At 42.7% G+C, this 142,175-nt stretch overlaps 10 protein-coding genes across 23 annotated transcripts; 5 read left to right on the top strand and 5 right to left on the bottom strand.

Moving 5' to 3' along the window:
- Positions 1-5,080: 5,080 nt before the first annotated feature.
- Positions 5,081-10,613, bottom strand: LOC115142907 (SUZ domain-containing protein 1-like). The gene is made up of 4 exons (XM_029682742.2): positions 10,472-10,613; positions 9,679-9,728; positions 9,310-9,579; positions 5,081-9,217 (listed from the first exon to the last, which is right to left on the bottom strand). The coding sequence occupies exons 1-4, from the start codon at positions 10,520-10,522 to the stop codon at positions 9,106-9,108; spliced, it is 483 nt and encodes a 160-aa protein (XP_029538602.1). The 5' UTR covers positions 10,523-10,613; the 3' UTR covers positions 5,081-9,105.
- Positions 10,614-12,035: 1,422 nt separating this feature from the next.
- fbxo42 (F-box protein 42) lies at positions 12,036-23,341 on the top strand. Its single transcript, XM_029682741.2, is given in 11 exon segments — positions 12,036-12,178; positions 12,916-13,195; positions 13,477-13,593; positions 13,753-13,887; positions 17,127-17,280; positions 17,551-17,661; positions 17,988-18,084; positions 18,257-18,313; positions 18,470-18,586; positions 21,604-22,276; positions 22,279-23,341. Coding segments are annotated over 10 exon segments (2,100 nt in total). The 5' UTR covers positions 12,036-12,178; positions 12,916-12,924; the 3' UTR covers positions 22,647-23,341.
- A 2,260-nt stretch (positions 23,342-25,601) lies between these two features.
- slc25a34 (solute carrier family 25 member 34) lies at positions 25,602-43,777 on the top strand. 3 transcript variants are annotated; one of them, XM_029682739.2, is made up of 7 exons: positions 25,602-25,728; positions 29,101-29,239; positions 29,974-31,117; positions 34,887-34,952; positions 39,164-39,316; positions 39,996-40,130; positions 40,362-43,777. In XM_029682739.2, exons 3-7 carry the CDS (start codon positions 30,593-30,595, stop codon positions 40,542-40,544), a joined length of 1,062 nt encoding a protein of 353 aa, XP_029538599.1. In that variant the 5' UTR covers positions 25,602-25,728; positions 29,101-29,239; positions 29,974-30,592; the 3' UTR covers positions 40,545-43,777. The 3 variants fall into 3 exon arrangements, with proteins under 3 accessions (XP_029538599.1, XP_029538600.1, XP_029538598.1); XM_029682740.2 differs by having other exon boundaries at positions 29,101-29,288; XM_029682738.2 differs by lacking the exon at positions 29,101-29,239.
- Positions 43,778-51,086: 7,309 nt separating this feature from the next.
- Positions 51,087-56,404, top strand: fblim1 (filamin binding LIM protein 1). 4 transcript variants are annotated; one of them, XM_029682737.2, is made up of 8 exons: positions 51,087-51,171; positions 52,275-52,669; positions 52,866-53,023; positions 53,950-54,049; positions 54,306-54,475; positions 54,573-54,751; positions 54,925-55,045; positions 55,284-56,404. In XM_029682737.2, the coding sequence occupies exons 2-8, from the start codon at positions 52,279-52,281 to the stop codon at positions 55,395-55,397; spliced, it is 1,233 nt and encodes a 410-aa protein (XP_029538597.1). In that variant the 5' UTR covers positions 51,087-51,171; positions 52,275-52,278; the 3' UTR covers positions 55,398-56,404. The 4 variants fall into 4 exon arrangements, with proteins under 4 accessions (XP_029538597.1, XP_029538596.1, XP_029538595.1 ...); XM_029682736.2 differs by having other exon boundaries at positions 51,100-51,175; XM_029682735.2 differs by lacking the exon at positions 51,087-51,171 and adding an exon at positions 51,431-51,598.
- Positions 56,405-60,795: 4,391 nt separating this feature from the next.
- On the top strand, positions 60,796-92,252 carry LOC115142900 (msx2-interacting protein-like). Of its 6 annotated transcripts, none has more exons than XM_029682731.2 (15): positions 60,796-61,057; positions 65,991-66,311; positions 69,044-69,529; positions 69,801-69,964; positions 70,207-70,407; positions 70,565-70,716; positions 70,815-70,940; positions 73,223-73,336; positions 73,446-73,559; positions 73,654-73,754; positions 73,885-81,871; positions 82,026-82,109; positions 82,303-82,497; positions 88,694-88,855; positions 91,018-92,252. In XM_029682731.2, the coding sequence occupies exons 1-15, from the start codon at positions 60,975-60,977 to the stop codon at positions 91,147-91,149; spliced, it is 10,422 nt and encodes a 3,473-aa protein (XP_029538591.2). In that variant the 5' UTR covers positions 60,796-60,974; the 3' UTR covers positions 91,150-92,252. The 6 variants fall into 6 exon arrangements, with proteins under 6 accessions (XP_029538591.2, XP_064857758.1, XP_029538588.2 ...); XM_065001686.1 differs by having other exon boundaries at positions 60,797-61,057; positions 69,804-69,964; positions 73,885-81,898; positions 88,697-88,855; XM_029682728.2 differs by having other exon boundaries at positions 60,797-61,057; positions 69,804-69,964; positions 73,885-81,898.
- On the bottom strand, positions 91,067-106,168 carry prkar2ab (protein kinase, cAMP-dependent, regulatory, type II, alpha, B). The gene is made up of 11 exons (XM_029682732.2): positions 106,075-106,168; positions 105,423-105,677; positions 104,264-104,305; positions 103,976-104,115; positions 102,524-102,630; positions 100,724-100,877; positions 100,530-100,631; positions 100,233-100,307; positions 100,062-100,127; positions 99,652-99,790; positions 91,067-93,243 (listed from the first exon to the last, which is right to left on the bottom strand). Exons 2-11 carry the CDS (start codon positions 105,661-105,663, stop codon positions 93,119-93,121), a joined length of 1,191 nt encoding a protein of 396 aa, XP_029538592.2. The 5' UTR covers positions 105,664-105,677; positions 106,075-106,168; the 3' UTR covers positions 91,067-93,118.
- A 236-nt stretch (positions 106,169-106,404) lies between these two features.
- Positions 106,405-112,586, bottom strand: slc25a20 (solute carrier family 25 member 20). The gene is made up of 9 exons (XM_029682733.2): positions 112,284-112,586; positions 109,903-109,995; positions 109,660-109,787; positions 109,449-109,539; positions 109,099-109,216; positions 108,578-108,650; positions 108,265-108,374; positions 107,389-107,513; positions 106,405-107,108 (listed from the first exon to the last, which is right to left on the bottom strand). The coding sequence occupies exons 1-9, from the start codon at positions 112,383-112,385 to the stop codon at positions 107,046-107,048; spliced, it is 903 nt and encodes a 300-aa protein (XP_029538593.1). The 5' UTR covers positions 112,386-112,586; the 3' UTR covers positions 106,405-107,045.
- Positions 112,587-115,572: 2,986 nt separating this feature from the next.
- LOC115142898 (NCK-interacting protein with SH3 domain-like) lies at positions 115,573-132,452 on the bottom strand. Of its 3 annotated transcripts, none has more exons than XM_029682722.2 (13): positions 131,679-132,450; positions 125,544-125,656; positions 122,914-123,091; positions 122,709-122,784; positions 121,984-122,537; positions 120,814-120,984; positions 120,486-120,572; positions 120,162-120,300; positions 119,442-119,522; positions 119,135-119,263; positions 118,335-118,424; positions 117,981-118,153; positions 115,573-117,548 (listed from the first exon to the last, which is right to left on the bottom strand). In XM_029682722.2, exons 1-13 carry the CDS (start codon positions 131,847-131,849, stop codon positions 117,333-117,335), a joined length of 2,178 nt encoding a protein of 725 aa, XP_029538582.2. In that variant the 5' UTR covers positions 131,850-132,450; the 3' UTR covers positions 115,573-117,332. The 3 variants fall into 3 exon arrangements, with proteins under 3 accessions (XP_029538582.2, XP_029538583.2, XP_064857760.1); XM_029682723.2 differs by having other exon boundaries at positions 121,984-122,534; XM_065001688.1 differs by having other exon boundaries at positions 117,349-117,499; positions 131,679-132,452.
- Positions 132,453-132,508: 56 nt separating this feature from the next.
- Positions 132,509-134,977, top strand: ndufaf3 (NADH:ubiquinone oxidoreductase complex assembly factor). 2 transcript variants are annotated; one of them, XM_029682724.2, is made up of 5 exons: positions 132,509-132,657; positions 133,101-133,296; positions 133,537-133,603; positions 134,142-134,242; positions 134,530-134,977. In XM_029682724.2, exons 1-5 carry the CDS (start codon positions 132,524-132,526, stop codon positions 134,623-134,625), a joined length of 594 nt encoding a protein of 197 aa, XP_029538584.1. In that variant the 5' UTR covers positions 132,509-132,523; the 3' UTR covers positions 134,626-134,977. The 2 variants fall into 2 exon arrangements, with proteins under 2 accessions (XP_029538584.1, XP_029538585.1); XM_029682725.2 differs by having other exon boundaries at positions 132,524-132,657; positions 133,125-133,296.
- Positions 134,978-135,321: 344 nt separating this feature from the next.
- zgc:112334 (uncharacterized protein LOC619199 homolog) lies at positions 135,322-141,936 on the bottom strand. Its single transcript, XM_029682721.1, has 11 exons — positions 141,834-141,936; positions 138,228-138,335; positions 138,042-138,138; positions 137,775-137,909; positions 137,373-137,571; positions 137,162-137,293; positions 136,945-137,044; positions 136,599-136,770; positions 136,317-136,461; positions 136,138-136,192; positions 135,322-135,895 (listed from the first exon to the last, which is right to left on the bottom strand). The coding sequence occupies exons 1-11, from the start codon at positions 141,873-141,875 to the stop codon at positions 135,743-135,745; spliced, it is 1,338 nt and encodes a 445-aa protein (XP_029538581.1). The 5' UTR covers positions 141,876-141,936; the 3' UTR covers positions 135,322-135,742.
- Positions 141,937-142,175: the final 239 nt, after the last annotated feature.

Genomic DNA, 142,175 nt, shown 5'->3' with positions numbered 1-142,175 from the left:
TTCAGGTTTTGCGGCCGGAGTCCGCACCTTTGGTGGGAGGGTACTGTCATGTTCTGGCCTTTATTCCTTTGTTTTGTCTTTATTTAGTATGGTCAGGGCGTGAGTTGGGGTGGGCAGTCTATGTTAGTTTTTCTATATTTTCTGTGTTTGGCCTGATATGGTTCTCAATCAGAGGCAGCTGTATATCGTTTTCCCTGATTGAGAACCATATTTAGGTAGCCTGTTTTCCTTTGTGTTTTGTGGGTTGTTATTTTCAGTCTTTGTGTGTCTGCACCAGATAGAACTGTTTCGGTTGTCACTTTGTTGTTTTGTATTTTTGAAGTGTTCAGTTTCTTATGAAAAAAATAAACACTAACCACGCTGGGCTTTGGTCCTCTCCTTCTTCCACCCAAGACAACCGTTACAGTTATTTCATAGTTTTGATGACTTCACTATTATTCTACAATGTATAAAATAGTTCAAATGAAAAATCATTGAATGAGTAGGTGTGCCCAAACTTTTGACTGGTACTGTATATTTTTTAATAGTACCATCTTTGAGAACTAACAAAAGCTCGACAAATTCCCAAACCAGGCATTCAGGGCACATTTACATATATTTTGTTATAACGTTTGAGCAGAGGAACACAATTATTGGTAATGAGATTAAAAACAGCTAATTCTCAGCTCAATGGAAAAATGTGTAGAATTGCAGAAAATGTGCTATTCAACAGCAACATTTTCTATACTCCGCCAAAATACCTTTCTAGCTAATAGACTATGTCAGAGTTTTACACTTCCTCTTCCAATGAACTGTTGGAAGGTCAAAATTATGAAACTGTCTACCAAATCGATTATTTTTCAAATGCTAATTACTTCTACTTGCCAATATCATTCACCTGACAAGACAATACGTTATTTTTTTCTGCTAACGTATGATGGGGGTCTCTGGGTCGCCGGCTTGCCTGGGTGGGGGTCCCTGGGCAAGAGAAATTTAAAAAGTCCTTTTCTAGTCTGCTTAGAGGCTTTGCCTTTTCCTCTGTGGTGAAAGTAAGGAAATGTCTCTGCTGCCAATGAGAGAGTTAGCTAGCTACAACAGAGTTATATAATTACCAGTTTAACCTAAGATTTGTATTCCCCTTTCATCTGTACGGGTTAGCAAGCATATGAACTGAACTGCTCGACAGAGATCAAGAGATACGCTATACCGTATTTGGGGCAGTGGAAAAAAATATAACGGAGGTAGAGGAAGACATTTTCTGAACAGAGAGTAAATGTCAACAAAGGCGACTGGACTTGTATTTCAAACCCGTGATAAAATTACATAAAACAGGTTTGTTGCAATCTCTCATGCGTTTGTGTGCGTGGTGTGTGTGTGTTTGTGAGAGAGAGAGACTTTATTGGGTATAGCTCTCTCCCTAATGGATTTGATTGTTATTGAGCATAAGTCTTCGCCTCGGACCACAAGATCAGCCCAGTATCTAAATATGTTATCATTTGAGTACATCGTATGTCAGCCTATTTCCCTGATATTATTCTCTACATCACCCCAGACCCACATAAATTAACTCTCCACATCCCTGAAGCAGTTTCCCCCTGAGCAGACATACTGTGCACACACACCACATAATTTCAACATGGATAATTGGGTCATATTTAGTTGAGACGTTGATCAATGAGATTACAACCTATATTCACCCACTCAAAAAGACAGCCAAAAGTTAGTTGAATTTCCAATGTGTTATCACTATGCTTTCAACCATCTAAAAGCACAACCAAATTCCAATGGAAAAACAATGACAGATTTTTGAGTTAAGTGTCACCCAAATGTCTATCACTGAGCTTTCAACCATTTAAAAGCATAACAAAGTTCAAATGGGAATACAATGTCAGAAATGTTGTTTATTTATACAACAGATTAATGTGTTATCATTGTGCTTCATCTAATAGCTGAACCAAATGACTTGGATTGCAGTTGAGATTACAGTAAAGTACATGGTGCAAGTGATCAACGTCACTTCTGCGCAGATTATGGGGAAAGGGGAAGAAATTCTATGTGTAACGCATTTAACTTTAGACTAGTTACTGTATTACAAAAGTAATATTGAATTGTGTTCGGTTGACAATGCAACCAAATATCAACAATAAAAGGAAATGTATCTACTGATTGGATAGCTCCATCTGAGCCACTGACTTTAATTCCAATTTGTCTACAAATTAACAATTGATATTCACATCTCCATCTCAACCAAAAATGCACTTTAAATAAAGTTTGATTTAGTCCTATACTTTAACTTTGATTTATGGTTGAAATGGACACATGAATCCAACTTAATATGTTGACTTTATATGATGACTTTATATGAGGACTTTTCAAATGCATTCGGATAGTATTCAGACCCCTTGACTTTTTCCACATTTTGTTACGTTACAGCTTTATTCTAAAATAGATGAAATAGGTTTTTTCCTCATCAATCTACACCCCAAAAATATGTAACAAAAATATCTTATTTACATTTACAGTATTCAGACCCTTTGCTATGAGTCTCAAAATTGAGCTCAGGTGAATCTTGTTTCCATTTAACCTTTATTTAACTAGGTATGTCAGTTAAGTACAAATTCTTATTTTATAATGACAGCCTACCGCGGCCAAACCCTCCCCTAATAACCTAAATGACGCTGGGCCAATTATGCACCGCCCCATAGTACTCCCGATCACAGCCGGTTGTGATACAGCCTAGGATCAAACCGGGGTCTGTAGTGACTCTAGTACTGAGATGCAGTGCCTTAGACCGGTGCGCCACTCGGGAGCCTTGAGATGCTTCTACAACTTGATTGGAGTCCAACTGAGGTAAATTCAATTGATTGGACATGATTTGGAAAGGCACACACCTGTCTATGTAAGGTCCCACAGTTGACAGCACATGTCAGAGCAAAAACCAAGCCATGAGGTTGAAGAAATTGTTGCGTAGAGCTCAAAGACAGGATTGTGTTGAGGCACAGATCTGGGGAAGGGTACCGCACGGCAAGCGATACCAGAGCGCCAAGTCTAGGTCGAAGAGGCTTCTAAACAGCTTCTACCCCCAAGCCATAAGACTCCTGAACATTTAATCACATGGCTACCCAGACTATTTGCTTTGCCCACCACCCCCCACCCCCTCTTTTTACGCTGCTGCTACTCCTGTTATTATCTATGCATAGTCACTTTAATAACTCTACCAACATGTACATATTACCTCAATTACCTCGACTAACTGGTGCCCCCGCACATTAACTCTGTACCGGAACCCCCTGTATATAGTCTCGCTATTGATATTTTACTGCTGCTCTTTAATTACCTGCTCCTTTTATTTCTTATTCTTATTTGTATTTTTTTAAACTGCACTGTTGGTTTGTAAGTAAGCATTTCACTGTAAGTTCTGTTGTATTTGGCCCATGTGACTAATAAAAGGCACATGACAGCCCGCTTGGAGTTTGCCAGAATGCCAGAGAAACAAGATTCTCTAGTCTGATGAAATCAAGATGGAACTCTTTGGCCTGAATGCCAAGCGTCACATCTAGAGGAAACCTGGCACCATCCCTATCCCCCCCGGAGTTGCTAAACATGTTTATGTTAATTAACGGTCAATTACCGTGGGACTTTTGCATGACAATAACCGACTGACAAAATTTCATGAACCCACAGCCCCTCAGCCCTCACATTTTCCCCAAACTGTGAAGAACAGAGAGGGGGACTCTCTACTCACTAAAACAGCTAAAACAGAACCTGATGGAGAGAGTTACAGAGTATCAGAACTAAACAGTAAATTCAGACTGTTCTGCAGCTCAGAACAGTGAAAGTGACAATGGGATGGACAGTGGAGGACTAATGTCAGCGTTACAGCCACTATCAAAATAAAGAAAGTCGCACACTCCATGTATAATCTGACAGCGATTTAATGGGTATTTACCAACGTTTCGGCATCACTGTGCCTTCCTCAGGGTAATGTCATGAATACTTGAACCAGGTTATGTAGACACACAGTGCAATTTGTGCAACCAATGACAGTAGTAAGGGGTGTGTCATAATGATTAACTTAATTTATAAGACTTGTTCATAAAGGAACATTTGTTCATAAGAAGGGCCTGAGATCAAAGTCAATATTCAGACCACTAGGGGTCAATGTTTTTAGATAGCCTACAAAGCCTCTCTTTGTAGTAGTAGGATCTCGATGTTACCTCCTCTCCTTGGTAGAGCAACATGCTCAATGCCTGTGTATTTGAGGGAGGAGATGGGATGGTTAGCTTCAACAGAATGAGCTGCTACTGAATAGTCAATGTTTTTACACCTGATTGAGCTGCGGTGTTCAGCTATGTGTTGTTTTAATTGTCTTTTCGTTTGTCCTACGTAGGCTTTTCCACATGAACAGATGATGAGATAGATTACTCCCTTGGTCTTGCATGAGATGATACCCCTAACAGGGGTATCAGTGCTATTGCTATTGCACTGTGTGCGCATGAGCTACATTTGTAGTTCCCATTTGGGATAGGTGTCAAGAGTGTCTGAGTGGGCTCAGGGGGCATGTCAGATCTCACCAAACTATCTCCAATATTGCGGCCATGCTTATCAAAGAGAACACGGGCAAAGAAAGGACCGAAGCAGGGAAGTCAGTCAGCTGAAAGTTCCATTGAGTGATCAGGTAAGAACACACAGTGTCCTGATTGATGAGGGGGAAAACAATTTGATCAATTTTAGAATAAGGCTGAAACATAAAATGTGGAAAAGGTGAAGGTGTCTGAATACTTTCCGAATGCACTGTAAGTGCCTCATGTGTGAAATGCTTCAGGACAGCAAGTCTTCTAAGCAGCACCAGGGAAATCCCAGAGGAGAACCACATTGTTGACTTTTTGGTGGAAAATGCTTCACTTGTAAGGACTACTGGTTGGGGCAAAATCTAACTCTCACTCAGTGGAGGAATGAGTACCCAATTGTCATAAAAAAAGTAAAGATACCTTAATAGAAAATACTATTTGAGTAAGTGTAAAAATATTTGGTTTTTAAATATCCTTAAGTGTCAAAAGTAAAAGAATAATTTAAAATTCTTTAAGCAAACCAGACGGCACAATTTTCTTATTTTTATTTATGGATAGCCAAGGGCACACTAAATAATAATTTACAAACTAAGCATTTGAGATTAGTGAGTCCGTCAGATCAGAGGCAGTAGGGATGACCAGGGATGTTCTCTTGATAAGAGTGTGAATTGGACACTTTAAAAATGTAACAAGTACTTTTGAGTGTCAGGGAAAATGTACTGAGTAAAAAATACATTATTTTCTTAAGAAATGTAGTGGAGTAAAAGTTATCAAAAATATAAATAGTAAAGTACAGATACCCCCAAAAAACTACTTAAGTTGTACTTTAAAGTATTTTTTACAAGTACTTTACCCCATTACGCTTACTTGTAGGAGGACATTTTTCCACAGTAAAACGCTAACCTTTTTGCACATAGCACACAAATGGATATGACCTGGATATGGATATGTTATTGACATTTGCATCTCAAAATGTTACTTTTTTTCCTAAACAAAAATGTTTGTCCATGTCTAAAAAAGCCAATGGCTTTTTGAATATGTTCTCTAATTACTGCAGTTTATTCATACAAAATAGACAGAACAACACATCCTGGACACACATTGTAGAGCAGTGGTATCCAAAGTCCCGGTCGTGACTCCTAGTTGGGTCGTAAAATGTATTAATAAGAGTACAGATTCTTGTATTGGACAATATACAAACGGTTTTAAGAAAGATAATTGAAAAACACTTTTGAGTTCATGTATTTTTTGGTTTTATTTTTATTTTGAAAATGGTACGACTTGAAGGCTATTTGTTGATGTAAAAATAGAAATGTACCGATTTGAACGTTGTGTCATTTGATTTGGTGTGGGGTCGTGAGAAAAATCTGTGATAAAAATGGGGTCCCCGAAAGTTTTTGAATACCACTGTTGTAGTGTGTTGGGCTAGACAAACAAAGGACACAAGTGTTCAATGATATGACAGTTCCAAGGAGATATACATTAGGACGACACTTCACACACATTTTTAGATCAGGTTAGTAAGAACACAAGATGCATGTCAATGGTGCTTACTGCGGGGTTTAAGACAGTTTTTTTTTTAACAGGACAGACTATTAAATATCTCCACAACATCAAGGGTAAATCTGAAATGTCTGGCACCATACTCATTTTAAAGCTACAACAGCTCAATAAAATATATGAGAGAAAGTTAGCCATATATGGAGTTCTTACTGCTATGGTTTAGGTTAGAATAATAATTTCAAGCATTAGTCTAACTGAAAGTTTAAAAAAATGTATAATTGTACAATAGGTATAACTTCAAAAGCACACAAAGAGCTCATTGGGCATTGACCAAAATGGACAATGGTTGCATTAAGCATTTCTGAAATGCAATTTATGTTGGTTGTGCAGAATATCATATTCACATGATTGCTCAAAAACTTATGTCATATTAATGCATTTGAAATTCTTCCTGTAGTCATTGAGGGCCATTTAAGGTTATGGTTTCAGCTATGCTTGGTATCTGTAAAACCACTAATATTTGACTAAAAGTACATGCACATTTTCCATTTCACAAAATAGAAAAATAAAACTCTACACCAAACAAAAATATTTGCAATTGCGTTTAACTTTACTTTTCAATATTATTTTATTAAAGGGAATTTAAAAAAAACTTTACAGGCTGATTTGTTTGTTGTGTTCGCATGACAGAAGAGAAAAGCGTCATCTCTTCATTGTCGCCCCATATCCGATGGCTGAGTTATTGGAATTGCGCAGGCTCATCAAGCGCATCGTTGGGGTCAATTCGGTTTTGAATTCAAATTCACTTCACAAACGGAATAAATCCTCAGAAATAAAAAAAGCTATTTTCTATTCAAGCATTACATTTCAATTCGCTTCCTGAATTAAACTGAATTGAGCCTAACCCTGTTCAGGAGGATCATACTAATACAGGGTTAGACTCTAGTCTCCTCCTCCCTCCCTTCCCCAAGCTGATCTCATTTAACATTACATTTAAGTCATTTAGCAGACGCTCTTATCCAGAGCGACTTACAAATTGGTCTGGATAAGATCTCTGATCCATGTAGACAAGACAGGTATGGAAACCGCACCCAGGGGTTTCTACAATCCATCTGGGTTTCTCCACCGTATTGCTTTCACCTGTCCAGCCCTCTCTGCTCAGTGATCCCTAGAAAGGATAAAGGATGAGGTTGAGTACTCTTCAATGGCCCAGACGTAACATACTCTAGGTATAGTCCAAATAAGAACCAAATCACACCCACATGAGGTTACTGGGTGTGATTTTCTTTACATATTAGGCTGTGCAACAATTCCAGCCAGTCACTGCACCACTGGGATTACATGTCAGCAGACCAAAGACTTTGCTTGGCCACTCCAGCATTAAAACCTGCCTGATGGGCCAACAAAACCACCTTTCCTGAGGTTCTAAGGCGGGCCAATTGACAGAAATTAGAGAAAGGGAGGTTACAGGGAGGAGATTTTTCTTTTTAAATGAGGGGGGGGTTTAAATCTCAGCATCCAAGAGCATTAACCTGAGGTGCCTCAGTTACTGTGGGGTCCAATATGAAACCAAAGATAATTTAAGGCGTTTGAGTCAACACATTTACTATGGTTTAAAACAGCCAAGATGTAGTTTCTTGTCATTTCATTTACAAAACTACATAGATTGGATAGACAGAGCTATGACATGTTCCTCCGCTGGGGATAAAAGGGCTTCCTTTCAACTTTGGCACTCTCTTTAACAATAACATTGCCTTCTAACCAAGCAAAAAATTGAAGTTTTTGAATATGTCAATCTCCATCTAACTCAGTTTGTTATTCTGTGCTCCTATCTCCAAGTAAGGCAACCCTGGAGAGACAGAATGAAAGACAGGACAGAACAGAGGTGCTGCTTAAAACACTCCCAGCCAATGGCTTCCTCTTCAAACAACCCTGAATCAAAAGAAAGCGATGGCCTTCTTCATGCTCCTTGTCATCGGTGGCCCCTCTCTTCGCAAATGAAGCAACAAGGCCACGCAGTGTGGACATTTTTTACAGGATTACTTTTTGGCCATCCATAAACTATTTTTTCCTAACCTCAACATATACTTACAGTATCGTTTCAAAAATGGCTACTACTTTCAATGACTACCTGTATAAGATGCTATAAAACATTCAGCTTCACTAACATTTTCTGTCATTTTTTTCCTTCTTCTATATCATTCCCACTTTGAAAACAGACATGAATTTAAAAAAAAAAACTAGATGCAATAACAGAAGAGACACCATTAATCTAACATTCCCAAATTCACCATTCAGTTTACTGCCCAGATGTTAAACAAAAAAATAAAGAAAAATAAAATTACAGTAAAATGTTTTTTTGTTTGTTGTTGAAATAACTTAAAAACAAAACAGACGAATATTAACAGATACAACACAGGCAGTCTAACTAAAGAAGGCGGGGCTTACATGTTGATTTCAGAATTATTGCTTGAACATGCTAACACGAAGTGGCACCTTGTCACTCCCCTGCTCTATCCATGGCCCTACACTCACACCCAGAGCAAGGTTCCTTCCTCACTTCCCCCTGGCCACCTTTCAGTCCCACAGAACCAGTCTGTCATTTCCCTGGAGGACAGGTATGCCCAGGACCTAGGAGGACCCTGGTCCTTAGCAGGAGAGGGACAGTGGAGAGGGGCATGGGGCAGCTCAGGGTGCATCATGGGAGATATCACAGTGTGTGGAATCCTGAGGGACTGCCCTTGTCACAGTGTGGGACAGAGAGGAGATCTGACTTGACACTCAGCTCCTCTCTGCCATCTCCCTGCAACCCTCTGCGCAGGCTGGAGACAGGGCAGAGGGCGAAAGGCAATGAGCGTACCAACAGTCAGCAGAAAGGGGTGGGAGGGATACTTCATCTCATTCTGTGGGCCAATATATTCTGTTTGTCCTAATCTAAATTTTTCAATTTCATCCCACCACTCTGCTCTTCATGCACTATGCTACCTCCCCCTTTATCCCCTGCACACCATGCCCCCATGGAGACGATGGATCCCCCTCTCCCTTCTGCACTCTATCTGCAGTGACGGAAGCCTGTGGTGCCGTCTGGGCCAGTGGGTTGGCGGATCAGGTGATTGTTTGGACGAACCGCTTCTGGCTGTGGCTGGGCACTCACTCGCACTGGTCTAATGGGGAAAGACAACGAAATGTAAATGGATGAGAAACAGCACAATAAGATTGTTTACATAACCCATACCATTGAGTGTAGGTGTCTAACCTGTCTTGGCTGGGTTTGTCCTGAGGTGTTTCTTCAGAACTAGCACTACCCAAAATCCTCCTGCGGGCCTCAGCATACTCTGCCTCCCGCTGGGCCAGTGACTTCGGCTGCTGGGTGGGGCGGTTAGATGAACTAGTTGACCCTAGGGAACCGTTACTTGAGGGGCGCTTCAGAATTCGGATTTGAGGTGGGGGGGCTGCAGGTTGAGATTCATCCTGGATAACCATGGCAGTTCGTATAGGGGAGCTACCTGGGCAGATGGAGGATTTCCTGGGGGAGGGGGCAGAGTTTGTATTAAACAAGAAATACGTTGTGCTGTATAGCTATAGCTTTACTTGGATATTTTCAGTTGGATTTTATTTAGCTCACTTTGTTTTCTGGCTTATCTTCAACTTTGCTTCGAGTCTTCTCTCAATTTCCTTGTAAACAGGCAAATAAACATAAAAACCTTTAAATTCTTAATTCAATTATTCAACGTAGGAATACGTTACATCTATGGATAATCAGAATTAATACATTTTCGTTATAAGTCACTGGTGAGAAAATGTGTTAAAAGAAAGGAGACTCGGCATAACAAGATTCGACTTAGCACACTAGCTAGCCGATCTACTAACGTTTGGTAGTTAATCTACATTTAATTCCAGTGCTGAAATTTGAATTGAGTGTTAAGCATTTTCACAACAGTTGCAAAATGGTGTAGTTATTAAGTTAACTACCTAACTGGCTTAAACATAGCCAATCCAGTTTGTCGAAAATTTTCGTTAATAATTATTTCGTTGCCTAGCTAACGTTAGCTGCTAGCCGAATGACAACTGCTAGCTAACTAGCGACACTTTCCACAACCCGGCTAGCCAACTAACGTTAGTTACATAACAATAACTTGCCGCTAGTTAACGACGTTACCACTTCCGCCTGATACAAAAAAAATAAACCATATCGTTATCTGTAGTCCCGGCCAGGCCTTTGCAATTTACGATACCCTGGAATGGCTCAACTTGGGCCTGTATCTAACCTAAGCTAGCGGAGGCTCCGACATGGCGACAGGCTGTTCGCTTCAGTTCCCTCATAAGGCATTGAATGTTTGACAGGCCAACCACACACACTGACTATTGAACACAGTTCATGTCCTAAAAACAAAAGTTCCATCGCATTTCTTCCTCACCCCGCTGTCTGCAGCTTCCTCCCAGCTTTCGCAAACCTCTTCATCTTCCATATTACAGCGTCCAAGACCCACACACGAGCTCAGTGTTCACGATACAAACACACGCTGTAGCTAGCTGGATGTCTGCGCCGATGCGAAATCGAAAACCAAGCAGTCAAAAACAAAAAAATACAGAATCAACAGCGACCTCTACTGTATCGACATTGCACATGTTCATCGGGAACGCGCATTGATTCCTGACCTGGAAGTGTGGTCTACTTCAATGTTGAATGATTTGAGTATTGGATGACCTATATGTTGTACAGGTTATTGTAGCTATACGTTTACAGGTCGTATCTCTCCATATGACTTAGTTTGTCCCAACTTTGTTATTGTAAGTGACCTTTAGTTTAGGTATGCCAACTTGGTCTAAACTTCATCCAGGTGCAGAAATAGACAGCCCGTGTCCGTTATCTTCTGTGTTCAGCTACATCAAATCAAATAAAAGTTGATTTTTCACTTGAACCGGATGGAACAGGTGTAAACAGTACAGCGAAATGCTTACTTACAAGCTATTCTTCCTCAACAATGCAGTGTTCCATATTAAAGGTAAAGAAATAGAAACATCCATAATATAATCTTCAAACGAGCACGTAATCAATACAAGGTCAGATACAATAAAAACACAATAAGTAAAAACAAGATTTTACACTATATACAAGGTCAGTACTTAAGTACCATAGCAATGTGCCAGGGATATGGTGGTAGTTGAGATAGCTATGTAAATATAGGCAGGGGTAAAAGTGACTGGGCAGCAGGAAAGTAATAAATAGTAGCAGCAGTGTATATGGTGAATTTGTGTGTGCATGTGTGATAGTGTGTGTGTGGGGGGGTGTATGTGTAGGAGAGTGTCAAAGTAAGTGTGTGTGAGTATGTGGATAGAGACCTGTGAGTGTGCATAGAGTTAGTGTAGATAGTCCGTTGGTGAGGGTGGGCAGCCATGGAAATAGCTGTTCAGCAGTCTTACTGCTTGGAGATAGAAACTGTCTCGGAGCCTGTTGGTCTGAGACCTGATGTTCTGGTACCGCTTGCCAGACGGTAGTGGAGAGAACAGTCCATGTCTGGGGTGGCATGGTCTTTGGCAATTTTCCGGGCCTTCCTCAGACACCACTCTCAATGGTGCATCTGTAGAAGTTCTTGAGGATCTGAGGGAATATGCCAAATCTCTTCAGCCTCCTGAGGGAGAAAAGGCGCTGTTGAGCCCTTTTCACAAACTGTGCTGGTGTGTTGTTAAGTCCTTAGTGATGTGGACACAGAGGAACTTGAAGATCTCGACCCTCTCCACTGCAGCCCTGTCGATGGGATACCGGCTTCCCCCCGTTTCCTGTAGTCCACAATCCGATTGTTGTATAATAGCTTGGTGTAGATCAATACATTGGTATCAATACAATAAAGGCATTTGAATTTATATGTTTTGTTTGGTTGTCATGGTATTTTAGTACAATGGGCCTATACCTATTTTTTTTACAATTCTCTTCACCACCGCTTTTGTTTCTACTTCCTCCGTTCACTATTTACGTGCGCGCTCCCGCGTTGCAAAGGACGCTGCCACTGAGGAAGATGGCGAATGCTTGGAGTATGGCGATTTACTGCAGAAGCTGATAAAGGGAATGAGAAGAGAGACGTCAAAAGATAGAAAACCAGCAAAATAATTCGTGCAGAATTACGGTGAATATAGCTGTTGGGGTTATGGTTGGAGGGGAAATATTGCCCCTGAAAACCTGACCGAAATAGGGCAGGAAACACTAGTTTCTGACTGCAAACATTAGCTAGCTATATAGCTAGCTAGTAACGTAACCCACTAGCTAGCCAACTATCTCGAGATTCAGGAAATGTGTAACTATCATAGTTTCCCACGGATTGGTAGCAAAATGTCCATGATTTGCCACATAGTTTTAACAGATGTGATGCCCTACCATAGACTGGAATTCTAATTATCAAGGGCGGGCCAGGATGGATGCGCACATCGGTGAACGCTAACATAATGCAGCTAACTGTATTGTGCCACCTACCGTACCACTTTGGTGAACTAGTTATCACGCAAACAAGTTACATGAATTTAGCATAGCACTACCTGGCAATGAAATGTGTTTAATTTTCTACGACCAGCTAAACTCCTAGCTAGAAATTAGCTATCAATTATCCAATAATGTTTGTTAGCTACCGTTAGCTATCTAGACCAGTTACCGTTACGTTCGCTGCTCAAAACATTATATAGTTAGATAACTTACTCTGTTTTGCCTTGTATAGTGGCTAGCTAAATTAGCCATGTGTATTTGCACCTTGTTGTCATTGATGAATGCTACCCTGAAAACACGTGACCTGTTGGAATTGATGGAAGTTACAATTCTTGTTTGAGTCTTTGGGCTCACCTTTTTAGTGACTTCTCCCATCTTTGTCTACAGAAAGAAATAATGTCCCGCTCCTCAGACAGTGAGGATGGATACTTTGTTGCCATGGATACAGAGGAAGATGGAGCAAGGCCTGTTGGATTGGCACAGGAGGAAGAAGAGAAGATGGGGACCAACAGAAGAGAGAGGGACCTAGAGGGCTTAGTTGAGGGCGAGAGGACAATGGTGGAGCTACCAGAGGAAGTCCTAGAATACATCCTGTCCTTCCTTTCACCTTACCAAGAGCACAAGACCGCTGCACTGGTGTGTAAACAGTGGTACCGCCTCATCAAAGGTATATCTCTCTTCTGACGACACCACAACCACACTAAACCAAAGTAGGCAATAGCATGCCATGATGCTACATTTTGAGACACCCTAGTGGTTATTTCCTTACAAAAGGGCAAGTAACCTTTATCCCATTTTCAGTAACCTTTGACCCATTTTCAGTTGGGAGTCAACCCAAAACAACAAGTTACAAGATACTAACGTGTTACCTATTATGTTGCTTTTATTGTGGTTATGAGTTCATAGAAAACCGTAGGAGTCACTCACTTAATCTCCAATCCCCCCCAGGTGTTGCATATCAGTGTTACCATGGTTTTCTGCGGGCCGTCCAGGATGGCTACATCCAATGGGAGAGTCGTACATACCCATATCCTGGAACACCCATCACTCAACGCTTCTCACACAGTCAGTATACACCACGGCTTTGTGGAATTTAGTTGAATGGCCATGGTATAAGCTGGATAATCAACTCTAGGCTGTGCTTTTTCAAAAAGAAGTATCAGGGACATGGTGTTGAAGGTGTAACTAGTTCTTACTCAAACCATATATATGTGTGTGTTGCAGGTGCATGCTACTATGACTCCAACCAGTCCATGTATGTGTTTGGGGGCTGCACTCAGAGTAGCTGCAATGCTGCCTTCAATGACCTGTGGAGACTTGACCTCAACAGTAAGGAGTGGATCCGCCCTTTAGCCTCAGGTACACACTCAACGTCCTTTTCAGCTCACTATGTCTGTTGCTGTATCTGTTGGTATTTATGCTTTATGCCTCTCCCTGACCCAGTCTGTAATACCTACACGTTTTTTTTTTACACATTTAAAAAAAAATTTTTACCTTTATTTAACTAGGCAAGTCAGTTAATAAGAAAATCTTATTTTCAATGATGGCCTAGGAACAGTGGGTTAACTGCCTGTTCAGGGGCAGAACAACATATTTGTACAGCTGGGGGGGTTTGAACTTGCAACCTTCCGGTTACTATTCCAACACTCTAACCACTAGGCTACCCTGCCGCCCCAAGTGAAGTTTCAAATGGAGAACCTTCCAGAAGGACAACCGTTTCTGCAGCACTCCACCAATCTGGCCTTTATGGTAGCATAGCCAGACGGAAGCCACTCCTCAGTAAAAGGCACATGACAGCCTGCTTGGAGTTTGCCAAAAGGCACCTAAAGGACAATGAGAAACACGATTCTCTGGTCTGATGAAAGCACGATTGAACCCTTTGGCCTGAATGCCAAGCGTCACGTCTGGGGGAAACCTGGCACCATCCCTACGGTGAAGCATGGTGGTGGCAGCATCATGCTGTGGGGATGTTTTTCAGCAACAGGGACTGGGAGACTAGTCAAAATTGAGGGAAAGATGAATGGAGAAAAGTACAGATATTCTTGATGAAAACCTGCTCAGGACCTCAGACAGGGACGAAGGTTCACCTTCCAATAGGACAACAACCCTCAGCACACAGCCATGGCAACGCAGGAGTGGCTTCGGGACAAGTCTCGGAATGTCTTTAAGTGGCCCAGCCAGAGCCCGGACTTGAACCCGATCGAACATCTCTGGAGAGACCTGAGAATAGCTGTGCAGCAACGCTCCCCATCCAACCTGGCAGAGCTTGAGAGGATCTGCAGAGAAGAATGGGAGAACTGAGTAAAGGGTCTGAATACTTAAGTAAATGTGATATTTGAGGGGGTTGAAATGTTTTTGCTTTGTCATTATGGGGTATTGTGTTTAGATTGATTTAATCAATTTTAGAATAAGGCTGTAACGTAACAAAATGTGGAAAAAGTCAAGGGGTCTGAATACTTTCCAAATACACTATATATACAGTGGGGCAAAAAAGTATTTAGTCAGCCACCAATTGTGCAAGTTCTCCCACTTAAAAAGATGAGGCCTGTAATTTTCATCATAGGTACACTTCAACTATGACAGACAAAATGAGGAAAAAAAATCCAGAAAATCACATTGTAGGATTTTTTATGAATTTATTTGTAAATTATGGTGCACAATATGTATTTTGTCAATAACAAAAGTTCATCTCAATACTTTGTTATATATCCTTTGTTGGCAATGACAGAGGTCAAACGTTTTCTGTAAGTCTTCACAAGGTTTTCACACACTGTTGCTGGTATTTTGTCGCATTCCTCCATGCAGATCTCCTCTAGAGCAGTGATGTTTTGGGGCTGTTGCTGGGCAACACAGACTTTCAACTCCCTCCAAAGATTTTCTATGGGGTTGAGATCTGGAGACTGGCTAGGCCACTCCAGGACCTTGAAATGCTTCATACAAAGCCACTCCTTCGTTGCCCGGGCGTTGTGTTTGGGATCATTGTCATGCTGAAAGACCCAGCCACGTTTCATCTTCAATGCCCTTGCTGATGGAAGGAGGTTTTCACTCAATCTCACGATACATGGCCCCATTCATTCTTTCATGGATCAGTCGTCCTGGTCACTTTGCAGAAAAACAGCCCCAAAGCATGATGTTTCCTCCCCCATGCTTTACAGTAGGTATGGTGTTCTTTGGATGCAACTCAGCATTCTTTGTCCTCCAAACACGACGAGTTGAGTTTTTACCAAAAAGTTATATTTTGGTTTGATCTGACCATATGACATTCTCCCAATCTTCTTCTGGATCATCCAAATGCTCTCTAGCAAACTTCAGACGGGCCTGAACATGTACTGGCTTAAGCAGGGGGACACGTCTGGCACTGCAGGATTTGCGTCCCTGGCGGCGTAGTGTCTTACTGATGGTAGGCTTTGTTACTTTGGTCCCAGCTCTCTGCAGGTCATTCACTAGGTCCACCTGTGTGGTTCTGGGATTTTTGCTCACCGTTCTTGTGATCATTTTGACCCCACGGGGTGAGATCTTGCGTGGAGCCCCAGATCGAGGGAGATTATATGGTCTTATAAGGTCTTGTATGTCTTCCATTATGTCTTCCATTTCCTAATAATTGCTCCCACAGTTGATTTCTTCAAACCAAGCTGCTTACCTATTGCAGATTCAGTCTTCCCAGCCTGGTGCAGGTCTATAATTTTGTTTCTGGTGTCCTTTGGCAGCTCTTTGGTCTTGGCCATAGTGGAGTTTGGAGTGTGACTGTTTGAGGTTGTGGACAGGTGTATTTTATACTGATAACAAGTTCAAACAGGTGCCATTAATACAGGTAACGAGTGGAGGACAGAGGAGCCTCTTAAAGAAGTTGTTACAGGTCTGTGAGAGCCAGAAATATTTCTTGTTTGTAGGTGACCAAATACTTATTTTCCACCATAAAATCCTCCTTAATTTGCAAATAAATTCATTACAAATCCTACAATGTGATTTTCTGGATTTTTTCCCCTCATTTTGTCTGTCATTGTTGAAGTGTACCTATGATGAAAATTACAGGCCTCGTCTCTTTAAGTGGGAGAACTTGCACAATTGGTGGTTGACTAAATACTTTTTTGCCCCACTGTACATATCAACCTCATTTACCTCGTTCCCCTGCACATCGACTCGGTACGGACAAACTGTGTATATAGCCAAGTTATCGTGACTCATTGTGTATTTATTCCTCGTGTTATTATTTGTCAGTATTTTCCTCTCTTAATTGTTGGGGTAAGGACCCGTAAGTAAGCATTTCACTGTTAAGTCTAAACCTGTTGTTTATGAAGCAAGTGTCAAATAAAATGTGGTTTGATTTGACCTCAGGTAAGCACTCCTAAGTCCCTGGGGTGGATGCTGCCTGTTGTATCTATTTATTACAAGGGAAGTGAAGGAGGGGAAAAAATGTTTTTTGATGTCAGTGTGCTTTACACATGATCGAACAAACTAATCTAAAATGTTGTTGTTTTTGTGATTTTTTTTTCTTTTTCTTCCTCCCCTCATTTTTAACTGGACTTCTAACCCATGTATGTATGACATAGAACATGTATGAATGTATGGCTCTTTCATTTCTCCTTTTGCCCATACAGGCTCCTATCCGTCTCCTAAAGCGGGGGCTACCCTGGTGATGTACAAAGACCTGCTGGTGCTGTTTGGTGGATGGACTCGCCCCAGCCCCTACCCACTGCATCAGCCAGAGAGATTCTTTGATGAGATCCATACATACTCCCCTTCCAAAAACTGGTGAGAGGAAGAGGCGAACCTAGACTCGGTAGATGAATTAGCACCTTTGAAGCCAATGAGTGGCTTTATCACGTTGTCTACTATTCACTCTCTCAATACAGGTGGATAGTCAGTGTGTTATTACGCATGAGAAGTCTGTCTGTGTAGAAGCTCCTAAGGCCCATTATCCGCATATCTATATCTGTAGCCTTACCTAGCCATCAGTGCTTGGTGTTTTACCACTTTCCCCCTCCTATCTAACTAACCCCGTACTCTTCTATACCCTCTCAGGTGGAACTGCATCGTGACGACCCACGGTCCCCCGCCCATGGCCGGTCACTCTTCCTCTGTCATAGGGAGCACCATGGTGGTGTTTGGAGGGTCACTAGGGGCACGCCAAATGTATGTCACTACTTTGAGGAGCTTTTACGTTGAGTTTTCTGCTAATTTTTACCATACTGTACCAAACCGGACGCTACAATTGCACAACCTGACACACATCAGTTCAAACACTTGGAATTAAAACCGTTGTGGTGTTAGGAAACAATGTAGGAAGGTTGTAGTGTGAATGTCTTGAAAGGAAATCATCTAATTTCAAAAACCGTCTGGTTTAGTTGTTTTGCAGTGTTGAAAGTTGTGTGTGTGAATCTGTCACTGTGTGTGTGAATCTGTCACTGTGTGTGTTTTGTCTCACCGTGTCCCCCTGCTCTCCACTGGTCCCTGATCAGGAGTAACGAGGTGTGGGTTCTTGATCTGGAGCAGTGGTCCTGGTCCAAGCCAACCATCTCTGGCCCGTCCCCCCACCCACGAGGAGGCCAGTCTCAGGTCAGGATGACACTTTCACCGCCCACCTTCTCCCTTCTGTACCTCCATCATGCAGTATTTCGGATTCTTTTGTAAATATCTGTTGTTTTTTTTTATAGAGAATACCAGTCACATTTTTTGTGGTTTGTGTCAGTGGTTCTCTGTTTTAAATGTATATTCTCCTCTCTCACAGATTGTGGTTGGCAACGAGACTCTACTTATTCTGGGAGGCTGTGGAGGCCCTAATGCGGTGAGTGCCTGTGTTCTCGAATGGGAGTCTGCACTGTTTTCCGTGGACAGGCAACTCTGCCTACCGGTGTTATGCTAGTTGAACTGTTTCTGTGGATGTTTTGCTGGTTGTGACTCTGCTCCCCCCCCCCCCCTCTCTCTCTCATGTCCCTGCTAGCTGCTGAAGGATGCCTGGCTCCTCCACATGGGTGCCCCACCCTGGACGTGGCAGCAGTTGAGGGTTGAGAACGATGACCATGGAGCCCCAGAGCTGTGGTGCCACCCCGCCTGCAGGGTATGTGTGGCTCTCAATAGTTCCCTACCCCTTTTATACACACATTTATGGAGTGCTATATGCTTGTCGCTGTCAAGATTGATGAGGGTAAACTTTATCCCAGATCCTTGCCTGCACCTGTTGAATGACGACTCATCTTTGACACTCAAGGCAAATGCTTAGTTTTTTGCAGTTATGATGGAATCAGGGCTGGCTCTTGAATTTTACTGGATGAATGCTTTCCAGAATATTGTTACTTTGGAATCCACAACAGTAAAATGTAATCGGGCGAGGCCATCCACAGTGCAGGCTTAAGCAGGGAATCTTAAGCCGTAAGGGACCAACTGGTGGGGTGACCTTACTTTTCTCTTTCCTTCACCCTTTGGTGTTTCTTTTTGACTGCCTCTGCTATTTGAGAAGTTGGTTACGGGATGGGTGGGAGGCTTGACCAAATCTTAACATTACCTGTGTTTTTATTTGGGAATTTAGTTTTTATGGGCTGGAGCTGCATGTATAACATTGTATGGTGTTTTGTTTGTTGATGTTCTTAAAAAAAAAAATTGGGTCAGAAATGTACTGGCCCGAATAGAATTTATACGGTCCCAGATATGGGGTAGTTTATAAATATTATGGTACTGCAGGGCCTGGGTTGACATGCTTTCTTTCTATATTTTCAGCTAATAAAATGCTACATTATGGTATATATTAAAAGGCTGTGGAATATAATTTAGCAATGTAGGACATTATTCTCTTCTTTGAAATCCCTAAATGTTTTGCATGCTAGCAATCAAGTTTTCAAGATATAAAACATTCAAAATAGAGTTCTTCAAAACTTGATTGCTGACATGCAAAACATTTTGGAATTATATCAACAGTGGACAAATGAAACAAATACCAAAAGATAGGTTTTGAGTGGTATTTTCCTTTTAAATCTGCAATTTGTAACTTTATAGGCTACCAACCAAATTCACATAGAAATGTGTGGTTATAGGTCTGTCGTTGAAAGCAATTCTAAGTTTCATTTTGCGTCTTTTACTTTCGGTTTTGTACACCAGTTTCTAACAGCTGAAAATACAATATTTTTGGTTGTGGTAAATATATTTTACAGCGGTTTTGATGGTACAATGATTTTCTACACCAGTGGTCACCAACCTTTAAGTTTTGAGTCAAGATGTAAGCCGAGATCAACCGTAAAAATATTTTGGGACATGACTTAAAAAACATAAGCTTATGCAACAGTCACCTATTAAAAACAGTACTGTAGTAATGAGATTTGTGCGTAGGTTATAAGCCCAAAACATTATCACCCCTCCAATGCATTGTTGTTCTTCTCAGACCATTTAATTTTTATTTATTTTTATATTTCAACATTTGAGCTAGGCTATATGATCACACCGGTAATAGATCAGTTGTTGTATTACTTGTGAGGTACAGCTGAGTGAGCATACATTTAAATCATTTGCTTAGTTTTTTACCAGGCTGGGGAAGCCTGCATCTGATGGTCAGTCTCAGCGAAGGGAGAGGGCAGCAGACTGGGTCCGCCTCTCAACGTCCCCCAGCTCTCCCTTTCTGACACTGACATTGACCAAAAAGGGACACCGGCTGATGGTGAAACTCTCATTGCATTATTTCTGCCTCGTGCACAAATTCATGTTGTTACACCTATGACCATAGAAAGTGAAATATTCCTCGATATTTAAAAAAAAAAAGATCCAAGCCGCTAATAATAACAATGCAAGCCTATCAATACACTTTCCTACTAATTCATTGCAGCTGCAGTGCTGTTTGTAGCGCGGGTGGAAGTTGGGAGAACATGCATTTTATGGCTTATAAAAGTGTTGAATAGAAAGTGTTGACAGTGCTGAGTAAAAACTTAAACATGAACTCACTCATAAAAACAGCAGCTCTTTGCTGTATTCGTTGACACTAGTCGTGGTTTTAAAAGATCTGAAATCTCACAGTATCAACTTTCTTTTACGCCTGCTACGTTACAACAGCACTGTAATCTGAGCCATCCGATTGGCCAGTGGTAGGCCTATAGTGCACTTGATTTGCTTCCCCCGGGCCCGTCTGGAAGGCAGAGGTTGTACTTATTAGAAATATGCTATGGTTCTAAATGGGAACACGTCGACTACCCGGCGCACAGGGCAGTTAACAGTTAAATCAGGTGCACCTACCGCCAACAGCACGAGCCAAATAAAAAAAAAATGGGAACCCAAGGCTTTATCGTTGTTTTTTTACAGAAATATTTGGCGATCGACTAGGAATGCCTAGGAGATCGACCAGTCGGTCACGATCAACTGGTTGGTGACCACTGCTTTCCACTGTACTTGCTTGTTTTGTCTCACAAACTGAAAATTAAGAAAACTATTCTAATTTTAACAACCAGGAAATGGCGGAGCGACTTATGCATAGTGCATTTTCTTCCTAAAGTATTAAGAGTTTTGCATCTGAAAATGGAAGGTTACCCATTAGACAACTGCTTTTCAATAGAGACATTGCTCTAGGCTAGCCAAGAGGAATGATACTTGTCTTTTTGTAGCATTCTTCTTGCAGACTGTCAACAGTAGCCACTAGCCAGCCTGTTGCTGGTTTGTAATCACTTTCCCTAAAAGAAATAAGCTCAGCGAGCGGATTGACGAGTGCTTCTTTTCACTCTGGACTGCTCAACTCTGTGTGCAGTGTGAATGCATCAACTCTTGTACTCCACAAGAAGTTGTGGCTCTCGGGAGTGTGGTTGAATGAACGGGCTATCATATTGCTCATACAAATAGATGTACTTTTTCACATGTGGTCTTCAATGGAAGACTGACGTAGCAGGTAAATGTCGAAATGGAACACCAAAATGCGCTGAGAAATTACTGACCCGATCCAGCCAATGACTGATGAGATCCACTGGCCTGACACATACTGGCCCCGGGCCATCGTAAATGTCGGATCCTGCCTTGGTCTCACAGCAGTGAACACTGTTGGGATGTTGTGTATGGGATTTCTTCTTTCAACTCAACCTCCTTTCATTGTTTTCTATCTCTCTCCAGGTTGGGCAGTGTGTGGTGGTGTTCTCCCAGGCTCCTTCTGGCCGTGCGCCCCTCAGCCCCAGCCTGAACTCTCGGCCCTCACCCATCAGTGCCTCTCCCGCTCCCTTGGGCACGGAGCCCCCTTCCCTGCGCTCCTATTCCCCTGTGAGGAGTGGAGCCGCCGGGGTCGTCCTGGGGGCCGCTGAGGAAGCCCCCTGTGTGAACGGCCGCTGGGGCACACTGAGACCCCGTCCCTCGGCCAGAGGGGGTGCCAGAGAGGGTAGCCCCGGCTCCTCCTCTCAGCAGCCATCCCCCTCCCAGGGTCCTGACAGCCCGCCTCTTCCATCCCTCCATCCACTACTCGACGGCTCGTCCCCCTCTCCCAGGACCAGCCCTGCCCAGGCTGCCTCCCCGCCCTCTCACCCCCCTGTCTCGTCAGACTACGGCTGGGAATCTACCCTTTCTGCCACCCACCCCCTTTCTGCTGAGGTACTCGGCACTAATGGAGTGCACACACCTCCCCCTGCTCCTGGCTCCCCACCCACTCCACCGGGGGCGGTGTCCCCTGCTGCCCTGAGACGGGGCCTGGAGGCTGTCAAAAACCCGTCCTCTTCATCCATGCCATCGTCCTCAAATCCATTGTCTCAAGGGGCTGCTACAGGAGTAAGTGGAAGCGGGGCTTCAACGGGAACCTCCCCTCATCCTCCAGCCCACCACAGGTTGCCGCTGACGGACACACCATCCCGCCCATCGCACGGCGGCTTGGCCATCACCCGCCCCAGAGCCTGAACGTGGGCAAGCCCCTGTACCAGTCGCTCAACTGCAAGCCCATGCAGATGTATGTACTGGATGTGTCCCGAGCCAAAGGGGACGGTCTTGTCTCCTGGAGGGTTTACGGTAACGGAACCCCCGCCGCCGTCACGGGTCCCCCCGAGACGAGCCTCCACACAGTGGTCCAAGGGAGGGGTGAGCTCATCATTTTCGGGGGCTTGATGGACAAGAAGCAGAACGTGAAGTACTACCCTAAAACCAACGCCTTGTACTTTGTACGCGCTAAGAGGTAATGTAACGACGGACAGGGTCGTGAATGATGCCAGAAAGTGTTGCTAAGTAACGGACGATCAATTTTCCATCCTGACCCATACAAGGGAAGTGAAACAAGGTCTTATTCCTCTACCGCAGAGGATCATGGGAAAATAACATGTCACACTAATTCTTGGTGTTTCTTTCTTCTCTCACACTAACTTCTCTCCCTCTACTTCTCTCTCTACCCCCTCTTCCTATCGCATAACTTCAAAGAATATAACATTTCAGACAGTACATTTTAAGGACGTTGAGGGTGTTGTTGCTATGACAGTGAGGATTGGATGAATGGGTATCCTGACCTCCCAACACCTGCAGTGTGTGTGAGATGGTTGGTCAAATGGCCCGACAGGCCAGCAGTTTTTCTATTGATCCCTAAAGATTTACAGTTTCTGTTCCTCTTCGGTCTCCCCGCTGTGCACTGAGAGGGAGAGAAAAGTAAATGGTTGACCGAGCCCTGTGCTGAAGAGGGAGGAACAGCGGATGGCTGACTACTTTGCTTTTTTAATCACTCTCTCAGCCTGCATTGTTTACATTGAAGAGTGTAAGTGTGTGTGAAAGCGTGTATGTTGGGTGTGAGTGTAAATGCTATTGTATGTTGATTTTTTTGGGGGTGTGGGGTGGGGTTGCAGTGTACTGTAAGCATAGTAAAACAATAAAAGCCTAATTGTCAAAACTCATGTTTCATTAGGTGTTAATACATTCACTTGTAAGTTGTTGATTCATTGTGTCCTGGAAGTATTTTGTTATTGGGTCATCACCAGGCTATGCTGCATCTTACAAAATAATGGTTATAAATAAACACATCCAGTAAAGACCTGCTTGGCATAACCTTGATGCAGTAGTAAACATCACACAACTGACGAACGTCGAGACTCCGGAGTACATTTCCTGATATGCGGGCCCAAGACAACGGGTGGAATGTTCTGATGGTAGGTTATTGACACGCTAAGCATGTGATTGTGAGCTGCTAGATAAGGACACCGATGGAGTTCACCTACTGCAAATATTGTGGGCCGTAAAATGTTTGGGGGAACCTAAAGTTGAGTTCCTAAACCCTTCACTACAGTACGTTCCCAAAGGGGATGCCAAGTATGGCCATGACTACATAGGACAACTAGGTTTAAAAAATGACAAAATAAAGTATAGTAACACCAAAATGTGGAAAATATATTTTGCACACAATGAAAATAAATTACGAGTCAACATCGAAATATTGCTCCCAGCGTTGATCAAAGCTCAGAACGCGTATATTCTTGATCTGCCTCTGCGAACGTGTGGAATCTTGAAAAGGGGGTACTGTAGCTGCAGCTCAATATGGCGACCGGAGTAACACAACATAATGTGGAAAAAGTCTAAGGGTGTGAATAATTTCTGAAGGCACTATCCGTCAAGTTGCTATCTGCCGGCAGAGACTTCTATTGCAGTAACTTTGAAGGACTCTGGCTAGTATTAGCCAGTTAGAAGGATGAAATAAGAAGCTAAGGTTAAACGGAGCCGACCTCAGCAGGTGCAAAATTACGCTCTAACTTTGCTTTACTGAGAGAGACAGTAGTGACGCAGAGGCAGGCTGCAAAGCACGCAGAAAAGACAGAGAAGTTCAGACAGTGGTTCCCAAACTTGGGACAGGGGCCCATTTGAGGTCCCCTGACCAAATTTGTACTAATCATATCAAACAAGTTAAGAACTTAAAACTCAATATGAACATCTCCACATGGCCTACATTAAAATGCATACAAATGCTACCAATACAGTTCTAAAAAATATAATACGTTTTCATTTCAACGCTGATGCTAAATGTCAGTGTGAATCATTTTTTCATATTTTCGTTTTTGTTTGTAGATCTACTGAGGTGAATGAACCTGCAGCAGCCAAAGTGATAATAGCTATTTTTTATGTAATCCAAATGGCATTTAAAAAATATATATATTGTATAGAAATGCATTAAATGAGCTTAAACTTTCAAAACAATGGTCAATTTTTTACGTACATTTTTTTTTAACATAAAAAAATTGAAAATTAAAGTATCTTCTGATGAAGGGAAGCTGTGGCAGGATTATCTTTTTCTGATTTACAAATCATTTGTAATATAGAGATAAAGATTACATTCTGTCACAGATCTTAACACACTTTTGATAAAATCCTATTTCATACGTGCCAATGGCATAAAGGACTCCAAGGTTAAATCATGAATAAGATTAGCAACTGAACATTTCATTCTGTACCTCAAATTTGGAGATGGCAAAAATAGTGAAAAGAAATTCAAGAGATTTAGTTGTGAGTCAGTGCGGTAGTGGCAACTTTCTCAAATTGGACAATGTGGGCCTCGCGTGGCCCCTGTGGTTATAACAAGAATCAAATGAATGGGGGATTGGAAACAAGAAAAACTGACGTTGGTATGAGCTCTTGGTGAAGGCAGTAATTTTTAAACAACACGCTATGTTCTAAAAAAGACAGTTTGAGTACAGGAATTAACTTCCTCCATCACAATCGCTACTTAACCATCCATCGAAGAAAAACAAATGTAAAAGATTTTCCACACCCACTGAAGCTGTCCCCAATTTTCAAGGCCAGTGTTGGGATTTGTTCATGAAGAAGTAATTGTCTTATCCGATTTTTACCTACCATAATCACCTACCACTGTGAATATGATGATAATACCAGCCTTTTTTAAATAGGGACAGACAGAAAGTTTGTCACTTTCTTTGTTGTGGATCCCAGACTAACCTCTTTTTCCTTAGCACATGATTAGTCCTTCTATTTGAAAGCAGTGCTTTTCCCCTATGTTACACCCTTACACACTCCACCTCTGTTCTCAAAACTATAACCTTTTACCCAGAGACAATCCATAGGACCAAGGCAGGGGGCAGAACTTTCCGTTGGAACAGAGTAGGGGATGTGTTGAGGTGGCGGACAGGCCCCGGTCTTGATTGGCTCTGGCCTTAGGCAGTAGGAGGAGACTTCCACAATGGATGGGACTGCTGGGGACAAATGTTTACTAATGCTGTCTGGCTGTGCAAGGGAGGGGAAGCAGAGAGGAAAAGACCACAACACACAACAAGAGTAAGTTTAGTTTAATTTGTTATCAGACATTCAGACCATTGTGGGAGTGTGCAGATTATGCTGAGTCACTCGGGGATTCAGACTTCAGTCTGATTACAGCGGTGCAAAGTTCTTGATTTGTAACTTGTGATCCCTGCTTATGCCTGTCATTGTAGAGTAAGTATGTGTATCTGTGTGCTCTTATTAGTAGTTGATGTGTATTTGTCTATGTATAAGTTGTAAAGTGATCAAACTGCATGGGTGGTTGTCTTATGAGTGTTATGGCTATTTCCATGTAAAAGGACCCATGAGGACCAACATGTGACATTCATAAAAGCATGTCAAATTGGGTGTCAATTGAAAGCTAAGTCTCTCTATATATATATATATATATATATATATATATATATATATATATATATTTTTTTTTAAATGAAGGAGTATGTAAAAGTGCATTCGGAAAGTATTCAGACCCCTTGACTTTTCCCACATTTTGTTACTTTGTTTTTTTTTCCCTCATCAATTTACACACAATTCCCCATAATGACAAAGCAAAAATGTTTTTAGACATTTTTGCAAATGAATTTTTTAAAAATCTACAACTGAAATATCACATTTACATAAGTATTCAGACCCTTTACTCAGTACTCTGTTTCAGCACTTTTGGCAGTGATTACAGCCTTGAGTCTTCTTGGGTATGACGCTACAAGCTTGGCACACCTGTATTTGGTGAGTTTCACCCATTCTTCTCTGCAGATCCTCTCACCTCTGTCAGGTTGGATGGGGAGCGTCAGTGCACAGCTATTTTAAGGTCTCTCCAGAGATGTTCGATCGGGTTCAAGTCTGGGCTCTGGCTGGGCCACTCAACGACATTCAGGAACTTGTCCCGAAGCCACTCCTGTGTTGTTTTGGCGTCTTTCCCTCAATCCTGAGTAGTCTCCCAGTCCCTGTTGCTGAAAACATCCCCACAGCATGATGCTACGACCACCATGCTTCACCGAAGGGCTTGTGCCAGGTTTCCTCCAGACGTGACGCTTGGCATTCAGGCCAAAGAGGTCAATCTTGGTTTCATCAAACCAGATAATCATGTTTCTCATGGTCTGAGAGATCCTTTGGGTGCCTTTTGGCAAACTCCAAACGGGCTGTCATGTGCCTTTTACTTAGGAGTGGCTTCCGTCTGCCTACTCTATCAATCAATCAATCAATCAATCAAATGTATTTATAAAGCCCTTTTTACATCAGCCGATGTCACAGAGTGCAATACAGAAACCCAGGCTAAAACCCCAAACAGCAAGAAATGCAGATGTAGAAGCACGATGGCTAGGAAAAACTCCCTAGAAAGGCAGGAACCTAGGAAAAAACCTATAGAGGAACCAGGCTCTGAGGTGTGGTCAGTCCTCTTCTGGCTGTGCCGGGTGGAGATTATAACAGTACATGGCCAAGAAGTTCAAAAGTTCATAGATGACCAGCAGGGTCAAATAATCTAAATAATCACAGTGGTTGTAGAGGGTGCAACAGGTCAGCACCTCAGGAGTAAATGTCAGTTGATTTTTCATAGCCGAGCATTCAGAGTTAGAGACAGCAGGTGCGGTAGAGAGAGAGTTGAAAGCAGCAGGTCCGGGACAAGGTAGCATGTCCGGTGACCAGGTCAGGGTTCCATAGCCACAGGCAGAACAGTTGAAACTGGAGCAGCAGCACGACCAAGTGGACCGGGGACAGCAATGAGTCATCAGGCCAGGTAGTCCTGAGGCATGGTCCTAGGGCTCAGGTTCTCCGAGAGAGAGCGAAAGAAAGAATGAAAGAAAGAGAGAGAGAGAGAGAGAGAAAAAGAGAAAATTAGGGAGCATATTTAAATTCACACAGGACACTGGATAAGACAGGATAAATACTCCAGACATAACAGACTGACCCTAGCCCCCTGACACAAACTACTGCAGCACAAATACTGGAGGCTGAGACAGGAGGGGTCGGAAGACACTGTGGCCCCGTCCGACAATACCACCGGACAGGGCCAACCAGGCAGGATATAACCCCACCCACTTTGCCAAAGCACAGCCCCCACACCACTAGAGGTATATCTTCAAATCACCAACTTACTACCATAACACAAGGCTACTCTACCATAGAGGCCCGATTGGTGGAGTGCTGCAGAGGTGGTTGTCCTTCTGGAAGGTCTTCCCATCTCCATAGAGGAAATATGGAGCTCTGTCAGAGTGACCATTGTGTTCTTGGTCACCTTCATGACCAAGGCACTTCTCACCCGATTGCTCAGTTTGGTCGGGTGGCCAGCTCTAGGAAGAGTCTCGGTGATTCCAAACTTATTCCATTTATGTATGATGGAGGCCACTGTGTTCTTGAGGACCTTCAATGCTGCAGAAATGTTTTGGTACCCTTCCCCGGATCTATGAGTCAACACAATTCTGTCTCGGAGCTCTAATGACAATTCCTTCAACCTCATGGCTTGGTTTTTGCTCTGACATGCACTGTCAACTGTGGGACCTTATATAGACAGGTGTGTGCCTTTCCAAATCATGTCCAATCAATTGAATTTACCACAGGTGGACTCCAATCAAGTTGTAGAAACATCTTAAGGATGATCAATGGAAACAGGATGTACCTGAGCTCAATTTTGAGTCTCATAACAAAGGGTCTGAATACCTACTGTATGTAAATGAGGTATTTCTGTATTTATTTTTAACACATTTGGAAAAAAAATATCTAAAAACTGTTTTTGCTTGGGTATTGTGTGTAGATTGATAAGGAGCATTTTTATTTAATCCATTTTAGAATAAGGCTGTAATGTAACAAAATGTGGAAAAGGGGAAGGGGTATGAATACTTTCCAAATACATGTTATATCCTAAATATTAGGAATAAGCAAAGGGTTTGATTTAAGGTCAAACAGATGGAGTCTTAAAAAACATCTACCAGAAAGTCTTTAAAAGGTATTAGAAATACATCAAAACACTATAATGTTGAAGTAAAGATCCCTGCCAACTAATATCAACACTTATATTTTGATAAATTATTTGTCTTGTGTGAGTTTTGGAAACATTGCCCTGTGCCTTCATATTCCGTTACCAAAAAACCACATATCCTTTAAATATTTTCACATTTGATGATTAAAACTCAAAATTCTGTTACCAAATAATCTGCCATAGAATTACTGCAATTGATGACACAGAATTACTGCAATTGATGACCCAGAGGGTTAACAACAGGAAATCATAGTAGTCACAAACCACAGTTGGGTCACCTGCTACTGTCATAACTGTTTTCTTTCTCTTCCTGTAGTCTGGTGGTCAATGCTAGTGTGAAAATAGTCTGGACAAACTCTCCCTATCTCTCTCCCTCTTTCTTTCACTGCCTCTCTCTCCTTCTCTTCTCTCTCCAGTTAATATCAACTCTCCAGGATCCTACTGATACCTACCCATGAGCCCCCTCTTTTTCCTTTTACTCTAACTAACATCCTTACCCACTGAGCACCGACCGACACAGGACGTCCATGGATGTTGACAAGTTGTTGAAATTTGGTCAGTCCGCCCTGGCCTTGATTTCAACATCTACAAACTTAGATTTTTGGTACGGTCTTTGATTTGGCTTAAACATAGACGTCCATGATTGATTCAGATTTGGACCAGACCAAATCTGAACCAATCATAGATGTCTATGTTTCACAATTTTGGAGAGCACAGTACAGCACAGCACAGTATATTAAAGTTAAAACACATTTGAGTATAGTTCAGTACAGTCCTCTATTGTACTGTACAGTAGAGTTCAGTGCAGTACACAGTAGAGCACACTAGAATTGAGTACTCTAATGTATTGTACTGTACTCAACTGTACTGAACTATACTTTACTGTACTCTACTGAGCTCTACTGTACGGCGATTTTACCAAAGTTCTTCCAGTAAATGTGTTTTGTAAATTTTGCTGTGCAAATTGTTAAAATTAGTCATTGTGCATATAGTTGGATGGTTTGTTAAACTTTGAAATCAATGTTTTTTGTTTGGCATATATCTTTAAGTGAAAAATCTGAGTCAGCGCACTTCTGCTACTGTGGAATTTCCCTTATGTGACTGAGTTCTGTTGGGAAGAAATGTAGTGTCAGCTGTCCTCCTTAATCTCCTGTTACATATTCTCTAAAGAAATGTAACCAAAAGAAGCAACCAAAGCAGGACATGTAGTCCCTCCTCATAACATGTTTTCTTTTTCATAGGAATTGCAACAGAAATCTAGAATCTAAGATTTCCTTATTCTTTTACAGAATCCTGCAGGTACTTGGCTCTCGGGTTGGGCTAGATCTCTTGGCTGGACTTCCTCAGTGATAATTTCACATTTCGACACGTTAGCTCAGTGAACAAAATACAACTCTTTAACCCAACTCGTGATTTGCTTTCAAGAACATTGAGGACCTCAACCTGTAGCTACTTATGAAGAGACTGGCATAAGACATCTCAGGACAACATCCCAGAAACACTGAGCACCAATGTCAGAGGAGCACTGTGACAGGAGCACAGGTCATGTGACATCATAGCAGCATAACAGCATAGCAGGAAGTAATCGCTGAATTCTTATCGTACCACTCTGTACAGTCAGCTGTACAGGTTTATATTTCAGTCATTTAGCAGACACTCTTAGGGTTAAGAGCCTTGCCCAGGGGCACATTGACCGATTTTTCAACTATTCGACAAACCCAACACTCTTAACCGCAAGGCTACCTGCCACACAGTTCTGACCTCACCGTTTCCTACCACGCTTTCGTGATCACATGCACCATACCCACACTCCGTCACACTCCATACCCTCTCACCCACCTGGGAGCCCTTCCATAGCCTGGGTAGACTCATCACCAAGGGCACCATTGGACACTGCACCCTTCAGAAATGACCGGTACCCAGCTAATGAACTATCCCACCACAAACTCTCCATTCAGCTCTCCCAGCTCCAACTCCATTCTGCTCCAATCAGCTGCCATGACATCCCCAGTCCCCCCTTTTTCCCGGGCCACCTCAGTCCCCTCGCCTCAACTGCCTCCGGCCCTGTGGCCCCCGCTGGACTTTGCCTTAGGAGCGTTGTCGTGCTGCGGGGCCTGTGTGTTCACTAACCCCCTGGAGGTGGTAAAGACACGGTTGCAGCTGCAGGGAGAGCTGCGGGCGCGGGGGTCCTACCGGCAGCACTACCGCGGGGTGCTGCAGGCCCTGTGGGTGGTGGGGAGGACGGATGGGCTCCGCGGGCTGCAGAAGGGGCTCTCGGCTGGGCTGATGTACCAGGGTCTGATGAACGGCGTGAGGCTGGGCTTCTACTCCTACTGTGACACCGTGGGGTTCACTGCAGCTCCTGGAGGGAGTCTGATGTCAGGGGCCGTGGCCGGGGCTCTGGGGGCCTTCATTGCCTCCCCTGCCTATCTGGTGAGTGGCATACATCTTTGTTGTATTGTTCTCGCTCTCATAGTGCATAGCTTTGGATGAGGTAAGGAGATATGGAGGGTACTTAGGGTGTCATATTGCCATGCACAGACCTTACAATATTAACAGTGTTCACCCTGGAGTATGTGCCCCAATTTTCACAGTATGCACCCCCCCCCCCCCCAACATGAAAAATATTAACCCCTCTTATAGAATTAAGAGGGGTTAACTGCCTTGTTCAGGGGCAGATGTGGGAACTCTAGATCGCCATTGTAAATAAGAATTTGTTCTTAACTGACTTGCCTAGTTAAATAAAGGTTAGTTTTAAGGCGACTTTCGTGAAATAATAATTGTCCACCTCATGGTTCAGCTCTCAGATATTTTAGTACTAAATGTATCAGGGCATTGCATGCATAGGCCTATAGGCTTAGGTGTCCACTGTACTGTACTTTTTATACTATTTTCTACATTGTAGAATAATAGTGAAGACATCAAAACTATGAAATAGCAGAAATGGAATCATGTAGTAATCGAAAAGTGTTAAACAAAAAAATATATATTTTAGATTCTTCAAAGTAGCCACCCTTTGCCTTGATGACAGTTTTGCACACTCTTGGCATTCTCTCAACCAGTTTCACCTGGAATGCTTTTCCAACAGTCTTGAAAGAGTTCCCACATATGCTGAGCACTTGTTGGCTGCTTTTCCTTCACTCTGTGGTCCAACTCATCCAAAACCATCTCAACTGGGTTGAGGTTGGGTGATTGTGGAGGCCAGGTCATCTGATGCAGCACTCCGTCACTCTACTTTTTGGTCAAATAGCCCTTACACAGCCTGGAGGTGTGTTGGGTAATTGTCCTCTTGAAAAACAAATGATAATCCCACTAAGCCCAAAACAGATGGGATGGCGTATCGCTGCAGAATGCTGTGGTTGCCATGCTGGTTAAGTGCGCCTTGAATTCTAAATAAATCACTGATAGTGTCAACAGCATAGCACCCCCACACCATTATACATCCTCCTCCATGCTTCACGGTGGGAACCACACATGCGGAGATCATCCGTTCACCTACTCTGCGTCTCACAAAGACACAGCGATTGGAACCAAAAATCTCAAATTTGGACTCATCAGACCAAATGACAGATTTCCACCGGTCTAATGTCCATTGCTCATGTTTCTTGGTCCAAACAAGTCTCTTCTTATTACTGGTGTCCTTTAGTAGTGGTTTCTTTGCAGAAATTCGACCACGAAGGCCTGATTCACGCAGTCTCTCCTGAACAGTTGATGTTGATATGTGTCTGTTACTTGAACTCGCTGAAGCATTTATTTGGGCTGCAATTTCTGAGGCTGGTAACTATAATGAACTTATCCTCTGCAGCAGAGGTAACTCTGGGTCTTCCTTTCCTGTGGCGGTCCTCATGAGAGCCAGTTTCATCATAGTGCTTGATGGTTTTTGCAACTGCACTTGAAGCAAAGTTCTTGAAATTTTTCAGATTGACTGACCTAAAGTAATGATGGACTGTTGTGTCTCTTTGATTATTTGAGCTGTTATTGCCATAATTGCCATAATATGGCCTTGGTCTTTTACCAAATAGGGCTATCTTCTGTATACCACCCCTACTGTGGTTCTTCCTTTAAAAGAAATGAGCTTATGCCATGACCGTTTGTGGTAGATGGTGGCAGATTGTGGTAAATTGCGTCATTCTGGCAACAATGGCTGACACTTAAATAATAATGCCATAGAATTCTGCGGCACCCCGCAGGCTACGCTGCAGTACGCTGCAACTTTTAAAGGAAGAACCTTGTCACAACACAACTGATTGGCTCAAACGCATTAAGGAAAGAAATTCCACAGATGAACTTTTAACAAGGCACACCTGTTAATTGATATGCATTCCAGGTGACTACCCCATGAAGCTGGTTGAGAGAATGCCAAGTGTGTGCAAAGCTTTCATCAAGGCAAAGGGTGCCTACTTTGAAGAATCTCAAATATAAAATATATTTTGATTTGTTTAACACTTTTATGGTTGCTACATGATTCCATATGTGTTACAGTATTTCATAGTTTTGATGTCCTTACTATAATTCTACAATATAGAAAATAGTACAAATAAAGAGGAAGCCTGGAATGAGTAGGTGTGTCCAAATGTTTGACGGGTACTGTATATATATAAATAAAGGAAGATAAGCTTAGTCCTAACCCCACATGCATTTCTTTATGTCAGGTGGCTACATCTATATCTGCTATACAGATATAGATGTACAGAAGGAGGGTAATTGGTACATTTTCAATCTGAATATTTTGTATAAAGATAAGTGTTATATTGTTATATTATAGGCGTAACTCTGGCAGGCCTGAAACATTCTTCCTCACCTCAAGTTCAACTGTCAGAGTCAGTTGGAGCGCCGGGGTGCACTGCCTTCATATAATAAGCCCGCAGTAGCTAATGCTTAATAATAGCCACACCATACCAAACCTTCACAGACGTTTCTTAACTTTATTACAGTTAACATCAAAAGCAAGTCAAGCCATTCGGGACAATATGAACAGAAGAGCAAATGTAAACCATAGAAAAACTCACTTCCCTCCCCTGTGCCCAATAAAAAAAACACACAACCCTCCCCAAAGAAAAAAAAAACCTTTGACAATGTTGGACCACCCCTCCCCCCCAGTAAATGTAGATCTGTCCCTAAGTGTGACAGTGTTTATTTGTATCATTAATTTATTGTGTGTGCGGGTAGTAATATTGCCCCAGCCATTTTCCCTGTTATGAGAACTTGACGTGTTTGTGTTGGTACTATAAATACAAATCTGTTGTGTTTCTACTGTGCGAAGGGCAGTGACTTCTACAGTGGCTGTGTATTTCCCCATGAGTTAAGGCAGTTGTATAACTTGTGTACCCCAAGGTGGCTCTCATATACTCCGGCTGCTGTTGTTGTCTAGGCTGCATCTGTTGCTCAACGTACCTCAGTGTAGCCATCTGACCTCTGCAGCATCGTGGAAACACTATATAATCTGCATGGTGATATGTTTGTGAGAATCTGGGTCACTAAATATACCCGGCACGTACCTACTTCCAACCACTACCCAAAATACTCCCCAGCACTCCCTCCTATGTTTTTTGGCAGAATATGAAGTAAAGAGAGAGCGAGAGACATTAAAAGAGAAAGAGATGGGAGACTATTTTTGGTTGCACCCGGTGTGTGAGAAGAAGCAGGGAGGGGTCCGACTCGGGTGTCTGTGCATGTGTACTGTGAGAGCCCAACTCAGGTTTCTAGACCGAGTCAGTGTGCAGTGTCATCTCAGTAAGCTGAATAATGGTCGTTCAGAGAGAAGGAGAGATGTGAAATGGAGGTCATGGGCATCCTGAAGGGATGTGTGTGCCTGTGAGTGCTCAAAAAACATGCACATGTTACATAACTCATACCAGGTGTACCCACTGAACAGTGTGTCTCTATTTAGTGATGGGGTTGTGCCTCTGTTATTATGGGGAGGCGTAATGCAAAGTTTCTCTTTGCAATGCTGTGTATGTAAAATGGGTATACAACAGCGGAGGCTGGTGGGAGGAGCTATTGGAGGACGGGCTCACTGTTATGGCTGGAATGGAATGAATGGAACGGAGTCAAACATGTGGTTTCCATATGTTTTATGTGTTTGATACCGTTCCATGTATTCCATTCCAGCTCTCTTCCAGTGAGTATGTCCTCCTATAGCTCCTCCCATCGCCTATGGTATAAAATACATTGAAGCAAGTGTCTTATGTTTCCTCCACAGGTGAAGACACATCTGCAGGCCCAGACAGTCGAGGCCATCGCAGTTGGTCACCAGCACAACCATCAGGTGAGGAGTGTGTGCGCTGTGCGTGAAACAGTTGGACCCAGTGTTCTCTAGTTGTTCGGGCTCTATACCAGTCCTTCATGTTGTGTAAGTATGTCACTTTGTTTCCAATCCCACTCCTCTATCATTTTGGCTCACATCCCTCTCTCTCTCCCCCCTACTTACTCAGCCCACCCCCAGCATAACTAACCATATCCGTGTGAACCCTAGTGACACGTTTCACAAACACCAGCCAATCAGTAACATGCAAACAGAGGCGTGGAGTGGTGTCAACGAAACAAAAACACACAACCTTTGTGACTGATACTGTAATCATCAAGATAAAGACAGTCACAGGGATTTATTTTTAAAACCCTGTTAAGGGATGTAGTGTGGCCCTTTTGATCTAAGAGATACATTTTTTCAATTTGTCATGGCACTGTTCACTTTTTTCATGGCACTGCTCATTTGCCTGGCTACCCAAACACCTTGCTTCCGGCCAAACGCTACGCCACGCCCATGGACGTTAGTTTCTTCGCCGCTATGAGTCTGGATCTGAGCACCTCCCCGATGATTTCTAGAACGCAAATGCATTCTAACCGTACTGATTTGTCCCAGAAACCGATGGGTTGGGCCAGAGCCAGAACCCTTGTGGATAAAATGTCTTCTTAAAAATTCTTCATTCTCTTTGATACTTGGTTAGAGATGATCCAAGCTGACTTTGTTTTGTACAACACCCCTCATTTTGATGTCGCCACAAACGACTTCAACGTTGGCAGTCTCAGACTGAAGTACAATACGTAGTGAACAAAGACCAGCGGAATAATTCCGTTTTGGTCATCAGGCAAACTGTTCACACCCTTACAATAAAGATCAAAGTCAATGTGTAGACCTTAGGTACAGTTGAAGTCGGAAGTTTACATACACCTTAGCCAAATACATTTAAACTCAGTTTTTCACAATACCTGACATTTCATCCTAGTAAAAAATTCCCTGTCTTAGGTCAGTTAGGATCACCACTTTATTTTAAGAATGTGAAATGTCAGAATAATAGTAGAGATAATGATTTATTTCAGCTTTTATTTCTTTCATCACATTCCCAGTGGGTCAGAAGGTTACATACACTCAATTAGTATTTGGTAGCATTGCCTTTAAATTGTTGAACTTGGGTCAAACGTTTCGAGTAGCCATCCACAAGCTTCCCACAGTAAGTTGGGGGATTTTTAGCCCATTCCTCCTGACAGAGTCGGTGTAACTGAGTCAGGTTTGTAGGTCTCCTTGCTCGCACACACTTTTTCAGTTCTGCCACAAATCTTCTATAGGATTGAGGTCAGGGCTTTGTGATAGCCACTCCAATACCTTAACTTCGTTGTCCTTAAACCATTTTTCCACAACTTTGGAAGTATGCTTGGAGTCATTTTCCATTTGGAAGACCCATTTGCGACCAAGCTTTAACTTCCTGACTGACGTCTTGAGATTTTGCTTCAATATATCCACATAATTTTCCTACCTCATGATGCCATCTATTTTGTGAAGTGCACCAGCCCCTCCTGCAGCAAAGCACCCCCACGACATGATGCTGCCAACCCGTGCTTCATGGTTGGGAAGGTGTTCTTTGGCTTGCAAGCCTCCCCCTTTTTTCTCCAAACATAACGATGGTCATTATGGTCAAACAGTTCTATTTTTGTTTCATCAGACCAGAGAACATTTCTCCAAAAAGTACGATCTTTGTCCCCATGTGCAGTTGCAAACCGCAGTCTGGCTTTTTTATGGCAGTTTTGGAGCCGTGGCTTCTTCCTTGTTGAGCGGCCTTTCAGGTTATGTCGATATAGGACTTGTTTTTACTGTGGATATAGATACCTTTGTACCTGTTTCCTCCAGCATCTTCACAAGGTCCTTTGCTGTTGTTCTGGGATTGATTTGCACTTTTTGCACCAAAGTATGTTCATCTCTAGGAGACAGAACACGTCTCCTTCCTGAGCGGTATGACGGCTGCGTGGTCCCATGGTGTTTATACTTGTGTACTATTATTTGTACAGATGAACGTGATACCTTCAGGCGCTTGGAAATTGCTCCCAAGGATGAACCAGACTTGTGGAGGTGTACAGTGTGTTTTCTGAGGTCTTGGCTGATTTCTTTTGATTTTCTCATGATGTCAAGCAAATAGGCACTGAGTTTGAAGGTAGGCCTTGAAATACATCCACAGGTACACCTCCAATTGACTCAAATTATGTCAATTAGCCTATCATAAGCTTCTAAAGCCATGACATCATTTTCTGGAATTTTCCAAGCAGTTTAAAAGGCACAGTCAACTTAGTGTATGTAAACTTCTGACCCACTGGAATTGTGATACAGTGAATTATAAATTAAATAATCTGTAAACCATTGTTGGAAAAATTACTTGTGTCATGCACAAAGTAGATGTCCTAACTGACTTGCCAAAACTATAGTTTGTTAACAAGACATTTGTGGAGTGGTTGAAAAACGAGTTTTAATGACGCCAACCTAAGTATATGTAAACTTCCGACTTCAACTGTATGTAGGTTTGCTATTGTAAAGCTGTCACAATATCCCTTTGTGTTCCATAGGCTGATGCTGTCCAATACCCTGACACACTGCCATTTGTGGGCAAAGTATCCACAAGTGATGTCAGCGCAGAGTTGATAACTTAATAGTAGAAAAATGTCCATACTTCAGGGAGGATATTTCGATAAGAAAACATTTTCACATTCAACAGCGAGAAGCACTATATATGGTAGTAGTAGTAGTTTATTTGAAAGGGACCATGTGCAATTAAAGATTTCAGACAGTGAAATATGATGTTCGCACCAGAGTTAGCTAAGCACAGATCATTTCCATCTGCAGTCCCTAACCAAACATAACTGAATACATAAACATAGCTAAATGCACATCAGTCAAACAGTAGTATAGTAGGATAACAGATTAAAAGACCAATTATACAGCACATTCAGCAGACTTGAGTGCATTAAGAATTAGTCAATGTGTGCAGGATTGATACGCCTTGATCCATGATTTGACCTGCACGGAGAAGGATTTAAAGTCACTCGTGTTTCACTCGAGGGGATGGAATTCCGTTTCCTGATGCCTGAGGTGGAGAACGCTGACTGCCCAAAGGTGTTTTCTTTTAGGAATGACACAGACTCCTCTTGTGGAAGTCTGGGTGATTCTGCTGTTTTGTTCAGAGCTTAATATGCCAAAATCTTTCAGAGGTGGGGGTGCAACATTGTTGATAATCTTACAAACTAAACAAACAACTGAGAAATGGAACCGATTGTACTTGGGGAGAATATTGCAGTGATGGTAATGACGCGATTTCCTGTCCAGGATCTTCAGTGCTTGTTTATTTAGAGATCGAAGGGGTTTCAGTCATGTTTCATTGGCTTGAGACCAGCTGATGATACAATAGGACAGGTGGGAGAAGATCATTGCATGTACATAGAATTTGGTTCATGATGTATCGGAAATTTGAAAGACTATCTGATTTTGCTGACATCTTAATGTTTTTTCAAGTTCAAAGTATAATGCCCAGATATTTAAACTAGGTGACCGTTTAAATTTTTTGTCGTTGAATAAGTATGTCCGAGTAAGCCTGTTTGTTTAGTTTTGTGAAGAAGTACATGGCTATCGTTTTTAAAACATTGAGGGTGAGACAGGAGAGGTTGAGCCATTCAGCTACTTTTTACAATGATACTGCTTGCCACTTCATCAGCATAGAAATGCGTATAAAGAACTGTATCATCCACGTACATATCCACACCCTGGCATACAGACGGAAGGTCATTAATATAGAGGCTGAGTAACAAAGGGCCCAGGATTGACCCCTGTGGCACTCCCACAGTGCAATCCCTTGGTGAGGATAGTTCACCGTTAATCCAAACACATTGCATCTGGTCTGCCAGATAAGACACAATCCATAAGAAAGCTCTTGACAAAATGTTGAAGTTGGATAGCTTGGAAAGGAAGACATTGTGGTAAACAGTGTCAAAGGCTTTTCTGAGGTTGAGGAAAACTGCACCTACAACACACCCTTTGTCCAGCTTTGCCTTGATCTATAGGATATGGCAACATGCTGTTTCTGTAGAGTGGTTGACCCTAAACCAAAACTGCATGAAGTGAAGAGGAAAGCTACATTTATCCATGTGGACTGGCTCTACACTTCCAACTTTTCTCCCTCGTAAAATGTTTTGTTTTTTGTCTGATTTTCCCTCCGTCAGGGTGTGTCGAGTGCCTTCGCCAATATCTACCGGCGGGAGGGCGTGGTGGGGCTGTGGAGGGGTGTGAACGGGGCTGTGCCTCGAGTGATGGTGGGATCAGCCGCCCAACTGGCCACCTTCAGCTCCGCTAAGGAATGGGTGGCACGCCTACAGGTAACTATAGAAACCATCCATCACACTCGCAGGCTGCCGTGTGTATTGCGTTAAGCCAGGTGTCACACATGCAGAATGACCTGTACATACGGTATCAGCATATAAGGATGGTGTGTATATAGAACTATTGAAAGTTTTTGAGTGTGTTTAAAACAATTTTCGAAGGTACATTTCATACAAGTATCCATCAAGCGGTACCGGAGTGCCAAGTCTATGACCAAAAGGCCCCTTAACAGCTTCTACCCCCCAAGCCAGAAGACTGCTGAACAGTTAATCAAATGGTCACCTGGACCATTTATATTGACCCCACTCTCCATTTGTTTTTACACTGCTGCTACTTACTGTTTATCTGTGCATAGTCACTTTACCCCTACCTACATGTACAAGTTACCTAGACTAACCTGTACCCCCGCACATTGACCCGGTACCGGTACCCTCTGTATATAGCCTCGTTATTGTTATTTTATTGTGTTACTTTTTACTTTAGTTTATTTGGTAAATAGTTTCTTAACTCTTTCTTGAACTGCATTGTTGGTTAAGGGCTTGTTAGTAAGCATTTCACGGTAAGGTCTACACCTGTTGTATTTGGCGCATGTGACAAATAAAGTTTGATTTGATCAAGATATGAATAATCTTTCATCTCTACAGTTGGTTGATTTCTCTCTCTGTGTCCTTGTAGTGGTACAGTCCAAACAGCTGGCTGGTTGCCTTGACAGCTGCCTGTATCAGTGGAGTCGCCGTGACGATCACCATGACGCCGTTTGACGTCATCAGCACACGCCTCTACAACCAGCCAGTGGATGAGCGTCATAGGGTGAGCCTCTTTTCAATATCTCATTTTTCTTTGTCCACCATCATTGGAATTGCCTATTTCACCCTGATATTCCCTGGTCTTGGTTTCTAAGTAGAACCTTGGCTTCTCCATATACTGTATACTTCTGGCTCTTAGCTGTTGAACACACAGATTTATAAAGATCTATACTGTAACTGTCTTTAGACGTTGAACTCACAGTTTCATTTTCTTCCTCTCTTGCCTGTCTGTTAGGGTCGTCTGTACCTGGGCTTCTCAGACTGTCTGGTGAAGGTGTGCCGGACAGAGGGTTTTCTGGGGCTGTATAAAGGTATGGGCCCTGTGTTCTTCCGCCTGTGCCCTCACACCGTCCTTAGCATGCTCTTCTGGGACCTGATGAGACAACGGGCCTTTCAGGACGTTCAGAACGAGAGCTGAAGAGAAGAGGATATTCAGCCAATCTTGGAGGACAATGGAAGTTGATTTAAAAAATAAAACATGTTTTGGCCTGCTGTCTTCATCAGAGCCGGAGCTAAGAAAGATGGCCTCATATGGTGGACAGAGTTGAATGAATGACTGGTCCGTTGGTAGAGACGAGCAGTAGACACTCTTTGTGATGCCAGTGTGGAAAGTTGGTTGAAAGAAGGAGAGACGAGGAGGAGGAGACGCTCTCAATTCCACAGAATAGACTTGCACTCACTGGTTAACTGGAAGGATACATAATGGCTTGATATACACTGAGTGTACAAAACATTATTGAGTTGCACCCCCTTTTGCCCTCAAAACAGCCTCAATTCACCTGGCATGGACTCCACAAGGTGTTGAAAATGTTCCACCTGGATGCTGGTCCATGTTGACACCAATGCTTCCCACAGTTGGGCACCCACAGGCTGGATGCCCTTTAGGTGGTGGACCATTCTTGATACACATTGGAAACTGTTGAGCGTGAAAAACCCAGCAGCGATGGAGTTCTTGACACACTCTCAAACCGGTGCGCCTGGCACCTACTACCAATCCCCAGTCAAAGGCATTTAAATGTTTATCTTGTCCAATTACCCTCTGAATGGCATACAGTGCTTTGTAAAATAATTAAACCCCTTGGAGTTTTTCCTATTTTGTTGCATTTACAACCTGTAATTTAAATATATTTTTATTTGGATTTCATGTAATGGACATACACAAAATAGTTCAAATTGGTGAAGGGAAAAAATAACTTTCAATAAATACATTTAAATAAAAAAATGTAAAGTGGTTCGTGCATATGTATTCACCCCCTTCGCTATGAAGCCCCAAAATAAGATCTGGTGCAACCAATTACCTTCAGAAGTCACATAATTGGTTAAATAACGCCCACCTGTGTGCAATCTAAGTGTCACATGATCTGTCACATGCGCTCAGTATATATACACCTGTTCTGACAGGCCCCAGAGTCTGCAAGCACCACCAAGCAAGTGGCACTATGAAGACTAAGGAGCTCGCCAAACAGGTCAGGGACAAAGTTGTGGAGAAGTACAGATCAGGGTTGGGTTATAAAAAAATATCAGAAACTTTGAACATCCCACAGAGCACCATTTAAATCCATTATTAAAATATGGAAAGAATATGGCACCACAACAAACCTGCCAAGAGAGGACTGCCCACCAAAACTCATGGACCAGGCAAGGAGGGCATTAATCAGAGAGGCAACAAAGAGACCAAAGATAAACCTGAAGGAGCTACAAAGCTCCACAGCGGAGATTGGAGTATCTGTCCATAGGACCACTTTAAGCCTGCACTCCACAGAGCTGGACTAGAAAAAAATAAGCAAACACGTTTGGTGTTCGCCAAAAGGCATGTGGGAGACTCCCCAAACGTATGGAAGAAGGTACTCTGGTCAGATGAGACTCAAATTGAGCTTTTTGGCCATCAAGGAAAACGCTATGTCTGGCACAAACTCAACACATCTCATCACACCGAGAACACCATCCCCACAGTGAAGCATTGTGGTGGCAGCATCATGCTGTGGGGATGTTTTTCATTGGCAGGGACTGGGAAACTGGTCAGAATTGAAGGAATGATGGATGGCGCTAAATACAGGGAAATTCTTGAGGGAAAGCTGTTTGTCTTCCAGAGATTTGAGACTGGGACGGAGGTTCACCTTCCAGCAGGACAAGCATACTGTTAAAGCAACACTCGAGTGGTTTAAGGGGAAACATTTAAATGTCTTGTAATGGCCTAGTCAAAGCCCAGGCCTCAATCCAATTCAGAATCTGTGGTATGACTTAAAGATTGCTGTACACCAGCGGAACCCATCCAACTATAAGGGCACAAGGCGAGACCCAGATGCAGACACAGGAGGCAGATGGTTAGATTCCAAGCTAATTATTAACAATCCAAAAGGGCTAGGCAAGATAATGGTCATGGATAGGCAAAAGGTCAAAACCAGTTCAGAGTTCCAGAGGTACAGAATGGCAGGCAGGCTCGAGGTCAGGGCAGGCAGACTGGTTAGGCAGGCAGGAATGGAGTCCAGAAAAACAGGCAAAGGTCAAAACCGGGAGGACGAGTAAAAGATCATAGAAAAGCAGGCGCAAGGGAAAAACATGCTGTTTGACTTGAACATACAAGACAAACTGGCACAGAGAAACAGGAAACACACGGATAAATGAACCAGGGAAAATATGCGACACCTGGAGGGGGTGGAGACAATCACAACTTGTGACACCAACTTGAAGGAGATGGAGCAGTTTTGTCTTGAAGAATGGACAAAAATCCCAGTGGCTAAATGTGCCAAGCTTATAGAGACATACCCCAAGAGACTTGCAGCTGTAATTGCTGCAAAAGGTGGCTCTTCAAAGTATTGACTTTGAGGGGGTGAATAGTTATGCACGCTCAAGTTTTCAATTTTTTTTGTCTTATTTCTTGATTGTTCACAATAAAAAAATATTTTGCATCTTCAAAGTGGTAGGCATGTTGTGTAAATCAAATGATACAAACCCCACAAAAATCTATTTTAATTCCAGGTTGTAAGGCAACAAAATAGGAAAAATGCCAAGGGGGGTGAATACTTTCGCAAGCCACTGTACATGCACAATCCATGTCTCACTTGTCTCAAGGCTTAAAAATCCTTCTTTATTAACCTGTCTCCTCCCCTTCATCTAGACTGATTGAAATGGATTTAACAAGTAACATCAAAAAGGGATCATAGCTTTCCCCTGGATTCACCTGGTCAGTCTATGTCATGGAAAAAGCATGAAATGTTCCTAATGTTTTGTACATTCAGTGTATTTTACTTGACTTGAAAAACTTGATCTATCGCAGCTTGATTTTATAGACATTGTTGGACAATGATGTTGAAGGTTGATATGTAGTAAGATGAGGCTCACTCCATGACTAAGCCTTAAGGTCAAAAGTCAAACTGTGCACAAGAAGGCCCATTCTTGATGAAACAAGATTAAGTTTGGTCAGATCACCAAGTCCATGTAATATGTGTTTTTTAGTCTGGGTTAGTGACCTGGATAATATTGAGCCTACAGTTTTACTGATATGTTTGTCTTTTCCATGCAATGTGTGAAAATAAAAATGCCTTGACTTATGTGTGACTTAAGATTCGATGAGAGAAATGAAAAATAACTTGAACTAACTGAAGTATATATGTATAATTGTTGTATTAAACCTTTTGAATTGCTATTCTAGATCGTTCTACTTTTTAACATTGTTACAGACCCCATTGAAGGCACAGGTGAGTAGCCCAGCCTAATTTCTGATCATTCATTTCTGAAAAGCATTACACTCCAATGTAATCCGTCAGATTCCCTTGATGCAATTTCAAGCAATCATCTCTATATTTAGGTACAGTGATTTTGATAATTGTTGAATAGTTAAGCCTATCTATAACAGTTATTTATTTGCAACCCTTTTTGATCATTTAACGCATAGGCCAACTCAGACAGACAGGGGGACACATTGTCAGACCACTATCATACGACCATTGAAACGCCAACATGGAGAGGACACACAAGTGATCAATACGGTGAAAATGAAGGCAACATGACAATTAACAGAAGGGTGTCGTGTTGAATAGGAAAGGATATTAATTCACCCTACTTGGTCTTCTCACTGCCTATTTAATCAATGACAATATCACTCTACATTTTGGGATAGAAATTTCTAGCATGAGATAATAAACAAATACTTGTGGTGATAGTGTGAGTCAGAAAAAAACAGGAAAATGTCTCCCTCAAACTGGATACTGCACACACTGTGCATGTCAGTTTGTGGTAGACAGACAAATAGAATGCCATTCTTTACCATGAAATGCTTACTTATGAGCCCTTTCCCAACAATGCAGAGTTAAAAAGTAAGAACGTTTGCACAAAAAAAGGACTCTGGGATTAAACACCTCCCTCTGCAACTGGATCCTGGACATCCTGTCGGGCCGCCCCAGGTGTTGAGGGAAGGCAACAACACATCCATTACGCTGACCCTCCACACGGGGGCCCCTCAGGGGTGCATGCTTAGTCGCCTCCTGTACTCCCTGTTCACCCACAATTGCATGGCCACACACGACTCCAACACCATTATTAAGTGTGCCGACAACACGACGGTAGTATGCCTGATAATTGACGACGATGAGACAGCCTATAGGGAGAAGGTCAGAGACCTGGCAGTGTGGTGTCAGGACAACAACCTCTCCCTCAACGTCAGTAAGACAAAGGAGCTGATCGTGGATTACAGGAAAAGGAGGGCAGAGCACTCCCCCATTCACATCGACGGGGCTATCATGGTCCAAGAACCTATCACATTAGCATTAGCCACCTAGCTAACGTTAGCCACAAGAAAAATATTGCTTTAATTGCTTGATATCAAAGTCATTAAATTATGGTGGTACTGATACAATAATGGTGAGGAACTTGATTGATTATGGTGAAGAGGACAGTAACTTGTGAGCATGTGTGTTCCTCAGGTCTAGTTGGTACATGTGTAATCTCAGCGCTCCATAATCTTATGAGAGTTCAGTTACTCAATCAAGCATCCAGGTGAGATACTATTATTTTTACTTGTCCAAATTATTGTCAAAAAAGCTTACTATATGTCTACATTAGAGCAAATATTAAATGTTGAGTCAGGCAAGTCAATTAAGAACAAATTCTTATTTACAATGATGGCCTACCAGGGAACAGTGGGTTAAGTGCCTTGTTCAGGGGTAGAACAACATATTTTTACCTTGTGGCATTGAGGAGTACACCACATCAGTCACTGGCTTTATCAATAAGTGCATCGAGGATGTCGTCCCAACAGAGACTGTACGTACATACCCCAACCAGAAGCCATGGATTACAGGCAACATTCGCACCGAGCTAAAGGGTAGAGCTGCAGCTTTCAAGGTGTGGGACTCTAACCCGGAGCTTACAAGAAATCCTGCTATGCCCTGCGACGAACCATCAAACAGGCAAAGCGGCAATACAGGGCTAAGATTGAATCATACTACACCGGCTCCGATGCTTGTCTTATGTGGCAGGGCTTGCAAACTATTACAGACTACAAAGGGAAGCACAGTCGCGAGCTGTGAAAAAATATGGAAGAATGTTAATTAAATAATTAAATGTTTTAAGTAACACAAACCGATCACAGTACTTAAGTGGCAGCCTTTCTTCAATATATGTATGATGAAATAATCCACTGTTTTTGTTTTGGTACATTAGGAGAGGAGTTGGGAGCAGAGTGCTCTATGTTGTTTGTGCTTCTTGTGTGGCTTTTTTGTTAAATGTCTGCTCGGTCCACACGCTCTAAATATATAAACGCAACATGCAACAATTTAAAAGATTTTACTGAGTTACAGTTTATATAAGGAAATCAGTGAATTGAAAGAAATAATTTAGGCCCTGATGTATGGATTTCACATGACTGGGAATACAGATATGCATCTGTTGACACATCTCCTTCGCATAGAGTTGATCAGGCTGTTGATTGTGGTCTGTGGAATGTTGTTCCGTGTTCAGTTCTTCCGTGGCCTGCATACTCACCAACATGAGGTGATGAATACACATGATCTCTGTGCATTCAAATTGCCATTAATAAAACACAATTGTGTTCATTGTCTGTAGCTTATGTTTGCCCATAACATAACCCCACTGCCACCATGGGGCACTGTTCACAACGTTGACATCAGCAAACCGCTCGCCATTCCTTCTTTTTTTTGGGGGGGGGACAACTTGTTGGTATACTGTTTTACAGCGGAGAAATGGTGTAATTTGTCCATACTGAATTTTCATACATTGCCATCCAAAAGAGAAATTGTCCAAGAAATGTACTTCAATGAGGATTTCTTACATTGTGACAGTGATGCATCATGAGAAAGCCGCACATGTTCAGATAAGCACGAGATAAGCACGAGATTCCCTTTCATACTATTTATTGAATATCGGAGGAATTATCGTCCAATGTATTGTTCTAGTTATCGCTTGCACACACTAGTGTTATTTTAGTGTTGTGTTGGGTGTCCTTCATTCTTCCATTTATTCCTTAATCCATTCGTTACTGTATCCCTCTGTCTCCAGGATGTCCTCCCAGGCAGCACCCGGCTGATGCTGGTCCAGTGTTGGTTCTCCCTGGGCTGTGCTCTGGGCTGCAGTCTCCACTTTCTCCAAGAGGGGGCTCTACACTGCTGTCTCAGCCTCCTGGCCTCCGTTGGCTGCTGGCGGGTCACTGCCAACTTCTCTGGAGCCATGTCTCTAGGCTCTACACCCGTCACAGCTTTGAATGCTACTTTTCGTTCTGCGTCACCCTCCTGTCCTCCGTCCGCTCTCCTTGCTGTGGAGAGCCGTGGTCCTGGCCTTCGGCCCGGTCTCGCCACAGTGCACCACCACGTCCAGTCAGAGGGGAGTCTCTGAAGTTCTGGACGACGCTTAACATGTGCTACACCCTGTTGGTGGTCTGTGTCCAAGGGGATGGATCAATCAGAACTTGATTACCATTCAATCAAAGAATTAGTTCAATCAGTCAACTGAGAGCAGTAGCACCACAAATAGAATCGCCTCTTAGAAACGTAAAGATCAGGGTCTTGTTCAGTCAGGAGAAAACATTTAAAAACTGAGTGAAATGACGGGAGGTATGACCTCAATTTGGTCAATAAGAACACAGATTTTCATTTTCAGTCAATGTTTTGCTCCAGTGTACCCTACTGAACATGACCCTAGTAGAATCACGTTTGTTAATTGAACTTCTCTATTGTCCTCCACAGAGGAGCAGTATGGCTGCCCAGGTAGTGAGGCCCTACTGCACACGGTGGCCCTGTGTATGGGTAGGCCGCTGGACTGACATGCTCCTCATCCTCGTCACCTTCCTGGGGGGAGGCTGTCTGCCTGCTGCCCTCCCAGGTACTCCCCAAGTTCTGCCCCAGGTCAGTGTGCCCCACAGCTTGAACACATCTAGCTCTCTCTGTTGCTCTGTTGGTCTTTCAGGTTTTTTTTCACCCTCTCTCTGCAGGGACGGCAACACATTTCTTCATAGGGCTGTGTGAAAACTATAGTTTTAAGCTTAGATATTTTTATGCTTATAATTTCTGACATTGGGTCGGCTATTTGTTAGTCAACTTGTCTAATTATACTGACCAAAAATATAAACACAACATGCAACTATTTCATTGATTTTACTTAGCTACAGTTCATGAGGAAATCAGTTAATTTAAATGAATAAATTAGGCCCTAATCTATGGATTTCACATGACTGGGAATACAGATATGGATCTGTTGGTCACAGATACCTTAGGATCATGTAACAGTATTTTTGTGCATTCAAATTGCCATTGAAAAAAATGCAATTGTGTTTGTTGTCCGTATCTTATGCCTGCCAATACCACAAGCCCCCCGCCACCATGGGGAACTGTTCACAACATTGACATCAGCAAACCGCTCGCCCACACGACGCCATACACATGGTCTGCGATTGAGGCCGGTTGGACGTACTGACAAATTCTCTAAAACAACATTGGAGGCAGCTTATGGTAGAGAAATTAACAAACGTTTTTTGGCAACAGTTCTGGTGGACAGTCCTGCAGTCAGTATGCCAACTGCACGCTCCCTCAACTTGAGACATCTGTGGCATTGTTGACAACATTTTTGAGTGGACTTTTATTGTCCCCAGCACAAGGTGCACCTGTGTAAAGACCATGCTGTTTAATCAGCTTATTGATATGTCACACGTGTCAGGTGGATGGATTATCTTGGGAAAGGAGAAATGCTCACTAACAGATATGTAAACAAATTTGTGCACAACATTTTTGAGAAATCTTTTTGTGCGTATGGAAAATGTCTGTCGTCATTTATTTCAGCGCATGAAACATGGGACCAACACTTTACATGTTGCATTTATATTTTTGTTCATTGTTTGTCTATACATGCAGCTTCTCGTCTCTCAACTTTGTCGCAGAAGACTAAATACAGCGGTGCTCACAAGAAAAATGTCAGAAATCAAAATAATGAATGCATCAATAATCTAGTATAGTTGGCATCAGTTAAGTTCTCTTTCATTTCTGCTTCTCTCACGGAGCGAGGATGTTTAGGGACTAAGGAGAACATGTAATACTTCTAAAACAGGGGAAAGGTTCTTCCTGTACAACATCAAATGATGTCAGTTTAACATATTTTATGGCACTGACTGTTGTGATTGCACGATAATAGTGTTCACTTCCCTCATGACAGCTTCTATTGTTCTTTAGGAAGGAGCAGAAGACATTCACAAGCAGATCTGTCCGGCATTCCAGAAGCCTGTCATCAGACAGCGACACACAGAAAGACTATCAGGCTGCAGAATACCACAACACAGACCAGTCACTGTTTAACTCTACCTCAGACAAAAAACTTTTACCTCAAATACAGCCATCTACTGGCCTGTCTCACTCAGTGATACTGTTGAAATCCAATACTGTCCCCATTTACATAGACATGTTAAGCTTTGATGTGGCGCAGCGGTCTAAAGCACTGCATCTCAGTGCCAGAAGTGTCACTACAGACACCCTGGTTCGATTCCAGGCTGTATCACAAACGGCTGTGATTGGGAGTCCCTTAGGGCGGTGCACAATTGGCCCAGTGTCGTCCGGGTTTGGCTGGGGTAGGCCATCATTGTAAATAAGAATTGTTTCTTAACTGACTTGCTTAGTTAAAGGTTCAAAAATAAAAATAAATGATGTTGTCATGTACACACCGTTTCCGTCATAAATCATATCAACATGAATGTTTGCTGTTTTATAACCTCGTTTGGACCTGTGAAGGGAGACCTAACCTTGCTTACACAAGGGGACTGATGTTTGTTTACTCTTATCTTCTCCTGAATTATTAACCAGTCTATTACCATAGTGACAAGGGTGTGGTTGCTAGAGCCACAGATATACAGTTTGGTCCCTGGCTACGTGACTTATGTTATTATATAACGTTGCAGTAGATTTGTGGCGTAGCTAGGTATTGTATGCTATTTAGCTTTACCAGATGTCCAGACCATTCAAAATGGAACAGGTGTGTGTGTGTGTATATTGTCTGTTTGCAGGCCCACCTATGGTGATCATTTCTATTATTTAAGAAGCATGGCAATACAGTGAGAGAAGGCGGGGGAATACAGACTTAGCAGTTCAGTGGACGGTAAAATGGGGGGGGTGATTAAAAGGAGACGTAGAAGATAGAAGTTGAGTCGAAGAGCAGAGGGAGAGGTGTGTGTGTGTGTGGTAACTGTTGTCTGCACTGGGTGTACCTTGTCCTTTTAAAAACCTGTCATCAACACACCCAGTTGCACAACTCTAGGACATTTACATTTTAGTCATTTAGCAGACACTCTTGTCTAGGGCCACTTGCAGTCAAACAGGAAGTACAGACATGCTTCTTGCTTTATCGACTAACCTGAAAGAGAGAAATGAGACCGTGTTTGGTTTATGATGCCAGGGCTATGGCTAGGGTTTTAAATAGTTGCAGATGGAAGCAGATTAGAGTTGAAACCGGGTATTAGATATAGGCCACAGGAAGGGCCTTGTTTATTCAGTAGAAGGGGTTCTACTGAATCAACTAAAAAGCCATTTATTTCATAGAGATGTAACAATATGGGCTGTTTTCCTACAATGGCCATCTCCCCTTACCCAATCATATGAGTTGCGTTGTTAGTTTCCCCCTTTTCTGCATCTGGGTTTCTGGGTTCTTGAAGAAGGGGGGGCCTCGATTTTAGAGGCTGATGTCATCACTGAGCATGCTCCCTCTTGCAGCTGTGACATCACCGCAGCGCAGCATTCCATTCTTCAGACATTGGAACAACACAGAACCCCTGACCCAGCTCCCCCTCTAGCAGCTCCCCTTCTCTCTCAAGCCACTTCTCTCAGTTTAACCTCTCACTCCGTTCTCTCATTTCTCTCTCACATCATCTCTTACACAGTTCTGCACTGGGCCTGTGCCTTTCTCCGTTTCACCCTTCCATTATCAAGCCCCCTATCTTTTCTGAATCTTTCAACGTTCAGCCTCCCCCTTCTCTTGCACAAGCTTCCCTCTGGCTGGAATGAGGGTGCATGCTCCACAAGGTTACGCTCCACTCAACGGCAAAACATTTGCTGATAGAGCTGATAAAGTCCGACTCGGGAGAGGAGAGCTCATACCATAACAGAGCTGATTTCGAACTCTCAGACATCCTGCAATCTCTCTCTTTCTCTCCGTCTGTACCGTTTCATTTTTGCGATGATTCGTTGCACTGTAATGTGTTTGTTCATTTGTTGCTGCTATTAATCCAGACACTGATTGAGGAAGGGGTTTGAATCTAACTTTAGTGAGAAGTAGACTTGTACTTTCTTTAGCCCTCAGCATTCAGTATTGGGGAAAAGGTCATGCGTTTTTGTTGATTTTACAGCACTGCATTTGAGACCAATAGTTAGTTGAGGCTAAACGAGAGAGCAAGAGTGAGTGATAGAATTGAGCGGGGGATGGGAAGAGAAAAATGAAGGGGGGGGGGCAGACTCAATGAGGGAGGTAGGGAAAATAAAACTGACAGAACAATGAGAGAAAGCGGAGAAGGAGAGAGCGGGCAGAGGAGAGCTACAGAAAGAGGGCAGCTGGAAAAGGCAGGTACAGTCACATCCTGTTGGATTTCAAAAGATAAAGAGGGAGGAAAAAAGAGGGAGGCCAGCATGTACTCTGTGATCCTGTACGTGCTGTGCGCATTACCAACGTGTGTGAGTGTGCCTGTGCGCCAGACTGCTTGTCTGAATGTGTCATGCTTTTTACTGCACTTTGTTGGTGATTAACTGTTCACCTTTTACGGTTGGGAAAGTGTTGTTGTCATTCAGCGGGAAAGGAAGGAGGAGGGGAGAGAGAGGGAGGGAGGTGCAGGAGGAAAAGGAGTGGCTTTCTGTAGATAGCTGTCCTTTCTGCCAGAGCTCGCCCTCTCAGTGGCGGTTTAGGAGTAACAATAGAGGAGCAGACCGGGAGTGCCGAGACACAGAGAGGGAAAGACAGAATACAGAGCTGACGCCCACATTTTTCACTCAGGTACGTAACGGCACAGTAGAAGATCGGATTTGATACGGAGAGGAATGAGGTTTTAGTTTTTCACTGTTACACTTAGGCCATTATTAGGAGTCTCATTTCAAAGTAGTTAGGCCGCAGAGAGGATGAGGCTTTGTGCTAGTGTGTGTGTGTGTGTAGTGTGTGTGTGTGTGTGTAGTCATGTGAGCGTGTATTTTTGACTGTTCAGGTAGGGTTTTTCATGCATGAGTTCAGCTCACTGTATGTATGAATATTTTAGAAATGTTTGTGTACATGTACTATACTGCGTGAGGGAGTGAAGCAGGTATGTGGTGTTTAAATGTTACAGGTTATGTCAGCTGGTGTAAAAAGTTATTTTGGCACAGTTGACAGAGCGTGTACACCGCCACACCTTGATGAAACGGAAGTTAAAGAGGTGACAATGCAAAGTTCTTTCTTTCTTTGGTGGGCTAAACATTCTGTGCCCTGACACAGATCAGCCATACGGTTCTGTACGTTCATGTATGGGTGAGTGTTGAAACTGCATAGATGACTAGGCATTCGAAAGACACCTCCCACCGGAATTTAGCACCATCGGGCCTCAGTGTGTTCAATAGTCTCGACGGTATGCCTAGCTTGTCCCTCACACGTGCTAGTTACGGTGGGATTTTATGTTAGTGCGTTGCATTCTGTGTTTCAGCATCATGGCGTCGGCTGCTCCGCAGAAGAGGATGGTTTCCTCCGTCTTCATCACGCTGACGTCCCCTTACAGAGCCACCGTCACTCAGCACCAACACACGCGCACACACAGCGCCACCGCCAATGACATGCCACATGCAGCCATGCGGGTTAGCCCAGAGGACAGCAGCACCCGTAAGCCCAGTGTCTGTGACACGCAGCATGGTTCCATACATAGGCAAGAGAGGACTCTGTCTGAGTCCCAGGGCAGTGCACAGAATGGGGACCAGAGTTCCACACCTTCCCTGGCCAGACCCTCAAAACCCAGACCTCCACCCAGCCCAGTGACCCCTAACCTCACCCTGGGTCTGGAAGACACGCAGCAGACAGATACCGCAGCATACAAGGGTCCTGAGGGTAATGAGGAGCAGCCAATACATTCATTACAAAAGCTGTAATTTTGTTGTGAAGAAATCTAGATATTACAATTTACACGTGACAGGATTGTTATGAATGATAACAAAGTACATTTTTAAATAGCACGTTGACCGGCAGGGTTGTGATGCTGAATGCAGTGTTATTATTGCTACACTGGAACCTCTTTTCCTCACAGAGCTCCCTCCTCCACCTCCCCTTCCTCCTGTGTCTGTGGATGCTGAACTGACGGAGGATCTTGCACCTCTCCTGCCTCCTCCACCCGTACAGGAGACGCCAACTGCTCCCATCCTCCGACCTGTGTATCCAGACAGACCAACAGTGTCTGAACAACCGGTAAGATTGACCCTAGTATTCTACATCCCATGCCATGTTATTGCTAGCCCTGGCACGATGACCGTAGAAGTTGGTAAGGCTGTACAAACCGATGTGGGGCCAGGCTATATTATTGCCGTTCAACGCCCTCCATGTTTAGATTTCTTCTGACAACACTATATAACAGTTCCCCATATATTTCTCACGAGACCTCATCTCTTGACCATTCTGTTGAAATGTTCAATAATGTCTTAGCAGGCCATGATACTGAGAGGTGCCATTCGCTGTGTGCAGAGACTCTAACGTGTATATGACATCCGTTGAGGAGACAACAAGGATGCATCTGTAGTACAGATTAGTGGGGGGGAAACACAGCTGTCTTTTGGATACAGTGGATGACACAGCACAAAAACACATTAGCACCCGCTTCTAAAGCACTTCTACATTTTCTTTCGCAAATTTTTTTAAATTCAGAAACAGGACTGTTGATCCCTCTCAGGGAAACTTTACCCTCCCTGTCACCCCATTATTCTGTTCTCCAACTCTCAGTCGAAACAATAACAGCACAAACCAATAAAGATGCCTGAATGGAGAGAGCAGGACTATTGGGTACATGGAGTGTTGTTCCCCTTTCTCTGGGGCACTGGGGAGTTTATGTATTTTTGCTAAAAACACTCTGTCTGTGTGTGTGTGTGTGTGTGTGTGTGTGAGACCTTTCTCCGTAACCATGAATTGAATCCCTCTCGATCCAGAAAGTTTGGACAAAAAAAACTACAAAATGCTCAAATTTTGAGACCGAGAAAACAGAGAGAAAATAGTGTATTGACTTTATTTTAAAATGGCACTGTTGAGGAAGGCTGAAGAATAGCGTGTCTGTGTGCCAAACAAAATGATTAGTCACGCAAGTGAAGAATCTTTGACTTAATCCCCCTTTTTTTTACCCACAGAACTTTGCAGTGAATAGACCGCCAGAGCAAAGAACACCATCTAGTGGGGGGGAACAGAAGGAACCATCCCAGGAACAGCTACAGATGGTGGAGAGCAAGGGTAAGGTGAAACTGTGTCTGTGACCTTAAAGAAATGTCACCTGGGTATGTAACTTTTCACAATTCACCGTTAAGATATCAGGGCTCGAATTAACCCCATATCAAATCAAGGACACCACATAACAATTGAAATATTAAATAATCCTCTCCCCACACACACACACACACACACAATTGTGAGAGATTTTGACATTACGCACCCTCAAGACTCAATGTGTAATTTTACCCTGCTTGATATGTGAATGTGTGCTTCGTAGAGGTGTGTGGCTTCTGCCGTAAGCCTGTGGCTCTGAGTGAAACTGCCATAGAGGCTCTGAACAGGACATACCACGCCAGTTGCTTCCAGTGCAGACAGTGCCATATCCCTCTGGCTGGTAAACTGTACTACAATAAGGCAGGAATACCACTCTGTGAGGACTGTTACCAGGTATAAACAACCTCCTGGGGAGGAACAGTACATGTTATAGAGATTGACTTCAGATGAGGATGAAGATGATGATGATAAACTACTCTCTTTCCTGCAGGCCAGTTTGGAACTTTGCTGGGCATGTGGGGAAGTTATCAAAGACCATGTTATCCGTGCACTGGAAAGAGCTTACCACCCGCCTTGCTTTATCTGTGCGACGTGCAGCCAACCAATTGGAGAGCAGAGATTCGCTCAGGGAGAGGTTGGGGAAGTGTATTGCCTCCAGGATTACTACAGGTAAACAAACGCATTACGACACAAATCTCCGTCTTCTGTTCCCGACACACTCGTGTATCCTGATTACCTGAGGATGAGAGCTACTAAATGGGCTTGATGTTGTAATTGAAAATAATTCATCATGAATACATAATAATGAAATGAGGTCCTCTTGTCTGATTTGTTTGTTGAAGGAAATACGCTCCCCAGTGTAGTGCCTGCCAGCAGCTGATCATTCCAAGAGAGGATGGCACGGACAGCTTCACCGTGGAGTGCCTGGGACGCTCCTTCCACGAGGACTGCTATCGCTGTGAGGTACAGGACACGAACAAGAGAAAGGCTCTTTATATGTTAGTGTGATATGTGTTCGCTACATTTGCATGCCGATCTCAATCAGCTGAATAATTACTGGGGATTGGTTTCTTCACAATCAGTTCAGTACAGCAAGAATAGAATAACGTTAGAATAGAATAACTTAATTTTTCCCAGAGGAAACTTTGGCTGTGGCATCTGCATCTCACAACCTTTTCCCTTTTATACACCCTGTGTTCAGGTCTGCAGTACCCAGCTCTCCCCAGAGCCAAACGACCATGGCTGCCATCCACTGGATGAGAGGGTGCTGTGTAAGTCTTGTCACCTGACCATGGTTCAGTCTGCCCAGCTCTAATACTGAACTCAGAACCAGGGCCCCCCGTATTCAGGGTTTGGGAGTAACTGATTACATGTATCTGATTACAAAAAAAAACTTTACTTTTAAATTTAGGAAGAATGTTTGCGAAAGGATGACACCTTTTTGTTTTCTCAATGACATTTAATTCAGCGTTGGAAAAAGGTGTACATTTTAAGTGTGCTCCACCTCAGAGACCACTATGATGACACATCAAATGTTTGATGGATCCTTTTTGTCTCCTTTAATGCCTCGTAAGGGGAAAGTAATCCAAAAGTAATATGATTACATTACTGAGTTTGGGTAATCCAAAAGTTATGTTACTGATTGCAATTTTGGACAGGTAACTAACTAGTAACTGTAACCAAACTAATTACATTTAGAAATTACCAAACTCTGCCCGTATTCATAAAGCGTCTCAGAAAAGCAGCCACGGTCTAGAATCAGTTTTGCCTTTTAGATCGTAATGAATAAGATTGAATGGAAAGGGCAGACCTGATCCTAGATCAGCATTCCTACTCTGAGACCCTTTATGAATACAGGCCCAGGAACCAGGGTGGGACGCTCCAACTGTGCAATGTAGCATATGGAGAGACAGGCTGAAAGTCAACGGAGTAGGTCCTGATTGGATTGTAAAGGAGAAATATCGATGAAACTGGGATAGAAGACGAGCCTTCCTAGTTCTGCATCATGGGAATAAGTCGTTGGACTTCGAATGTAACAAACTTTATTCATCACACAGCATTTAGAAATGATTTGCAATTATTGTTTACGTAGCAAGACATGTTTATCAATTGCCTCCTATACTTCTTTCATAATTGATACTTTTGCACTCTTTTTTTTATTTTTAACCCACACTAGTAAATGCACCAAAGATATTTATTCAACATACATTTTCAAGTATTTTGTCGTATGCATTCTTTGAATATTATGTAGTGCTCAGTGCTGTATGTTCATTCTCAATATATCCTTTCATATGAGAAAATAAACTAATATATTATATAGTATTGTGCTTCATTTTATTTATTTATTTGTTGCTTCCCTTGCTCTCTCCACGTTGTCAATCTTTTTTGAGACAGGCATGTTCTATGTATGGCTTGCATGCATCATTTACTCAAGGAACACAGTGAACATTAACTAAGTAAAGAAACATATAAGTTGTAGGATATATACAAGGAAAATGACCTATGCAAGAGGAATTAAACCAGAGGCTGTACAGTTCTAATAAACCATGATGGGGGTGGACATGGTGTTATGCAATTTCAGAGCACAGTCGACGTGCCATTAAAACCTTCGCAAATGAGTTTGGCCCGCCAAGATGCTGTGGTCAATGACTTGCGTAATCGACACCCTTTAGAACAGAATACTCAACAAAGCCATGATGCAAATAGGCTCTTTGATTTAGGAAGAATTACGTGTGTCCTGTCAATGCACGTACATAATACATGCAGGCAAAGTGTGCCATCATCATTTGCCTTCTCAGCACAGGGTTGCCTTGGAATAAGCCATTTTGGGAGAATCACGGATCACCTCAGGCAACATACTAACCAAATGGCTTCTCCATTCATTAAAACCTCAGAGGCTGCATAGATGTGTTTGATAATGCAAAGTGTATAAGAGGTCATACAATAGGTTTTGTAGTGATTCCTATGTTGATGGTGTAAATAGTATTTGTTTGTCTGTGGTGTGTAATGAGGAACAACCAGACTGCAATTGACACATTTATGAAATTGCTTATTCCAGTTACTAATAAGTATGCACCCGTTAAAAAAATAACTACAAATTGTTAAATCACTGTGGATTGATGAGGCATTGAAAAATGTTATGGTTTAGAGGGATGAGGCAAAAGGAATGGCAAATAAGTCTGGCTGTACAACCAATTAGCAAACACACACACACTGCAAATTGAGAAATCATGTAACTAAACTGAATAAAAAGAAGAATAAATTATACTATGAAACAAAGAAATTATATAAAGAATTATAACAAGCTTTGGATCTCTTTAAATACAATTTTTGGCAAAAATGCAAACAGCTCCATCATTTATTGAATCAGATGGCTCATTCATCACAAAACCCACTGACATTCCCAATTACTTTAATGATGTTTTCATTGGCAAGATTAACAAATTTAGGCATGACATGCCACCAACGAACTCTGACACAACACATCCAAATAAAACTGATAAAATTATAAAAGACAAGCATTTTCATTTTGAATTCTGTAAAGTGAGTGTGGAAGAGGTGAAAAAAGGATTGTCTATCAACAATAACAAGCCACCGGGGTCTGACAACTTGGATGTAAAATTACTGATAATAATAGGGGACAATATTGCCACTCCTATTTGCCATATATTCAATCTAAGCCTAATAGAAAGTGTCTGCCCTCAGGCCTGGAGGAAAGCAAAAGTCATTCCGTTACCCAAGTATAGTAAAGCCCCCTTTACTGTCTGAAATAGCTGACCAATTAGCCTGTTACCAACCCTTACCAAACTTTTGGAAACAATTGTGTTCAACCAGTTACAATGCTATTTTACTGTAAACAAATTGACAACAGACTTTCAGCACGCCTATAGGGAACGACATTCAACAAGCACGGCACTTACACAAATGACTGATAATTGGCAGAAAAAATATTCTGGGAGCTGTTTTGTTAGAATTCAGTGTGGCTTTTAACATTACCGTCATAGTTTGCTGCTGGAAAAACGTGTGTTCCACTGGCTAAAGCCAGTGTGTCTATGAATGCACATGACTCAACACTACACGTCAGCTACCACAGCGAGTGAAATCACCAAAACACTTAACAAAGAGCTGCAGTTAGTTTCAGAAAGGGTGGCAAAGAATATGTTAGTCCTAAATATTTCAGAAACTAAAAGCATTGTATTTGGGACAAATCATTCACTAAACCCTAAACGTCAAACTAAACCTTGTAATTAATCATGGGGAAATTGAGCAAAACTAAACTGCTCGGAGTAACCCTGGGTTGTAAAACCGTCATGGTCAAAACATATTGATAGAACAGTAACTAACTCTGTCCATAATAAAGCGCTGCTTTGCCTTCTTAACAACACTATCAACAAGGCAGGTCCTACAGGTCCTAGTTTTGTCATACCTGGACTACTGTTCAGTTGTGTAGTCAGGTGCTTCCAGACAAACTAAACACCTTCTTTGCCCGCTTTGAGGAAAATACAGTGCCACCGTTGCAGCCCACTAACAAGGGCTGTGCAATTGGGTCCTGTACTTTCTGACGGGCCACCCCTGGTGGTGAAGGTAGGGAACAACATTTACATTACATTTAAGTCATTTAGCAGACGCTCTTATCCAGAGCGACTTACAAATTGGTGCATTCACCTTATGACATCCAGTGGAACAGTAGTGCATCTAAATCTTTTAAGGGGGGGGGGGGGTGAGAGGGATTACTTTATCCTATCCTAGGTATTCAACATCTCCACTTCACTGACCCTCAACACTGGGGCCCCACACGAGTGCATGCTCAGCCCCCTTCTGTACTCCCTGTTCACCCATGACTGCGTGGCCATGCACGCCTCCAACTCAATCATCAAGTTTGCAGACGACACAACAGTAGTGGGCTTGATTACCAACAAAGATGAGACAGCCTACAGGGAGGAGTTGAGGGCACTCGGAGTGTGGTGTCAGGAAAACAACCTCTCACTCAACGTCAACAAAACCATGGAGATGATCATGGACTTCAAGAAACAGCAGAGGGTGCACCCCCCCTATTCACATCGAAGGGACAGTAGTGGAGAAGGGGGGAAGTTTTAAGTTCCTCAGCATACACATCACAAACTGAAATTGTCCACCCACACAGACAGTGTGGTGAAGAAGGCGCAACAGCGCCTCTTCAACCTCAAGGAGGCTGAAGAAATTTGGCATGTCATCTAAAACTTTGACAAACTTTTACAGATGCACAATCGAGAGCATCCTGTCGGGCTGTACCACCGCCTGGTACGGGAACTGCACAGCTTTCAACTGCAAGGTTCTCCAGATGGTGGTGTGGTCTGCACAACGCATCACCGGGGGCAAACTACCTGCCCTCCAAGACACCTACAGCACCGATGTCACAGGAAGGCCAAAAAGATCATCAAGGACATCAACCACCCGAGCCACTGCCTGTTCACCCCCACTACCATCCAGAAGGCGAGGTCAGTACATGTGCATTAAAGCTGGGACCGAGAGACTGAATAACAGATTCTATCTCAAGGCCATCAGACTGCTAAATAGCAATCACTAACTCAGAGAGGCTGCTGCCTACATAGAGACTCATATCACTGGCCACTGTAATAAATGAATCACTAGTCACTTTAAACAATGCCACTTTAATAATGTTAGCATATCTTACATGACTCATCTCATTACCATCTATTGCATCTTGCCTATGCCGCTCATCCATATATTTATATGTACATATTATTTTCCATCCCTTTAGATTTGCGTGTATTAGGTAGTTGTTGGGGAATTATTAGTTTACTTGTTAGATATTACTGCACTGTCGGAACTAGAAGCACAAGCATTTCGCTTGCTCGCATTAACATCTGCTAACCATGTGTATGTGGCCAATAAAATTTGATTTGATTTGAGGGACCTCGGAAAATTACAATTGGCTCAGAACAGGGCAGCATGGCTGGCCCTTAAATGTACAAGGAGAACTAACATTAATAATATGCATGTAAATCTCTCATGGCTCAAAGTGGAGGAGAGATTGACTTCATCACTCCTTGTTTTTGTAAGAAGTGTTGACATGCTGAATGCACAGAGGTGTCTGTCTAAACTACTCGCACACAGCTCGGACACCCATGCATACCCCACAAAACATGCCATCAGAGGTTTCTTCACAGTCCCCAAGTCAAGAACAGAATCTGGGCGGTGCACAGTACTATATAGAATAGACACACACCCTACATTGTAAAATTGTTGTATGGTGGTTTAATACATTTTGTATTGTAGATACGTAGTGGTGTAATAATGTTACATGAAGAACTGTTTTATAGTTTGTTTTATGCGTGATGTAAGTTCATTAATGTGTTTGGACCCCAGGAAGAGCTGCTGCTGCCTTTTAAGGACCCCTAAAAAATACAAAATAGGACTGCTTCGACTTTTGTTTAGACGGTATACAGTTTATGTCAAAATTGACCAGAATGTACTTTTCCAGGAAGGTTAGGATAATTTACGCAGCAGATTAGGAGAATAAAAGTACCAGGTTATGATAATTAGGTTAAGGTTAGGAAACGGGTTAGGGTTATCTTAAATGCAACAACAACAAAAAACAAGTTAAGAAATCAAGTTGACATAAACCGTATACCCTCTAGCCTTGAGTAGCTGTCGCATGATCTTGGGAGCGCGCAAGTCATGAGAAACGAAGCCGTCGTCACAGGGAAGCGCGCAGCTCGCACCCTATCTCTGGAGAATACACACACATTCGGATGGATTGGGACGGAGCTAGGCCAAGATCATTTTTACACGGACTCACTCGTCGTTCATTTTGTAAGGCGGATTTCCCGACCAGCGGGGATTAAAACGTGCTAGAGCATATGTATGAAGGGGGAAAGTAACGTACAGTATGGTTCGGGAAACCAGACACCTTTGGGTGGGAAATTTACCCGAACATGTTCGAGAGGAGAAAATTGTCGAACATTTTAAACGGTAAGTTAATGTTACGCAAGAGGGTTATGGAGAGGTAGCGCGCGTTATGTCCAATAGCTAGCCAACTGAGCTAGCTAACGTTAGCCATCATCTACATTCAACACCAAACGGCCTCTGTTGTTTGGAAGATTTTGCTTTGCCCTTGATATTTTTAACCAACACACAACAGCGTGTCGCTTGCATAAAAAGTCACAATTTGATGGATTCCAGCAAACTGAAATGCCACTGAACGCTAGTTAGCTACCATTTTGTCGTCGCTCACTTGATGGGTAACTACAGTCTACATCATGCCTGACTAGTTAAGCACGAAAGATAGCTAACATGCTAGCTAGGTATTTAGCTAACTAATGTTATTATTAAAATGTGTTAAGACACTCCGTCTAATAGTTATGCATTTACAACGTTAGTTGGATTACTTAATAATGAATAGGTTATCAAACTGTTGCGTTAAATGCATCGTTTCTCCACGTTCTTCTGAAGCTAGCTTCGTTTTTAGATAGCTAGCATAATTCGCTAGCGAAATATGTGGTGTTTGATTGCCTGGCGGCGAGTTGATCAACTTGCCAGTAAGGTGAAATATGAAAGTCCTCGCTTAACATATGGACTTAATGTTTCTATTGCTCGTTTAATGCATAATTCAACACGTATTCCCTGAAATGTTCCGCTGTTCATATCGTCCGAAAATCGGCTACCATCAATCGCACTGGATCCTCCAACGTCCGAAAACTAAAAGTTGCAGGGAGATTGCGATTATGATAAAGGTCATTTGAAAATTATACATCGTGATCCGCGACTTTCAGCCTAGGTTCTTGAAACTAGCTTTCAGTCTGTGCTTGATTTGGGATTAAATAAGTGCGGGGGCTGTCTTTCTCCAAATTGGTCCGTTCGACTTTTCAACGATATTCACAAATTACGATATGCTATAGAGTCCTCTGATTATTCACTTAAGGGTTTATACACATTTCCCGTGACGTTTAACATGTTCATGACTGTTATTGTAGCCTACATGAACAAGTAGGCGTTATTGACACTGGAATGCTGCTATGTCTGAACCCATGTAGGCCAACTATCTCCTGCCGTTGTGCCCTTGAACAAGGCACTTAGCGCTCCCCCCACACACACATACACACACACACAGTAGAACTGCACTGTTAGTCACATGCTATCAAAATGTAGTCAACCCTCCATCTGGAGGACTCTTGGGTGTGCAGGCTTTGCTTTTGATCCAGCACAGAAACACACAAGTCTCCTTCATCAAGGTCCTGTTGAGCAGCCACTGTTTAGGCAACAATGTGGTTAGATCAGGGCATGAACAAAAGCCTGGACACCTAGTTGCTACCCAAAATTACAGCCAAATTCTTCTGTCTTTATAAAATGATTTGTGCATTAAATGAATCAGGGATGACATTTTTATTTTAACTTAACAAGGCTAGTCAGTTGAGAACAAATTCTTATTTTAGGACCTAGGAACAGTGGGGCGGCAGGGTAGCCTAGTGGTTAGTGTTGGACTAGTAACCGGAAGGTTGCAAGTTCAAACCCCCGAGCTGACAAGGTACAAATCTGTCGTTCTGCCCCTGAACAGGCAGTTAACCCACTGTTCCTAGGCCGTCATTGAAAATAAGAATTTGTTATTAACTGACTTGCCTAGTTAAATAAAGGTAAAATAAAATAAAAAAAACTGCCTTGTTCAGGGGCAGAACCACATTTTTACCTTGCCAGTCCAATTCTCTAACCACTAGTCTACTTGCCGCCTCAAATGGCTACTTCTAAGCAAGGTATCTAACTGGGCATGTTTATATATAAGACTCAAATATTACTGTTTCAGGGGAGATCTATGCACAGCAAGATTTGTCTGGCTTTTTTTCTTTTTAATATAATATTTTTTACTTTGTCCAATTACATGGCTACTGTTTAATAGAGGGGGAATCCCAGCTTTCCAATAGTGCAGATTTATTTAGGCTATCAACAGTGCAGGTGGAAAGGTGACTAGGACTGTAATGCTTAGTTAGCTAGCCAGATAATTCAAAACATAGTTTGTAACAGTTGACTACCCAGTTAGTCTGTTTATTTTATACCTGCTGCTGAAATGTCGCGCTCGCTCTCTCTGGCAACAGTCCACTCGCACTGGTACGCACAGACACGCGCTGAAGGGTCATTAAGATCATGGCTGACATGTAGATTTTTTAAATTATTGATCATATTTAAGTATGCTTTCATTAATTACATTAGCAAAAGTTATTCAACAAATTTCGACGACCTTTCAAACCCTCATTTTTCAACTTGGAACAGCGCTTTCAGGCTGGTGTATTTTCAGTCTGCGCAATCTCAAGCAGCCTACTGTCACACACAGATTCACAGACCAGTGGCAAATAAACTTGAACAAGGCGGAATCAGGAAATGAATGCCCACTGCATTGCTATTCAGTGCAGATTCTGCTTTGATCAAGCATTTTTGTCTCTGTTAATCTGGGCCGGCGATAAACTACTTTTATAGAAGAGCCAGTACGCAATTCCCCAGACATTTGAAGTGCCGGTATGTTGCTCTGGCCCAAGTCAAGCACTGCTTTCAGCTAAGCGCCAGATTCAGTGAACATGAGCACTGTGTGCACCTGCACAAGGATCTAGTGTTGGTGTACAACTACTGAAGAGCACCTTCTTTTAGACATGCTCACTAATGTATTCATATTAAAGAAAGCCTGTAGTGTAGCTCTCAAACCCTTTTCCGTACCTGGGGTTTTCACGGCTTGCTCCATGTGAACTAGATTTCCGACTGTGTTTTAGCGTTTAGAAATATTATTCATCGTTTTCCAAACATATGCTGATATGCCCCTTTCTCCTTTCACATCAGCAAGAAATAATCTTTCAAATAAAAAAGATACACCTACTGTAGCAGTTTTGCAAAGATCCACAAGCTATGTGTCTCAGTTGACGGACTACACTTCCTACCCACCTACGGTATTCGGGGCATGCTAGATGGATAATTAGCACAGGTGGCTGCCTATGTCTTCAGTCTGTCTTTCGTTAACAAGCAGTGTAACTTAAGATATGACTATGTGGGAACCCTTAACCCTATAAAGTAAAACAAACTATAAAAGTCTAAGCCGTAATATATATTTATATGAGATAATTATTAATATTGAATTTGGACTTTACTACTGAACTCAGTATAATGAAACGTTCGCTCACTGTCAACTGTTTATTTTCAGCAAACTTAACGTGTAAATATTTGTATTCAACAACTGAGACATAAACTGAACAAGTTCCACAGACTTGACTACAAAGGGGGGTCAAAATCAAAAGTAACAGTCAGTATCTGTTGTGGCCACCAGCTGCATTAAGTACTGTAGTGCATCTCCTCATGGACTCCACCAGATTTTCCAGTTCTTGCTGTGAGATGTTACCCCACTCTTCCACTAAGGCACCTGCCAGTTCCCGGACATTTCTGGGGGGGGTCCCTAGTCCTCACCCTCCGCTCCAACAGGTCCCAGGCGTGCTCAATGGGATTGAGATCTGGGCTCTTCGCTGGCCATGGCAGAACACTGACATTCCTGTCTTGCAGGAAATCACGCACAGAACGAGTGGTATGGCTGGTGGCATTGTCATGCTGGAGGGTCATGTCAGGATGAGCCTGCAGGAAGGGTACCACATGAGGGAGAAGGTTGTCTTCCCTGTAATGTACAGCGTTGAGATTGCCTGCAATGACAACAAGCTCAGTCCGATGATGCTGTGACACACCGCCCCAGACCATGACGGACCCTCCACCTCCAAATCGATCCCGCTCCGGAGTACAGGCCTCGGTGTAACGCTCATTCCTTCGACGATAAACGCAAATCCGACCATCACCCCTGGTGAGACAAAACCACGACTCGAAGAGCACTTTTTGCATGTCCTGTCTGGTCCAGCAACTGTGGGTTTGTGCCCATACAGGCCTACAAGCCCTCAGTCCAGCCTATTACGGACAGTCTGAGTACTGATGGAGGGATTGTGCGTTCCTGTTGTATCCCTGGCAGTTGTTGTTGCCATCCTGTACCTGTCCCGCAAGTGTGATGTTTGGACACCTATTACTTAGACTCTAAAGGATGAACCTTTATTTTGTTTTTTGAAATTTGTCTGGGTAACAATAAATAGATTTCTATTCAAATGGGCAAAAATTGCATTTTTAGCAAACCTATTTCTCAAGCACAAATTTTGCATAGACATTCAGAGTGGGGAGGGGAAAACTAGCTGTTATTTGGCAGAGAGGATCTGAATTCTTCTTTTGTTATTAGTCTATTAAATCATTTACCACCTGGTGATGTGACCATGGAAGGCCAAAACTCCATCCCACCAAAACAGGCTGAAATTTCAAGTGGTGTTTTCAGAATACTCTTACACTAAAAGGGCATTATTGTTTTCACGGTATTATTCCAACCTCAGTGTGGAAAATGACATATAAATAAAACAATCTAGTTTTTTACTTTACTAGGCCGTTAACCAATTGACCACATGTTGATGTCACCATGGAAAAAACGAAACCCCCGCCCATGCAAACCTACTGATTTAGAAGGTTCTGTGTAGATTGTATTTTTAACCAGCAACTTTCAGGAATAACACTGATCAACAATTTTCACACTGACATCGTTAGTTTCATCAGCTGTTGTACAATATGATACAAAACACAGGAAAAACAGAATTGCGCTGTGGTGGGCCTTTTAAGATGAGCAAAGACATTATTCCTTTGTTTTATTTATTTTTTACCACACCAAGGTCACAAAAGGCTTGGCCCTCCACTAATGTTAATTTAACTAATTGGCTGGCAAAAACAGACTCCTGTGTTTCCTTTGCTGTTTAATTATGTTTTTCCAACTGATGATTATGCTCATGAGTGAATGGACACGTACATAGTCCTCTCAATAAAGTGTGACGTCTCTTCCCTTTTTGTTCTTGCTCCTCAGCTATGGACGCGTCGAGAGCGTCAAGGTCCTGCGGAAGCGTGGGTCGGAGGGTGGCGTGGCAGCCTTTGTGGATTTTGTGGATATCAAAAGTGCACAGAAGGCTCACAATGCTGTCAACAAGATGGGGGACAGGGACCTGCGCACTGACTACAATGAACCTGGGTCTGTCCCTAGTGCTGTTCGGGGCCTTGATGACAACCCCCCCTCGAGCAGTCACGGGCGGGATGTTTCAGGATTCTCTAGGGGGGCAGTGGGTCCAGTGTTTGGCCCCCCAGTGTCCATTCACACCAGAGAGGGGCGTTATGAACGGATAAGAGATGGGTAAGTGGACATGGTCACCTCTGAGGGATCAGGGTGTCAGTAAAAAAAAGAGTTTTCTCCCGCAATCACATGATTTCCTTGTTGGGTTATTAATAGAACAAGGAGAATATATTCCTTACAGTTTCATATTAAGGTAACCTAGGAAACGAGCCCTTCTCCATCTGCACAGACCTGTCCTTTCTCGCGGGATCTAAGTGAAATATTTATGCAAATCTATTGGTCATTTAAAGGTATGGATATGAGGTATTATCATTCAAAATTTCGGATTTATTGTGTGAGACGTATCCTGCTTTCAAGTTGGATATTACACCTGTGGGGAATATCCTGGTGAGTTTGGATATATCACATTTGTTGGAATTTATCCTGGTGAATTTTTGGGGGTAATTAGATTTTCCGAACCATGGATTCTAACCACAATTTACCTGGGATCGTCGTTGCTTGGAAGTAAATCGTTGCCTGTGATGGATTTAATACCCCTATATTTTCTTGAGAATTATTTTCGGACAGGTTCATTTATGTATGGACTATACATCAGAAAAGACAGAGAGCATTTTTTTCCCACTGCTGGACATAAACTATTTTTCTGGCTGTCTCCAAACCAAGGATGTCTGCTTGTCTGGATTTAAATAACATCATGGACCAAAGGATGTAAGTTGCCATTAAAAGGATGTAAATTGGCTAGGCATCAGTCATCACAGTGCCCCATCAGTACATCTTTCACTGCTAATTGATCATTTTCAGACAAGGAAACAATATTTTACAGAGTATTATTGTAATTTAGTAAGGTGCTTATATCAAAAGGAACTAAAGAGAAACTGAGGAGTAACAGAACACTCATCAAGAAATTCCATGGAAATATTTTTGGGGAGAGCGATGGCCACGAAGACAACTGAAGACATGCATTTTGGATGTACCTGCCTCGTGGAAGAATGGATGTAACCCCTGTATTGGATGTAAGGATGTTGGGTATAGGATGTACACATGTGTAACTGCATTTCCATTGCTGGATTATTCCGCTCCAGTGTGGATTTAGCTGTATATCCTCTCAGCATCAATATTTGGTTTGGGTTACGAACAAAGAATAGAAACATCAGCATTTTCAGCGAAAATCGAATGAAGACTGAAGAGGATGTCGTCTACACAAAGTGATGGGAGTTGACGGTCTATTTTGCCTTTGGGATATGGAAAAGGCCTATTTTAAGGAATTAATTATGTTGCAGTGGACTAGGATTATTCCATGCATTTTGGTGAGAGAAGATACTGTTTTTTTTACAGGAGTGTATGCAAACTGGTTTCCTAGTTTTGAAGAGGAATTAATACCGGTCTCTCTTTTGGACAGTAGTATGCAGACAATTCATGCTTTTTTTTGCTTCTTTATACTAGGTTACCATAAGCAAATTGGACATATTTTCAGTCTGGCCCATCTCTAGTGTTAATTTTGGAATGCACTGCTATGTGACTCATTGTTCTTTTTTTTCTTCTTTTTTTTCCAAATCATACCTTTACTACTGCATCGATATTTGTCATAAGAAATCCATTGCTTTGGTTATTTTGTTTTCTTCTTTTTTCCATCAAACAAAGAGATTAAGAAATGGCGGATTATACCTCAGATACCTACCTAACCTGCTGTTCTTCTCGAACGTCGAAGACTGTACGCATGATGACAAAATAAACATTTTTGCTCTTTTTTTTTTAAAAAAAAAAATCCTGCTCACACCATTCTGTCCTCCTAGATTGTATTTGGGATTATAGGTTCGGTTACCGCTTTTGGAAAAGGTTGGTATTGTCCTGCCCTCTGCATCTCTTTTCCTAACCCAGATTTGCACCCTTGTCTCTTTCCTCGTCTCCTGCACTAATTGTTAGAGCTTTTAGTGAAAAAGACACAGCTGCTTGGGCCAGGGGGCTTCTGCAGACACCATCTGTGCCAATGGCTTGTCTTCCTTGCTCTCTCGCTCTTATTTTTGCCCCTCACCCTCTTGTCTTTCTCTCTCCCTTCTATGCTTTTGCTCCTCCTAGTTACTAGGTGTCTTAATATAGGCTAGTTCAGCTCCAGCAGGTCCGCCAGCATTTCCCTCACCTAAGAGACCCCCCTGTTCTTACTTGATTCAGAAGTGGTATTTGATCTGAGGGAATAGGATTTGCCAAATGTGATGTGACACAGATTCCAGATGATTATAGTCAACGGTAGAGTTCAGTAGCTTTCCAGCCTATCATTATGGTTGTGGTAGTGTTACGTTGAGCCAAAAGAAAATAAATTCTCACAATGTGTGTAGATGCATTCTTTAGTTTTGGCATGGCCCTTATATTTGGTTCCATGTCCTTGGGTTACCTAACCTTGCTCTATGCCACTATCAGAATAGATCTGCCCCCATTTTATTAACGTATACAAGCTATTGTCTGTCAGCATAAATACTAGAGAAGGATAAAATAAAATGTACTACCTACCTACCATCGTTTGAATTGACCAAATGTATTCTATTGTTCCTAATGGAATCACAAACCACTGCCTTCTATAGAACCAGCGCTCCGCGGCATTCCGGTTTTGTTTGTGTATTTAAGTTGACGTTTTAACAGTGCACTTGCCTATTTGAAACGTCATTGTATATTGGAACTGTCCAATAGTTATCTGCAAGTTTTTTCTATAAGTATTTTTGGAGTCACAATAACAGACTCTCTCCCCCTCTTTCTCTCTCTTCCCTCTCTATCCATCCTTTGCATGTGTCTTCCAACAGCTCAGAGAGCCGGGAGCGTGCATATGATCACAGCCCCTATGGACACCATGAGCGCGGTGGCACTTTTGATAGACAGCGTCACTACAATGCAGACTATTACCGCGATCGCACCATGTTTGCAGCTGGAGTTAGCCCTGGGCCAGGAAGTGCCGGTGCTATGGGTGGGAGCTTTGAAACCCCGGAGCCTCATTTTGAGTCCAGGATCCGAGGAGATCCCTTCACCTTGTCTAGTGCTGCGCGGCGTGACCCCTATCGAGATGACCGAGGGCGTCGTGTTGACAGAACTTACCATCGCCGCAGTCGGTCATCTCATTCTTCACAATCTCGACACCCCTCCCCGCAAAGGACCACGGGGCAAACGCCCAAAGCCCCCCATTCCCCCAAAAGAGCCCCCCTCTCCCCAGGTAGAGGTCCACGCTCTAGGTCTCGTAGTAGGTCCTCTAGCTCTGATTCTGTCAGCAGCACCAGCAGTACCGGCAGTGGCAGGTAGGATGTGCTTTTGTGATGGTGCCGATGTTTGTTTGTTATGGATGGAGCACAATTCAGTCAATTAGCCCGTGTTGTAGACATGTGTGCAAGAAATGGGAACTTTCAATTTACCCAGTTGTAAAAGAGTTTAAAATACATTGCTTGACTGTAGGATTATGGAGAGAATTTCACTGATCTGAGATGCATACAGACGTACCCTCTATTTAGTAATGTTAGCTGAAGACCCTCTGAACATTTCCCTCTTATCTCACATTTGTCCTCTTGGCAGCAGCGATTCAAACAGCAGCTCAAGTGATGGGTCTCATGCACGCTCTGTTCAGTCCTCTGCTACACATGCACCCCCCTCTCAGCCGTGCTCTATGGTAATGGAAGGTGACGAACCACGCAGAAGCTTTGGCATCCGGGTGCAGAACCTACCAGTGCGCTCCACAGGCGAGTACCACTAGCTAGCAGTATACACACAAACATGCATTCTGGCTGCACTTTGCTGTGCACCATGACATTATGAAGGGGGTCACTAATAAATAGCGTACCTCCTCTGCTACGGTGAGCTGTAGAGCTAGCTTATCAAAGAAATTCTCACTTGGATTATCAACATTTAAATAACATTTAATTTTTGTCCTTAACAATGCAGCTGCGTGACCTGTCAATTAACTGTCCGTTTCCCTCTCCAGACACAAGTTTAAAAGATGGACTGTTCCATGAGTTCAAGAAACATGGGAAAGTGACATCTGTGCAGATCCACGGGGCCTTGGAGGACCGATATGGTCTGGTGTTCTTCAGGCAGCAGGAAGACCAAGAGAAAGCCCTCAACGTCTCCAAAGGAAAGCTTTTCTTCGGCATGATGATCGAGGTTTCTGCCTGGAACGGCCCTGGTATGCAACGTTTTAGATTGAATTACAGATGTGGTAATACATTTCAACAATCATTATTTGAGCTTGGGCCTTAAATACTAATGATGTGTATTGTCATTCACCTGCTGTTGAGTGTACTTGTCTTGTTTGGTGATTGTAATAGAAGTCTTTCCCTCAGAAACAGAGAGCGAGAATGAATTCAGGCCTTTGGATGGACGGATTGATGAATTTCACCCCAAGGCGACTAGGACCCTGTTTATCGGCAACTTGGAGAAGACCACCAGTTACCAACAACTACTTGATATCTTTCAGCGCTTTGGAGAGATTGTGGTATGTGTGTTACTAGCCACTGAAAGGTTATGCAAGTGAAATGTCACCTCTAAAAAAATATATATATTTTTTAATCCATTTTGTCATCCCTCCCACAGGATATTGACATTAAAAAGGTTAATGGTGTTCCTCAATACGCCTTTGTGCAGTATTCTGATATTGTCAGTGTCTGCAAAGCTATAAAGAAGATGGATGGAGAGTATTTGGGGAGCAACCGGCTCAAGGTATTATTCTTAAATCTATATTGCCCTAAACTCTTATGTACAGTGCATTTGGAAGGTATTCAGACCCCTTCCCCTTTTCCACATTTTGTTACTTACATTACAGCGTTATCCTAAAATGTCTTCAATAAAAACAAAAATCCTCATCAATCTACACATTACCCCATATTGACACATGCTCATTTATAAAAAATAATAATAAAAAACAAAACAGAAATACCATAAGTACTCAGACCCTTTGCTATGAGACTCGAAAATTGAGCTCAGGGTGCATCCGGTTTCCATTGATCATCCTTGATTTTTCAACAACTTGAGGGGAATCCACCTGTGGTAAATTCAGTTGATTGGACATGATTTTGAAAGGCACACACCTGTCTATAAAGTCCCACAGTTGACAGTGCATGTCAGATCAAAAACCAAGCCATGAGGTCGAAGAAATTGTACATAGAGCTCTGAGATAGGATTGTGTCGAGGCACAGATCTGGGGAAGGGTACCAAAACATTTCTGCAGCATTGAAGGTCCCCAAGAACACATTGGCCTCCATTTTTAAATGGAAGAAGTTTGGAACCACCAAGACTCTTCCTAGAGCTGGCCGCCCGGCCAAACTGAGCAATCGGGGGAGAAGGGCCTTGGTCAGGGAGGTGACCAAGAACCCAATGGTTACTTTGACAGAGCTCCTGAGTTCCTCTGTGGAGATGGGAGAACCCTCAGAAGGACAACCATCTCTGCAGCACTCCACCAATCAGGCCTTTATGCTAGTGTGGCCAGATGGAAGCCACTCTTCAGTAAAAGGCACATGATAGCCTGATTGGAGTTTGCCAAAGGGCACACAATGGACATTATATACAAGATTCTCTGGTCTGATGAAACCAAGATTGAACTCTTTGGCCTGAATACTAAGCATCACATCTGGAGGAAACTTGGCACCATCTCTATGGTGAAGCGTGGTGGTGGCAGCATCCTGCTGTGGGGATGCTCTTCAGAGGCAGGGATTGGGAGACAAGTCATGATCGAGGGAAAGATGGAACAGAGCAAAGTACAGAGATCCTTGATGAGAACCTCAATCAAAAACTCAAAAGTTCATCCAGAACGCCGCAGCCCGTCTGGTGTTCAACCTTCCCAAGTTCTCTCACGTCACTCCGCTCTCTCCACTGGCTTCCAGTTGAAGCTCGCATCCGCTACAAGACCATGGTGCTTGCCTACGGAGCTGTGAGGGGAACGGCACCTCAGTACCTCCAGGCTCTGATCAGGCCCTACACCCAAACAAGGGCACTGCGTTCATCCACCTCTGGCCTGCTCGCCTCCCTACCACTGAGGAAGTACAGTTCCCGCGCAGCCCAGTCAAAACTGTTCGCTGGTCTGGCCCCCCAATGGTGGAACAAACTCCCTCACGACGCCAGGACAGCGGAGTCAATCACCACCTTCCGGAGACACCTGAAACCCCACCTCTTTCAGGAATACCTAGGATAGGATAAAGTAATCCTTCTCACCCCCCTTAAAAGATTTAGATGCACTATTGTAAAGTGGCTGTTCCACTGGATGTCTTAAGGTGAACGCACCAATTTGTAAGTCTCTCTGGATAAGAGCGTCTGCTAAATGACTTAAATGTAAATGTAAAACCTGCTCAGGAGCTCTGACTGGGGCAAAGGTTCACCTTCCAACAGGACAACGACTCTAAGCACACAGCAAAGACAACGCAGGAGTGACTTCGGGACAAGTTTCTGAATGTCCTTGAGTGGGCCAGCCAGAGCCCGGACTTGAACCCGATCTAACATTTCTGAAGAGACCTGAAAATAGCTGTGCAGTGGCGCTCCCCTTCCAACCTGATAGAGCTTGAGAGGATCTGTAGAGACGAATGGGAGAAACTCCCCAAATACAGGTGTTCCAAGCTTGTAGCGTCATCAAGGCTGTAATCTCTGCCAGAGGTGCTTCAACAAAGTACTGATTAAAGGGTCTGAATACCTATTTAAATGTGATATTTTGGTTTTTAATTTTGAACATAATAGCAAACATTTCTAAAAATATTTTTTTGCTTTGTCATTGTGGGGTATTGTGTGTGTGTGTGTGTGTGTGTGTGTGTGTATATAATGATGAGGGGGGGAAACTATTTAATACATTTTAGAATAAGGCTCCAACATAAAATGTGGAAAAAGTCCAGGGGACTGAGTACTTTCCAAATGCACTCTGTTAGTACAAAAGGAATTGAGTTCGGTGATAATGAAGTAACCTTAGCAAAAAAAAAATCCTGTTTCTTCATCCTTGTCTGGTTCTGTCTCCTTTGCAGCTGGGTTTTGGGAAGAGTATGCCCACAACATGTGTTTGGCTGGACGGTTTGGCTTCCAACATCACAGAGCAATATCTCACACGTCACTTCTGCCGCTATGGACATGTAGTCAAGGTCCATACTCTTCCCCCCCCTCCAATATTTTTTTAGGTCCCTGACATTCTATTCAGAGACTATATTAGACATGTTATTCTAAACATGATTTTCCCTTTTCTTCCTATAGGTGGTGTTTGACAGGTTGAAGGGGATGGCTCTCATCTTGTATAACAACACAGATTTTGCACAGGCAGCTGTCAGGGAGACCAAAGGCTGGAAGATTGGCGGCAACAAAATAAAGGTATGACTAAATGAGTGTGACTTACTCGTGACTGACAGTTTCACAGTAAACCAGATGAAAGGAGACAAATTGTTGATTTGTTTTCTGTCTGCAGGTGGATTTTGCCAGCCAAGAGAGTCAGATGGCTTTTTATCGCTCTATGCAGGCCTCTGGGCAAGACATTAGAGACTTCTACGAAATTCCAACTGAAAGAAGGTAAAGTTCACATTTTGTTATGTGAGGTGAATGCATTTGAGGGATTACTTTGAATTACTGTTTCCGGGTGTACTCACTTCAATGTTCTTATTTTTTCCTCTCTCCTATTCCACAACCCCCTTCTTTACAGAGAGGAACGACCAAGACCTCCATACCATGAGTTCTCAGCAGAAAGAGCCTACTTTGAGAATGCACGCACCCCTGGCACCATTTACCCCGAAGATCCTCGCCGAGACTATCCTGCCCGCAGCCGTGAGCGGTATTCTGAACTGGAGCACTACCAGGGAGAACACTTTGACCCACGCTACCATGAAGACCCCCGGGAGTTCAGGGATTATCGAGATCCTTTTGAGCAGGACATTCGGAAGTACACATACATCCAGAGGGAGCGAGAAAGGGAGCGGGAGCGCTTTGAGGCAGACCATGGCATGTGGAGCCCCTCTCATCCACGGCGCCCGATCACACCTTCTGCCTCCCCTTCACCATCTGAGCGTGCTCCCAGAGACCCAGAGCGACGGGTCTACAGTCAATCCTCTGAGCGAAGTGGTAGTTGCAGCTCACTCTCACCACCACGCTTTGACAAGACTGACAAGGCTCCTCCTTTGGAACATGGAGCCAGCTCTAAGAGTGAGAGGTTGGAAAAAGACATCCACCTGGTTGAACCTGAGCGTGTTGCTGAGAAGAGCAAGCGGGGGAGACGAAAGGAGAAAGGTGACAAAGAAAAAGGGGAAAAGAGTAAGTCAAGGAAAGCAAAGGTGCAATCTCCCAGCATCCCACCGTCTGAGACAGAGCTAGAACCCAGCCTGGATGGAGGCTCTGGAAGGGGAAAGGTGTCAGACCAGGACAGCCTTGACAGACAGCGGTATAAAGGTGACAACGACCCTCCTTCAGATCCGACAACGTCAACCTCTCGCCATGAGCCTGTAAAAAGTGAGAGGCTTGAGTCGGGGAAAGGTGAGAACGCAGACAAGGATGGTAAAACACGATCCAGAAAACACCAAAAATCTGACACGGGAAATGATGGGAAAGATCCATCAGTGGATTCTGATCGGTTGGCTGCGAGAAAGAGGCGCTTTGGAGATGCCAGTGGGAGAACCATTCGACAGAAGAGGAGAAGGCTGGAAGATGAGGATGGGAGTCAACCCCAAGACTTTGGAGCTAGCACTGCCTTTACAAAAGAGATTGATGGTGACAGAAAGTCTCAGCAAAAAGACTCACAGCGGAGGGATTCAAGATCCAAATCAGAGAGACTGTTGTTTCTTGGCAGTCATAAAGAGGGTCAGGATCCTGCAATGAGAGGACAAGAAGAGCTGCCCGAGGGGAGCATGGACCCTATGGACTCAAAACGCCACAGTATGTCCAGAAGGTTCTCCCATGATGGGAACATGGACCAAGACAATGCAAGAAATCAAGATCAACAGAGTCCTTTCAAATATGGTGCACAAGACAATGACAAGGGTGTCAAGGAAGAACCTCTGGATATTGATCTCTCCCAAAGTTACCGCAAACAGATGGAGCAAAGGAGGCTCCACCAACAGCTTCAAGAGCCAGACAAACAAGAAAAAGCTGGGAGTCCACAAGGCTTAGAAACTGAGGACCTGGAACACCGCAGTCTGGTACATGAAGTGGGCAAGCCACCTCAAGATGTCACAGATCATTTCCCATCTCATAAACTCAAGAAACTAGAGCAATTTGACGCAGATATCAGTGCCAAGAGGGGGGACCGTGTCTACAGGAGCTTCCGGCAAAAGAGTGAAGATCCTGAGTGGCACAACACTGCATCTCCAGGCTTGCAACACTTCTCTCATCATGCTGAGCAGGACTTTGCTGAATCTTCACATCTCAGGGAGGTTAAAACGGAGGATAAAAGCCACCCAGACCTGGAGCTGGCAGTCAAAAGGACACATACAACGCAAATGTCCAAGCCAAGCACTCCTTTACAACTTAGTGAAGAAGAGCGGGAAAAACAGTGGGAGAGCAGAGTCAAGCAAGATTTTTTACCTGACTTAAACTTCTCCAGAGGCATTGGAAAAAATACACACAATCGCAAGCATTTGGAGTATGGAATTTTGCAAGATTTGGAGCCTGGGGAAGTACGATCTGATTCCGAAGAGGATAGAGAGCACAAACCACATTCTCCTATGCCCTCCACTTCTATGCCTGACGGGCAACGAGTGGACAGATTTTCAGACCCTAAGCTTGCCACTTTGGAGAGGATGAAGTTCTACTCCTTTGCACTTGACCAGACCATCACACCAGATACCAAGGCCCTGCTAGAGCGAGCAAAGTCTCTGTCCTCCTCTAGGGAGGACAACTGGTCTTTCTTGGATTATGATTCACACTTTGCTGGTTTGCGCAGCAGGAAAGATACTGAAAAGGTTGAGTCAGCACCACGGCCTACACCCTCTTGGTACATGAAGAAGAAGAAAATTCGCAGTGGTGGGTCTGAAGACAAACTAGATGACAGGAAGGAAGACCCCAAGCCCAAGCCAGAGGAACATGAACGCAGGGAACTGTTTGCCTCCCGTTTCCTACACAGCTCAATCTTTGAGCAGGACTCAAGACGTCTTCAGCACCTAGAGCGAAAGCATGAGGACCCTGAGCAAAGTCCGGCTCAACAAACTGGTCAGCAAGGCCTGGCAGATGGGCAGCCTGACACAGAACCAGTTGTCCTCTTCCATAGCCGCTTTTTAGAGTTCACGCGGCTGCAACAGCAGAAAGACCAACAGTTACATGAAGTAAAAAGAGCAGATTCTGTAGATAGTAATAGGGTGGAGAAGTCACTGGAGGCAGAACAGCAACCTCTGCAGTTTCCTAAAACCTCAGAACCGGTCATGGATCCAGAGACTAAACCTACTAGCCCTGCTGAGAACCACATGATTTCCCAGCCCCCACTTATGCCCAAGGAGATGTCTCCACCTAAGCAAATGTCTCCACCCCTTCCACCCAAGGGGATGTCTCCACCCCTTCCACCCAAAGAAATGTCTCCACCCAAGGAAATGTCTCCACCCCTTCCACCCAAGGAAATGTCTCCACCCCTTCCACCCAAGGAAATGTCTCCACCCCTTCCACCCAAGCACACGTCTCCACCCCTTCCACCCAAGCACACGTCTCCACCCCTTCCACCCAAGCACACGTCTCCACCCCTTCCACCCAAGCACACGTCTCCACCCCTTCCACCCAAGCACACGTCTCCACCCCTTCCACCCAAGGAAATGTCTCCACCCAAGCATACGTCTCCTCCCCTTCCACCCAAGGAAATGTCTCCACCCAAGCAAACGTCTCCGCCCCTTCCACCCAAGGAAATGTCTCCACCCAAGCATACGTCTCCACCCCTTCCACCCAAGGAAATGTCTCCACCCAAGCATACTTCTCCACCCCTTCCACCCAAGGAAATGTCTCCACCCCTGCCACCCAAGGAAATGTTTCCACCTCTTCCACCCAAAGAGATGTCTCCAACAGTGGAAACACATGACCTGTTTACTCCAGAGCCAAAGGGTCCAGAGCCAGCTGCACCCGAACCTTTGACAAAAGAAAACAGAGAAAATGAACAGCTCCCTCCCCTCCTGCAAATACCTCTGTGTGAGATGTTGACCCCTGCTTCTGTTAATTTAGTAGCCCCTGAGCACATCCGTTCTGTGAGAAAAGTTAAAAGAACCCCTAGTGGAGAGAAATCTGAAGATATAGCTCAGGATATTCAAATGTTGAACCCCGAGCAGTCTTCCAGCAGTGATTGCCTTCATGAAACATCAGTGAGTAGTTTTGTACCAGAGCCTGAGCTGGCGGCACCTGAATTACCACCTGAATTGTTAAGTTCCACACCACCTGACCCTGTTGAGGAGATGGAGGTTTCAAAAGATGATACCAACACTGACAATACAGACACTCATACAGAGGTGGAAAAGAAACTTGAACTCAATCAGACCCAGGTGCTTGTTGATAATGAAACCAGTGATGAGTCAATTTCACCACAAAAGTCCAAGAACAAAAAGAGTAAGTCTCCTACTGAAGTCCCACTGACTCCTTTGGTTTCAACAACTAGTTCAGAGAAACCGCTTACCCGCAAGAGTGAACGCACAAAACGTGCATCATCCCCAAGAGCAGAGTCTTCAAAGGGAAACTCAGATTCCAAATCCACAGGCAAGTCTCCCATACATGGAGCAGACCCTGAACATGGCACAGAGCAGAGTATATCTGTTGGAAGAGCAAGGCGTAGAAATGTGAAATCTGTGTATGCCACCCCAGTTGAGGAAGATGCCACTAAGGGGGCTGGAAAGGATGTAACTGAGTCACCCCGCACTGCACGGAAACGAGGTGGAGACAAAGACAAGGAAGCAGCCCCTCAGCAACCGTTAGAGCAGGATTCCCTTGCACCTATTACTTCAAGGCGGGGACGTCCCCCTAAGAATCGGCGACAAGGAGAGGACATGTTAACAGCTAAAGGGGATAGATCGAAAATGGAGACCAAGGATACAGACTCCAATGAATCAGAGAGCAGTGAAAGAATTTCAAAAGTGTCAAAAGGCAGACATTCTCCTCATGGTCATAAAGCTTTGGCAAGTCAATTACCCATGCCCATAGCGACTGGATCAAGTAGGAAGGGGGACAAAACTGAACCACCTGAAGATGTTTCTCAGCAGATGGATTTTACAGAAGACAGTTTGGCCATGCAGGATTGCACTGTCTCATGTAAGGAAGATACTGTAGCACCAGGTGTGACAAAGAAAGAGGAGAATGTTAAGCAACAACTAGGAACAGAGAAATCACGAGATAAAGACAGGCAGAAAAAGGACCCTGTTGACGAGAAAGCCAGTGTAACTAAATTTGGCGAGGAAGAGTCTGAACCACCAGTCGTGGGAGAACCGCCTGTATTGGAGAAAATGGAGAAGAGTGGGAGAGGAAAAGCTCCACGCTTGACACGGACTCCAAAATCTCCTGTCCTCAAGAACCTGAAGATCAGACTAAATGTCACTGAGGTGAAAGATTTGCTTCAAATGGGGGATGAGGAGCCTGAAATTGGGGATGATTCTTCTAAAAAGACCAAACCAGACGAATCTACTAATGACCCATTATTAGAGTCTAGCCCAGGAAAAGATGTGAGTTCTAGCAACGAGGATAAAGATGAGAGCACACCAGAAACTAAGCCGCCAATAGATCCTAAAACTTTGCTACAACAGGAACAGGAGCTTGAGCAAGCTGTGGAGAACATTGCTAAACTGACAGACCCAACCCTCCCAGCAGAGTCACCAACTCCACTTGCCCCACCATCTGCAGAATTAAAAATTGACACTGAGGAAGAGAAATCTGCCAATCCTGCTAGTGAGTATGAACTTGCTGCTGCCATTGATTCGATTATGGGTGAGGATATACCCGTCCCTCTGCCTCAAGAGCCGGTAATTAGTGCTGTTGTGCATTCAGACCTAGAGATTCCATCCTTCGTCCAGCCGACCAAGGGAGCTGAACCTGTTAGTAACATATCCCCTATTCAGGGGGAGTCCTTTTTCCCAACTACACCCAGGAAGGGTGCTAAGGGCAGAGCTAAAACACCGAAACGGTCTAAGAGCCAAAAATCAAACAAAAAGGACGCTGTAAAAGAAATTTCATCAGAACCGGAGAACACCTCTGTTATCACATCAGACAGCATACCCTCCAATTCACAGCCTGTTCCAGAAACTATTCCCTCAACCCCAGCTGCCGGTGTCATTACAACCACCTCTTGGAAGCCTAAAACTGAGCATTTGGCTCCTAAGGCTACGGACATGCCTAAAGAATCGAAGTTACCTCCAGTCCTTACAGAGCACCCTCCACCTCAACATCTGAAACCTGTCTGCCCCCAAACAAAAAGTCCCACTCTCCTCAAGCCTCAACAACAACAACCACCACCACCTGAGTGCATCTCACCTTCACTTTCTCCACCCCCAACCCGGCCAAACATCAGGCCCACACAGCCAAGCAGGATACCAGTTTCCCCACCAGATTGGCTCAACCAGTCCAAGGACGCAGGTGTCCCTTCCTCTCCTAGAGCATCAGCAGCTTCCTTTGAGAACCCAGCAATTCCCTCTGACACTGAGCCCTTGGAGACTGAGCGTAACAACAGTGACTTGCGTAGGATTCTCATGAAGCACAAAAATGTTTCACTCCCAGTCCCATGCAGTAGTTCTGTTCCTAGCAATTTGGGCACCTTATCCCTTAGGGATCCTCCACACCTACCTGAAAGTAATACCCCAATGGTTGCTGTGACGAGTAAGACCTCTCTTAATGACAACAGGCCTCATTCAGCTCAACCTGTAGTCCGGCCCCCAGCCTCACTACCATCCCCTGAGTCAAAGTCTGTCATTTCTGTTATTGCCTCCACTGCCACCTCTGTTATCAGTCGTGTTTGCAATCCACCTGACATGGAGAAGGTTAATATGTCAGTTGACCGAAATCCCGTAGTGGACATGCCACTTCCCAAGCAGACATACAGGCCGCCCAGCATGGAGGACAGGGACAGTGGTTCGTACCATGGACCATCAGTTGGCGAGGAGGGTGGAAGTGCTGGGAGGTACTTGGTTGAGAGCTCCGGTCTGGGTACTGGCTCCAGCCCAGGTCTAAGGGTGAATACCTCAGAGGGAGTGGTGGTGTTGAGTCACTCAGGACAGATCAAGGAGGGACCACAGAGGATAAGTGCCAAAATCAGCCAGATCCCACCAGCTACTGTAGTTGACATGGAATCTCAGCAGCTAGTTTCCATGCCCCAGATAAAACAGGAGATGTATACCCACTCCCAGTCAAACACTCCAAAGTGTCCTCCAATACAGACAGACCATGGGCACCTTAAGACGCAACAAACGGTTTCCTCCATTAAACAAGAAAACACTGGTATGGAAAAGTTAGAATCTCCCTACCCATCAGGGCCTCAAGGAGGAGTCGTGAAGAGGCTTCAGCAGACAGTTGGTAATCCACAAGTGATGGGTTACCATCATTCAGAGTTCACAATGTTATTGAAGCATCCAAAGAAAGTGGATGGGGCTGACGCTTTGAACGCTGATGGGTGTAAACCATCTTGGACCTCTGCCATAAGTCCTGCAATGAGCCCCCACCTGCCCTCTCCGGCTGGCAACCATGTAGGCTTTGTTCCCGGTTCGGCCACTGACAGAACTCCCTCACATCTCAGTGGGGTCAAACAGGAGCCCCGTTCTCCTCGCAAGTCAGGCCATCCACATTCTCCGTTCACTAAAGTGTCCTCTCCCATCGGCTCCTCCTCTCCCAAAGGCCTCCCTGGGATGCTGCCCTCTAGCCTGCCCGCCATGCAGCAGTATGTCACCAGTGTCCACCACCCTGAGCAGTCTGTCATCATGCAACCTCACAGTGCTCACGGTGGCATTGGAAGGATGTCACCCCATCGTGCCTCCCAAGCAATCCCCATGGGGCACCTTGTCCAAGGAGAGGTCAGGGTGAACACGCCACCCCTATCTGTCATGAGTTTCGGGATGCTTGGAGACCCTCTTGCCTCTCCCTGGTCTGGTCCTCTCCAGCAACGCCCCACCTCGCCCCAGGCGGTAGGCAGAGACATAGTCCTCAAGGTTAACCCTGGGAATGTGAGGGGCCATGAGGGAGAGCAAGACGATGCTAGGCGCTTCCATCAGGCCACAGGGAGACAATCTGCCACACAGCTGAAAGCAGAGACTATGCAGCCGGATCCCCGTGGTGCTCTACTTAGCGGGCTGCAGCTGGACCCGTACATGTCGCCCAGGGACTTGCGTGTGCTCATGCACCACCCTCAGGGAGAGCGCTCGGCCCCAGAGCCACACCAGGGACACATCCAAGAGACTGTCCCACCCTCCTCAACATCTACCAACATCACCTCGTCGATGTCCCCCAGGGCACATCTGCTGGCTAAAGGTGTGTCCGAGAAGGATGTCACAAAGCCACAGGAGGTCAAGAGGCCACACTCTCCTCCGAAGGATGGGATGATGGGGTTTCGGCCAAGTATGGCTGCCATGGCGTCCCCCCAAAGGGTGCAGCTGCTGCCATCGGGGACGGGAGCTTCTTTCTCGGAGTATCCAGGAATTTACACCAACACCCGGGCCATCCATTCACAGATCACTGAGACCTCTCCTTTTGGGATCAACCAGGTACCCCTCAACATCACTTCTGCCTTAGTGAGTTAAACCATATTCAATGTCTTTTTATATCTCCACAATTTAATAATGATCATGTGGTCGTGTCTTAAATGGCGTTTTGAAAACCAACCTCTTTATACTAAAATTGCTTTGTTCTGGTCCTCAGGGTGCAGATCCCAGCCAGTCACAAGCTGATGTCAAGGTGAAACAAGTTGGACAGCAACCTGTGAACATGGTGCAGCTGCTCACGGTGAGTCACTTGGACATATGGAAATGGGGAATAAAGAGTGCATTAGAGAGGAGTAGAGGGTAAATCTGGACAGAGACAACTGAACAGGGCAGGACAAGAGCGGACAGGATAAAGTGTAGTAAAGGAACACTATTCACAATTATATTCCGTTTTTAATATCACAGAAAAAAAAATATTTTCTCTGTTTGAGCAGAAGTACCCGATAGTGTGGCAAGGGCTGCTGGCACTGAAAAATGACCAGGCTGCTGTCCAGTTGCATTTTGTCTGTGGCAACAAAGGATTGGCCCTACGGTCACTGCCCCTACCAGAGGGAGGATCGCTGCTTCGGATCGTCCAGAGAATGAGACTCGAGGCGTCACAACTGGATGGTGTGGCTAGAAGAATGACAGTAAGTTTCTGGTCCCTGTCCTTGAATTGTTTACATTGGGATGAGAGTTCATTTTAAGGTTGGGCAATTTTGTTACGATTGCATCGTCTGTCGACGGTGTTTGACGGCCATGACGTCGAGATGTCACAAACGATGGTTCAGCGTAAGTGAACTTGGCCGCCCTACAGGAATCTGGCAGCACACAACAGCGCAGTGCAATGAGCACACAGCAGGGCGACGTGCCAAATGGCCTATTCCCTAATTGCCATAGCCTAAGTAGTTGGACAATTAACATAATGCAAGAGAACAATGTAGATTGTGGAAAGAGCGTAGAGCACCAAAGCAGCACAACATGTCAGATAGGGTCTGTCCTCCCCCTTCTCCTATTTTGGATTATCATGGGCCTTTTGCAGAGGACACTCAGTTGTCTGGCGTATTGTTTTAAAATCTTAATTGACCCTTTTTTCTCCTTAATCCCTGTTCAATTTCAACGTGACTAGTTGGCCTAGGCATGACCCGCTCTTTCGCGATCAACCATCGAATGAATCTATAGGCCAGCTCAGAAAGTTGTTTACGAATAGCTTAAATAAAAACACAGTATAGTAAAAACGAGAGAGGCGAACAAACAATTGCAAGATAGACTAATCTAATAGGAAGTTCAAACAAACCTGGTACATTTCTGCTTTACTTAACGTGTAGGCAGAATCAATAGTGCCGTCGGAAAACCCCTCACAAACCAAACAGCCAATAATATAGGCCTACACGTAGACTACTGTCAATAAAAGTTGCAGTAAATGTTACTTTGACAAATTCAACTTCTAAACTAATATTTATATTGTCAGTCTTTATTAATGTCCTTGAATTGTGCCACGGGCAATCTCAACCCTTTACACTCATGGGAATGGCCAATTTGAAATGTTTCTTTAAAAAATAAATATGAAAAGCATAACCATGAAAGGAAAGTTTTTGGAGATTTTGGGAAAATTATTAGACCAAAGGACACAACAGCTCACCTGACACGACTGAATCCAAACATTACACTGTTGATTTTTATGTGTATTTCACTGTATTTTTTTGCCACATTTGTTGATAAGAAATCTGAAAATACTCATACATTCAGGAACATAATATTCCTGGAAATTGTGAGTTAGGTGCAACATAAGACTAAAGATTACAAGGTTTTAAGTGAGAGGACTATTAGGTGTCTCCAAGTGGCCACACACTTAACCAAAGTGTGCACAGTTCCTATTTAAGGTGCTTTCTTTAGTTCTAGCTGTGCCGTTGAGTAACTAAAACAAGCACACTTAGTTTTATTTGGAACACAACTCTGCATGCCCGCCCTCACACAACACCGGTCAAATATAAAGCGCAATATGGGTCAGGTGGTCAACATTTGAAAGACTGTTCTATTGCCAACATGACTAGCTAAGTTCTAAAATCTGATATTACAATGCAATTCAGTGAAACAGATCATCATTTTGGTGCGCATAGAAAGAAGTCATGAGTGCGTTCAGGTGTGTGTGACGCAGCAAATTTTCTTGACAATAGACAAACTGGCTCATTCTCTTCAGAACAACCAAGGATATATGCCATGTCTTCTTGGAACTACATCAGAGTGATCATAAATGATAACACTGTATATGACAAGTTTTATGTGAAGTGCACATTTGGACTCGCAGGGTTTGGCTTGCTTTTATGACAAAGCAGTATTTATTGTAATCCTCAACGTCTTGTCTTTTGAAACTGCGTAGAGTCCTCTTAATTTACAGCATTTCTCTCACTCAGGCAACCCAAAATGTGACCAAGTTGCCTTACTGGCGGAAGCGGCGGGGGCGACTAATTGTTGCACGAGGCGCTCACGTTCAGAACAGCTGTCAGTCAACCCACACAACCCGCCGACGGGTACGAGTGTAAAGGGCTGTGGCCCGTCACAATTTCCTCAGCCGGTAATTGTCAAGGAAATAACTGTCGTTCTCACGGTTATTGACGTCTAATTAACAAACACATTTGGCATCTTCTGACTTCCACACACATCCTACAAGCCACTGATGCAGATCTTTGGAACATCTAAATTTTTAAAAGTCTTAATAAATCCATTTAATATAGCCTGCACCTTATAGCCAAATCCAGTATTTATTTTAGACGGTTCTACAGAAGCATGATATGAAGAAAAGGTAGTCTATTTCAGAAGAACATAATAGCATAGTTGTCCTTCTGTTAGGTCCTGATCTGGCTATGACTATGGGCTACACCAGTTAATTTAGCAGACAAGATGTGCTTAGAATTCTGTGGCATTATTGTTTTTGTTTTATAGAATGAAAAATAGAATCGAACAAAGCTGAATAAAATGGAAAGCACCGGTGGCTATTGTGTTGAGCGGTTAACAAAAAATAAATAAATAGGTACTCCTATATGCTTAATATAGAGTTAGTAATGTAAGTTCTACAAATGTTGGGCTACACATTCAAATTTTTAATACATTGTAAGGCTGCATGATGCAACTAATGATGAATTGAAAAAAAGTAGCTTGAAAGGTGAGAGCTCTGCTTTGATTTGTCAGTCAACAAGATGAGTAGGCCTAACAAACTGCAAAAGCACTAGCCAGTGTCAATTTACTATCCACCATAGTACAAAAGTTGACCTATTCTGTACAAGAAATAAATATTCCAAACATAGTCTGGGACAATTGTGGGATGCCACATTGAAAGTCACTGAGCTCTTCAGCAAGGCCATTCTGCTGCCAATGTTTGTCTATGTCTGTGGCCTGTCAGCAACGGTGTGCCTGAAATCCACATACTTTTGTATATATAGTATGTACAACGCATTCGGAAAGTACCCAGACCCCTTGACTTTTTCAAAATTTTGTTAAGTTACCGCCTTGTTCTAAAATGGATTAAATCAATCTACACACACTACCCCATAATGACAAAGCGAAGAAAGTTTTTTTTTTTTTGTGACATTTTTGCTAATTTATATGTAAAAAAAATAATACATTATTTACTTAAGTATTCAGACCTTTTTGCGAAGAGACTCAAAATTGAGCTCAGGTGCATCCTGTTTCCATTGATCATCCTTGAGATGTTTCTGCAACTTGAGTGGAGTCCACCTGTGGTAAATTAAATATATTTGACATGATTTGGAAAGGCAGATAAAGTCTGTCTAAGATCCCTCAGTTGACAGTGCATGTCAGATCAAAAACCAAGCCATGAGGTCAAAGGAATTGTCCGTAGAGCTCTGAGATAGGATTGTGTCGAGGCACAGATCTGGGGAAGGGTACCAAAACATTTCTGCAGAATTGAAAGTCCTCAAGAACACAGTGGCCTCCATTTTTAAATGGAAGCAGTTTGGAACCACCAAGACTCTTCCTAGAGCTGGCCGCCCGACTAAACTGGGAAATCGGTGGAGAAGGTCCTTGGTCAGGGAGGTGACCAAGAACCCAGTGGTCACTCTGAAAGAGCTCTGGAGTTCCTCTGTTGATGGGAGAACCTTCCAGAAGGACAACCATCTCTGCAACACTCCACCAATCAGGCCTTTATGGAAAGGAGAAGAGGATACCTAGCCAGTTGTATAACTGAATGCATTCAACTGAAATGTGTCTTGGTAGAGCGGCCAGACGGAAGCCACTCCTCAGTAAAAGGCATGACAGCCCACTTGGAGTTTGCCAAAAGGCATCTAAATACTCTCAGACCATGAGAAACAAGATTATCTGGTCTAATGAAACCAAGATTGAACTCTTTGGCCTGAATGGCAAGTGTCACGTCTGGAGGAAACATGGCACCATCCCTACGGTGAAGCATGGTGGTGGCAGCATCATGCTGTGGGGATGTTTTCCAGTGGCAGGGACTGGAAGGTTAGTCAGGATTAAGGAAAAGATTAACAGAGCAAAGTACAGAGAGATCCTTGATGAAAACCTGCTCCAGAGCACTCAGGACCTCAGACTAGGGCAAAGGTTCACCTTCCAACAGGACATCGACCCTAAGCACACAGCCAAGACAACTCAGGAGTGGCTTCGAGACAGGTCTCTGAATGTCCTTGAGTGGCCCAGCCAGAGCCTGGACTTGAAGCTTATAGCATCATACCCAAGAAGACTCGAGGCTGGAATCGCTGCCAAAGGTGCTTCAACAAAGTACTGAGTGAAGGGTCTGAATACTTAAGTAAATGTGATATTTACATTTTTTAAATGTAAATTTGCCAAAAATTCAGAAAGTTTTTGCTTTGTCGTTATGGGATATTGTGTGTAGGTTGATGGAAGAATTTTTAAATCAATTTGAGAATAAAACTGTAGTGTAACAAAATGTGGAAAAATTCAAGGGGTCTGAATACCTTGCGAATGCACTGTGTATAAAAATATATACACGGGCGCACACACATGGTAGGCCTATTAAAACATGTATGCTTTTTTTTTCAAATTTATTGTCATGTCAGACCAACACTGTATTCAAAGTGCCCACTATTACATTCTACCTATAGAATTAGAACTGGTTGATCTTCAAGGCATTCCTAGTCGATCACCAAACAGGTCTGTAGAAAAGCCAATGATAAAGCCTTGTGCTCATATAAAACAAATATTTGTCTTGCACTGTTGACGGTAGGTGCGCTTCATTCAGAAGCCATGCGTGCCGTGTAGGCAAATTGTTCCCATTTATTTTGTCTGAACGGACAAACTCTGGCTACCCGGCAGAGCTGTGGCTAAATTGCGCTGGCCAATCCGATTAGCTCAAATTACCATGCCTACAGCTTCCACGACTCTACAGCAAAGTTTATTAGCCTACGTGAGATTTCATCACTTTTAAAACCATGACCAGAGAGTCGCTGTCAAAGAATAAAGCAAAGAGCTGCTGTTTTTGAGTGAGTTCATGTTAAAAATGTGATTCAACACTTACAAAACATAACACACTTCTCCCTACTTCCACTCACGCTGCAATGAATGAGTTGCCAAGTGTATCGGTAGCCCTGCATTTTTATTATTAGCAGCTCGTCGTGTCTTTAAATATTGAGGAATATTTCACTTTCGCTGGTCATAGGAGCAACGAATTTGTGCATGAGGCACAAATAATGTAGTGCGTCTCGAGTTTCGCCATGTGGACGACTATGTCCCTTCAGGTCAGTCTCACCCAGGAAGGGAGAGAACAGGGACTGTGAGGCGGACCTTCTTCTGCTCTCTCTCGCCGCTGAGACTGACCATCAGATGCAGGTACCATCAGTCCAGTAAAATAAAAAAGCAAATGATTTCAGTTGATGCTCAGCTTTGCCTGGCAAGTGATACAACTGATCAGTTTTGTTATCTAAGCTTGAGTTTTGAAATATAATGTGGTCTGAGAAGAACAATATTGACAGGCCAAGCATAGCCAATATGCTGTGATGCGTTAGTGCAGTAGGCCTAACCTCATTCCTACAGAACAGTTTTTATTATGTTAATGTTGTATAGGCTTACATTTTGAAGTTAAAACACATCTGAGCGGTAGATCTCAGCTTGCTTTTTGACTGCGAAAGTAAACTTGACTCAAAGGTTGGTCTATTTCCATAATGCCAACATTTCACCCAAGTGTTTTGATCTAAATCTCTTGTCAAATCGCAATTGTAATATTTGGTTAAAACCAAGGCCAAGATTTGATGCCCATATTGTGCAGCCCCACGTAACAGTATAAAACAATCCGAAAAAGCTTTGTGTTGCTACGCTAGGGTTATGCACAACTTATTAAGCAAATTATGAACTTTAAAAAAATTCCTAACCATAAAATGCCATCATACCGTTAACAATGTGAAAAATATTGTGATATATTTTGGCTATATCATGTTGTCACAATCTTATCTGATTTATACTAGACCATCTGGGTAAGGGGGTGGAATCTAGACCATCCTATCAGTCAATCAGGGCTGTGTATGTACATGTCTTCAAATTAGTTTCCTAACACACACACAATTACTGAGCATTTCAATGGCCAAAAGAAGCTCGGGGAAATTAATGATATAAAATATATTCTGGAGTTATTTTCATTAAATAAAGAGTGATTTACTACAAATACAGTGATTAAAAAATATATATATATACAATATGACTGCATGAGGACTTTTTGGCCCAGATCATCAAGTGGAGGCAAACAGCAAGTGAGTGGATCCTACACGAGGAAAATGTTTAACTTATAACCTAGTCTCTCAGCAACTAAAGTAATGGTTACAGGTCCTTGTTCTAATTTGATTTATGTTCTGTCTACTGCAGGGGGAGAGTGAGTTCTGTCTCCTGCTTGCCCTGCCATGTGGACGGGACCAGGAGGATGTCCTGAACCAGACCCAGGCCCTAAGAACCGCTTTCATCAACTACCTTCAGGCCAAGCTGGCTGCAGGCATCATCAATGTCCCCAACCCAGGCTCCAATCAGGTGGGTCTGTCTGCCTATTTAAGTGTTTGCTACAGTCGATGTCTGTTTTTGCAAACCATCAGCCACTCCTTGTGTTTGATCAAATATGAAGTTATACACCCCCCTACGTATTTATTTGGACAGTGAAGCTTAAACGGTTCATTTCGCTCTATACTCCAGCATTTTGGATTTGAGATCAAATGTTTTGTGAGGCGACCGTACCGAATGGCACCTTTTTTTTATTTGAGGGTATGTCCGTTTTACAGTGTAGAAATGAATGCACTTTATGTATCTATCCCCATTTTGAAGGTGCCATAAGTATTAGGAAAAAAATTCACTTATAGTGCAGTCAACCTATATGTTCCTGTGTTTTATATACACTGCTCAAAAAAATAAAGAGAACACTTATACAACACAATGTAACTCCAAGTCAATCACACTTCTGTGAAATCAAACTGTCCACTTAGGAAGCAACACTGATTGACAATAAATTTCACATGCTGTTGTGCAAATGGAATAGACAACAGGTGGAAATTATAGGCAATTAGCAAGACACCCCTAATAAAGGAGTGGTTCTGCAGGTGGTGACCTTAGACCACTTCTCAGTTCCTATGCTTCCTGGCTGATGTTTTGGTCACTTTTGAATGCTGGTGGTGCTTTCACTCTAGTGGTAGCATGAGAATGAGTCTTGCCTATGCCGCTCTGTACCATCACTCATTCATATATCTTTATGTACATATTCTTTATCCCTTTACACTTATGTGTATAAGGTAGTAGTTTTGGAATTGTTAGCTAGATTACTCGTTGGTTATTACTGCATTGTCGGAACTAGAAGCACAAGCATTTCGCTACACTTGCATTAACATCTGCTAACCATGTGTATGTGACAAATAAAAATGTGATTTGATTTTGAGTCTACAACCCACACATATTCTTGAGAAATTGCTCTTGGCTAAGAAGCTATTTTTGTTTCTTTTTCACGATTTTAATTGAAAACAATCACAGTAATCCAGAAATTAGTTGATAATGAGATTTTAAAAAGTCTGCATTGTAAGTCAAGTTTAATATTTGGTCCCATATTCCTAGCATGCAATGACTACATCAACCTTGTGACTCTACAAACTTGTTGGATGCATTTTCAGTTTGTTTTGGTTGTTTCAGATTATGTTGTGCCTAATATAAATTAATATAAAATACTATTTTCATTTTGTAGTCACTTATAGTAAATAAGAATATTTCTTAACACTTCTGCATTAATGTGGCTGCTTCCGTGAGAAAGTTAGATGCACGATATTTATGGCTAACTTTCTTTCACGATTCATTCATGATTATCCATAATCATGGTAGCATCCACATTAAATGTAGAAGTGTTCAGAAACGTATTCAATTCTTATTTATAATAAATGACTCCAAAATGACACACTACATGATTTACCTTTCATTTCTATTGAGCACAACATAATCTGAAAAACAACCAAAGCAAACTGCAAATGCATCCAGCAGTCATTGTGTGCTTGGAATATGGGATCAAATACTAAACTTTAGACAACATTTTATACACTAAGTGAATTTGTCCAAAATACTAGTGACTCCTTCAAATGGGTGGATTACATAAAGCTCTTTCATTTCTAAATGCTAAAACGGATATGTATGAAATAAACCCTAAAATAAAAGGTGACTTACTGTCCTCTCGCTTAATATACATTTATTTGTTTTTTTTTAGTAATTTTAACCCTGATTTTTCTCATCGGACTCAGGAGGCGAAGGTCGAGTCATGCGTCCTCCGAAGCATGACCCGCCAAACTGTGCTTCTTAACACCTGCTCGCTTAACCCAGAAACCAGCCGCACCAATGTGTCGGAGGAAACACCATTCAACTGATGACGTAGTCAGCCTGTAGGTATCCGGCCTGCCACAAGGAGTCGCTAGAGCACAATGATCTTTGTAAAGCCCCTCGGCCAATTGTGTGCTGACCTATGGGACTCCCGGGATCGAAACCCCAGGCTATAGTGATGCGGCAACACTGCGATGCAAGGCCAATATAAAACATTTGATCTCAAATCCAAAATGCTGTAATTTAGAGCCAAATTAAGTTTGCTTCAATGTGTGTGTGGTTTTACATTTTAGGAGTGTCTTTAGATAGTTTAGTCTTTCAACTGATCCATTTCTATCTCTCTTCTCCAGCCTGCCTACGTGCTGCAGATATTCCCACCATGTGAGTTTTCAGAGAGCCACCTATCCCGGCTAGCCCCTGACCTCCTCAACCGGATCTCCAATATCTCCCCTCACCTCATGATTGTCATCACCTCTGTTTAAGGACCCCCTCCCCCAGCGGGAAAAGGGAACCACCTCTTTTCTTCAGTGGACGTACTTAACGTTGAGCCTCAGGAACCAAGAGGAATGGCAGGATCTTTGCTCCTGGAGACACTGGGAACATGTAGGAATAACGTCCTATTGGAACTTTTACCGTTTCCATATCAATTCTTTTTTTCCTTTTCTTTTTGGTCACTCCTGGTATTTTTGTCCTTCTCAAAAGAGCGAGCTCAGGGATGGACCAGACCAGAGCCCTATATGTGTCCATTCTTATTGGACTTTTTTTTTCTTTTTCTGCTGTCTTTGTATTTATTGGGGAGTTTTATTTTTACGTAGGGAGATACTTTGATGAAAAGAATGAGTGACTAACTGTGTGGCCTTTTTTTTCTTCATCTTTTTAATGGTTCATTTTTCAATTCTTCATAAGAAAGGATCATAGGTCATTGTACAACAATGGCAAAAATAGACATTTCAACATGTATTTAAACAAATGTCATTTTTCAGCCTATCCCATAGAGGAGAAAGAATTAACCTCAAAATACTATTAGGGCACCCTAATAGGGTCATGTCTCAAATGGCTCCCTACTCCTCATATAGTGCACTACTTAGGGCCCTGGTCAAAAGTAGTACACAAGGAAATATGGTGCCATTTGGGACTCATTGATATTGTAGAGAGGACAGTCAGCCTAACAAACCCCTTTGATTCCACCAGCTCTACTGTTCCATTTTCTCTCTACTCAAACCAGACGAGGCTCTTCCCTTCCACCTGTTTCAGCATTATACGAGCAACAGTGGGATTAAAGAGTTTTTGGAATACTGGACTCTGTAAATATTTTAAATATTTAAAACGGACTAAATGGAACTTGAGACGACTTGACACCAAGAGACTTCCAACCAACCGTGGAAATACAAGATGGTAAGGTGGGATTGCTGGGGTTGTAAGGAAGGACGCAGATGAAACCCCTTGATTTCGTGGAGTAAATGCTTCTAATACAGCAGGTTGGCAAACTCTCGTGTGGAGTTTGCTGAGGGCACATCACATTTTGTTACTCCAATAAAAAAAACAATCCAGAAAACTTGAACATTAAATGAGCTCTTTTATTTCATCTGGATGTCTGTCATTGTTGTTTCTCTTTGAGATGCTGTCTGTTTGAAATAAATGTTTGAACATAATCTGTATTCTGTTACAGTTAAGGAAAGGCCTACTTATGTAACATATTGATTGATACAGGATGTTGGGTTAGGGGATTTCCCTTCACATTGTCAAGTATTTGGAAATGAATTCCATTATTAATGGAACGTTCTATAGTTCAATAGCATTTAATCACTGACACAGTCTGAGGGGTTAATGTGCATTGGAATTGTTGCATAAGTGACACAGGCCAAGTCCTTACACACACCCAGGCACCCTTGGCTTTCACACCACTTAAAGTCCAATAAACTACAGTGCACCACAGCACATCAAGCTTTGTTTTAATGAAAAATGTCATTGCAAAAAAAAACAAATTGCAAATTAGCTGCTTCCATTCATGCAATGACAATTTAGGTTTTCAACAGGGATTACATTTATGAAGTCTCACACTGCAGGTGAAACAAGTCTTGACATATTAAAGCAAAGTACATGTTAATATTTGATTGATTGGTCATTGACCGTAAGTCAAATTCAGTTTAAAACAGCATTTGAGGAAGCTTTATCGGGCTAGAATTATACATTAACAATTTACCAACATGGATACTATCACACTAATGGTAAAAAAAAAGAAGGAAAATACTAGTAGCTAAATATTAAAATTGTCAGTCATTCACGTAGTAACATGGATGTCAATTGTAGATTCTACAATTAAATGTCACCCAATATGTTGTGTATAATTTAGTACTACTAAAGAGTGTGTATCCACCTGTTTGTGTTCAGGAAGTACTCGTGTGTGGGATTGTGTTCGTGTGTGACATTTCTTACAAAGACAATTATACATTAATGTTTCAAATCTACACTAGAACCAAACAGAGCTACCAGCTGGTTCTCATATTGGGAAATGTTCCTCTTCATAATCTCCTTACAGGAACCCAGCAAACGCTCAAATGCCTGAATGTCTATTACTGCAAAAGAGAGGTGAGGGAGAGAAAGAGGGGGTGTCAAGTCAAATTCTTTAAAAGGCTATTGATCTACTGTGCCTGTATTTATAGTGTCCTTGTGTAGGAGTGCTGATCTGGTCCCCCCTTTTATTCATTATCATTTAAAAGACTAGATCAGCACTCCCGAGACTACTCTGAGGCGCTATGGGCCCGATTCAGACTTAGGAAATGTATTCCTTTCCTATGCACGTCTCAGTAGTTGGTATTCAGATGCATAGCTGCCTAATGCTTTGCAGGCATGGTTCCCTTCACGTGCGCTGAATACATTTAATTAAACCGCTGAAAACCCTCTCACTTGCTGGGTTTTCAGTACGCTTAATTCAAATTTTCTCAACAGACTCATTACAATATATGGAAAGAACAGTTCAGAATGTAAATACACGCATATTTGTCTACCTTTCAGCACCAATTGATACATTTAAAAATACTCTGATCTTGTATATTATTTAAGGTTAGGAAAGGATTTATGAATCATAGGATTCAGGATTATGAATTTAGGAATTATAAAAAAATAAAAAGATATTTTAGAGAGCCTTTTCACAAAATATATTGGTTTATCAAAAATACAGTGGTTTGATTCAACCTGGAAGTTGCCATATTCAAATAGTTCAATCCATGAAACATCGGAAGGTAAGAAAAATGTACAATGGGTTGACCTGAACTTGACCAGTTGCCCTATAAATCTACCCTAATAATCCTCACTAATTATGGAACTGTGATGTCCGCCATGGTCTGCATATTCCACAATGATTCAAATAGGTTATATGTTCAAATTTTAATACACCAATGCTAACATGACATTCTCCGCCTTGTAACCAACATCAGAGAAGGCATGTTTGCGGAGGGGCGTGCGTGGTTTATATAGCTACTCTACAGTGGCCAAAATTTGACTGTATGTTATCAGCAAATATAATTAAAAGTTTTCACTATTCATCTATGGCAAAGAAACACTATACAGTTGAAGTCGGAAGTCTACGTACACCTTAGCCAAATACATTTAAACTCAGTTTTACAATTCCTGACATTTAATCTAAGTAAAAATTCCCTGTTTTAGGTCAGTTAGGATCACCACTTTATTTTAAGAATGTGAAATGTCAAAATAATAGTAGAGAGAATGATTTATTTCAGCTTTTATTTCTTTCATCACATTCCCGGTGGGTCAGAAGGTTACATATACTCAATTAGTATTTGGTAGGATTGCCTTTAAATTGTTTAACTTGGGTCAAATGTTTCAGGTAGCCTTCCACAAGCTTCCCACAATAAGTTGGGTAAATTTTGGCCCATTCCTCCTGACAGAGCTGGTGTAACTGAGTCAGGTTTGTAGGCCTCCTTGCTCACACAAGCATTTCAGTTCTGCCCACAAATGTTCTATAGGTGTGAGGTCAGGGCTTTGTGATGGCCACTCCAATACCTTGACTTTGTTGTCCTTAAGCCATTTTGCCACAACTTTGGAAGTATGCTTGGGGTCATTGTCCATTTGGAAGACCCATTTGCGACCAAGCTTTAACTTCCTGACTGATGTCTTGAGATATTGCTTCAATATATTCACATAATTTTCCTACCTCATGATGCCATCTATTTTGTGAAGTGCACCAGTCCCTCCTGCAGCAAAGCACCCCCACAAGATGATGCTGCCACTGCTTCACGGTTGGGATGGTGTCCTTCAGCTTGCAAGACTCCCCCTTTTCCTCCAAACATAACGATGGTCATTATGGCTAAATTATGGCCTATTTTTGTTTCATCAAACCAGAAGACATTTCTCCAAAAAGTACGATCTTTGTCCCCATGTGCAGTTGCAAACCGTAGTCTGGCTTTTGTATGGCGGTTTTTGAGCAGTGGCTTCTTCCTTGCTGAGCGGCCTTTCAGATTATGTCAATTTGGACTCGTTTTACTGTGGATATAGATACTTTTGTACCTGTTTCCTCCAGCATCTTCACAAGGTCCTTTGCTGTTGTTCTGGGATTGATTTGCACTTTTCGTACCAAAGTACGTTCATCTCTAGGAAACAAAATGCGTCTCCTTCCTGAGCGGTATGATGGCTGCGTGGTCCCATGGTGTTTATACTTGCATACTATTGTTTGTACAGATGAACGTGGTACATTCAGGCGTTTGGAAATTGCTCCCAAGGATGAACCAGACTTGTGGAGGTGTACAATGTGTTTTCTGAGGTCTTGGCTGATTTCTTTTGATTTACCCATGATGTCAAGCAAAGAGTTACTGAGTTTGAAGGTAGGCTTTGAAATACATCCACAGGTACACCTCCAAATTACTCAAATGATGTCAATTAGCCTATCAGAAGCTTCTAAAGCCATGACATCATTTTCTGGAATTTTCCAAGCTGTTTATAAAGGCACAGTCAATTTAGTGTATGCAAACTTCTGACCCACTGGAATTGTGATAGTGAATTATAAGTGAAATAATCTGTCTGTAAACAGTAGATGTCCAAACTGACTTGCCAAACTATAGCTGTTAACAAGAAATTTGTGGAGTGGTTCAAAAATTAGTTTTAATGACTCCAACCTAAGTGTATGTGGACTTCCGACTTAAATTGTATATACAACAATTTGTGGACACCCTTTTTAAATTAGTGGATTAGTCTATTTCAGCCACACCCGTTGCTGATAGGTGTATAAAATCTAGCCCACAGCCATGCAATCTCCATAGACAAACGTTGGCAGTAGAATGGCCTTACTGAAGAGCTCAGTGACTTTCAACGTGGCACCATCATAGAATGCCAAAAAGTCAGTTTGTTCAATTTCTGCCCTGCTAGAACTGCCCCGGTTAACTGTAAGTGCTGTTATTGTGAAGTGGAAACGTCAAGGAGCAACAACGTTTCAGCCACGAAGTGGTAGGCCACACAAGCTCACAGAACGGGACCACCGAATGCTGTAGCGCGTAAAAATCGTCTGTCCTCAGTTGCAACACTCACTCCTGAGTTCCAAACTGCCTCTGGAAGCAACGTCAGCACAAGAACTGTTCGTCTGGAGCTTCATGAAAGGGGTTAAGATCACCATGATCACCATGCGCAATGCCAAGCGTCGGCTGGAGTGGTGTAAAGCTCGCCGCCATTGGACTCCACAGTGGAAACGCGTTCCCTGGAGTGACGAATCACGCTTCTCCATCTGGCAATGCTCCGGACGAATCTGGGTTTTGCAGATGCCAGGAGAACACTACCTGCCCAAATGCATAGTGCCAACTGTAGTGTTTTTTGGAGGAGGAATAATGGTCTGGGGCTGTTTTTCATGGCTAAGGCTAGGCCCCTTAGTTCCAGTGAAGGGAAATCTTAACGTTACAGCATACAATAACATTCTAGATGATTCTGTGCTTCCAACTTCGTCACAACAGTTTGGGGAAGGCCCTTTCCTGTTTCAGTATGACAATGCCCCCGTGCACAAAGTGAGGTCCATACCCCATCGAACACCTTTGGGATGAATTGGAATGCCGACTGTGAGCCAGGCCTAATTGCCCAACATCAGTGCCCAACCTCACTAATGGTCTTGTGGCTGAATAGAAGCAAGTCCTGCAGCAATGTTCCAACATCTGGTGGAAAGCCTTCCCAGAAGAGTAGAGTCTGTTATAGCAGGAAAGGGAGGGACCAACTCCATATTAATGCCCGTGATTTTGGAATGCGATTTTCGATGAGCAGGTGTCCACATACTTTTTGGTCATGTAGTGTATTTATTTGTCTCCTCTTTAATCTGTGTCTGGTGTTAGCTAGTTACTGGCTAGCTAGGTCTTCAGAATATTCTAAAATCCGCATAATAACAAAGCCGCATTTTCCCACCAGAGATGTTTCCATAAAATTGACTTGTTGCAGATAAAAGGCTGCGCGAGCGCGATGATGTAATGAAGATAAAAAAAAAATTGCGGTTAAATTCCCATGTACGGAATAAAAAAAATACGAGTTAAATAGGTTTCCATCGCATTTTGAACTCTACTGAGTTATATAGTGAATGTGCCCACTCTTATATTGGCAAGTGCGCTATCTGGGCGCTGTTGGCTTGAGCGCACCTGTCGTTTACATGATGAGATTATATGGACAAAAGCAATATTATTTTTATTTGTCAAACTGCAGCCAAGCATCGACTATCACGTCACCAGAATAAGACCCTTGATATTTATTGGGAAGGAGCATCAAGCTCATCACCTTGCACTTTCAGCACCCTGTGAAGTTCTTTATAATTTATTTCATATGTAGCCTAATAAACTGCATGCTTTCCCGTGTCGTGAGTACCACACAACATGTCATCGCGTGACTCCAAATTTACTTCGATTTGATGGTTATTATATCAATATTTACGCATAAGAGCGTTTCCACCGACATTTCTCGAATAATTAATTTTACCGACACAAAAATATATCACCTTGTCTATCGTATTTTGTTTTGTTGACATTTAGAACGTTTACCAAATAGAAAAATGTTTCCATCAGGCAGGTAATTACATTTTGTATCCGTTATTTACTTTACTCACATGAAAAGGTTGGATGGAAACCAGGTTATTGCTTTGTGTATCACCAAATTAGCTTGAGATGATTATACTGCAACACCGCTCACTTTATCCAAGTTTCTTGACATAGGCGTTTCAAACAGCTGTCACTCAAGGCGAGCTCATGACAATAAACTCCCTGCCCACTCAGCCTGTCTTTTAAAACTTCCTGGTAATTTTCGCATTTCCATTAATCCAAAATATTATGGATGATATTTTACATGGGAATGACTGTTCGGGACCTTTAACACGATACAAATCGTACAAAATACAGTTACAATTAAAATATTATAGAAATCATAAATCAACTCGGTAGGTTTGGCGCTATACTATAATTTGCATATGGCTACAGGAGCCCATAGCTTGGGTCTCCACATTTCATAAGGCCAACATTTCATTAACTCCACTGTGGAAAAGGTGCTATGTTGATATGCTTCAGTTTGCTGCCATGTGACTGGTTTCATTTAAAACATTTGTCATTTATATTTACAATCCCCTTATCCAAACGGCTTTCTAATTTACCTAGTTATTATCAATAGCTCTTATCCATTTGTAAATTAGAGTGCATGGAGAATGGCAGCGGTTGAAAAAGTACTCAATTGTCATACTTGAGTAAAAGTAAAGATACCTTAATAGAAAATGACTCAAGTAACAGTCACCCAGTAAAATACTACTTGAGTAAACGTATAAAAGTAGTTGGTTTTAAATATACTTAAGTATAAAAAGTAAATGGAATTGCTCGAATGTACTTAAGTATCAAAATAAAAGTTGAAACCATTTCCGATTCCTTATATTAAGCAAACCAGATAGCACAATTATTTTTATATTTTTTATTGACGGATAGCCAGGGGCACACAACCATCTGCGGTCCAAACACTTAAAGACACACCCTATCCCCTCAGCCGTCAAATTAAGTGAACACTTCGGATGACGTTTGACCGAGTATACACTTGCGGGGCGAGGGAGGCAGGAATGATTTATAATGGTCCATCCTTGGCCGGAAATTCGTCACTCGTTCATCCCGCGATGATTGTGTTTTCAGCCAAAGTCAATTATGATTGCATATCTACTTATATTAAAAATATTATTATTAATATACGCCTACTGTATGATAGCTAGCAAATTAATTAGCTAACTAACGTTTGCCTGCCTAGCTGTAACTTCTGAAGGACATTTTTTTTATTTCTACATTTTCCAAAAGATACCCAAACAAAAATATATTTGCTTGTTACGAGACCTGTTTGTGCTGTCATGTGCATTAGTAGCTCAATTTCTAACTTATTTGCATTAGTTTTTACTTGCACTTGTATGTTGACTTCTCCATTGATGTTGTTTTGAAGTTTTCGTTGACTTTTCTTAGGCTATGTACAATCGTCACGAATTGAATTATGGGGATTATACAGTCGCAAAACCGACTACAAACGAGGGCTGAGGGCCTTACATTGCAAACTTCCCTTGCTTGGCTAATCAATTGGACCACCCCTCCAAGATGGCAACGGGGATTCCCCCAAGTGCATAAAATAAGTAGATTGCTCAACCTTATTCATTGTTTCATTGCACATAAAGGTGGTGGAATTATGAGGGAATTAAATCAAGGTCAGAATACGGCCTATCTGTAGACACACCTCCTTCACACCTTCATTTCTTAGATCTCCACCCCAGATGGAATAGAGGGTGAATAGCATGCTATTCTCATTCTTAAGTAGAGGTCAGAATACGTGTAGAGAGAAAGGTGCATAGAAAGGGATTTCTGTTTCATTTACGCATGAATACAGTCCATGGTCTATTCATTTTGGACTGCTTTAGACAGACAGAGAGAATGACCATGAATATCATTTTTCACCACTGAAGAGTAATGGTTTGTATGTGTGCACATACAACGTACCCAAGCACTTGGTAACTCCCATGGCGTAGACGGAGGCTGCACGTGGTTTGTTGGTGACCAGAGCCAGCTCTCCAAAGTATTGGCCCCTAGAGCAGCGTGCAATCTCCACCTCTGCATTACCCTGCTGCCCTGCCTTAGTCTAGGTAGGGAGACGTAGACATGATGATGATACTGATGTAACCGACTCCATAACTCTTTAACAATTACAGTTATCCGTTCCTTATCTACCACCCAACCTGATACATTTATTTTACTAGCTGCAAAAGCAAGAAAGCCAGCCGTACCACGTTCCAAAGAAGCTACACATACAATACATACAGTGCCTTGCAGCAGGTACCCACAGCAAACTCATTATTTATACAGTAGATCTAACACACTTCCTAGGGAAGGGGAAAAACATGTACACCTACTTTGCTTATTATCATGATCTTCACCTCCCCAGACTCCACAATATAGAAGCAATCTGCCTTATCCCCCTAAGAGTGCAGAAATGCAGTGGAATCGGCAGTGATACAGTACGAAGTAAAGAAGAATTGTTATCAAATATTTTTTTTTAAATGTACTGTAAAAGTCGACAATACCTGTGTTAAGATGCACTCCCCATCTCTGAACACTCTCATTCCCACGACATCAACAATCTTCATCCTCTCAGAGAGCTGAGGAAGAGCAAGATGAGGACAGACGATGGTGTGATAAAAGTATACATTGATCTTTACATATATTCTTGATCTTTACATGCATTCTGAGAGGAAAGATAGTTTACAATGGATTCTGTGTGTGCAATTTCATTCATTCTCTTATGGTGTCCTTTGAAACAAACTGCACAGTACACTTTTATTGTGAAGCACTTTAAGATGCTGTGGTCAAATGAAACAGACCTCGAGAGACTTTAGAAGGGGTACACACTCAATGAAGGCTTCGTACATCTTCCTCTTCTTGGCATTGTTTTTCACTATGAGTCTATGAAATGTGGCCCGATCCTAAAACGTACACATACCGGTTACTCATCTTTCACTGAAAAAACCCCACACAAGTATAAAGTAGGATTGTTCGGTATCCTACTGTGACTCACCAGTCCCCACAGTGCCCCCTCCTGGTTGGCCATGATGGTGGCAGCACGTGGGGTGTTGTACATGAGCGCCAGCTCCCCAAAACTGCCCTTGTTGTCATACTTCCCCACACATTTCCCAACTCCGTCAATCAGCACAATAATATCATACACACCCCTACAACACACAGAGGTACACAAGACATCAGAGCAATCAGAGGACATCACATTCACATTAGTGTTGGTCAGTGCTGTTTAAGATTAGGGAGGACATATTTATTTTATGAGCATGGCCTTATTTCTATTACAGCATATTGGATGACTGATATTCCATTCACACAGCTCAATGTAAAATCGATGGGTTTCGGCTACTACACGATACTCGCATTTGTCATATACCCATCACCAGGTTGCTAAAACCTAGCATGCAAATGAAAGTTTATAACATAGTTGTACAGGTCAAGAGACAAATTGTAGTAATCAACGTGACAGACAGACATTCAATACCGCCTTCCATACTCTTGCCTGTATTTAGCTGATGATCTGGGGGGTAAGCATTAGTCCAAAATGAGAGTTTCTATTTTACAAATTCAGGTAAGTCCCTCCCCACTTTGTTCTCTTTACTTCTGTTTAAGAAACATTTCGCAACAAAATCGGCACAATAAATACACCCCTGATCAGCCGCACACTCAGTTAACTTTCATAGCAGCCACATACAAACAGCATGATCACTTTGCTCGTTAATTCCTTTGTTCATCTATGGGCTCTCCTATCACCTTTTCCCTACGCTTTTGGATTTCAGTGCACAACACAACAGCTATCTATAACCAGCCGCAAAAACCTCTCGAAGCCAAACTTTCATACCATAACCACTAACCGCTACACAGCCTACATTGTTGTCACCATATTAACGTTATAGTCAACAAACTAGAGCTACTGCGTTTGTAAACCCACAAGCCAATTAACGCATACAATCACGCAATACAGTGTACAGCAAGCAGTTTAGCAGTTACACAGGCAGTGGCAATACATTTTCTAAAACCGAAAGCTTATCTTGTCTTGAAAGAGTTGCAATGTTGGATAGCCTTAGTCAGCTAGCTAACATAAATAGCGTTCATCTCTGTTTGAGTCAGGTTGTGAGTAGGCTAAATTAGCTGCATTAGTTAAGTAAGTAAAAGATAAACTAAGAAGAAAAACATTACAACGAAATATAGCTAGCTCTCTCTCTCTGCTGCTTCTTCTTAATTGTTGAAGAAATTAATTTGTCAAAACTGCTCAGCTATTGTCTTTCTCTCTCTTTGAGTCAACTACTCAACACACCACACTGTTTGGCAATGAAGGTCTACAGTAGCCTCAAAAGCACACTCTAGGGTAGCACCATGGTGTAGCCGGAGGTAAGCTATTTTCTGTCCTCCTCTGGGTACATTGACTCCATCCAATCAGAGGATCAGATAATAAATCTAGTAATATAGTAATCTAGCATTGCAGTGCTAGCTAGCTGGAGTTTATGCTTTCGGTACTAGATTCATTCTCTGATCCTCTGACTGGATGGAGTCAATGTACCCAGAGGAGGACAGAAAATAGCTTACCTCCGGCTACACCATGGTGCTACCCCAGAGTGTGCTTTTGAGGCTACTGTAGACCTTCATTGCCAAACAGAGTTTTAATCAGTTATTTGGTGACGTGATTAAAAAAAGGATCACTTTCACCATTTGTTTTCTTTCTGAAATTCACTGAGGGTGGTCCTCCCCTTCCTCCTCTGATTCAAATAATTAGGCCTAATGCCTCTCACACAGAAAAAAAATAGATTCAACACACACACACCTCTCTATGACATAGAAGTTGTCTCCATCATCCCCCTGGTCTATAATGTGCTCCTGTGGTTTGACCAACACCTCAAACATGCCATCCAGCACCTCTGAGAACTGCTCCTGAAAGAGAGAAACAACACTCATACATTAGAATATGTATGGTGTGTGTGTGTGTGTGTGTGTGTGTGTGTGTGTGTGTGTGTGTGTGTGTGTGTGTGTGTGTGTGTATATATATATATATATATTATAAACTGGGACACCCAGCAACAAGCATCACACAAATATACTGCTGAACACATTTTTTTTCAACGATTCTACTGAGTTATAGTTCATATAAGGAAATCAGTCAATTGAGATGATTTCATTAGGCCTTAATCTATTGATTTCACATGACTGGGCAGGAGCGCAGCCATAAAGTATGTGGGCCTGGGAGGGTATAGGCTCACCCACTTGGGAGCCAGGCCCACCCACTGGGGAGCAAGGCAGAGAAATTAATATTAAATTCTCTGGCAACAGCTCTGGTGGACATTCCTGCTGTCAGCATGCCAATTGCATGCTCCCTCAAATCTTGAGACATCTGTGGAATTGTGTTGTATGACAAAACTGCACATTTTCGAGTGGCTTTTTATTGTCCCCAGCACCCGGAGTGCCAAGTCTCGGTCCAAGAGGCTTCTAAACAGCTTCTACCCCCAAGCCATAAGACTCCTGAACATCTAATCAAATGACTACCCAGACTATTTGCATTGCCTCCTGCCCCCTTTTCTACGCTGCTGCTACTCTCTTTTATTATCTATGCATAGTCATTTTAATAACTCTACCTACATGTACATATTACCTCAATTACCTCGACACCGGTGCCCCTGCACATGGACTCTGTACTGATACCCCCTGTATATAGCCCTGCTATTGTTATTTACTGCTGCTCTTTAATTATTTGTTGTTCTTATCTCTTAAAATGGCATTGTTTGTTAGGGGCTTGTAAGTAAGCATTTCAATGTAAGGTCTACACCTGTTGTATTCGGCTCGTGTGACAAATACAATTTGATTTGAAGGTGCACCTGTGTAATGATTATGCTGTTTAATCAGCTTCTTGATATGCCACACCTGTCAGGTGGATGGATTATTTTAGCAAAGGAGAATTGCTCACTAACAGGGATGTCAACAAATGTGTGCATAGAATTTGAGAGAAATAAGCTTTTTTTGTGCAAATGGAAAAGGTTTGGGATCTTTTATTTCAGCTCATGAAACATGGGAGCAATACTTTACATGTTGCGTTTCTATCTTTGTTCAGTATAAATCAATACAAACTCCAATGTGTTAGGATGACTATTAAGAGGGTGTTTGTTTAATTCATAACCGAACATAAGATAAAATAACTCAAACAGGAAGATTAACTGTATTTCCTCTAAACTTAGAAGTTTAACTCTCAATACCTGAAGACAGAGGCTTGAATACAATACTTTACCTGGTCGAGGGTTTTAAACAGTAATATATCTCGGCAGGCGTCCTGGAGTCTGCGACGCTGCTCATCTGATTTGGGGTGTACCACCCTTGGCTCCAAATCATCATCCTCATCATCGTCTGGGTTGTAGGCCTCCGCACACACTGGGGGGGAAAAACACTGTGACACACACTGGGGACAAACAAATACTCCCAAAGGGAATGTTGTGACTGTAACACACAAGTGAGAGACAGAAATAAGATTCTTCATACACTGTATATAATGGATGCAAAACCCAATGATGAGGCTCACCAGATACTCTGCGACTGTATTTATTTGGGGTGGGAGGTGGCACTAGAGAAAGAGAGAGATGTTTCAGTGCTAGAAATGAAGTTGGTTCCACTGAACATCAATATTAGTTGTTCTTATGAATCATTTGACACACTTTAGCTTACACCCAATTATTTTTTACCCCTTTTTCGTGATATCCAATTGGTAGTTACAGTCTTGTCCCATCGCTGCATCTCCCTTATGAACTCTGGAGAGGCGAAGGTCAAGAGCCATGCGTTCTCTGAAACACAACCCTGCCAAGCCGCACTGCTTTTTGACACACTGCTCGCTTAACCTGGAAGCCAGCCGCACTAATGTGTTGGAGGAAACACCATCCAGCTGGCGACCAAAGTCAGCTTGCAGGCGCCCAGTCCACCATAAGGAGTCACTAGAGCGCGATGAGACAAGGAAATGCCGGCCAAACCCTCCCCTAACCAGGTCGGCTGTGACGCAGTCTGGGATCAAACCCAGGTCTATAGTGACGCCTAAAGCACTGCGATGCAGTGCTTAGGCAGCTGCGCCACTTGGGAGGCCGAGATTACACCCAATTCTGTCTAAATATAGTTACATAGATACATCCAACAGTAAATGTGTAGGGTAGGGGATGGTACTACTACCATGCCTGATACATTCTCTTATTTTCTCCCTTAACCATTTTTGTCAGAGTACAGCAGCTGATTTATGAAAAGTGGTTGAGACACCCTCAAACAAACGTTCATTATCTCATGTTGCTTTAAATAGGCTACTGAATAATGAAATAAATCAGGACAAATAGCTATTCAGTAGGCTAATACCCCAGTAGCATCCTATCATCTGATAACCTCTGGCAATGGAATTGAAAATCATATGACTACAGGGGCCCTCACGTTACAATGAGAACCCATTCAACTGGCATGCAGATTACTTAAAAAGGACTTCATAGTATTATCGAATAGAGACTAATATCATGAGATAATGATTCATTATGCATTTTGTGCGCTTATTTATGTAGCCTATTATGTGCGCAAGTGGGAGCGAGTAAAAAGTTATAATAATTAAGTAAAAAGGTTATAACAGAAATAAAGAACATGGGAAATTATTGAAATATATTTAATAATCAAATCATGAAGATTGTAAAATAGAGATGCAAAATGTCACTCACTATAGTCATCAGAGTCCTCATCTTCATCTGATTCAAACGAATTACTATCAAAAGCCACCCCCTTTCGAGCAGAATTGACCGGGCTGTCTTTAGCATGTTTGTCGTGTTTTCGGCTCTCTTGAAGACGCGTGAAATATTGGATTGCGAATTCAACCAAATCTGTCGGTCTGCGCCGTAGTACCTCCACAGTGTATCCTTGCAGCATGTCCTTCAAACCAACAGGTATCTCGATGCTCATCATAGATCTATGGTAGCCTATAATGATCGTTGACAAATTCAAAATACAAATTTGAGTAAAACAATCTGCCTAATCCAGAACAATAGGCCTAAAGAAAAAGTATCACATAACTATAATAATCAAGAATTTCCAAGACCAGGGATTTGTCAAATTTAGCCCAGGCCTAGTCATAAAGTATGCTAAATAGCATAAGTAGTGCAAATACAATAGAATTTGAATATAACCTTCAGTGTCGGTCCAATATAAAATGCAATCCCTGATATCCAATGTTGCCAAGGCTATGTGAGAATAAAGAGCTAGATCAATGATCAGCGGCCATGGCAAATATCAAAGTATAGGCAAACATAAATACATTTACTAAAAACTACCAATGACAGCTATCAAAACAAATTAAATTGGTTACAATTTACCGACCTCCTTGCAATGTAGCCTTTCGAATATTAGTTATGGTCTGACATTATGCATATTTTGCGAAATGCGCGGTTCTGCCCATTTTAATCCACTCCCAGTCCGCGTCTACTGGTTAATTGACGGGTCTACGGGTTTCCGCATTTAGACTAGAAGCAGCGTATCGGAAAGTATTGACCGGGCGTACCAGGCTATGTCACAACTTTTCAGATCAAAATGTCATTCATGCCTGTCTAGGCCTATTGTGTTTCAGACCTTGACCCGAGGTGCTCAGAAAATATATAGTTATACACGTGTAATAAGATGTTCTAATTGGAAATTAGAAGTAGATCATGATTTCGTTGTATTTATTTATTTACATACATAATGACACATACAAACATAAGACAATGGCCCAAATGAGGGTTCTCCATGTTGTGGCATAAATTACATCTGCAACAACCTTGGAGAAAAGTATTATTAATTCATTCATTAATAAATCTACTATCAATTTCCAACGCAATGATTTGGTTACTGGATCACAGTTTGGAATGAGACTATTCAGGGATGTTTTAATGTACTGGTATGTTTTAAAAGCCATATGTTTTGTGTTTAAACACACACGCAGAGACACACACAGAGAGACACACGCACACACACGGCATACTAACACACATTATACGCACCCTGTGAAAATGTACCTATTCCCTGATATGCAGACTCACTGAGTAAGTAAAGGCACATGTTCAATTCACAAATGTTCTAATTAAAAACACACAAAAATTAAACAATGCAAGTAAAACACCAAGGAGTGAGAACAATGTGTGCGTTCCCCCCCTCTGTCCACCTCTACAATGTGTGCGTCTTTCTCAGTCCGTATGCCAGTCAGACGTTCAATGTGTACCTCTGCGTAAGTGTATGTATATGTGAGTACTGTCGGTCTCCACTGTGTTAGTGAGTTCTGTCTCTGACGTCTACGCCTGGGGCGTTGACAGGGATCACAGACCGGGTGCTGCCCAGTTCAGGAACTTCATGGCCATTTCAAACCCAAGGAAACAAGCCTAAGGGGAGAATAGATCAATGTTGTCATTAACTGACTTCATGAAAAGTGTAACATTTCTACAGGCAAGGGGTGAGTGTATTATGACTGTAGAATGCAGGTGATTTCAAAGTTTTGTGCACTAAACCATACTGTTTATTCTGCGTATGATATGCTGTGATTAAGTGGTAATAGGAGATCAGTGAGTATGGTGGACGTAGCATGTGTGAGTACCATCTCTGACTGGCCGGTGAGTGTGATGAGTTAAACAGACTGTATGTGAGTAGAGCGTGTGTACTCACTGCATTGGCAGGGAAAGCTCTGAGCATGACAGCGGTGAAGCCTTTGTACAGAGAGGCCACGCCCTCCTCCCTCAGCAGCTCTCGTAGAACGTCCCGGAAACCATTAGGGTACTTCCCTTCAGGGGCTGGGAGGAGAGAGAGAGGGCTCCAGTCATACTACGGTTTTACACAGTACACTTAAGGCTTCCCAACCCGAAACAGTTCTGAAGAGTTTGTGCATATACAGAATTATGATGACGTTTTGTGACGTTTTTGTTCACTTTGAACTTCGGTGAGTTTTTTTTTTGTTCGGCTGTCCGGTCACATTTTTTTTCTGGAGGCAAGCCGAAGTTCAGTGCCCGAAATCCACACCAGATTTCTTGACTTATCTTAGATTCATTCGGACTATTTTGAGGAAGTGTATACCGTCTACGGCGTTTCAAAATGGACAAACAGTAATATTGCCGCTTTTTTCCCTCGTTTTTCAAGCGAAGGTCTTTTAAGGGAGTATGCGAGCACACTCGTTCGGTCAGGCTAGCCGGGTTTGGGCTAGGCGCCAGCCGAACTGAAAAACGCTAACGCCTTTAGTCACTATGCTACTCTAAACCAAACAGACAGTACGGTTGGTAAGCTATATACTGTATACTACAGTTAGAAAAAAGACAACACAAGACATCAGGGTTGAGGTTATTTCGATTTCAATTCAGGAAGTAAATTGAATTTCTAATTCTGCTTCCATTTTTCCACAATGATTTTCTATGAGGAAAATGTAAAAATGGAATTGTAATTTCAGTTTACTTCCGGAATTGACTGAATTGACCCCAACCTGGTAAGAAATACATATTACACAGTATTTACACCAAAAATGGGGCTTAGTCAGAAACGCCAAAGACACACCTGTCTGGAAGCGAGACTTGAGTACATCAGGGGGAATGGCCACGGCCCAGTTAAAGATTCCTGCCATCCCTCCAGCGAATAGAACACTAGGAACACTCAGCTCATTGGGGCTGTGGAACAACCAATCACCAATTCATTACCAACAATACACACATGCCATGACAAAGACATTACACAGCATACAAACAATAACACAGATAAACAGGTAATCATACATAGATTCACAAAACAGCTGTAAAATATATTTTGCGGGGACAAAGACACATGTGCTTAGGGTTTCAATTGCATACACACACAGTAAACACACATTCACCTCTTGCCCTCTGGTGTGAGGAGGCGCTTCAACCATTCATAGGTCATGAAATACATCCCACTGGCTGGCACGTCTGAGAAACAAAGTAAGAAACTGTCAGAATTACTGGCAAAAACTCAGTTGTGTCTTAATTACACAATCACTACTGAACACAAGTATCCAGATAAAGAGCTAGATATCAGAGACACGGGTATAAGACTTACACTGAGTGTACAAAACATTAGGAACATGACAGACTGACCAGGTGAAAGTTATGATCCCTTACTGATGTCACTTGTTAAATCCACTACAATCAGTGTAGATGAAGGGGAGGAAACTGGTTAAAGAAAGATTTTAAAGCCTTGAGTTCAATTGAGACATGGACTGTGTATGTGTGCCATTCAGAATGTAAACGGGCAAGACAAAATATTTAAGTGCCTTTGAATGGGGTATGAGGGAGGTGCAAAAAGGGAGGTGCAACTCAATATTAGGAAAGTGTTCCTAATGTTTGTACACTCAGTGAATATTCAGTCAGGAAGTACCTCTCATGAGGGTGAGAGCAGTGCCTCTGTAGATTCCCCTAATCCCACTCTCTTTGTACAGCTGCTTCACACAGTCCATGGGCCCAGCATACTTCACCTCCCCTTTGGCCGCCTGGATCTGTACACACATAACATGTAATGTAACCAACTAGGTTGGAACCCTGGGTCTTCTTCATGCCACAAGACTGTGTTAGCCCAGGGAACGTAAGTCTTCCGGTCTATGGCAAGGCTCCTTATCACGTGAGTGCGGTTCACTGAAACGCATCTCCTTTGACCTCAGCCTGTTATCCAAAACCCAGTTAACCTAATCCTTGTTAACCTACGTTCAGTTCTGTAAGTGCCATGCTCACCTGTAGGAGACACTTGATACGTTCTCCAGGGGCCATGATGGCTGTGGTGAACACGCCTGACAGCATGCCGGCAGCAAACAGCTGTGGATACCTGAGCGGGACAGCGGATGGTAATGCACAACACACACACAAGCATACATCCGCCCGCACACAATTTCACCATACAACAAAAAAAATGGGGAAGACACTCTACTATGGAACAATCACCTACGTAAGGACATCGTCAGGTGTTTTCTGTTGTAGTTTCTTGCCCAGGCCAAAGCCAAAGAAGCAGACAGCGAACATGGGCGTGACTCCAATGATAGGGGCTGCCATGCCTTTGTACAGGCCTTTGAACCCCTGTTGTAGAGAACATGACAGAGAGAAGGAATGAATAAAAGAGAGAGCAAAGAGTGGTGAACAAAGAAATACATTGAATGGAAAACCAAAAAGACATACACCTACTATCACCCACCTCTTTGGCAAGGGTCTGTTTGAAACAATCAAAAGTGCCTCTATACAGGGGGCTCTCGCCAGGGCCGGGCACAGGCATGGTCTGAATGCGCACCTAAGAGACAGGAGGATATGAACAGACTCACCCTATTGGCCTACACACATGACATTACTTATGTATAGATTGATATATATATTTATATAAGTACCAGTCAAAAGTTTGGACACACCTACTCATTCAAGTGTTCTTCTCTCTTTTTACTATTTTCTACATTGTAGAATAATAGTGAAGACATCAAAACTATGATATGACACAAATAATCATATAGTAACAACAAAAGTGTTAAACAAATCAAAATATATTTTAGATTCTTCAAAGTAGCCACCCTGTGCACACTCTTGGCATTCTCTCAACCAGCTTCATGAGGAATGCTTTTCCACCAGTCTTCAAGGAGTTTCCACATATGCTGAGCACTTGTTGGCTGCTTTTCATTCACTCTGCGGTCCATCTCATCCCAAACCCTCTCAATTTGGTTGAAGTCGGGTGATTGTGGAGGCAAGGACATCTGATGCAGCACTCCATCACTCTCCTTCTTGGTAAAATAGCCCTTACACAGCCTGGAAGTGTGTTGGGTCATTGTCCTGTTGAAAAACAAATGATAGTCCCAATAAGACCAAACCAGATGGGATGGCGTATCGCTGCAGATTGCTGTGGCAGCCATGCTGGTTAAGTGTGGCTTGAATTCAGAATAAATCCCAGTGTCACCAGCAAAGCATCCCCACACCATCACACCCCCTCTTCCATGCTTCACGGTGGGAACCACACATAGATCATCCGTTCACCTACTCTGCGTCTCACAAAGACACGGTGGTTGGAACCAAAAATCTCACATTTGGACTCATCAGACCAAAGGACAGATTTCCACAGGTCTAATGTTCATTGCTCGTGTTTCTTGGCCCAAGCGTGTCTCTTTTTCTTTTTGGTGTCCTTTAGTAGTGGTTTCTTTGCAGCAATTCGATCATGAAGGCTTGATTCACACAGTCTCCTCTGAACAGTTGATGTTGAGATGCGTCTGTTAATTGAACTCTGTGAAGCATTTATTGTGTTGCTACAATCTGAGGTGCATTTAAATCTAATGAACTTATCCTCTGCATCAGAGGTAACTCTGGGTCTTTCTGTCGTGTGCCGGTCCTCATGAGAGCCAGTTTCACCATAGCGCTTGAAATGTTCTGGATTGACTGACCTTCACGTCTTAAAGTATTGATGGACTGTCGTTTCTCTTTGATTATTTGAGCTGTTCTTGTCATAATATGGACTTGGTCTTTTACTAAATAGGGCTATCTTCTGTATACCACCTCTATCTTGTCACAACACAACTGATTGTCTCCAATACATTATGGAAAGAAATTCCACAAATTAACTTTTAACAAGGCACACCTGTTAATTGAAATGCATTCCAGGTGACTACCTCATGAAGCTGGTTAAAAGAATGCCAAGTGTGTGCAAAGCTGTCATCTGTGAAGCACAGAGGAGGTGGTATGATGGTACGATATGCCATCCCATCTGGTTTGCGCTTAGTGGGAGTATCATTTGTTTTCCCAACAGGACAATGACCCAAAACACACCTCCAGGCTGTGTAAGGGCTATTTGACCAAGAAAAGTGATGGAGTGCTGCATCAGATCACACGACCTCAACCCTCATGAAGCTGGTTGAGAAAATGCCAAGAGTGTGCAAAGCTGTCATCAAGGCAAAGGGTGGCTACTTTGAAAAATATAAAATATATTTACATTTGTTTAGCACTTTTTTGGTTACTACACGATTCCATACGTGTTATTTCATAGTTTTGATGCCTTCACTATAATTCTAAAATGTAGAAAATAGCAAAAATAAAAACCCTGGAATGTTTTGTTTAATTAACCTTTTCAAATTGTACAAGCATATATAGGAGTTGGTTTACACATTTAAAATGCATATTAAGCACATACCAAGCACACAGGATAAAAAATAATTACTGAAAATAAATAAACCTTTTACAATGTGTATTTCTTACTTCCTATAAGTGGCTCATGTGATAATGCATCTGTAATGACACGTCAGTCACTGTTATAAGGTTAATGTTGTGCGATATGACAGAAATTGACATAGGTCAAAGGTCTAATGTTACACTCGACCTCGCTCATTGGGTTAACTGATAGTCCCTTGAAAATGTCAGTTCTATCAAATGTAAAGAGCCACGACACTCACATCCAGTAACCAATTAGAAATCTGTAAAGATACATGTTAATTGATTACTTTGCTGAATTCTACGTGCAGCAAAACCCAATTAAAGTTAGGCTCACGAGGCAAGATATTAACAGCTAGCTAGATGAGGAATGAGCTATTTTGAGAAATAAATAATTACTTTTATGGTATCAAGTGGATGTCCAGCGAAGACCAAGCAGACACCCCCAAAGCCCCCAGCAAAGAAGTTCTTCCCTGGACTTATCGCCTGCTGTTTAGACATGGTTTCTGTTCAAGAAAAGACAGCTAACGAGAAAAGAAAAACGCAAAATGTTGTAACAAGTTGGGAAAATAACTATCTACCTAACAGGTTAACCCTGTGTCACCACTATCGGTTCAAATGAAAGGTATATTTCTTGACAGCCACCGTCGTGTCATCCAATGTGGACCTTTCACCCAGATATATGCCCGGACCGAATTGTCTGTTACACAAATGCTTTGGTTCCTCTTCATTTAGTGTCCGACCTTCTTCTTTGATGAGGTTTAACGGTGGTTGGCATCCAATAAATGTTGCATTACCGCCACCTACTAGACTGGGGTATAACTCCCTTATACTTCGCTTTAAATAAATAAATACCCTACAATCTAACACTAAACTCACCAAAAATAAATAAATACCATACTCCACTATTTAAATCTATTTAGCCCAGGCCAACAGCCTGAATGGATGGGACACCACCACTTAACACACCCTGTAACTCTTCTCACGTCAAATCTCGCACACCCAAATACCTCTCTGCAGCTGCCACCAAAACCTCTATTTTCCATGACTTATGTTCCATCCCTGCAGTACAGTTGATAACCATTACTATAAATGCCAAAAATCCAATCTTACTGAAACATATATCACTTGTTGGTTTATCCCTCTGTACTGGTACAGATCTACTACTCACATCACTCCTCTCAGGATACCTCCCTCTGTACTGGTACAGATCTACTACTCACACCACTCCTCTCAGGATCCCTCCCTCTGTACTGGTACAGATCTCCTACTCACACCACTCCTCTCAGGATCCCTCCCTCTGTACTGGTACAGATCTCCTACTCACACCACTCCTCTCAGGATCCCTCCCTCTGTACTGGTACAGATCTCCTACTCACACCACTCCTCTCAGGATCCCTCCCTCTGTACTGGTACAGATCTCCTACTCACACCACTCCTCTCAGGATCCCTCCCCCTTGACCCATCATCCTCTACTTTCTTCACTGCCTCACTTATGACAACTTCTGCACTACTCTAACCTGGAAACCTCAAACTGCCTCTCTCACACGGGACATAACTGATCCCCAGCCCCATGGGCACCACTACAATTAACCCATACCACTACTTTCCCCAATTTTATTTGATCTATTTTACCTTTATTTAACTAGGCAAGTCAGTTAAGAACAAATTCTTATTTTCAATGACGGCCTAGGAACAGTGGGTTAACTGCCTGTTCAGGGGCAGAACGACAGATTTGTACCTTGTCAGCTCGGGGGTTTGAACTTGCAACCTTCCGGTTACTAGTCCAACGCTCTAACCACTAGGCTACCCTGCCTTCGTCTCATGCACTTCTGCACAATTCTCACACCTAGGTATTTGGCATTTTATTAAGATCCCCATTAGCTGTTGCAAAAGCAGCAGCTACTTTTCCTGGGGCCCACACAAAACATGAAACGTAATACAGATCAAAAGACAAGAACAACTCAAGGACAGAACTACATAAAACAATTTAAAGGCACACATAGCCTACATATCAATGCATACACAAACTATCTAGGTCAAATAGGGGAAAGGCGTTGTGCCGCGAGGTGTTGCTTTATCTGTTTTTTGTTACCAGGTTTTCTGTTTATTTGAGCGATATGAGACAAAAGGGAGTTCCGTGCAATTAGGGCTCTATATAATACTGGACGCTTTCTTGAATTTGTTCTGGATTTGGAGACTGTGAAAATACCCCTGGTGACATGTCTGGTGAGATAATTGTGTCAGAGCTTTGTGTAAGTTGACTATGCAAACAATTTGGGATTTTCAGGGCATTGTTTCTTATTTAAAAAAAATAAGTGATGTTGTCAGTCTCTCCTCAAATCTTAGCCAAGAGAGATTGGCATGCATATTATTTATATCAGCCCTCTTAAGAACAAAATGTGCTACTCTGTTCTGGGCCAGTTTTAGCTTAACTAGGTTTTTCCTTGCAGCACTGGACCACACGACTGGACAATAATCAAGAATAGACAAAACTAGAGCCTGCAGAACTTGCTTTTTGGAGTGTGGTGTCAAAAAAGCAGAGCATCTCTTTATTACTGCCAGACCTCTCCAGTGTGTAGGAGGATCCTCCCTCCTACACACTGCTGCCACATGCCTATAAGCTTGACACCTTTAACAAGGTAATGTATTCGGCACAAATGCTGATATAGGATAATATCCTACCATCACTTTGTTGGCCAAAGATTCAACATCAAAACAGCAGACAACGACTCTTCTGTTTCTCCACTCACGCCACCCTGTCTGCGTCGCACCAAACGACGAGCATCACAAACACTGGGAATCTTCCCCTTCGGTTGGTCAGCTTTCACATTTACCACAACCCCAGTAATCACTCCACTCAATGGCACCCTTTTCTTGAGAGCAAAATAATTCACATCTCTTGCCCTCATTTGTTTAAAGTGGAGAGCCTGCTACATCTGACCAGCAGAGAACTTCACCACACCTATCGCCTCCGATACTTCGCCCTCATTCACTTCCATTTCTCCTCGTCTTCAACTCACTCTGCTTACACTTTCTATCATTCTTCTTTAACAAACCATCTCCCCTTTCTCCCGCCATTTTCAACCTACTCAAGCTCACCCTCTTCCTCCCATTCTCTCTCTTAGACCTCTGCCTCTCTTTTTCCCCCTCCTCCATATTCTAAGTATAACGCTCCTTATGAGAATACTGCACTTCTCCTGACGTACATCTTGTTCTTGCCTTGTCAAGGGATGCCATTTAACCGCCTGTCACAATCTCTGTACAATCAGCACGAACCCCTCGGAATGTAGCGTTTCAACAGTGCATCCCATTTAGAAAGCCTTAGTGTCCGACCATAAACGCTTCATATTTTTTATAGGCCTACACTACAGTAAGAATGAAGCATTTCCTCTCACAAAATGTTGGACCCTACTTTTTCAAAATACTATTTCAAATAAATGGCAAACATTTGGTGCATCTGACGTGCTTTTACACCTGCATTGTTTGCTGTTTGGGGTTTTAGGCTGGGTTTCTGTACAGCACTTTGAGATATCAGCTGATGTACGAAGGGCTATATAAATAAATAAATTTGACATTTGGTATTGCTAAATATGCATCAAAATCATCTTGTTTTATTAAAATGTTGATATTTACCCCAAATTTGTACAGTACACTCACAAAAAAAGAAAACAAATGGCACACTCACTGTTCATTGAGATGTTTATTAGTTGATTGTAAACATTAAGAAAATACACTTTGTTGCGTCACCCCTCTGAACAACCATTTCAGATATTTTTAATTGGGAAAATATAGTTCAGTTGGTTTTATTGCTATAACACAGTCGTACCTTAAGGGACAATGGAGGCTCAAACCTACAGGGACGATGATAAAACCATACATAGTTACGAAAATATACACAAACCGTACATAGACACACACATGCATAGTTTTATGCATTAACACCGGATAATAAACACATATGTCAGAGAAAACACACATATGTTTATATGTGTAAACACTTCCTTTTAAGTGTGTGTTAAAAGGTATACGCGCATCATGATGGCCACGACTATTTTGCCACATAAACACTTCCTCTATTAGCTCTAACAGAGCCAAGTAAAAATAAACTATGACACAAAGAGAGAAAGAGCTCTGACGGAGAGACACCGTACTGTGGTAACTGATAGATTTCAGACCAAAATGATCAGGGCAAAGCAATCAATCAATCTTGGTGACAAGTCCCTTAGTTAAACTCCAGACTACTTTAAAAAAAACAACAACAAAAAACTGACCAATCGAATCTTATCAATTCCTTATCAATTATTTCCTATGAATAAATAACTACATTCCATTTCAGAGAGCCATAGCTATATAGGAAGTTAGTCAAGGCTTAGTATGTAGAAGCAGCGTGTTACAGCTTGTCATTACAGTACCATTACGTTCCATCTACAGCACAAGCAGCAGAGCAGAGTAGGAGTGGTCTGGTTGAGACACATTTAGAGCATGTCATATTTTAGCCATACCTAGAGTGGAGGTTACTGTAGATAAAGTGTAGGGAAGAAAGCAAGGTCACAAGTAATGGGGAAAGCAAGGTAACAAGTTATGGGGAAAGCAAGGTCACAAGTAATGGCGAAAGCAAGGTAACAAGTAATGGCGAAAGCAAGGTAACAAGTAATGGCAAGAGCAAGGTAACAAGTAATGGCAAGAGCAAGGTAACAAGTTGTGCTCAGTCAGAGAATCACAGCCATAGATATTAAGGTAAATGAGGCTCATGTAGCAGCATTGCCATTGCAATAAATAGTGAGTACTAAACTAACCTCAAAGCCTAGAATGTATTATTGTCAGAGGTCTGGTTTCCAGGACACAGATTAAGCCTAGTTAATGTAGATTCTCCATTGAGCACGCTTTTCAGTGCAGAACTTGGCTTAATCTGTGTCTAGCAAACTGGACCAGAATGTTTTGTTATCAGTATAATCACCTAATTTGTCTTTTCTTTGAACTGTCTTAGTAACATACTGTGAGGCCATGCCATGTGGTGAGGAATAAGTGTGAGTGAAAGACACATGAATAGACTGAAAGTAAGAAGACATATACAGCACACCAGTCCCAGGGTTACAAGACCCTCCGTTCACACCGCAGTTTGGTCCCTCAGTACAAGGGAGCACATTTAAAGCAGCATGCTGTTGGGTAACACTTCATTTGAATCCTCCGTCATAAGAGCTACATAGCATTATCATAATCATGACACGACGGACGCAATAAACCGCCGTGACAGCTGGTGCTCATGCCATCTCTGATGTCATAATTGTAAAAAGTGTGACGGAGGGTTGTAACACTCAGAAACTAAGTAGCTGACTATACAGTCCTTCATCAACCCTAGGAAGCGCCACAGTACCATCTTTCGGGAATAAAGGAGACAGACTACCGGCTCATGAGTGCACAGCACCGCTGTCATATTCAGTCGTCCTAGGTGTCTCTGATCTGAGGGAATTCCTTGTAGATCTCCTGCACTATTAGCTTATCCATCTGTTTGGCCGTGGCCCCGCCCTCGTCCGCTCCCGAGTCGTCCTCTCTTAGAATCCTTTGCAGCGCGCCCTGCAGGTCGGAGAGGCGGTGCCGGTGCTCCAGGTAGTCTGTGGAGCGCATGACGGAGTGCATGAGCGCGAGGTACTCCATTCTCAACTGGGAGGAGGAGGGGAAAAAAGAAAGAAAGATCGGAAGGCGAAAGAGAGAGAGAGCGAGCGAGAGGTCATTAACACAGTCACTATACAGCAGACATTCGCTTTCCTGTTCGGGATGATGTCATGGCGAGGGTTCCTGCTGGTGTAACAGTATATCTTTAGTCCGTCCCCTCGCCCATACCCGGGCTCGAACCAGGGACCCTCTGCACACATCAACAACAGTCACCCACGAAGCATCGTTACCCATCGCTCCACAAAAGCCGCAGCCCTTGCAGAGCAAGGGGAACCACTACTTCAAGGTCTCAAAGCGAGTGACGTCACCGATTGAAACGCTATTAGCGCGCACCACCGCTAACTAGCTAGCCATTTCACATCGGTTACACTGGCTGGCCATTGGAAAGAGGCATGGTGTGTATGTGTGTATCAGTCTCACCTTTTCCCCAGGTGAGAGGTCAGAGATGCATCGAACAGCGATATCTATCATCACCATCATGTCCGCGCGGTAGAAGATGTTAGCAGAGTCTCTGCTGGCGAAGACATCCTGCAGGAACTTAAGAACTGAGTGTGGGGCAGGGGGAGCATGTTTAAAGACACACACAGGGTCATCTGGAGAGGAGAGAAAGACCAAGTAAGAGAGAGAGAAAAAGAGAAAAAGGAAGCATAGAATGTAAAAACAGAAAACAAATGGAAAAGGAATGAGAGTAAGTTGGGGAAAAAATGATTGAATTGAAATTAAATGAATTGAATTGCATTGAATAAAATCCATGTTAACAAGTGTGTGTCTCACCTCCTCGGTTTAGTAGCAGCACTATTTTCTCAGAAAAGAGCTTCACGTTTTTCTTGATCAAAGTCTGCATTATCACGTTGCTGCTGGGCACTGAGAGAGAGACAGAACATACAGTACCCACCTTCAAATACCACACTTCGAAGGTCAAACACACACAGTTAAAGTAATTCAAAATCTTTGAAAAGAGGAATCGGGTCTCCATTATCCCAAAGCATAAAGCAGTCAATAGGGAACATTCCCGATTCACTATTCTGATCGCACATTAAAGGGGCCCTTCACCATTTCTTCACCTCGCATTGATTAAATACATTATTAAATTGGTGTGGTGCTGCAGATCACGATGAACACGAGGTTGAAAAGTAGTGAAGTAGCCCTTTAAAGTGGCAATCCGCAGTTGAAACACTAACGAAGCGTTTACCCGCCAATGTTTCGGGAACAAAGCTGAGGGGTGGGGCTGGAGAATTGTAACCACTCTCACATTTACAGACAGATCTATGGATGCAAAGAATGACCATCCATGATATAACAGTTATAGTTTTAACCTTATTTTGAGACTACACAGTGTTTGTTTACTACTACTTTAGTTTACAAACATTGGAGTAAAACAAGATGATATTTTGGGTTCTGACGGGGTACGACGGTTTAACTAAGCTCGCCATGAGGCGTTTACAAGTTATATCCTTCAGGAATCAATGGGTACATATTAATCACTTAGAAGTGACGTCCAAAATGGAGGCAGCAACTGCAGATGGCTAAAAACAAAAAGGTGTTTGCTCTGTTTAAAGCCTCTGTCGACTCACCTGTGAGGTGCAGGTTGAAGGCCAGGATGAGGTTGACGCAGAGGTCAGGGAGCTGTTCCGTGGGGTCAGAGGGAAGACCCTCCTCTACCACATCTAGCAAGAACTGAACAAAGCTAGCGTTTAAGTGCTCTGCGCAGGGAGGGATGGAGAGAGACACAGAGAGAGAGAGAGAGAGAGAAAGATGAGAAAATGTCAGTTCTATCAATCAATCTATACATTTTGGACTTTTGTTTCTATAGCTGATACGTTTGGCTTTTAAAGCAATATTGTGGTGATATTTAAGGTGGTTAGGGGATATTGCACGTACCATAGTGGTGATATGGCACCTGCTCCCCCATAGAGAAGATCATAGTCAGGACCAAGGCTGTGTAGCACATCTTCTGATGCTCTAATGAAGGAGATACAGGCACACACACATTAATGAAGGAGATACAGGCACACACACATTCATGAAGGTGATACAGGCACACACACATTCATGAAGGAGATACAGCACACACACATTCATGAAGGAGATACAGGCACACACACATTCATGAAGGAGATACAGGCACACACACATTAATGAAGGAGATACAGGCACACACACATTCATGAAGGAGATACAGGCACACACACATCAAGGAAGGAGATACAGGCACACACATATTAATGAAGGAGATACAGGCACACACACACATTAATGAAGGAGATACAGGCACACACACACATTAATGAAGGAGATACAGGCACACACACATTCATGAAGGAGATACAGGCACACACACATTCATGAAGGAGATATAGAGGGGCACAGATATGCTGAATAATAAAGGCTGAATCAGAAAGACATAAGGAAGGACACAGAGGTCCCAAAGAGAGAGAGAAGAGAAAGAGATGGATGCCAGAGGAATAAATGGATACATTAGAGAGAGAGAGAGAGAGAGAGAGAGAGAGAGAGAGAGAAACAGGCAGATGGAGAGTGAGACAGAGAGAGAGAAAGGCAGAGGAAGAAAGAGAGCGAGAGAGAGAGGGTAGGCCTCCTCACCCTGTGTGTCAGTCTGCAGGTCTCTGGCCAGCTCCATGGGCAGGATGGAGTTGAGGAGGGTGGAGATGAGGGCAGAGTCCAGGCTACACATCGCCCCAAACACCTTGAGCAACAGCAGGCGTAGAGACACTCGGTGCTCCTGCACAGTGGCACACAGGAAGTAACACACAGTTACACATCGCTTACAACGTGCCAGTGAGACTTCACTCAATCTATGATAATGAAGTACATTCCTAGCACCAACAACACATTTAACAATAGCGCGGTCCTCTTGGGTGGGCAACAGGAGAACAGTAGCGACAGTGTGGGAGTAGAATCTCTTACCATCTGATAGTAGGACACTAGTGACAGCACTGGTTCAGAGTGGTTGACCCTGCACATCCTCTTACACACCACTGGATCTGCATCTGTCTGGACGGACACACACAAACACATAAACACACACACTTCCTTAGATCCAACAATTACCAAAGGTCTCAGTGGTCCTCTCACATCAAACCCCAACATGTAATCAAGGAAAGTGTTTGGCTCCGTCCCAAGCAGAACCCGATTCTCCATATAGTGCGCTAAACAGGAAATAGGGTGCCTTTTTGGGCACACACTATCCAGGTGCCAGCCCTGAGTCAACTGTCCCCGAGTTCACATGTCTCACCAGTATCTTCAGCAGCTCCTCCAGGTAACATGCGATGAGGGAGTGGTCTTCGTAAAGGGCCCAGCTGCGCTGCTGAGAGTCGTCAACGTGACGGGCGAGGTCGCCTAAGATGACCTCCAGGCGCTGTTCATCGTGACACACTTGTCCCTGTGGCAACGCAGATCTCTGATCCTACAGGGAGAGGTCGGGGGGGGGGGTTAGGCAGGTCCTACAGGCCCTAGTTTTGTCGCACCGGGACTACTGTTCAGTAGTATGGTCAGGCACCACAAAGAGGGACTTACAATTACAAAATTACAATTGGCTCAGAACAGGGCAGCATGGCTAACCTTTAAACGTACAAGGAGAGCTAACATTAATAATATGCATGTAAATCTCTCCTGGCTCAAAGTGGAGGAGAGATTGACTTCATCACTCCTTGTTTTTGTAAGAAGTGACATGCTGAATGCACAGAGGTCTGTCTAAACTACTCGCACACAGCTCGGACACCCCATGCATACCCCACAAAACATGCCACCAGAGGTTTCTTCACAGTCCCCAAGTCAAGAACAGAATCTGGGGGGCGCACAGTACTACATAGAGCAGTTGAATCAGATTTCAAAAACAGATAAAAATACACCTTATAGAACAGCGAGGACTGTGAAGAGACACACATACACAGGATACGACACACACTCTACAGTACACACACGTACACATGGATTTTGTAATGTAGATATGTGATAGTAGAGTAGTGGCCTGAGGGAACACACTTAATGTGTTGTGAAAGGTGTTATGAAATGTAATGTCATGTAATATATTTTTTCTTGTATATAACTGCCTTAATGTTGCTGGACCACAGGAAGAGGGAGCCTTAATACAAATCTTGCTTACATTTGTATAGGATCACATATAATCTCAATTATTACTTTGGAACAGATTTCTAAAATTATAATCAGTTTGAGCTGATTTGCTGGTGTTTTTACAGTCTTTTATGTCCAACAATAAAAACATTTTTTTTTTTTTTAAATGACTCTGACAACTTAAAATCATTGCAGCCCAAATTCGGTCAGAGGGCTGCCAGTTGGAGAACCCTGTTCTGGAAGGTGTGGTTATAACACATTCCTAAAATTGAAATTCCATATTTGGAGCAAGTTAGTTGACATCCTACAACTACACGGTTACGTGACTGACCTTGCTCTCTACCAATGAGAGGAGGACCTTCTCTAAGGCAGAGGAGGCTTGAGGAAGGGTGGTCTGCAGGTGACCCACGACCACACCCACCGCCACCCGAGACAGCTCGTAACTCAGGCCCGTGTTGCTCCGAACCAGCTCAATAAGCTCCGCCCCTGTTGTCCCGGGAACAGGCTCTGAGTGAGAGGGGCTTCCGGGGGTGCTTTCAGCGACAGAGGGCGGGGCAAGAGGCCAGTCGGTTTCTGTTTGGTCCTCGGTGCTGGGCTGTGGTGGTGGAGTGGGCTGTGGTGGTGGAGGTTGGGGGGCATGGCCCTTCTTTGAGGGAACTGGCTGGGGAGAGGGGGTAGAGGGGAGCAGGTCGTCTGGAGGATGGGGTGGGGGCTTCACACGGCTTGGCACTGGGGGCGGGGTGCTGGCAACACTTGTCAGGCTGACATCAGAGGACACCACCGAGTGGGAGGAGACAGAATCCAGGGAGGCGGAGCTGACCGAGGGGGACAGGCCAGTCCCGGCAGGAGGTGTAGGGCCAGGAGGAGGAGGAATGGAAAATTCTGCTGAGAAAGAGAGAACAAGGAAAACTAAGGAAGTGCGGGAGAGGATAGAGTCAGTGTAGCAGTAATGTTGCAGTAGACTGCATGAGTAGTGTATATGTGTGTGTGCGCTTGTGTGTGTGCGGATAGAAGATGAGTAGCTCTGCGTCTCCATTGTGATGGTGAGACAGTCACCTGGGCGTCGGCTGGCTCTTTGTTTCTCAGGAGGGGGAGGGGTTATGGGTGCTGCACGGCGGGGCTGAGGAGGCACCTGCAAGAGAGGAGAGTAAATCAGAATAAATATCAGGATATTTATGTACATGCACTTGTCTCAGGTTCCTCAAAAAATTGACTATGAAGTATTCTTGCTCAGGTGTGTACGAATACTAGTCTGCAATACCTGGTAAAGCCCTTGAACATTGTCGGTACTCTCTGACAGGGTGCGGCTGACACCATTGGGTGGTTGAGGGGTGTGGCTGAGGGACAGTTCGCTGGTAGATGAGGGCAGGCCCTGCTTGTGACTGGATGGAGTTGGACTTCGCCTTGACAGGGTCTCCTTCCTGTGATGGATCAACTTCCTGTTCCAGACAGACACACAGAGAGAGAGAGAGAGAGAGACAGTAGCTATGTCTGAAACGGCATTTAATACTACTAAAATAGTGGACCAGGCTATATAATGAATAGGGGGCTATTTCAGATGCAGCTTATGAAGAGAACTCATCACGATGCAGAAGATGCACCAATCAGGAACCTGCAGTATGACAATTCTACATAGTGACCATTCAATATCTGACAACATGAGACTAGTTTGCATGCGTGGTTGTCTATAGTATAACAATAGGAGCAGGGCCGTGCACAGACCTTTTCAGGGGACAGGTGCTCTGAAATGCCTCTGTAACCAAAACATTTTTTTTGTTTTAACCTAGGCCAATTTATTTCTGCAACACACTCACTCATCATCACAAATTGTAATCAAGCTAGTTACAGTGCCTCCTAAAGACATTATTGACATTGTGAAAAAAAGGGTGGGCTCACTTACGGAAAAACACATGTATTTGACGTGTACACATGTGTAGTGTTCCAAAAACACATGTTTTCATGTGATCTTGTGTGAAATTAATGTGATAGCATGTGACAAAATGTCAAGCAACGTGATAACATGAAACTACATGTGAAAGCGGGCCTGATTTCATGTAAAATCATGTGGTTTTTCTGTAAAGTCCATCAGCTGATCATGACGTTGATGACGGATGTAAATCTGCTAGATAGCTAGCTTGATTTATTTTACTGATTGTGATTTACCTCTGCGTCATTCAGAAAGACATTCCACTCCAGCACAAGAAATAGGATTTTGACACCCACCATCTCAGATTGTTCTAAAATAATTTGTGTAGTTAGAAACAGATAAGACTAGAATTCCTTCAACATTATTTTGTTGAAATATATTTTGATCTCTGAGAAATTAAGCTAACCGATTTCACACAAATTGGCCCTTTTCATTTATAGAATTTATAGAATTTCTAATAAATATAGTAACTAACATCCGATTTGGACAAAAATTCTTCCTAACAATGAGTGAGACATGAGTGAGACCAAAAAAAATGCCAAAAGCCACCCACGGACCCATCACCCCCCACACCAAGCCCACCCTAACGGCAAGTATACAGTATAAGTTCTCTACGTTTGACAAGTAGTATAAAGCTGTGGCTTGGTGTATTGTTTATTCATAATACACTGACCAAAAATAACAATTAAACATGTAAAGTGCTGGTCCCATGTTTCATGAGCTGAAATAAAATATCCCAGAAATGTTCCATACGCACACAAAAGTGTATTCTTCTCAAATTTTACATCTCTGTTAGTGAGCATTTCTTCTTTGCCAAAATAATCCACCAACCAGACAGGTGTTGCATATCAAGAAGCTGATTAAACAGCATGATCATTACACAAGTGCACCTTGTGCTGGGGACAATACAATTCCTTTCTAAAATGTGCAGCTTTGTGACACAACGCCGAAGTTTTCAGGATGTGTGAAATTGGCATGCTGACTGCCGGAACGTCCACCAGAGCTGTGCCAGAGAATTTAATGTTAATTTCTCTACCATTTGCCGTCTAAAACCTTGTTTTAGAGAATTTGGCAGTATGTCCAACCAGCCGTCGTGTGGGCGAGCGGTTTGGACAAACTGAATTGCATTCATGGAGGACTGGCTTGACTTACGAGGATGACCACACAATTTATTTTCTATATGAGCAAAAGCTATTATTGGTTTTCTACCCAATGTTGCAAAAAAAAAATAGTGATCTACTTGATAAATACAAGAGACCAGTAAAATTAATAAAAGGGTGTGGCAGTAGCAGGAACAGCAGCATCTAGTGGGCAAAACGGTGTACTTTCACTAATTTATGAGGGCAAATGCAAGCGACTTCAATGGCTAATTTCTCTGAACGTGGGGGCATCATTAAATTCACTGAGATGACATATTATGAATGAACAAAACTCCAAGCAATACACTACTTGTCAAACATAGAGAACTGATACTGTATACTAGCCGTTGGGGTAGGCTTGGTGTGGGGGGTCCGTGCATGACTTCATTGTTATGAAGAGATTTGTTCCCAATCGGATGTTGGGTACTATATTTATTGAATATTATATGAATCCTATCAATTGAAATTTCCAATTTGGGTTCAATCAATTAGTTTAGTTCAAATTGTCTTTCAACAAATGTAGCAGGAATGCTTATCTTATCTGTTTCTAACTACAGAAACAATTTCAGAACAATCTGAAATGGTGTCATGACTTGCTGAAATGACATGAAACGACTTGACGATGACTTGCGGGGCAGTGGGTTCTGAACAAAAATGACCAAAACATTTTTGAAAAAATATAAAACACTTTCGGGGGAATTTTACTACCCCCGAAAATGGCTCTTTGGGCAAAGGAGGCATGTGCTCTGCACAGGTAGAGCCCAATCTGTGCACGTGCCTGAATGGGAAAATGTGTGTGTGTGTGTATGCTAATGTTGCACTCACTGTAGCACGTCTCGCTGCTCCAGGTTGTATTTGCCCCCGTTCTTCATGGCCACGTTATGGATCCCTTCAATGGCCCTGTCGATAGACTGTAACACTTCATCCTGCTCCGGAGCCTGACGAACAGAGGAAAGGAGGGCAGGGAGAGAGGTTGAAAGAGAGTGAAATATTCATAATCAGCATTCATTATTATGAAACTGGAAACAAAAACAAACAAAAAATTTGGCTGGGAGGCAAAATGGAACTCCGGGCGGAAAATCTGGGACAGCACAGTTATCTAATCAAAATCAAACCCTCTTGAACAGGAACATACCTACTACACGACCCAGGCAGGGACACACTCGGACAGACACAGCAAATCCCTCTGCAGTCAGAGAATCCACACTGAATACTGAATATCGATCTGTTTCAGCATGGTTTCATTTGACGGATTAGTCAGGTGAAATTTTAGCAAAACACACTCAGAAACAAGCAGTTCACACTGACTCAATAAAAGTGCATTGGAGCATCCATCTGTGTGGCTATTTTGATGTGATATGAAAGTAAAGGGCTTTATGTTTCTAAAACCGTATCTCAGTAGAGAATTGATTCACGTTTAGATGGAGCATTTGGCTAAGGAAGAAAAAAAATCCCCATCAAAATCCGTCAGTTTAAGCTAGAGACATATGCGTCTCAATCTACTGCATCTGCCAATGCCGGCCTTCCGCATCTGCGGTTGAAGTTGGCCGAGCTACACCGGTGTTTGCCAGACCATGAGACCAGTGGCGATTTTAGCATGTAAATCTTGGTGGGGCAAACAAACAAAAACATTTTGGGGGGATGCGTGCCAGCAAAGCCACTACACAACACATGAATTGCACTATAACAGTGACAAACGGTGCCCACAAACTGTTAGGACCTACATAATGCTGTCCCAACACCTTACCACTGCTATACCTGGCTATCAGCAGAGCCTTGTCTGGCAGCGAAACAGTTCATTTAGACTAATTGACTTTAAAAAAAACATAGCTGATATGGCTGACTTGCTTAAACAAATGTGGTTTCTACTGACAATTCAAATGTACAAACTATGGCATAAGGGAACGATGAAGCGGATAAGAGGCAACACGTAATTTCAATTAAGACATTAATGAGCGAGCTAGGAGGGACATGGTCAATATATCTATATGTTCAGCACTTTTGAAATGTACAGCAACAGAATTCATAACTTTGGCGTTCTTACAGTGTTCTCCCTGTACACCAAGTCAGATCCATATGATAAATAAAGGGGGCATATAAGCAGACAATGAAAGCTCTTACAATATTCACTGATTACATTTCTCTAAAACAGGTTATAGGCTGCATGTGCACCACCAAGTCTGAACAATAGGCAGAATTAAGTACTTTCTTAGCTACAGTATACATTCCTCCCTGGCATATTACATAATTTATGCAGCAGCATACAACACATTTTTGGACTCGCCTTGTTGTGCTGTGCTTACTTAAACAGGACAGTGGCACAGCGGTCCTTTGTGGGCAAATTTTGCCATCAAAGTCTGGCATTCTCTGGATTTTTGGGTGGGAACTCGGGAAAAAAACAAGGTTGAATCAGGATGACATCAGTTACCTTCAGGTCGTAGCTCTAGAAAGAGGCCCCAATTCCCGATTTACAATTCTGAGTTGGATAACCATTCAAAAAGTACTTTCCCAATCAGAGAGCCCCCCCCGAGTTCCCAGTTGTCTTGAACTCACTGAAGTCAGATTTTTCAGTTCAAAGTCAACAGTTGTTTTGAGCGCGGCTGAAATCATGCTGGATTGACAGCACGGCCAATGTTGAATGTTTATAATTTTAAACTTGGAAAAGAGACCAGTAAACCCAGATTTGGGACCACACATCCACTCCACTGAATAGCAGGCTAGTGATTGCATTGCAATGCTTGCAGTTAGCCTCTGATTCCTTACAAACCATTCATTGTTGAATTTGCGATATTCAACTTATTGTGTAATGTTTATGTCCAATGGCCGTTGAGCACTGATGAGTTTTATCTATAATTTTTCTTCATATGACATGATTAAAAAAGATGTGTCAATAGATTGTTGACTTGACTGATAATGATGACTGCTAGCTAAGATTTTGAAAGTATGATGTTAACATCGGTCCAATCAAAGCTACAGCAGATATAACATGATTTGACATTTTATCTGTGGCCAATGACATTGAGCCTTCTTGGATGGTCACTTCTAATGTAACTATGGCAGCACCCAAGGGGCTTGAATTCTCGAGGTCTACCCTTAGATTTGGAAGTGAGGTAGCGTCCCCATGAGTGACAGAACACTGAGCATCTAGAGAACATTACCTCTACGCTCTGTATTTTCAGCTGGCTGCTCCACAACCATAGAAAGCACTGAGCTAGGCTGAAACACCTACCTTACTCAAGAAAGCAAAAAAGAGACCATGTTTGTATGGAGGGTTTATAAACTCAATGATTCCAAAAATATTGTTATGAATTTAACTTAAATTAAAATAGTTGACTCTTCACATGGGATGATTTCACTGAACAACATTTTTGAATGATCCCCAATGATCAGTCACATCTCCCCAAAACATTTTCAACATAGATATGTAAAATGATAGTCTAGAAACTAAAGCTATGGTTGTCTTCTTCTCAGGCTTCCATGTATTCTCCCTGGACCTCCTCAATGTCCACCTCTTGAACATCAGACTCTGAGGCCCCATCTTCACTGTCACTTTCCAACCTTGTTGAGGCTGGCTCGTTGTCAGGCTCAAAAAGCCTGAAACTTGCCTGGATGCCCACCAATTTTCACCCCTTGTATTGGTTAGCCTGTAGCATGCTTTGGTGTGTGTGTTCCCAAACAAGGACCAATTGCACTCTGAGGCGGCTTTGGGATTTGGAGGATGATGGAGGCAACAGGGGAAAGAGCCTCAGATCCACAAAGTCCCTTCCACCAGGTGGCTGATGAGATATGTTGGCACGACTGCCATATTGCATCTCCATCCCAAAGCCCTTGCTTGGAAGTGTATGTTGCCAGACTGCCAAGAATCTTACAGCAGACTGTGATATGGCCATTTCTTGGACAGCTTCAATGTGGTGCTCTTATACTTCTCGCTTTGCTGCTATAACTTGATGACCCTTCACATAACCATTTCCTTGGCTCTCTTGTAGAGTGTATCCATTGTTTTCAGTGCCATTGATGTCCTTGAGGAGCAGATTCAATGCATGAGCAACACAGCCAATTAATTTTTTTATTTTACCTTTATTTAACTAGGCAAGTCAGTTAAGAACAAATTCTTATTTTCAATGACGGCCTAGGAACAGTGGGTTAACTGCCTGTTCAGGGGCAGAACGACAGATTTGTACCTTGTCAGCTCAGGGATTTGAACTTGCAACCTTCCGGTTACTAGTCCAACGCTCTAACCACTAGGCTACCCTGCCGCCCCGATGGGTGTGATATGATGGTAGGACTCCTCCACTTTAGACCAAGCAGCCTTCATGTTCGCAGCATTGTCTGTCACCAGTGCAAATACCTTCTGTAGTCCAAGGTCATTGATAACTGCCTTCAGCTCATCTGCAATGTAGAGACCAGTGTGTCTGTTGTCCCTTGTGTCTGTGCTCTTGTAGAATACTGGTTGAGGGGTGGAGATGTAGTTAATTATTCCTTGCCCATGAACATTCGACTCCCATCAGAGATGATTGCAATACAGTCTGCTTTCTCTATTATTTGCTTGACCTTCACTTGAACTCTGTTGCATCCAGGAAATAAGTAGATAAAGCATGCATGGTTGGAGGGGTGTATGCTGGGCGAAGAAAATTCAGAAATCTCTTCCAATACACATTGCCTGTGAGCATCATGGGTGAACCAGTTGCATACACAGCTCGAGCAAGACATTCATCAGCATTTCTCTGACTACGTTCCTCCATTGAGTCAAAAAACCTTCTGAATCCAGGAGGACCATGAGCTGTTGCTATTGATAAGGCGTCTGATTCATCATTTTCACCTTGAATAGAAGTAGAGGGACTTTTGTCAGAGGTTGCTTGTTGTGAGCGCTGAGGGAACTTTATGCACTTGGCAAGATGTGTTGCATTCTTCACATATGATTTGGCACAGTATTTGCAAATGTACACAGCTTTTACTTCTACATTTGCTGCAGTGAAATGTCTCCAAACATCAGATAGTGCCTGTGGCATTTCCTGTAAAGATTCGGAAAACATTTGTAAAAAAAAAAAGCTAATACAATTCCATGTACAGATAAATAGTTAGCAGTTAGATTAAACAACTCCTTTGTAAGATAAATGTTTTAAAATGAAACATGTATGGAAACAGGTGAATTAACACTCCTCAGTTAGCAGGCTCAAGCAAGCTAAAACCCACATGGTAGCAAAAACCAACTAGCAGAAATTGTTAACAAGCTAGAAATGATTTAAACACACTTTGCTATAGGCTACTATTTACTAGTTAACAAAAAATTACGTATGCCATAAATATATTTACCCCACCCAGTCTTGTAATCAAAACTTACCAGAAAGCATGTAGTCCTTGGCTCAGACAGTGTAGTAGTGTGGGCTCAATAGCATCTCATTAGTGTGCAAGATCTTGAGAATCAGCTGTACATGTGATGGAAGAATGCACTGCGCATGCAGAGGGTTGCAATTCAATTGAATTGGGGATAGTTTAACCAAAATACCTAGACCTAGAATTCCCTTATGTATACCACAAAAAAAGGTTCACTGCTATAAGCTAACTTTTTTGATGAATTTAAGCAAAATGGGCTTAATGTTCCGGAAATTTACCTGATAGTTTCCGACCCTTTGCAACCCTAAATATGACTCCACTGTGGAAAGGGGACACTCTCACAAACACGATGGTGTAACCCATACAAATGAATGGAAGTATGGAGGTAGGTTTGTGTCCACAAACATAAGAGGTTAAATATGTATCTGAAAAAACAAAAAGTATTTCCTGAGCCATTAATGAATGTGTTATTCAATGCATTTCTACTGGCTATAGTAGTAGTTTTTCTTATACCTAAATGGGTCCTAAAATTCAGTTTTTTTAAGGAGCAACGGTAGGCTCCTTAAGAGTACATCTCGGGCTAATGGATGCATGCATGAATCTGTGAGAGTAGCTGTATTCTGTCACAATCGAAGCATAGCTCTAACTCAGGGATTCGCAAACGTTTTCACTAGGGGCCCCCCTTCCAGCATTGGGGAACATCTCACGCCCCACCTGCCGCGCACGTGCCACATCTATTTTTATGGGCACAAGCACTGTTCATGACACAAACTGTGCACACCTCTCTTGTTAGTGGAGAACATTTAGCAGGTTGTGTACTGTATTTGCTCTAATCTCACATCAGTTACGAGATCTGAGATGCGCGTGACACACAAATGACAGACGCTGCGCCACATTTTCATGCAATTTTGGCTTATGTCGCAACGACCCCTGCGGTGCACACCCAGATGGCATTGCGAACTTGCCAAGTCTCTCTCATTAACCCATTTGAAACATTTTGATTTATTCTAAACATATTTTTGTTAACATGTAAACGTTAGCATAGCGTATTGAATGTGGAAAATACTGTTTAATAATGCAGCAAAAAGTCTAGTATGATAATGTTTAATTCTGCTTTACTCATTTCATATGTATGTATGGTATTCTATTGTACTGTATTTTAGTCAATGCCACTCCGGCATTACTCCTCCGAATATTTATATATTTCTTAATTCCATTCTTTTACTTTTAGATTTGTGTGTATTGTTATGATTTGTTAGATATTACTGCACGGTTTGAGGTAGGAACACAAACATTTCGCTACACCCGCAATAAAATCTGCTAAATATGTGTATGTGACCAATACAATTAGATTTGATTCATGAGAAATAACTGAGGCACAGGCAATGCAGTCGAGCAAAATTCTCCCATTCAGGGAGAACTGTCACATGAAAGCCACAAAAGTAACTGAAGTAAGGTCTATTGGAATGCACGTACCAATTGGACCTCGCCCCCTCGTTCAATTCTCTGTGGTCCACTCTTTTTTATCATGCTAACAAGCTAGCATGGAGGACCTGCTTGTCAAAATCCACGTCCCACTTTCACTAATCGAGAAAGTGAAAATCCGCTAAATTAAATTAAACCTACCTGAATCCTTTCGATGTAAGAAGCGGGAACGTAGCCGGTTTCGCCCGAACTGCAGCGCGATCCGAGCCACCAGTGTTTGTTGCTGCGTTCCAGGATCAGAAAGCCCTCCCCGGCCCCGAAGTGGAGCGAGTTGGGCTCCGCGGATCGGAAAGCATACAGAGACCGATACATAGTTATTCTGTTTTAAATCCCTTGTAATTCCTAAAAACACCGATATGACTGTTTCAGCAAATGCACAATTAGCTGGTTCAGTAAATAACTGATGTACCCAGTCTAAGGTAATTTTAAATAGATATTTACGACTTCGCGAATGATTCTCCTACTTTCTATTTACATTGTAAAATCTAATTTGCGACTTGACCGTTTCAAGCTTGTCCCGAAAACACAGTAGGGGGCGCGCACGCACCCACGCAGAATAACACACAAGCGGGCACGCCTCTTTGGTATTCAGGCGAATTCATCAATGGCAGAGGACGAGAAGCCTCCTCCGACAGCTATCGTTCTTTGTTGTTTTGCAATATAATTCCACCGTATGCAAGCTTGCTTCACATATCCCTCCCTATATGTGAATCCCCACATATAGGGCCATAATTATGACTGTCCATCCTATCATGTTCCATTGGAGGACATGATTGGAAACTATTTCCAGATTAGAAATATATACTTTATAATGTTTTTATTTTTACCACATGCAAGTAATCTTCCTCCTCTGCCATTGATACAATTAATCACTGATTTCTAGAATGTATCTACACAAGACCCGTTACATTATAAAATAACCGGATGTACCCAAACGGAAGTACCAAACGTTGTGCTACACATAATTAGTTCCCACTCTGGTTTTAATGTCTTTGGTTCCAACGGGCATTAGGTACTTAACTGTAAACAACATGGCTGTCACTATGTGTGCACGTCTGTTTTTCCACAGATCTTCACAGGGTCTTCTGCTCAGCCCTCTGACACCACCCGCGTTCACAAGGTACAGTACTGCTGAGAAACGAGACATCTAGACAATAGAAACGACGATGTTTTAGTGATAACTGCTACTAGCTACACAATTTGACATATGTACCCCCTAACTGGCTATTTAGCTTTTGGTAGATGCTGATGTCAAAGCTTGCTACTTGAAATACATCCCGGGCAGAATAGACCAATTCTATGGTTATTACATCTTGCTAGGTACAGAGAGCCCCATTTGATAATTCAGAGAGCCCCATTTAATCAAATCTGATTTTTAAAAATGGCTATGGCATCCCAATACATGTTTGAAGGTAAAGTCAATCCCAATATCAAAGTTTGTCAAACGTTTTTAGACATACACTAGGTCTGATGTCCCTATCTCACGTCATCCAGTTGTAGCCATTAGCCAGGTAATGGTACAGTATGTGATGGTAAGGCAACTTAATGTCTCTCCTCCTCCAGCCCCTTTCTATCTCGCGCCCACAGGCTTGGTCCCAGTGATGATGAGATGTACCAGCGTACCACAGTGTCTGTCATGCAAAAAGAACCAGGAGCTGGAGCAATGATCCACAGCTACAGCCCCAGAGGGTTCAACATCGATGGGAACCGTGTTTTCGGGCCATGTGCTGTGCTACCTCCAGCCATCCTCCAATGGAATGTAGGAACATGTTTATTTAATATTTTTTTAACCTTTCCTCTAATCCCCACCAGAAGTCAACCTTTTATGATGGTTCCATTTTTTTCATCTCTCTTCAGTTTACCTGCTCCCTGTAATACTGTTGAGTGCTGAGTGAGATATTTAACTGGCTAAATGAGGAGTGATGATGAGTAGAATATGAGATGTAACAGTGTATTATGTGGATTGTCCTTTTGGGTACTCATCTGTCGCCCCCTGCAGGTAGGCAGCTATAAAGACATCACTGTAGAGAGCATGGCCCTTTTCCACATGCTGGAACCTCGAATTGGTGAGATAATTCAATTATACTGTAGTCACGCTGATACGAATTATGAGGATAGAAAGAAAGTCACATACTCTAATTTATGAATGTACAAACTCATGCAAGATGCTGTTGGGTTCTGGTACAAATCCAGTTGGACACCAGAGGAAGCTCAGACTAGATTTATTCCACCCAAACTGGAGGCTACAGCTGCATACCACCCATGCAATTCATGCAAGCATATATTTATACCTTCCGATTAGGCGGAGTCACCTCCTTGTATTTCTATCAGCCTCTGTTGCTGGGCAACAACTGAGTGATCCCCTATTGGTTTTATCATGGCCCAGCCTGAGTCCAGAACCTTTGTGGGCAGGGGTGTGTGTGAGAGAGAGAGATAAGACTACAGTTGGGGTGTTGTTGGGATGGGCCCCCCTCTTAAATAGTTGCCAGTTCATGTTTGATTGTCAGAGCTTGACTATGATGATGATTGTACGGTGTTATCACCTGAACAACTTAATGATTGTGTATGACCATGATGTGTCTCAAGAATGTGTTGTATCCACAGAGGTTCTGGTCCTGGGCACAGGGGGTCGGTCAGAGCGGATTGACCCCAAAGTCCTGGCCCTCCTCAAGAGCAAAGGCATCGCTGTGGAGGTGCAGGACACGGTAGGGACACCTGACCTCACCTGGCATCTGTCAACAGTAGAAGGATTGGGCTTGTGCAATAGATTTCAGTGCGTGAGCATTCATAGGCCGGTTTGCCCAAGCCTGGTTCAGAATGTCCTCTTGAGATTTCTCTCACATCAAGTTACTGTGTGCCACCACCTGGAAAGTAGCTATCCATCCATACACAGACATGGGCAGCCCCTGCCTATAGAATAAAGTGAAGGGCAGTTATAATTTAGCATTTTTCCTCTCTCTCTCTCTGACACTCATCCATTTACCTTCCTCAGCCAAACGCTTGTGCAACCTTTAACTTCCTGAGCAGTGAACGGCGAGTGGTGGCGGCAGGTCTAATTCCTCCTCCAATCAGCACGGAGCTGGAGTAGCAACAACAAAAACGACAGAAGGAGGTCTCGATGGAAAAGAGGATCTACTTTCACCACTGGGATGGAAGATTTGGAAAAGTCTGTCCTCATTCAAGTGCTGAATTATGTTTTTTAGCCTTTGCAAACTTTGTGTGCTTGTGTGACCTTTCCCCACAGATGAGAAGGGGGCGGGATTGGTTGGTTATGAAATGTGTAAATGAAAAAGAGAACAGGATTTCTAACGAGTATTGAAGGATATGATGTGGTGGGAGTGTTATTTAATGTTTCATATCTGTATCATGGTAAATACATAAGGCCAGCTACCAATGACGCAATAAACTATATATATATATATATATATATACACACACAATGTTTTGTATTTATTTAATTGTCAGTGAAAGCATGTATGTGTATGTAATCTACCCAAGGTGTCTGTCCTTCACTGGGATTAGTAAACCTCTCTAATCTCATTGTCTGTCTTATCCATTTGGCTTCCACCCCCATCTCTCTGAACCACCGCTTTATCTGTCTCAGAATAGAACATAACGCAACTCCAGCGGCTTTGTCCTTCTTGGAGTTAATCTGTAGGGTAAGGGTATCCCTAATTACTCTGCTCTGATGCATTTAGCATCATCCATCCAGTTCTACTTCACACAAACACATGGCCATTCATTCATTCACACTTGAGCACACTAAACACAATCTCAGGCCACATTTTACATTTACCACAGTCTAATAAAGTGTGGTGTTTATTAGACAGGGTATTAAATCGACTGAGTTATTTAGCTTTACCACTCTCCAGTCTCAATGCCATCAGAGTACGAGAGCATCTACCACATAAAACACATGATAAATAGGACTGATAGATTAGCTGTGAAGCTGGGCATTTTGGGAGATACAAGAGGTGAATCGAAGGGTTGCTTCAAAAAACAGTAAAAACCAGGACATTTTAGACATCCGCAATATAATAGTACTGTCATATTTGCTGATGTTGTTATACATGAGTGTGCATACATTTTTGGATGGGTGGCCCGCCCTAGAGGGAATTGAACCCAGGATCCTGGTGTTGCAAGGACTATGCTCTGTCAACTGAGCCACTCAAGACAAAAATGGTAGCAACTCCACTTCGTGTCCCTTAGTCCTCATCGTCATCATCATCACCACCACAGTCTTTGCGTAAGTCACCAAAGATGAATTCTGATCCTGTGATGCGGCGATACATATCCTTTATGTCCTCACACTCCATCTCAAAGTGTGTCGTGGCATCATAGGAGCGAGACACAAAGATCTGAAAAAGGGAGACAGGATCACAATGAGCAAAACCCAGAGACCCCACAATTTATAATCCTGGTACAAACCAATGGCCAATAAATATGAACACATGTTTGTATATTACAGTGCATTCAGTCAGTAGCCTCAACTGGGACTTGAACCCAGATCCAGCGACTGTAATCCCAACACCTCAGCCATTACACCAAGTGAACTGAACTGAATCTCAGTGAGGATGTTAGTTGTGGGTTTGACCCTTACTTGACTGTTCCTTCCATCGTCAATGGGGACCATCATGTTGCTGATAGAAACAAATCTGTAGACCAATCACATTCAGTCTTTAGTGAACTGTTTTTGTATGTATGAAATTAGCCTTGCATCATTACAATAGACAAATGGCTCTGGTTGTAAAAGTCTGCAGTAGGTTGTATGGAACTTACTTCTGCTGAATGGGCTCTAGTAGTTCTAACCCAGGCTGCACTTCCTTCTCTGGGTTACTGGTCTCTACAGTGGTGCTCACCATTGCGATATACATCCCCTCTGATGCCACATTGTGAGCGTAGGACACCATACATACATAGATATCTGAAAAACAAAGAGGGTCCATTTTCGATTAATCCCAAGGCTAAAATACTGCAATCATATTTTCCCTGTTTGGTATATGGGGTCCTAGGCCTTTGTCTAACATCTTGTGTATATCTGGTCTATCTGTGATGTCATACCTGATTTCCTGTGGACTTGTGTTTGAGGGATAATGATTTGACAGGAGTTGGCATCATGGGTGTTTTTGATTGGATGATTCAGTAAACAGATGACCCGAATGACCCGGCCCACCTTCTTCACCCGGTTGTGCACGTAGCTGGGGTCACAGATCAGCTGTTTACAACGGAACAGCTTCACAAAGAGGAAGCGAAAGAAGACAGAAAGATTAGGTCCGACTACTAATTTACGACACTGATATTCAGCCCATGTTCCGGTTCATGCTCTACCATTTCTCATTCATTCATTCATTCCCTCTTCAACTCTCTCGCTCTCTCTTGTCCACTCTCTACTTCACCAGCCACTCACCGCTCCCTCAGATTTCACTGCTACCACTTTGCCCTTGTCCATCACAATCTCCTCCACTCCCCTGTTTAACATGTAGGACCCTCCATGCACTGCACTTAACCTGAGATAGACAGGAATAGTAAGGGTTTACATTGCGGCCATGTTCAATACCATAACAAAAACTTGAAGTTAATGTATTTATGCATTCTCGAGTACCTTTACGAGTCTGTTATGTTACCTGGCAAAGCCCTGAGGTAATTCCCCTAGCCCATACAGTGGATAGAGGTACGGGCTGAAGTTATACCGAGCCAGAGACTCAGAATACAGCTTGATCCGTCTGATGGTCTGGATGCACGGCTGGTCCAAGTAACTGTGAAGACAGGGACACAACCATTGAGATAGGTGTGTGTGTCCGTCTTTCTGACTGTCTGTGTAATATTTGTACTGACTCGTCACTGCGGTACAGGGCCATGGCGTGACCAGTGAACTCCATGATGTCTGGTCCCAGGTCGAAGTGGCGGAACAGCTCCCTCATGCTGGTCCTGTTGGGGTCCATGTCCTGGTAGGTCCGCGGGTCTCTCTCCTCAAAGTTCAGAAGGAACAGAAGAAGCTTCCTGAACCTGCGCTTGTCAAACATCCCCATCAGATCTGAAACACAGAACCATGTTACAACCACTGTTTGAGACCTTGAATGATTGTATGTATTTGAAATCAAGTTAATCAATTTGTCATGTCCATGAATTTCAGTTGGCTTTGATTGTTATGTGGCAATCCTATGTATAGAATCAATCATTCGGAAACACAGGATTTGTAAGTTACAAATATTGTTTATGTTGATGGGTATGCGTTACCTGAAGCTAGGGCTTCTGCCTCAGTTGAAGGGACCTTGTGGACTTTACCAGCCCTGTACACATAGCTGCCCTCCACCACCTTAAAGTCCAGATACCGAGTTACCTTGGTGTACACCAGCATTTTAACCAGCTCACCTGAACAAACACACAAACACAGGTTAAAACAATATGAATGAACTCTGACCTTGACACAGTTAAACACGTTCACATTCATATTAGACGTATGATGACAAGACAGATGTACATAATATTAACCATAGTCCTCACCACTGGCAAGTAGAAATTTGGGAACAAGGTCCACATTCCAGTCCCTCCCACGTCCCATTGGCTTAGCTGGACATGGAACCTGAAACCTCTTATATAGCTACAAAATACATTCACTCTCATCAACACTATACAATAACCCTCCAGTGCTTTGTATGTGGTTGTGTTTGTGCATGCGTTCATACAAACCTCTTCTAGGGAGGAGATAGAGGCACTCTCTCCACCATAGTAAGGGTTGCGGTCAATGTGAAGGACCTTCTTCCCACCCACTGACATTAAGCCAGAGAGAATACATTCCTGAGGGAGATAGAGTCAGAGCTATTCATATCCAGAGCAATTAGGGTTAGGTGCCTTGCTCAAGGGAACATCAACTGATTTCTCACCTTGTTGGCTCTGGGATTCAAACCAGTAACTTTGTGGTTACTGGCCCATTGCTCTTAACCGCTAGGCTACCTGCGCTCCAGTAGACAGGTAAATGATGATGATAATTCCTTAGACAGCCTGCAAGGCTTTGAACGTTCCTCGAGAGCCCAGGGATCACCTGTGTGCGTGTGTGTTTGTCTGCGTGTGTGTGTGTTTGTATGTGTGTGTAGGTTAATTAATTAATGAATACACATTTATGACACTTGATATTATAGAAAATACAAATGAAACACATAGCATTGAACTGAAGTAAAATATTATATTTTAAAGAAATGTGATCACTAGTGGTAGGTATTATATTTAATCATTATTACTTTGTCCATGGTACCATATATATACAATATTTTGTGAAAGTCTACACACACCCCTCTTCACATTTTGGGATTATATTTGATGTTTTTCCTACAGATCTATAAAACCTACTCCACATTTTAAAGTGTAAGAAAGTTATAGACTATTTTCCAAATTAATTAAAAAATATATTAATGGAGATGTCTCGATTGCCTAGGTCCTCACACCCCAGAGTTAATATTTGGGGCAAGCACATTTGGCAACCATTACAGCTGTGAAACATTTTGAATAAGATTCTACCAACATTACACAACTCTTAGTGCAAAATTGCTTAAACTCTGTAAATTTGCTTGAGAATGTGGAGTGAATTCAGTGTTGTTGATCCATTTGTATTTTCAAGTATTGTGGTGGCAGCATCGTGTTAATGGTATGCTTGTCACAGGCAGGGACTGGGGAGTTTGTTAGAATCAAAATAAATATGAAAAGAACATTTTTTATTTATTTTTTAATTTCACCTTTATTTAACCAGGTAGGCTAGTTGAGAACAAGTTCTCATTTGCAACTGCGACCTGGCCAAGATAAAGCATAGCAGTGTGAACAGACAGCAACACAGAGTTACACATGGAGTAAACAATTAACAAGTCAATAACACAGTAGAAAAAAAGGGGAGTCTATATACATTGTGTGCAAAAGGCATGAGGAGGTAGGCGAATAATTACAATTTTGCAGATTAACACTGGAGTGATAAATGATCAGATGGTCATGTACAGGTAGGTAGAGATATTGGTGTGCAAAAGAGCAGAAAAGTAAATAAATAAAAACAGTATGGGGATGAGGTAGGTAAAAATGGGTGGGCTATTTACCGATAGACTATGTACAGCTGCAGCGATCGGTTAGCTGCTCAGATAGCAGATGTTTGAAGTTGGTGAGGGAGATAAAAGTCTCCAACTTCAGCGATTTTTGCAATTCGTTCCAGTCACAGGCAGCAGAGAACTGGAACGAAAGGCGGCCAAATGAGGTGTTGGCTTTAGGGATGATCAGTGAGATACACCTGCTGGAGCGCGTGCTACGGATGGGTGTTGCCATCGTGACCAGTAATAGAGTTGTATGTTTCCGCGGGAGAATTATACAAATTCAAATGCCAAAGACACACCAGAATGACTTTCCAAGAGGTGTTCGAAGAGTGTTTCTGACTGGTCCAGTCTCAGTCCTGATTTAAATCTGCTTGAAGAATCAGAGACAAGGTTTGAATATTGCTGTCCATAAAAGATTCCCAGCCAAATTTACTTAGCTTGAGCAATTTTGACAAAAACAATAGATGGTATGTCCACGAGCCATTTGTTCGAAGTAAGTGCTACTTTCAACATCTATACATAGAGTGTCATCAGCACTCACACTCCAGAAACATCCACATATGTATTTAGTACAGGGATAGATAGGTGTTGGGCCACCACAAGCATATACTCTACTGTCTATTGGACTATTGAAGGGATGCAATACCATTCTTCCACTAGAAATTCCACAATTTGGTGTTTTGTTGATGGTGGTGGAAACGCTGTCTCAGGCGCCGCTCCAGAATCTCCAATAAATGTTCAATTGGGTTGAGATTTAGTGGTGCACATTCCAGCCTGGTCTCAGACTAGACGTAACATAGTAAATGTAAATCCTAATCTGGGACACTCAAATTAGTATGATATGTTACGTTTGGTATGGTTACATAAGACAAAAGGTTACTTAAGGCAATCATTAAAGTAGGGTAGTTGGTCGGGGTGGATGGATAGGCGTATAACGTGAACATCTAGCAATCCAAAGGTTGCATGTTCAAATATCGGCATGGGCTACTTTAGCACTTTAGCAACTTTGCAGCTACTTGCTACTTTTCAGCTACTTTGCAACTACTTAGTATGTTAGCTAACCCTTCCCCATAACCCCAACCTTAACCCTTAACCCATTAACACCTAAACCCTAGCCTAGCTAACGTTAGCCACAACAAATTGGAATTTGTAACATATATGCTTTTCAGATTTGTAACATTTTGTGCGAATTGCAATTCGTAACATAATGTATGAAATGGACGATGGACATCCACAAATTAATACATACCATACGAAACATACCATACTAATTGGAGTGTACAGGATTCACATTTACTATGTTATGTCCACCCCTGAATCCAGGTTGCCTTTGAGACCCCTCTTTCAAAGTTACTGAGATCTCTTATTCTAGCCATGGTAGCCAAAATAATGGGCCACTGGGCATTTTTAGACATTACCCTAAGCATGATGGGATGTTAATTGCTAATCTAAATCATAAAACCACACATATGTGGAAGCACCTGCTTTCAATGTACTTTGTATACCCAGTTTACCTGTGTTTCCTTAATTTTGGGAGCTACCTGTATGTTGCCCAAGGAGTTGTGCAAGGTTGGTAGAATCTTTGTTTCACTTTGAAAATGTGAAGTCGGTTGTGTAGATTGTAGGATTAAAAAAAAAATGTAATCCTTTTTAGATTTCATTTTAAACGAGCAAATGTGAAGACTGTGCAAGGGGTGTGTAGACTTTCACTAGCGACTCTATATAATAATACTGTTCTATCACAGGAGGTTGGTGGCATCTTAATTGGGGAGGACAGGCTGGTGGTAATGGCTGGAGCGGAATCAGTGGAATGGTATCAAATACATCAAACACGTGGTTTGACGCCATTCCATTCGCGCTGTTCCAGCCATTATTATGAGCTGTCCTCCCCTCAACAGCCTCCACTGTGTTCTATGTACCTTATCTCTAAATTCTCTGACTTCCGTTTCTTTAGTATTTCATGCTGATAGAATTCACTGTGTTTCTTCTATACTCAAATTCGGACAAAAACCTGGCAAGTACAGTCCATGATACATTAATCAATGATACACATTAACATCATGAAAAACATTAAGACTCTTTAAAAAAAATGTCCCTACATATGAATAAATTGCCACGCGTACGATTGTAAGTGTTTTTTTTATAGTATTAAGTCTTTATGGTATCTTTATTGGGTAGTTCAGAGAGTATAACTAAATATGTGTGAGGGAATGTGAGTTTCTCTTACCTTCAGTCCTGTACCCAACACTATGATATCAAACTCCTGCATGGTGACTGATCAGTGCCCAGGGCCAAGTCCCTCTGATACTACTGAGCACCAGTATGGATAAGTATGGCTGTGTGTGTGATTCACTCTCTCCATCTACACCTCATTATCATGTCTTCCCCGTCATGATAATCCTCTCAAGCGTCACAGGCACGACAAGTAATTAGACAGGCACTGAACTTTATCTCTGTGTGTCTCAATAATAAATCACCAAAATCAATGGAATCATGTTCAAATTCAAATCATATTCCATGACATGCCCAAACCTGTTATTTAATATAATTTCTTGCCACAAATATTTGA

Source organism: Oncorhynchus nerka, linkage group LG15 (assembly GCF_034236695.1).
Source record: "Oncorhynchus nerka isolate Pitt River linkage group LG15, Oner_Uvic_2.0, whole genome shotgun sequence".
Taxonomy (NCBI): domain Eukaryota; kingdom Metazoa; phylum Chordata; class Actinopteri; order Salmoniformes; family Salmonidae; genus Oncorhynchus; species Oncorhynchus nerka.
The sequence above is the reverse complement of the archived record's forward strand: the minus strand, read 5'-3'. Positions and strand labels throughout refer to the sequence as shown.

Bases quoted from the DNA above. Each gene is read 5' to 3' on its own strand.
- LOC115142907 (XM_029682742.2), bottom strand. From the start codon at position 10,522: ATGGAAGATGAAGAGGTTTGCGAAAGCTGGGAGGAAGCTGCAGACAGC. The intron at 9,729-10,471 runs GTGAGGAAGAAA...CCTGTTTACAAG, and splicing joins AGGAAGCTGCAGACAGCGGG to GAAATTGAGAGAAGACTCGA. The intron at 9,580-9,678 runs GTGAGCTAAATA...CCCCTCCCCCAG, and splicing joins AAGATAAGCCAGAAAACAAA to GAAATCCTCCATCTGCCCAG.
- slc25a34 (XM_029682738.2), top strand. From the start codon at position 30,593: ATGACCGGTACCCAGCTAATGAACTATCCCACCACAAACTCTCCATTC. The intron at 34,953-39,163 runs GTGAGGAGTGTG...TCCCTCCGTCAG, and splicing joins GTCACCAGCACAACCATCAG to GGTGTGTCGAGTGCCTTCGC. The intron at 40,131-40,361 runs GTGAGCCTCTTT...CCTGTCTGTTAG, and splicing joins CAGTGGATGAGCGTCATAGG to GGTCGTCTGTACCTGGGCTT.
- fblim1 (XM_029682734.2), top strand. The intron at 53,024-53,949 runs GTAAGATTGACC...TTTTACCCACAG, and splicing joins CAACAGTGTCTGAACAACCG to AACTTTGCAGTGAATAGACC. The intron at 54,752-54,924 runs GTAAACAAACGC...TGTTTGTTGAAG, and splicing joins TGCCTCCAGGATTACTACAG to GAAATACGCTCCCCAGTGTA.
- LOC115142900 (XM_029682726.2), top strand. From the start codon at position 60,975: ATGGTTCGGGAAACCAGACACCTTTGGGTGGGAAATTTACCCGAACAT. The intron at 70,717-70,814 runs GTATGTGTGTTA...TCCCTCCCACAG, and splicing joins AGCGCTTTGGAGAGATTGTG to GATATTGACATTAAAAAGGT. The intron at 73,560-73,653 runs GTATGACTAAAT...TTCTGTCTGCAG, and splicing joins TTGGCGGCAACAAAATAAAG to GTGGATTTTGCCAGCCAAGA.
- prkar2ab (XM_029682732.2), bottom strand. From the start codon at position 105,663: ATGATGAGCATCGAGATACCTGTTGGTTTGAAGGACATGCTGCAAGGA. The intron at 104,116-104,263 runs GTGAGCCTCATC...TTTCCCCCCCAG, and splicing joins ATACAGTCGCAGAGTATCTG to TGTGTGCGGAGGCCTACAAC. The intron at 100,308-100,529 runs GTCTGTTTCATT...GCTCTTCCTCAG, and splicing joins CCCTTCTAAAGTCTCTCGAG to CTCTCTGAGAGGATGAAGAT.
- slc25a20 (XM_029682733.2), bottom strand. From the start codon at position 112,385: ATGTCTAAACAGCAGGCGATAAGTCCAGGGAAGAACTTCTTTGCTGGG. The intron at 109,996-112,283 runs GTAATTATTTAT...CCTGTCTCTTAG, and splicing joins ATCCACTTGATACCATAAAA to GTGCGCATTCAGACCATGCC. The intron at 109,540-109,659 runs GTAGGTGATTGT...TGTCCCGCTCAG, and splicing joins ACACCTGACGATGTCCTTAC to GTATCCACAGCTGTTTGCTG.
- LOC115142898 (XM_029682722.2), bottom strand. From the start codon at position 131,849: ATGTATCGGTCTCTGTATGCTTTCCGATCCGCGGAGCCCAACTCGCTC. The intron at 125,657-131,678 runs GTAGGTTTAATT...TCTGTTCGTCAG, and splicing joins CTTACATCGAAAGGATTCAG to GCTCCGGAGCAGGATGAAGT. The intron at 119,523-120,161 runs GTGAGGAGGCCT...CTCCTTCATTAG, and splicing joins CCTGCAGACTGACACACAGG to AGCATCAGAAGATGTGCTAC.
- ndufaf3 (XM_029682724.2), top strand. From the start codon at position 132,524: ATGTCTTTGGTTCCAACGGGCATTAGGTACTTAACTGTAAACAACATG. The intron at 133,297-133,536 runs GTAGGAACATGT...CGCCCCCTGCAG, and splicing joins CAGCCATCCTCCAATGGAAT to GTAGGCAGCTATAAAGACAT. The intron at 133,604-134,141 runs GTGAGATAATTC...TTGTATCCACAG, and splicing joins CATGCTGGAACCTCGAATTG to AGGTTCTGGTCCTGGGCACA.
- zgc:112334 (XM_029682721.1), bottom strand. From the start codon at position 141,875: ATGCAGGAGTTTGATATCATAGTGTTGGGTACAGGACTGAAG. The intron at 137,294-137,372 runs GTCAGTACAAAT...CTGTCTTCACAG, and splicing joins GCCCTGTACCGCAGTGACGA to TTACTTGGACCAGCCGTGCA. The intron at 136,193-136,316 runs GTAAGTTCCATA...ATTGGTCTACAG, and splicing joins CTAGAGCCCATTCAGCAGAA to ATTTGTTTCTATCAGCAACA.